Here is a 144,179-nt window from a genome sequence, read left to right as displayed (position 1 = left end):
TGCTCTTTCTCGGCAGAAGCTTTTTTCTGAAAAGGTAAACTTATGGCTCCTTCTCCCACAAGGAAGGTGCCAGCCCTGAAAGAAACTGCTGATCTTCAGTATCCCTCTGCAGCCTATCCACAGGCACAACAGCACTGGGGATCTCTGCTTTCCCAGAGACTCAGCATGTCACGGTGCTCGTTCTCGGCAGAAGCTTTTTTCTGAAAAGGCAAACTTACGGCTCCTTCTCCCACAAGGAAGGTGCCAGCCCTGAAAGAAATTGCTGGTCTTCACCGTCCCCCTGAAGCCTCTCCACAGGCACAACAAAACTGGGGATCTCTGCTTTCCCAGAGACTCAGCATGTCACGGTGCTCTTTCTCGGCAGAAGCTTTTTTCTGAAAAGGCAAACTTACGGCTCCTTCTCCCACAAGGAAGGTGCCAGCCCTGAAAGAAACTGCTGATCTTCAGTATCCCTCTGCAGCCTATCCACAGGCACAACAGCACTGGGGATCTCTGCTTTCCCAGAGACTCAGCATGTCACGGTGCTCGTTCTCGGCAGAAGCTTTTTTCTGAAAAGGCAAACTTACGGCTCCTTCTCCCACAAGGAAGGTGCCAGCCCTGAAAGAAACTGCTGATCTTCAGTATCCTTCTGCAGCCTATCCACAGGCACAACAGCACTGGGGATCTCTGCTTTCCCAGAGACTCAGCATGTCACGGTGCTCTTTCTCGGCAGAAGCTTTTTTCTGAAAAGGCAAACTTACGGCTCCTTCTCCCACAAGGAAGGTGCCAGCCCTGAAAGAAACTGCTGATCTTCAGTATCCCTCTGCAGCCTATCCACAGGCACAACAGCACTGGGGATCTCTGCTTTCCCAGAGACTCAGCATGTCACGGTGCTCGTTCTCGGCAGAAGCTTTTTTCTGAAAAGGCAAACTTACGGCTCCTTCTCCCACAAGGAAGGTGCCAGCCCTGAAAGAAATTGCTGGTCTTCACCGTCCCCCTGAAGCCTCTCCACAGGCACAACAAAACTGGGGATCTCTGCTTTCCCAGAGACTCAGCATTTCACGGTGCTCTTTCTCGGCAGAAGCTTTTTTCTGAAAAGGCAAACTTACGGCTCCTTCTCCCACAAGGAAGGTGCCAGCCCTGAAAGATACTGCTGATCTTCAGTATCCCTCTGCAGCCTATCCACAGGCACAACAGCACTGGGGATCTCTGCTTTCCCAGAGACTCAGCATTTCACGGTGCTCTTTCTCGGCAGAAGCTTTTTTCTGAAAAGGTAAACTTATGGCTCCTTCTCCCACAAGGAAGGTGCCAGCCCTGAAAGAAACTGCTGATCTTCAGTATCCCTCTGCAGCCTATCCACAGGCACAACAGCACTGGGGATCTCTGCTTTCCCAGAGACTCAGCATGTCACGGTGCTCGTTCTCGGCAGAAGCTTTTTTCTGAAAAGGCAAACTTACGGCTCCTTCTCCCACAAGGAAGGTGCCAGCCCTGAAAGAAACTGCTGATCTTCAGTATCCTTCTGCAGCCTATCCACAGGCACAACAGCACTGGGGATCTCTGCTTTCCCAGAGACTCAGCATGTCACGGTGCTCGTTCTCGGCAGAAGCTTTTTTTTGAAAAGGCAAACTTACGGCTCCTTCTCCCACAAGGAAGGTGCCAGCCCTGAAAGAAACTGCTGATCTTCAGTATCCCTCTGCAGCCTATCCACAGGCACAACAGCACTGGGGATCTCTGCTTTCCCAGAGACTCAGCATGTCACGGTGCTCGTTCTCGGCAGAAGCTTTTTTCTGAAAAGGCAAACTTACGGCTCCTTCTCCCACAAGGAAGGTGCCAGCCCTGAAAGAAATTGCTGGTCTTCACCGTCCCCCTGAAGCCTCTCCACAGGCACAACAAAACTGGGGATCTCTGCTTTCCCAGAGACTCAGCATGTCACAGTGCTCTTTCTCGGCAGAAGCTTTTTTCTGAAAAGGCAAACTTACGGCTCCTTCTCCCACAAGGAAGGTGCCAGCCCTGAAAGATACTGCTGATCTTCAGTATCCCTCTGCAGCCTATCCACAGGCACAACAGCACTGGGGATCTCTGCTTTCCCAGAGACTCAGCATGTCACGGTGCTCGTTCTCGGCAGAAGCTTTTTTCTGAAAAGGTAAACTTATGGCTCCTTCTCCCACAAGGAAGGTGCCAGCCCTGAAAGACATTGCTGGTCTTCACCGTCCCCCTGAAGCCTCTCCACAGGCACAACAGCACTGGGGATCTCTGCTTTCCCAGAGACTCAGCATGTCACGGTGCTCTTTCTCGGCAGAAGCTTTTTTCTGAAAAGGCAAACTTACGGCTCCTTCTCCCACAAGGAAGGTGCCAGCCCTGAAAGAAACTGCTGATCTTCAGTATCCTTCTGCAGCCTATCCACAGGCACAACAGCACTGGGGATCTCTGCTTTCCCAGAGACTCAGCATGTCACGGTGCTCTTTCTCGGCAGAAGCTTTTTTCTGAAAAGGCAAACTTACGGCTCCTTCTCCCACAAGGAAGGTGCCAGCCCTGAAAGAAACTGCTGATCTTCAGTATCCCTCTGCAGCCTATCCACAGGCACAACAGCACTGGGGATCTCTGCTTTCCCAGAGACTCAGCATTTCACGGTGCTCTTTCTCGGCAGAAGCTTTTTTCTGAAAAGGTAAACTTATGGCTCCTTCTCCCACAAGGAAGGTGCCAGCCCTGAAAGAAACTGCTGATCTTCAGTATCCCTCTGCAGCCTATCCACAGGCACAACAGCACTGGGGATCTCTGCTTTCCCAGAGACTCAGCATGTCACGGTGCTCGTTCTCGGCAGAAGCTTTTTTCTGAAAAGGCAAACTTACGGCTCCTTCTCCCACAAGGAAGGTGCCAGCCCTGAAAGAAATTGCTGGTCTTCACCGTCCCCCTGAAGCCTCTCCACAGGCACAACAAAACTGGGGATCTCTGCTTTCCCAGAGACTCAGCATGTCACGGTGCTCTTTCTCGGCAGAAGCTTTTTTCTGAAAAGGCAAACTTACGGCTCCTTCTCCCACAAGGAAGGTGCCAGCCCTGAAAGAAACTGCTGATCTTCAGTATCCCTCTGCAGCCTATCCACAGGCACAACAGCACTGGGGATCTCTGCTTTCCCAGAGACTCAGCATGTCACGGTGCTCGTTCTCGGCAGAAGCTTTTTTCTGAAAAGGCAAACTTACGGCTCCTTCTCCCACAAGGAAGGTGCCAGCCCTGAAAGAAACTGCTGATCTTCAGTATCCTTCTGCAGCCTATCCACAGGCACAACAGCACTGGGGATCTCTGCTTTCCCAGAGACTCAGCATGTCACGGTGCTCTTTCTCGGCAGAAGCTTTTTTCTGAAAAGGCAAACTTACGGCTCCTTCTCCCACAAGGAAGGTGCCAGCCCTGAAAGAAACTGCTGATCTTCAGTATCCCTCTGCAGCCTATCCACAGGCACAACAGCACTGGGGATCTCTGCTTTCCCAGAGACTCAGCATGTCACGGTGCTCGTTCTCGGCAGAAGCTTTTTTCTGAAAAGGCAAACTTACGGCTCCTTCTCCCACAAGGAAGGTGCCAGCCCTGAAAGAAATTGCTGGTCTTCACCGTCCCCCTGAAGCCTCTCCACAGGCACAACAAAACTGGGGATCTCTGCTTTCCCAGAGACTCAGCATTTCACGGTGCTCTTTCTCGGCAGAAGCTTTTTTCTGAAAAGGCAAACTTACGGCTCCTTCTCCCACAAGGAAGGTGCCAGCCCTGAAAGATACTGCTGATCTTCAGTATCCCTCTGCAGCCTATCCACAGGCACAACAGCACTGGGGATCTCTGCTTTCCCAGAGACTCAGCATTTCACGGTGCTCTTTCTCGGCAGAAGCTTTTTTCTGAAAAGGTAAACTTATGGCTCCTTCTCCCACAAGGAAGGTGCCAGCCCTGAAAGAAACTGCTGATCTTCAGTATCCCTCTGCAGCCTATCCACAGGCACAACAGCACTGGGGATCTCTGCTTTCCCAGAGACTCAGCATGTCACGGTGCTCGTTCTCGGCAGAAGCTTTTTTCTGAAAAGGCAAACTTACGGCTCCTTCTCCCACAAGGAAGGTGCCAGCCCTGAAAGAAACTGCTGATCTTCAGTATCCCTCTGCAGCCTATCCACAGGCACAACAGCACTGGGGATCTCTGCTTTCCCAGAGACTCAGCATGTCACGGTGCTCGTTCTCGGCAGAAGCTTTTTTCTGAAAAGGCAAACTTACGGCTCCTTCTCCCACAAGGAAGGTGCCAGCCCTGAAAGAAATTGCTGGTCTTCACCGTCCCCCTGAAGCCTCTCCACAGGCACAACAAAACTGGGGATCTCTGCTTTCCCAGAGACTCAGCATGTCACAGTGCTCTTTCTCGGCAGAAGCTTTTTTCTGAAAAGGCAAACTTACGGCTCCTTCTCCCACAAGGAAGGTGCCAGCCCTGAAAGATACTGCTGATCTTCAGTATCCCTCTGCAGCCTATCCACAGGCACAACAGCACTGGGGATCTCTGCTTTCCCAGAGACTCAGCATGTCACGGTGCTCGTTCTCGGCAGAAGCTTTTTTCTGAAAAGGTAAACTTATGGCTCCTTCTCCCACAAGGAAGGTGCCAGCCCTGAAAGACATTGCTGGTCTTCACCGTCCCCCTGAAGCCTCTCCACAGGCACAACAAAACTGGGGATCTCTGCTTTCCCAGAGACTCAGCATGTCACGGTGCTCTTTCTCGGCAGAAGCTTTTTTCTGAAAAGGCAAACTTACGGCTCCTTCTCCCACAAGGAAGGTGCCAGCCCTGAAAGAAACTGCTGATCTTCAGTATCCTTCTGCAGCCTATCCACAGGCACAACAGCACTGGGGATCTCTGCTTTCCCAGAGACTCAGCATGTCACGGTGCTCTTTCTCGGCAGAAGCTTTTTTCTGAAAAGGCAAACTTACGGCTCCTTCTCCCACAAGGAAGGTGCCAGCCCTGAAAGAAACTGCTGATCTTCAGTATCCTTCTGCAGCCTATCCACAGGCACAACAGCACTGGGGATCTCTGCTTTCCCAGAGACTCAGCATGTCACGGTGCTCTTTCTCGGCAGAAGCTTTTTTCTGAAAAGGCAAACTTACGGCTCCTTCTCCCACAAGGAAGGTGCCAGCCCTGAAAGAAACTGCTGATCTTCAGTATCCCTCTGCAGCCTATCCACAGGCACAACAGCACTGGGGATCTCTGCTTTCCCAGAGACTCAGCATGTCACGGTGCTCGTTCTCGGCAGAAGCTTTTTTCTGAAAAGGCAAACTTACGGCTCCTTCTCCCACAAGGAAGGTGCCAGCCCTGAAAGAAATTGCTGGTCTTCACCGTCCCCCTGAAGCCTCTCCACAGGCACAACAAAACTGGGGATCTCTGCTTTCCCAGAGACTCAGCATTTCACGGTGCTCTTTCTCGGCAGAAGCTTTTTTCTGAAAAGGCAAACTTACGGCTCCTTCTCCCACAAGGAAGGTGCCAGCCCTGAAAGATACTGCTGATCTTCAGTATCCCTCTGCAGCCTATCCACAGGCACAACAGCACTGGGGATCTCTGCTTTCCCAGAGACTCAGCATGTCACGGTGCTCTTTCTCGGCAGAAGCTTTTTTCTGAAAAGGCAAACTTACGGCTCCTTCTCCCACAAGGAAGGTGCCAGCCCTGAAAGAAATTGCTGGTCTTCACCGTCCCCCTGAAGCCTCTCCACAGGCACAACAAAACTGGGGATCTCTGCTTTCCCAGAGACTCAGCATGTCACAGTGCTCTTTCTCGGCAGAAGCTTTTTTCTGAAAAGGCAAACTTACGGCTCCTTCTCCCACAAGGAAGGTGCCAGCCCTGAAAGAAACTGCTGATCTTCAGTATCCCTCTGCAGCCTATCCACAGGCACAACAGCACTGGGGATCTCTGCTTTCCCAGAGACTCAGCATTTCACGGTGCTCTTTCTCGGCAGAAGCTTTTTTCTGAAAAGGTAAACTTATGGCTCCTTCTCCCACAAGGAAGGTGCCAGCCCTGAAAGAAACTGCTGATCTTCAGTATCCCTCTGCAGCCTATCCACAGGCACAACAGCACTGGGGATCTCTGCTTTCCCAGAGACTCAGCATGTCACGGTGCTCGTTCTCGGCAGAAGCTTTTTTCTGAAAAGGCAAACTTACGGCTCCTTCTCCCACAAGGAAGGTGCCAGCCCTGAAAGAAACTGCTGATCTTCAGTATCCTTCTGCAGCCTATCCACAGGCACAACAGCACTGGGGATCTCTGCTTTCCCAGAGACTCAGCATGTCACGGTGCTCGTTCTCGGCAGAAGCTTTTTTTTGAAAAGGCAAACTTACGGCTCCTTCTCCCACAAGGAAGGTGCCAGCCCTGAAAGAAACTGCTGATCTTCAGTATCCCTCTGCAGCCTATCCACAGGCACAACAGCACTGGGGATCTCTGCTTTCCCAGAGACTCAGCATGTCACGGTGCTCGTTCTCGGCAGAAGCTTTTTTCTGAAAAGGCAAACTTACGGCTCCTTCTCCCACAAGGAAGGTGCCAGCCCTGAAAGAAATTGCTGGTCTTCACCGTCCCCCTGAAGCCTCTCCACAGGCACAACAAAACTGGGGATCTCTGCTTTCCCAGAGACTCAGCATGTCACAGTGCTCTTTCTCGGCAGAAGCTTTTTTCTGAAAAGGCAAACTTACGGCTCCTTCTCCCACAAGGAAGGTGCCAGCCCTGAAAGATACTGCTGATCTTCAGTATCCCTCTGCAGCCTATCCACAGGCACAACAGCACTGGGGATCTCTGCTTTCCCAGAGACTCAGCATGTCACGGTGCTCGTTCTCGGCAGAAGCTTTTTTCTGAAAAGGTAAACTTATGGCTCCTTCTCCCACAAGGAAGGTGCCAGCCCTGAAAGACATTGCTGGTCTTCACCGTCCCCCTGAAGCCTCTCCACAGGCACAACAAAACTGGGGATCTCTGCTTTCCCAGAGACTCAGCATGTCACGGTGCTCTTTCTCGGCAGAAGCTTTTTTCTGAAAAGGCAAACTTACGGCTCCTTCTCCCACAAGGAAGGTGCCAGCCCTGAAAGAAACTGCTGATCTTCAGTATCCTTCTGCAGCCTATCCACAGGCACAACAGCACTGGGGATCTCTGCTTTCCCAGAGACTCAGCATGTCACGGTGCTCTTTCTCGGCAGAAGCTTTTTTCTGAAAAGGCAAACTTACGGCTCCTTCTCCCACAAGGAAGGTGCCAGCCCTGAAAGAAACTGCTGATCTTCAGTATCCCTCTGCAGCCTATCCACAGGCACAACAGCACTGGGGATCTCTGCTTTCCCAGAGACTCAGCATTTCACGGTGCTCTTTCTCGGCAGAAGCTTTTTTCTGAAAAGGTAAACTTATGGCTCCTTCTCCCACAAGGAAGGTGCCAGCCCTGAAAGAAACTGCTGATCTTCAGTATCCCTCTGCAGCCTATCCACAGGCACAACAGCACTGGGGATCTCTGCTTTCCCAGAGACTCAGCATGTCACGGTGCTCGTTCTCGGCAGAAGCTTTTTTCTGAAAAGGCAAACTTACGGCTCCTTCTCCCACAAGGAAGGTGCCAGCCCTGAAAGAAATTGCTGGTCTTCACCGTCCCCCTGAAGCCTCTCCACAGGCACAACAAAACTGGGGATCTCTGCTTTCCCAGAGACTCAGCATGTCACGGTGCTCTTTCTCGGCAGAAGCTTTTTTCTGAAAAGGCAAACTTACGGCTCCTTCTCCCACAAGGAAGGTGCCAGCCCTGAAAGAAACTGCTGATCTTCAGTATCCCTCTGCAGCCTATCCACAGGCACAACAGCACTGGGGATCTCTGCTTTCCCAGAGACTCAGCATGTCACGGTGCTCGTTCTCGGCAGAAGCTTTTTTTTGAAAAGGCAAACTTACGGCTCCTTCTCCCACAAGGAAGGTGCCAGCCCTGAAAGAAACTGCTGATCTTCAGTATCCTTCTGCAGCCTATCCACAGGCACAACAGCACTGGGGATCTCTGCTTTCCCAGAGACTCAGCATGTCACGGTGCTCTTTCTCGGCAGAAGCTTTTTTCTGAAAAGGCAAACTTACGGCTCCTTCTCCCACAAGGAAGGTGCCAGCCCTGAAAGAAACTGCTGATCTTCAGTATCCCTCTGCAGCCTATCCACAGGCACAACAGCACTGGGGATCTCTGCTTTCCCAGAGACTCAGCATGTCACGGTGCTCGTTCTCGGCAGAAGCTTTTTTCTGAAAAGGCAAACTTACGGCTCCTTCTCCCACAAGGAAGGTGCCAGCCCTGAAAGAAATTGCTGGTCTTCACCGTCCCCCTGAAGCCTCTCCACAGGCACAACAAAACTGGGGATCTCTGCTTTCCCAGAGACTCAGCATGTCACGGTGCTCTTTCTCGGCAGAAGCTTTTTTCTGAAAAGGCAAACTTACGGCTCCTTCTCCCACAAGGAAGGTGCCAGCCCTGAAAGAAACTGCTGATCTTCAGTATCCTTCTGCAGCCTATCCACAGGCACAACAGCACTGGGGATCTCTGCTTTCCCAGAGACTCACCATGTCACGGTGCTCGTTCTCGGCAGAAGCTTTTTTTTGAAAAGGCAAACTTACGGCTCCTTCTCCCACAAGGAAGGTGCCAGCCCTGAAAGAAACTGCTGATCTTCAGTATCCTTCTGCAGCCTATCCACAGGCACAACAGCACTGGGGATCTCTGCTTTCCCAGAGACTCAGCATGTCACGGTGCTCGTTCTCGGCAGATGCTTTTTTTTGAAAAGGCAAACTTACGGCTCCTTCTCCCACAAGGAAGGTGCCAGCCCTGAAAGAAACTGCTGATCTTCAGTATCCCTCTGCAGCCTATCCACAGGCACAACAGCACTGGGGATCTCTGCTTTCCCAGAGACTCAGCATGTCACGGTGCTCGTTCTCGGCAGAAGCTTTTTTCTGAAAAGGCAAACTTACGGCTCCTTCTCCCACAAGGAAGGTGCCAGCCCTGAAAGAAACTGCTGATCTTCAGTATCCTTCTGCAGCCTATCCACAGGCACAACAGCACTGGGGATCTCTGCTTTCCCAGAGACTCAGCATGTCACGGTGCTCTTTCTCGGCAGAAGCTTTTTTCTGAAAAGGCAAACTTACGGCTCCTTCTCCCACAAGGAAGGTGCCAGCCCTGAAAGAAATTGCTGGTCTTCACCGTCCCCCTGAAGCCTCTCCACAGGCACAACAAAACTGGGGATCTCTGCTTTCCCAGAGACTCAGCATGTCACAGTGCTCTTTCTCGGCAGAAGCTTTTTTCTGAAAAGGCAAACTTACGGCTCCTTCTCCCACAAGGAAGGTGCCAGCCCTGAAAGAAACTGCTGATCTTCAGTATCCCTCTGCAGCCTATCCACAGGCACAACAGCACTGGGGATCTCTGCTTTCCCAGAGACTCAGCATTTCACGGTGCTCTTTCTCGGCAGAAGCTTTTTTCTGAAAAGGTAAACTTACGGCTCCTTCTCCCACAAGGAAGGTGCCAGCCCTGAAAGAAACTGCTGATCTTCAGTATCCCTCTGCAGCCTATCCACAGGCACAACAGCACTGGGGATCTCTGCTTTCCCAGAGACTCAGCATGTCACGGTGCTCGTTCTCGGCAGAAGCTTTTTTCTGAAAAGGCAAACTTACGGCTCCTTCTCCCACAAGGAAGGTGCCAGCCCTGAAAGAAATTGCTGGTCTTCACCGTCCCCCTGAAGCCTCTCCACAGGCACAACAAAACTGGGGATCTCTGCTTTCCCAGAGACTCAGCATGTCACGGTGCTCGTTCTCGGCAGAAGCTTTTTTTTGAAAAGGCAAACTTACGGCTCCTTCTCCCACAAGGAAGGTGCCAGCCCTGAAAGAAACTGCTGATCTTCAGTATCCCTCTGCAGCCTATCCACAGGCACAACAGCACTGGGGATCTCTGCTTTCCCAGAGACTCAGCATGTCACGGTGCTCGTTCTCGGCAGAAGCTTTTTTCTGAAAAGGCAAACTTACGGCTCCTTCTCCCACAAGGAAGGTGCCAGCCCTGAAAGAAACTGCTGATCTTCAGTATCCTTCTGCAGCCTATCCACAGGCACAACAGCACTGGGGATCTCTGCTTTCCCAGAGACTCAGCATGTCACGGTGCTCTTTCTCGGCAGAAGCTTTTTTCTGAAAAGGCAAACTTACGGCTCCTTCTCCCACAAGGAAGGTGCCAGCCCTGAAAGAAATTGCTGGTCTTCACCGTCCCCCTGAAGCCTCTCCACAGGCACAACAAAACTGGGGATCTCTGCTTTCCCAGAGACTCAGCATGTCACAGTGCTCTTTCTCGGCAGAAGCTTTTTTCTGAAAAGGCAAACTTACGGCTCCTTCTCCCACAAGGAAGGTGCCAGCCCTGAAAGATACTGCTGATCTTCAGTATCCCTCTGCAGCCTATCCACAGGCACAACAGCACTGGGGATCTCTGCTTTCCCAGAGACTCAGCATGTCACGGTGCTCTTTCTCGGCAGAAGCTTTTTTCTGAAAAGGCAAACTTACGGCTCCTTCTCCCACAAGGAAGGTGCCAGCCCTGAAAGAAATTGCTGGTCTTCACCGTCCCCCTGAAGCCTCTCCACAGGCACAACAAAACTGGGGATCTCTGCTTTCCCAGAGACTCAGCATGTCACAGTGCTCTTTCTCGGCAGAAGCTTTTTTCTGAAAAGGCAAACTTACGGCTCCTTCTCCCACAAGGAAGGTGCCAGCCCTGAAAGAAACTGCTGATCTTCAGTATCCCTCTGCAGCCTATCCACAGGCACAACAGCACTGGGGATCTCTGCTTTCCCAGAGACTCAGCATTTCACGGTGCTCTTTCTCGGCAGAAGCTTTTTTCTGAAAAGGTAAACTTATGGCTCCTTCTCCCACAAGGAAGGTGCCAGCCCTGAAAGAAACTGCTGATCTTCAGTATCCCTCTGCAGCCTATCCACAGGCACAACAGCACTGGGGATCTCTGCTTTCCCAGAGACTCAGCATGTCACGGTGCTCGTTCTCGGCAGAAGCTTTTTTCTGAAAAGGCAAACTTACGGCTCCTTCTCCCACAAGGAAGGTGCCAGCCCTGAAAGAAATTGCTGGTCTTCACCGTCCCCCTGAAGCCTCTCCACAGGCACAACAAAACTGGGGATCTCTGCTTTCCCAGAGACTCAGCATGTCACGGTGCTCGTTCTCGGCAGAAGCTTTTTTTTGAAAAGGCAAACTTACGGCTCCTTCTCCCACAAGGAAGGTGCCAGCCCTGAAAGAAACTGCTGATCTTCAGTATCCCTCTGCAGCCTATCCACAGGCACAACAGCACTGGGGATCTCTGCTTTCCCAGAGACTCAGCATGTCACGGTGCTCGTTCTCGGCAGAAGCTTTTTTCTGAAAAGGCAAACTTACGGCTCCTTCTCCCACAAGGAAGGTGCCAGCCCTGAAAGAAACTGCTGATCTTCAGTATCCTTCTGCAGCCTATCCACAGGCACAACAGCACTGGGGATCTCTGCTTTCCCAGAGACTCAGCATGTCACGGTGCTCTTTCTCGGCAGAAGCTTTTTTCTGAAAAGGCAAACTTACGGCTCCTTCTCCCACAAGGAAGGTGCCAGCCCTGAAAGAAATTGCTGGTCTTCACCGTCCCCCTGAAGCCTCTCCACAGGCACAACAAAACTGGGGATCTCTGCTTTCCCAGAGACTCAGCATGTCACAGTGCTCTTTCTCGGCAGAAGCTTTTTTCTGAAAAGGCAAACTTACGGCTCCTTCTCCCACAAGGAAGGTGCCAGCCCTGAAAGATACTGCTGATCTTCAGTATCCTTCTGCAGCCTATCCACAGGCACAACAGCACTGGGGATCTCTGCTTTCCCAGAGACTCAGCATGTCACGGTGCTCTTTCTCGGCAGAAGCTTTTTTCTGAAAAGGCAAACTTACGGCTCCTTCTCCCACAAGGAAGGTGCCAGCCCTGAAAGAAATTGCTGGTCTTCACCGTCCCCCTGAAGCCTCTCCACAGGCACAACAAAACTGGGGATCTCTGCTTTCCCAGAGACTCAGCATGTCACAGTGCTCTTTCTCGGCAGAAGCTTTTTTCTGAAAAGGCAAACTTACGGCTCCTTCTCCCACAAGGAAGGTGCCAGCCCTGAAAGAAACTGCTGATCTTCAGTATCCCTCTGTAGCCTATCCACAGGCACAACAGCACTGGGGATCTCTGCTTTCCCAGAGACTCAGCATTTCACGGTGCTCTTTCTCGGCAGAAGCTTTTTTCTGAAAAGGTAAACTTATGGCTCCTTCTCCCACAAGGAAGGTGCCAGCCCTGAAAGAAACTGCTGATCTTCAGTATCCCTCTGCAGCCTATCCACAGGCACAACAGCACTGGGGATCTCTGCTTTCCCAGAGACTCAGCATGTCACGGTGCTCGTTCTCGGCAGAAGCTTTTTTCTGAAAAGGCAAACTTACGGCTCCTTCTCCCACAAGGAAGGTGCCAGCCCTGAAAGAAATTGCTGGTCTTCACCGTCCCCCTGAAGCCTCTCCACAGGCACAACAAAAATGGGGATCTCTGCTTTCCCAGAGACTCAGCATGTCACGGTGCTCGTTCTCGGCAGAAGCTTTTTTCTGAAAAGGCAAACTTACGGCTCCTTCTCCCACAAGGAAGGTGCCAGCCCTGAAAGAAACTGCTGATCTTCAGTATCCCTCTGCAGCCTATCCACAGGCACAACAGCACTGGGGATCTCTGCTTTCCCAGAGACTCAGCATGTCACCGTGCTCGTTCTCGGCAGAAGCTTTTTTCTGAAAAGGCAAACTTACGGCTGCTTCTCCCACAAGGAAGGTGCCAGCCCTGAAAGAAACTGCTGATCTTCAGTATCCTTCTGCAGCCTATCCACAGGCACAACAGCACTGGGGATCTCTGCTTTCCCAGAGACTCAGCATGTCACGGTGCTCTTTCTCGGCAGAAGCTTTTTTCTGAAAAGGCAAACTTACGGCTCCTTCTCCCACAAGGAAGGTGCCAGCCCTGAAAGAAATTGCTGGTCTTCACCGCCCCCCTGAAGCCTATCCACAGGCACAACAAAACTGGGGATCTCTGCTTTCCCAGAGACTCAGCATGTCACAGTGCTCTTTCTCGGCAGAAGCTTTTTTCTGAAAAGGCAAACTTACGGCTCCTTCTCCCACAAGGAAGGTGCCAGCCCTGAAAGATACTGCTGATCTTCAGTATCCCTCTGCAGCCGATCCACAGGCACAACAGCACTGGGGATCTCTGCTTTCCCAGAGACTCAGCATGTCACGGTGCTCGTTCTCGGCAGAAGCTTTTTTCTGAAAAGGCAAACTTACGGCTCCTTCTCCCACAAGGAAGGTGCCAGCCCTGAAAGACATTGCTGGTCTTCACCGTCCCCCTGAAGCCTCTCCACAGGCACAACAGCACTGGGGATCTCTGCTTTCCCAGAGACTCAGCATGTCACGGTGCTCTTTCTCGGCAGAAGCTTTTTTCTGAAAAGGCAAACTTACGGCTCCTTCTCCCACAAGGAAGGTGCCAGCCCTGAAAGAAACTGCTGATCTTCAGTATCCTTCTGCAGCCTATCCACAGGCACAACAGCACTGGGGATCTCTGCTTTCCCAGAGACTCAGCATGTCACGGTGCTCGTTCTCGGCAGAAGCTTTTTTTTGAAAAGGCAAACTTACGGCTCCTTCTCCCACAAGGAAGGTGCCAGCCCTGAAAGAAACTGCTGATCTTCAGTATCCCTCTGCAGCCTATCCACAGGCACAACAGCACTGGGGATCTCTGCTTTCCCAGAGACTCAGCATTTCACGGTGCTCTTTCTCGGCAGAAGCTTTTTTCTGAAAAGGTAAACTTATGGCTCCTTCTCCCACAAGGAAGGTGCCAGCCCTGAAAGAAACTGCTGATCTTCAGTATCCCTCTGCAGCCTATCCACAGGCACAACAGCACTGGGGATCTCTGCTTTCCCAGAGACTCAGCATGTCACGGTGCTCGTTCTCGGCAGAAGCTTTTTTCTGAAAAGGCAAACTTACGGCTCCTTCTCCCACAAGGAAGGTGCCAGCCCTGAAAGAAATTGCTGGTCTTCACCGTCCCCCTGAAGCCTCTCCACAGGCACAACAAAACTGGGGATCTCTGCTTTCCCAGAGACTCAGCATGTCACAGTGCTCTTTCTCGGCAGAAGCTTTTTTCTGAAAAGGCAAACTTACGGCTCCTTCTCCCACAAGGAAGGTGCCAGCCCTGAAAGAAACTGCTGATCTTCAGTATCCCTCTGCAGCCTATCCACAGGCACAACAGCACTGGGGATCTCTGCTTTCCCAGAGACTCAGCATTTCACGGTGCTCTTTCTCGGCAGAAGCTTTTTTCTGAAAAGGTAAACTTATGGCTCCTTCTCCCACAAGGAAGGTGCCAGCCCTGAAAGAAACTGCTGATCTTTGGTATCCCTCTGCAGCCTATCCACAGGCACAACAGCACTGGGGATCTCTGCTTTCCCAGAGACTCAGCATGTCACGGTGCTCGTTCTCGGCAGAAGCTTTTTTCTGAAAAGGCAAACTTACGGCTCCTTCTCCCACAAGGAAGGTGCCAGCCCTGAAAGAAATTGCTGGTCTTCACCGTCCCCCTGAAGCCTCTCCACAGGCACAACAAAACTGGGGATCTCTGCTTTCCCAGAGACTCAGCATGTCACGGTGCTCGTTCTCGGCAGAAGCTTTTTTCTGAAAAGGCAAACTTACGGCTCCTTCTCCCACAAGGAAGGTGCCAGCCCTGAAAGAAACTGCTGATCTTCAGTATCCCTCTGCAGCCTATCCACAGGCACAACAGCACTGGGGATCTCTGCTTTCCCAGAGACTCAGCATGTCACGGTGCTCGTTCTCGGCAGAAGCTTTTTTCTGAAAAGGCAAACTTACGGCTCCTTCTCCCACAAGGAAGGTGCCAGCCCTGAAAGAAACTGCTGATCTTCAGTATCCTTCTGCAGCCTATCCACAGGCACAACAGCACTGGGGATCTCTGCTTTCCCAGAGACTCAGCATGTCACGGTGCTCTTTCTCGGCAGAAGCTTTTTTCTGAAAAGGCAAACTTACGGCTCCTTCTCCCACAAGGAAGGTGCCAGCCCTGAAAGAAATTGCTGGTCTTCACCGTCCCCCTGAAGCCTCTCCACAGGCACAACAAAACTGGGGATCTCTGCTTTCCCAGAGACTCAGCATGTCACAGTGCTCTTTCTCGGCAGAAGCTTTTTTCTGAAAAGGCAAACTTACGGCTCCTTCTCCCACAAGGAAGGTGCCAGCCCTGAAAGATACTGCTGATCTTCAGTATCCCTCTGCAGCCTATCCACAGGCACAACAGCACTGGGGATCTCTGCTTTCCCAGAGACTCAGCATGTCACGGTGCTCTTTCTCGGCAGAAGCTTTTTTCTGAAAAGGCAAACTTACGGCTCCTTCTCCCACAAGGAAGGTGCCAGCCCTGAAAGAAATTGCTGGTCTTCACCGTCCCCCTGAAGCCTCTCCACAGGCACAACAAAACTGGGGATCTCTGCTTTCCCAGAGACTCAGCATGTCACAGTGCTCTTTCTCGGCAGAAGCTTTTTTCTGAAAAGGCAAACTTACGGCTCCTTCTCCCACAAGGAAGGTGCCAGCCCTGAAAGAAACTGCTGATCTTCAGTATCCCTCTGCAGCCTATCCACAGGCACAACAGCACTGGGGATCTCTGCTTTCCCAGAGACTCAGCATTTCACGGTGCTCTTTCTCGGCAGAAGCTTTTTTCTGAAAAGGTAAACTTATGGCTCCTTCTCCCACAAGGAAGGTGCCAGCCCTGAAAGAAACTGCTGATCTTCAGTATCCCTCTGCAGCCTATCCACAGGCACAACAGCACTGGGGATCTCTGCTTTCCCAGAGACTCAGCATGTCACGGTGCTCGTTCTCGGCAGAAGCTTTTTTCTGAAAAGGCAAACTTACGGCTCCTTCTCCCACAAGGAAGGTGCCAGCCCTGAAAGAAATTGCTGGTCTTCACCGTCCCCCTGAAGCCTCTCCACAGGCACAACAAAACTGGGGATCTCTGCTTTCCCAGAGACTCAGCATGTCACGGTGCTCTTTCTCGGCAGAAGCTTTTTTCTGAAAAGGCAAACTTACGGCTCCTTCTCCCACAAGGAAGGTGCCAGCCCTGAAAGAAATTGCTGGTCTTCACCGTCCCCCTGAAGCCTCTCCACAGGCACAACAGCACTGGGGATCTCTGCTTTCCCAGAGACTCAGCATGTCACAGTGCTCTTTCTCGGCAGAAGCTTTTTTCTGAAAAGGCAAACTTACGGCTCCTTCTCCCACAAGGAAGGTGCCAGCCCTGAAAGATACTGCTGATCTTCAGTATCCTTCTGCAGCCTATCCACAGGCACAACAGCACTGGGGATCTCTGCTTTCCCAGAGACTCAGCATGTCACGGTGCTCTTTCTCGGCAGAAGCTTTTTTCTGAAAAGGCAAACTTACGGCTCCTTCTCCCACAAGGAAGGTGCCAGCCCTGAAAGAAATTGCTGGTCTTCACCGTCCCCCTGAAGCCTCTCCACAGGCACAACAAAACTGGGGATCTCTGCTTTCCCAGAGACTCAGCATGTCACAGTGCTCTTTCTCGGCAGAAGCTTTTTTCTGAAAAGGCAAACTTACGGCTCCTTCTCCCACAAGGAAGGTGCCAGCCCTGAAAGAAACTGCTGATCTTCAGTATCCCTCTGCAGCCTATCCACAGGCACAACAGCACTGGGGATCTCTGCTTTCCCAGAGACTCAGCATTTCACGGTGCTCTTTCTCGGCAGAAGCTTTTTTCTGAAAAGGTAAACTTATGGCTCCTTCTCCCACAAGGAAGGTGCCAGCCCTGAAAGAAACTGCTGATCTTCAGTATCCCTCTGCAGCCTATCCACAGGCACAACAGCACTGGGGATCTCTGCTTTCCCAGAGACTCAGCATGTCACGGTGCTCGTTCTCGGCAGAAGCTTTTTTCTGAAAAGGCAAACTTACGGCTCCTTCTCCCACAAGGAAGGTGCCAGCCCTGAAAGAAACTGCTGATCTTCAGTATCCCTCTGCAGCCTATCCACAGGCACAACAGCACTGGGGATCTCTGCTTTCCCAGAGACTCAGCATGTCACGGTGCTCGTTCTCGGCAGAAGCTTTTTTCTGAAAAGGCAAACTTACGGCTCCTTCTCCCACAAGGAAGGTGCCAGCCCTGAAAGAAACTGCTGATCTTCAGTATCCTTCTGCAGCCTATCCACAGGCACAACAGCACTGGGGATCTCTGCTTTCCCAGAGACTCAGCATGTCACGGTGCTCTTTCTCGGCAGAAGCTTTTTTCTGAAAAGGCAAACTTACGGCTCCTTCTCCCACAAGGAAGGTGCCAGCCCTGAAAGAAATTGCTGGTCTTCACCGTCCCCCTGAAGCCTCTCCACAGGCACAACAAAACTGGGGATCTCTGCTTTCCCAGAGACTCAGCATTTCACGGTGCTCTTTCTCGGCAGAAGCTTTTTTCTGAAAAGGTAAACTTATGGCTCCTTCTCCCACAAGGAAGGTGCCAGCCCTGAAAGAAACTGCTGATCTTCAGTATCCCTCTGCAGCCTATCCACAGGCACAACAGCACTGGGGATCTCTGCTTTCCCAGAGACTCAGCATGTCACGGTGCTCGTTCTCGGCAGAAGCTTTTTTCTGAAAAGGCAAACTTACGGCTCCTTCTCCCACAAGGAAGGTGCCAGCCCTGAAAGAAATTGCTGGTCTTCACCGTCCCCCTGAAGCCTCTCCACAGGCACAACAAAACTGGGGATCTCTGCTTTCCCAGAGACTCAGCATGTCACGGTGCTCGTTCTCGGCAGAAGCTTTTTTTTGAAAAGGCAAACTTACGGCTCCTTCTCCCACAAGGAAGGTGCCAGCCCTGAAAGAAACTGCTGATCTTCAGTATCCCTCTGCAGCCTATCCACAGGCACAACAGCACTGGGGATCTCTGCTTTCCCAGAGACTCAGCATGTCACGGTGCTCGTTCTCGGCAGAAGCTTTTTTCTGAAAAGGCAAACTTACGGCTCCTTCTCCCACAAGGAAGGTGCCAGCCCTGAAAGAAACTGCTGATCTTCAGTATCCTTCTGCAGCCTATCCACAGGCACAACAGCACTGGGGATCTCTGCTTTCCCAGAGACTCAGCATGTCACGGTGCTCTTTCTCGGCAGAAGCTTTTTTCTGAAAAGGCAAACTTACGGCTCCTTCTCCCACAAGGAAGGTGCCAGCCCTGAAAGAAATTGCTGGTCTTCACCGTCCCCCTGAAGCCTCTCCACAGGCACAACAAAACTGGGGATCTCTGCTTTCCCAGAGACTCAGCATGTCACAGTGCTCTTTCTCGGCAGAAGCTTTTTTCTGAAAAGGCAAACTTACGGCTCCTTCTCCCACAAGGAAGGTGCCAGCCCTGAAAGATACTGCTGATCTTCAGTATCCCTCTGCAGCCTATCCACAGGCACAACAGCACTGGGGATCTCTGCTTTCCCAGAGACTCAGCATGTCACGGTGCTCGTTCTCGGCAGAAGCTTTTTTCTGAAAAGGCAAACTTACGGCTCCTTCTCCCACAAGGAAGGTGCCAGCCCTGAAAGACATTGCTGGTCTTCACCGTCCCCCTGAAGCCTCTCCACAGGCACAACAAAACTGGGGATCTCTGCTTTCCCAGAGACTCAGCATGTCACGGTGCTCTTTCTCGGCAGAAGCTTTTTTCTGAAAAGGCAAACTTACGGCTCCTTCTCCCACAAGGAAGGTGCCAGCCCTGAAAGAAACTGCTGATCTTCAGTATCCCTCTGCAGCCTATCCACAGGCACAACAGCACTGGGGATCTCTGCTTTCCCAGAGACTCAGCATTTCACGGTGCTCTTTCTCGGCAGAAGCTTTTTTCTGAAAAGGTAAACTTATGGCTCCTTCTCCCACAAGGAAGGTGCCAGCCCTGAAAGAAACTGCTGATCTTCAGTATCCCTCTGCAGCCTATCCACAGGCACAACAGCACTGGGGATCTCTGCTTTCCCAGAGACTCAGCATGTCACGGTGCTCGTTCTCGGCAGAAGCTTTTTTCTGAAAAGGCAAACTTACGGCTCCTTCTCCCACAAGGAAGGTGCCAGCCCTGAAAGAAATTGCTGGTCTTCACCGTCCCCCTGAAGCCTCTCCACAGGCACAACAAAACTGGGGATCTCTGCTTTCCCAGAGACTCAGCATGTCACGGTGCTCTTTCTCGGCAGAAGCTTTTTTCTGAAAAGGCAAACTTACGGCTCCTTCTCCCACAAGGAAGGTGCCAGCCCTGAAAGAAACTGCTGATCTTCAGTATCCCTCTGCAGCCTATCCACAGGCACAACAGCACTGGGGATCTCTGCTTTCCCAGAGACTCAGCATGTCACGGTGCTCGTTCTCGGCAGAAGCTTTTTTCTGAAAAGGCAAACTTACGGCTCCTTCTCCCACAAGGAAGGTGCCAGCCCTGAAAGAAACTGCTGATCTTCAGTATCCTTCTGCAGCCTATCCACAGGCACAACAGCACTGGGGATCTCTGCTTTCCCAGAGACTCAGCATGTCACGGTGCTCGTTCTCGGCAGAAGCTTTTTTTTGAAAAGGCAAACTTACGGCTCCTTCTCCCACAAGGAAGGTGCCAGCCCTGAAAGAAACTGCTGATCTTCAGTATCCCTCTGCAGCCTATCCACAGGCACAACAGCACTGGGGATCTCTGCTTTCCCAGAGACTCAGCATTTCACGGTGCTCTTTCTCGGCAGAAGCTTTTTTCTGAAAAGGTAAACTTATGGCTCCTTCTCCCACAAGGAAGGTGCCAGCCCTGAAAGAAACTGCTGATCTTCAGTATCCCTCTGCAGCCTATCCACAGGCACAACAGCACTGGGGATCTCTGCTTTCCCAGAGACTCACCATGTCACGGTGCTCGTTCTCGGCAGAAGCTTTTTTCTGAAAAGGCAAACTTACGGCTCCTTCTCCCACAAGGAAGGTGCCAGCCCTGAAAGAAATTGCTGGTCTTCACCGTCCCCCTGAAGCCTCTCCACAGGCACAACAAAACTGGGGATCTCTGCTTTCCCAGAGACTCAGCATGTCACGGTGCTCTTTCTCGGCAGAAGCTTTTTTCTGAAAAGGCAAACTTACAGCTCCTTCTCCCACAAGGAAGGTGCCAGCCCTGAAAGAAACTGCTGATCTTCAGTATCCTTCTGCAGCCTATCCACAGGCACAACAGCACTGGGGATCTCTGCTTTCCCAGAGACTCAGCATGTCACGGTGCTCGTTCTCGGCAGATGCTTTTTTTTGAAAAGGCAAACTTACGGCTCCTTCTCCCACAAGGAAGGTGCCAGCCCTGAAAGAAACTGCTGATCTTCAGTATCCCTCTGCAGCCTATCCACAGGCACAACAGCACTGGGGATCTCTGCTTTCCCAGAGACTCAGCATGTCACGGTGCTCGTTCTCGGCAGAAGCTTTTTTCTGAAAAGGCAAACTTACGGCTCCTTCTCCCACAAGGAAGGTGCCAGCCCTGAAAGAAACTGCTGATCTTCAGTATCCCTCTGCAGCCTATCCACAGGCACAACAGCACTGGGGATCTCTGCTTTCCCAGAGACTCAGCATTTCACGGTGCTCTTTCTCGGCAGAAGCTTTTTTCTGAAAAGGTAAACTTATGGCTCCTTCTCCCACAAGGAAGGTGCCAGCCCTGAAAGAAACTGCTGATCTTCAGTATCCCTCTGCAGCCTATCCACAGGCACAACAAAACTGGGGATCTCTGCTTTCCCAGAGACTCAGCATGTCACGGTGCTCGTTCTCGGCAGAAGCTTTTTTCTGAAAAGGCAAACTTACGGCTCCTTCTCCCACAAGGAAGGTGCCAGCCCTGAAAGAAATTGCTGGTCTTCACCGTCCCCCTGAAGCCTCTCCACAGGCACAACAAAACTGGGGATCTCTGCTTTCCCAGAGACTCAGCATGTCACGGTGCTCGTTCTCGGCAGAAGCTTTTTTCTGAAAAGGCAAACTTACGGCTCCTTCTCCCACAAGGAAGGTGCCAGCCCTGAAAGAAACTGCTGATCTTCAGTATCCCTCTGCAGCCTATCCACAGGCACAACAGCAATGGGGATCTCTGCTTTCCCAGAGACTCAGCATGTCACGGTGCTCGCTCTCGGCAGAAGCTTTTTTCTGAAAAGGCAAACTTACGGCTCCTTCTCCCACAAGGAAGGTGCCAGCCCTGAAAGAAACTGCTGATCTTCAGTATCCTTCTGCAGCCTATCCACAGGCACAACAGCACTGGGGATCTCTGCTTTCCCAGAGACTCAGCATGTCACGGTGCTCGTTCTCGGCAGAAGCTTTTTTCTGAAAAGGCAAACTTACGGCTCCTTCTCCCACAAGGAAGGTGCCAGCCCTGAAAGAAATTGCTGGTCTTCACCGTCCCCCTGAAGCCTCTCCACAGGCACAACAAAACTGGGGATCTCTGCTTTCCCAGAGACTCAGCATGTCACAGTGCTCTTTCTCGGCAGAAGCTTTTTTCTGAAAAGGCAAACTTACGGCTCCTTCTCCACAAGGAAGGTGCCAGCCCTGAAAGATACTGCTGATCTTCAGTATCCTTCTGCAGCCTATCCACAGGCACAACAGCACTGGGGATCTCTGCTTTCCCAGAGACTCAGCATGTCACGGTGCTCTTTCTCGGCAGAAGCTTTTTTCTGAAAAGGCAAACTTACGGCTCCTTCTCCCACAAGGAAGGTGCCAGCCCTGAAAGAAACTGCTGATCTTCAGTATCCCTCTGCAGCCTATCCACAGGCACAACAAAACTGGGGATCTCTGCTTTCCCAGAGACTCAGCATGTCACAGTGCTCTTTCTCGGCAGAAGCTTTTTTCTGAAAAGGCAAACTTACGGCTCCTTCTCCCACAAGGAAGGTGCCAGCCCTGAAAGACATTGCTGGTCTTCACCGTCCCCCTGAAGCCTCTCCACAGGCACAACAGCACTGGGGATCTCTGCTTTCCCAGAGACTCAGCATGTCACGGTGCTCTTTCTCGGCAGAAGCTTTTTTCTGAAAAGGCAAACTTACGGCTCCTTCTCCCACAAGGAAGGTGCCAGCCCTGAAAGAAACTGCTGATCTTCAGTATCCTTCTGCAGCCTATCCACAGGCACAACAGCACTGGGGATCTCTGCTTTCCCAGAGACTCAGCATGTCACGGTGCTCGTTCTCGGCAGAAGCTTTTTTTTGAAAAGGCAAACTTACGGCTCCTTCTCCCACAAGGAAGGTGCCAGCCCTGAAAGAAACTGCTGATCTTCAGTATCCCTCTGCAGCCTATCCACAGGCACAACAGCACTGGGGATCTCTGCTTTCCCAGAGACTCAGCATTTCACGGTGCTCTTTCTCGGCAGAAGCTTTTTTCTGAAAAGGTAAACTTATGGCTCCTTCTCCCACAAGGAAGGTGCCAGCCCTGAAAGAAACTGCTGATCTTCAGTATCCCTCTGCAGCCTATCCACAGGCACAACAGCACTGGGGATCTCTGCTTTCCCAGAGACTCAGCATGTCACGGTGCTCGTTCTCGGCAGAAGCTTTTTTCTGAAAAGGCAAACTTACGGCTCCTTCTCCCACAAGGAAGGTGCCAGCCCTGAAAGAAATTGCTGGTCTTCACCGTCCCCCTGAAGCCTCTCCACAGGCACAACAAAACTGGGGATCTCTGCTTTCCCAGAGACTCAGCATGTCACAGTGCTCTTTCTCGGCAGAAGCTTTTTTCTGAAAAGGCAAACTTACGGCTCCTTCTCCCACAAGGAAGGTGCCAGCCCTGAAAGAAACTGCTGATCTTCAGTATCCCTCTGCAGCCTATCCACAGGCACAACAGCACTGGGGATCTCTGCTTTCCCAGAGACTCAGCATTTCACGGTGCTCTTTCTCGGCAGAAGCTTTTTTCTGAAAAGGTAAACTTATGGCTCCTTCTCCCACAAGGAAGGTGCCAGCCCTGAAAGAAACTGCTGATCTTTAGTATCCCTCTGCAGCCTATCCACAGGCACAACAGCACTGGGGATCTCTGCTTTCCCAGAGACTCAGCATGTCACGGTGCTCGTTCTCGGCAGAAGCTTTTTTCTGAAAAGGCAAACTTACGGCTCCTTCTCCCACAAGGAAGGTGCCAGCCCTGAAAGAAACTGCTGATCTTCAGTATCCTTCTGCAGCCTATCCACAGGCACAACAGCACTGGGGATCTCTGCTTTCCCAGAGACTCAGCATGTCACGGTGCTCTTTCTCGGCAGAAGCTTTTTTCTGAAAAGGCAAACTTACGGCTCCTTCTCCCACAAGGAAGGTGCCAGCCCTGAAAGAAATTGCTGGTCTTCACCGTCCCCCTGAAGCCTCTCCACAGGCACAACAAAACTGGGGATCTCTGCTTTCCCAGAGACTCAGCATGTCACAGTGCTCTTTCTCGGCAGAAGCTTTTTTCTGAAAAGGCAAACTTACGGCTCCTTCTCCCACAAGGAAGGTGCCAGCCCTGAAAGATACTGCTGATCTTCAGTATCCCTCTGCAGCCTATCCACAGGCACAACAGCACTGGGGATCTCTGCTTTCCCAGAGACTCAGCATGTCACGGTGCTCTTTCTCGGCAGAAGCTTTTTTCTGAAAAGGCAAACTTACGGCTCCTTCTCCCACAAGGAAGGTGCCAGCCCTGAAAGAAATTGCTGGTCTTCACCGTCCCCCTGAAGCCTCTCCACAGGCACAACAAAACTGGGGATCTCTGCTTTCCCAGAGACTCAGCATGTCACAGTGCTCTTTCTCGGCAGAAGCTTTTTTCTGAAAAGGCAAACTTACGGCTCCTTCTCCCACAAGGAAGGTGCCAGCCCTGAAAGAAACTGCTGATCTTCAGTATCCCTCTGCAGCCTATCCACAGGCACAACAGCACTGGGGATCTCTGCTTTCCCAGAGACTCAGCATTTCACGGTGCTCTTTCTCGGCAGAAGCTTTTTTCTGAAAAGGTAAACTTATGGCTCCTTCTCCCACAAGGAAGGTGCCAGCCCTGAAAGAAACTGCTGATCTTCAGTATCCCTCTGCAGCCTATCCACAGGCACAACAGCACTGGGGATCTCTGCTTTCCCAGAGACTCAGCATGTCACGGTGCTCGTTCTCGGCAGAAGCTTTTTTCTGAAAAGGCAAACTTACGGCTCCTTCTCCCACAAGGAAGGTGCCAGCCCTGAAAGAAATTGCTGGTCTTCACCGTCCCCCTGAAGCCTCTCCACAGGCACAACAAAACTGGGGATCTCTGCTTTCCCAGAGACTCAGCATGTCACGGTGCTCGTTCTCGGCAGAAGCTTTTTTTTGAAAAGGCAAACTTACGGCTCCTTCTCCCACAAGGAAGGTGCCAGCCCTGAAAGAAACTGCTGATCTTCAGTATCCCTCTGCAGCCTATCCACAGGCACAACAGCACTGGGGATCTCTGCTTTCCCAGAGACTCAGCATGTCACGGTGCTCGTTCTCGGCAGAAGCTTTTTTCTGAAAAGGCAAACTTACGGCTCCTTCTCCCACAAGGAAGGTGCCAGCCCTGAAAGAAACTGCTGATCTTCAGTATCCTTCTGCAGCCTATCCACAGGCACAACAGCACTGGGGATCTCTGCTTTCCCAGAGACTCAGCATGTCACGGTGCTCTTTCTCGGCAGAAGCTTTTTTCTGAAAAGGCAAACTTACGGCTCCTTCTCCCACAAGGAAGGTGCCAGCCCTGAAAGAAATTGCTGGTCTTCACCGTCCCCCTGAAGCCTCTCCACAGGCACAACAAAACTGGGGATCTCTGCTTTCCCAGAGACTCAGCATGTCACAGTGCTCTTTCTCGGCAGAAGCTTTTTTCTGAAAAGGCAAACTTACGGCTCCTTCTCCCACAAGGAAGGTGCCAGCCCTGAAAGATACTGCTGATCTTCAGTATCCTTCTGCAGCCTATCCACAGGCACAACAGCACTGGGGATCTCTGCTTTCCCAGAGACTCAGCATGTCACGGTGCTCTTTCTCGGCAGAAGCTTTTTTCTGAAAAGGCAAACTTACGGCTCCTTCTCCCACAAGGAAGGTGCCAGCCCTGAAAGAAATTGCTGGTCTTCACCGTCCCCCTGAAGCCTCTCCACAGGCACAACAAAACTGGGGATCTCTGCTTTCCCAGAGACTCAGCATGTCACAGTGCTCTTTCTCGGCAGAAGCTTTTTTCTGAAAAGGCAAACTTACGGCTCCTTCTCCCACAAGGAAGGTGCCAGCCCTGAAAGAAACTGCTGATCTTCAGTATCCCTCTGCAGCCTATCCACAGGCACAACAGCACTGGGGATCTCTGCTTTCCCAGAGACTCAGCATTTCACGGTGCTCTTTCTCGGCAGAAGCTTTTTTCTGAAAAGGTAAACTTATGGCTCCTTCTCCCACAAGGAAGGTGCCAGCCCTGAAAGAAACTGCTGATCTTCAGTATCCCTCTGCAGCCTATCCACAGGCACAACAGCACTGGGGATCTCTGCTTTCCCAGAGACTCAGCATGTCACGGTGCTCGTTCTCGGCAGAAGCTTTTTTCTGAAAAGGCAAACTTACGGCTCCTTCTCCCACAAGGAAGGTGCCAGCCCTGAAAGAAACTGCTGATCTTCAGTATCCCTCTGCAGCCTATCCACAGGCACAACAGCACTGGGGATCTCTGCTTTCCCAGAGACTCAGCATGTCACGGTGCTCGTTCTCGGCAGAAGCTTTTTTCTGAAAAGGCAAACTTACGGCTCCTTCTCCCACAAGGAAGGTGCCAGCCCTGAAAGAAACTGCTGATCTTCAGTATCCTTCTGCAGCCTATCCACAGGCACAACAGCACTGGGGATCTCTGCTTTCCCAGAGACTCAGCATGTCACGGTGCTCTTTCTCGGCAGAAGCTTTTTTATGAAAAGGCAAACTTACGGCTCCTTCTCCCACAAGGAAGGTGCCAGCCCTGAAAGAAATTGCTGGTCTTCACCGTCCCCCTGAAGCCTCTCCACAGGCACAACAAAACTGGGGATCTCTGCTTTCCCAGAGACTCAGCATTTCACGGTGCTCTTTCTCGGCAGAAGCTTTTTTCTGAAAAGGTAAACTTATGGCTCCTTCTCCCACAAGGAAGGTGCCAGCCCTGAAAGAAACTGCTGATCTTCAGTATCCCTCTGCAGCCTATCCACAGGCACAACAGCACTGGGGATCTCTGCTTTCCCAGAGACTCAGCATGTCACGGTGCTCGTTCTCGGCAGAAGCTTTTTTCTGAAAAGGCAAACTTACGGCTCCTTCTCCCACAAGGAAGGTGCCAGCCCTGAAAGAAATTGCTGGTCTTCACCGTCCCCCTGAAGCCTCTCCACAGGCACAACAAAACTGGGGATCTCTGCTTTCCCAGAGACTCAGCATGTCACGGTGCTCGTTCTCGGCAGAAGCTTTTTTTTGAAAAGGCAAACTTACGGCTCCTTCTCCCACAAGGAAGGTGCCAGCCCTGAAAGAAACTGCTGATCTTCAGTATCCCTCTGCAGCCTATCCACAGGCACAACAGCACTGGGGATCTCTGCTTTCCCAGAGACTCAGCATGTCACGGTGCTCGTTCTCGGCAGAAGCTTTTTTCTGAAAAGGCAAACTTACGGCTCCTTCTCCCACAAGGAAGGTGCCAGCCCTGAAAGAAACTGCTGATCTTCAGTATCCTTCTGCAGCCTATCCACAGGCACAACAGCACTGGGGATCTCTGCTTTCCCAGAGACTCAGCATGTCACGGTGCTCTTTCTCGGCAGAAGCTTTTTTCTGAAAAGGCAAACTTACGGCTCCTTCTCCCACAAGGAAGGTGCCAGCCCTGAAAGAAATTGCTGGTCTTCACCGTCCCCCTGAAGCCTCTCCACAGGCACAACAAAACTGGGGATCTCTGCTTTCCCAGAGACTCAGCATGTCACAGTGCTCTTTCTCGGCAGAAGCTTTTTTCTGAAAAGGCAAACTTACGGCTCCTTCTCCCACAAGGAAGGTGCCAGCCCTGAAAGATACTGCTGATCTTCAGTATCCCTCTGCAGCCTATCCACAGGCACAACAGCACTGGGGATCTCTGCTTTCCCAGAGACTCAGCATGTCACGGTGCTCGTTCTCGGCAGAAGCTTTTTTCTGAAAAGGCAAACTTACGGCTCCTTCTCCCACAAGGAAGGTGCCAGCCCTGAAAGACATTGCTGGTCTTCACCGTCCCCCTGAAGCCTCTCCACAGGCACAACAAAACTGGGGATCTCTGCTTTCCCAGAGACTCAGCATGTCACGGTGCTCTTTCTCGGCAGAAGCTTTTTTCTGAAAAGGCAAACTTACGGCTCCTTCTCCCACAAGGAAGGTGCCAGCCCTGAAAGAAACTGCTGATCTTCAGTATCCCTCTGCAGCCTATCCACAGGCACAACAGCACTGGGGATCTCTGCTTTCCCAGAGACTCAGCATTTCACGGTGCTCTTTCTCGGCAGAAGCTTTTTTCTGAAAAGGTAAACTTATGGCTCCTTCTCCCACAAGGAAGGTGCCAGCCCTGAAAGAAACTGCTGATCTTCAGTATCCCTCTGCAGCCTATCCACAGGCACAACAGCACTGGGGATCTCTGCTTTCCCAGAGACTCAGCATGTCACGGTGCTCGTTCTCGGCAGAAGCTTTTTTCTGAAAAGGCAAACTTACGGCTCCTTCTCCCACAAGGAAGGTGCCAGCCCTGAAAGAAATTGCTGGTCTTCACCGTCCCCCTGAAGCCTCTCCACAGGCACAACAAAACTGGGGATCTCTGCTTTCCCAGAGACTCAGCATGTCACGGTGCTCTTTCTCGGCAGAAGCTTTTTTCTGAAAAGGCAAACTTACGGCTCCTTCTCCCACAAGGAAGGTGCCAGCCCTGAAAGAAACTGCTGATCTTCAGTATCCCTCTGCAGCCTATCCACAGGCACAACAGCACTGGGGATCTCTGCTTTCCCAGAGACTCAGCATGTCACGGTGCTCGTTCTCGGCAGAAGCTTTTTTCTGAAAAGGCAAACTTACGGCTCCTTCTCCCACAAGGAAGGTGCCAGCCCTGAAAGAAACTGCTGATCTTCAGTATCCTTCTGCAGCCTATCCACAGGCACAACAGCACTGGGGATCTCTGCTTTCCCAGAGACTCAGCATGTCACGGTGCTCGTTCTCGGCAGAAGCTTTTTTTTGAAAAGGCAAACTTACGGCTCCTTCTCCCACAAGGAAGGTGCCAGCCCTGAAAGAAACTGCTGATCTTCAGTATCCCTCTGCAGCCTATCCACAGGCACAACAGCACTGGGGATCTCTGCTTTCCCAGAGACTCAGCATTTCACGGTGCTCTTTCTCGGCAGAAGCTTTTTTCTGAAAAGGTAAACTTATGGCTCCTTCTCCCACAAGGAAGGTGCCAGCCCTGAAAGAAATTGCTGGTCTTCACCGTCCCCCTGAAGCCTCTCCACAGGCACAACAAAACTGGGGATCTCTGCTTTCCCAGAGACTCAGCATGTCACGGTGCTCTTTCTCGGCAGAAGCTTTTTTCTGAAAAGGCAAACTTACGGCTCCTTCTCCCACAAGGAAGGTGCCAGCCCTGAAAGAAACTGCTGATCTTCAGTATCCTTCTGCAGCCTATCCACAGGCACAACAGCACTGGGGATCTCTGCTTTCCCAGAGACTCAGCATGTCACGGTGCTCGTTCTCGGCAGAAGCTTTTTTTTGAAAAGGCAAACTTACGGCTCCTTCTCCCACAAGGAAGGTGCCAGCCCTGAAAGAAAATGCTGATTTTCAGTATCCTTCTGCAGCCTATCCACAGGCACAACAGCACTGGGGATCTCTGCTTTCCCAGAGACTCAGCATGTCACGGTGCTCGTTCTCGGCAGATGCTTTTTTTTGAAAAGGCAAACTTACGGCTCCTTCTCCCACAAGGAAGGTGCCAGCCCTGAAAGAAACTGCTGATCTTCAGTATCCCTCTGCAGCCTATCCACAGGCACAACAGCACTGGGGATCTCTGCTTTCCCAGAGACTCAGCATGTCACGGTGCTCGTTCTCGGCAGAAGCTTTTTTCTGAAAAGGCAAACTTACGGCTCCTTCTCCCACAAGGAAGGTGCCAGCCCTGAAAGAAACTGCTGATCTTCAGTATCCCTCTGCAGCCTATCCACAGGCACAACAGCACTGGGGATCTCTGCTTTCCCAGAGACTCAGCATTTCACGGTGCTCTTTCTCGGCAGAAGCTTTTTTCTGAAAAGGTAAACTTATGGCTCCTTCTCCCACAAGGAAGGTGCCAGCCCTGAAAGAAACTGCTGATCTTCAGTATCCCTCTGCAGCCTATCCACAGGCACAACAAAACTGGGGATCTCTGCTTTCCCAGAGACTCAGCATGTCACGGTGCTCGTTCTCGGCAGAAGCTTTTTTCTGAAAAGGCAAACTTACGGCTCCTTCTCCCACAAGGAAGGTGCCAGCCCTGAAAGAAATTGCTGGTCTTCACCGTCCCCCTGAAGCCTCTCCACAGGCACAACAAAACTGGGGATCTCTGCTTTCCCAGAGACTCAGCATGTCACGGTGCTCGTTCTCGGCAGAAGCTTTTTTTTGAAAAGGCAAACTTACGGCTCCTTCTCCCACAAGGAAGGTGCCAGCCCTGAAAGAAACTGCTGATCTTCAGTATCCCTCTGCAGCCTATCCACAGGCACAACAGCAATGGGGATCTCTGCTTTCCCAGAGACTCAGCATGTCACGGTGCTCGTTCTCGGCAGAAGCTTTTTTCTGAAAAGGCAAACTTACGGCTCCTTCTCCCACAAGGAAGGTGCCAGCCCTGAAAGAAACTGCTGATCTTCAGTATCCTTCTGCAGCCTATCCACAGGCACAACAGCACTGGGGATCTCTGCTTTCCCAGAGACTCAGCATGTCACGGTGCTCTTTCTCGGCAGAAGCTTTTTTCTGAAAAGGCAAACTTACGGCTCCTTCTCCCACAAGGAAGGTGCCAGCCCTGAAAGAAATTGCTGGTCTTCACCGTCCCCCTGAAGCCTCTCCACAGGCACAACAAAACTGGGGATCTCTGCTTTCCCAGAGACTCAGCATGTCACAGTGCTCTTTCTCGGCAGAAGCTTTTTTCTGAAAAGGCAAACTTACGGCTCCTTCTCCACAAGGAAGGTGCCAGCCCTGAAAGATACTGCTGATCTTCAGTATCCTTCTGCAGCCTATCCACAGGCACAACAGCACTGGGGATCTCTGCTTTCCCAGAGACTCAGCATGTCACGGTGCTCTTTCTCGGCAGAAGCTTTTTTCTGAAAAGGCAAACTTACGGCTCCTTCTCCCACAAGGAAGGTGCCAGCCCTGAAAGAAACTGCTGATCTTCAGTATCCCTCTGCAGCCTATCCACAGGCACAACAAAACTGGGGATCTCTGCTTTCCCAGAGACTCAGCATGTCACAGTGCTCTTTCTCGGCAGAAGCTTTTTTCTGAAAAGGCAAACTTACGGCTCCTTCTCCCACAAGGAAGGTGCCAGCCCTGAAAGAAACTGCTGATCTTCAGTATCCCTCTGCAGCCTATCCACAGGCACAACAGCACTGGGGATCTCTGCTTTCCCAGAGACTCAGCATGTCACGGTGCTCTTTCTCGGCAGAAGCTTTTTTCTGAAAAGGCAAACTTACGGCTCCTTCTCCCACAAGGAAGGTGCCAGCCCTGAAAGAAACTGCTGATCTTCAGTATCCCTCTGCAGCCTATCCACAGGCACAACAGCACTGGGGATCTCTGCTTTCCCAGAGACTCAGCATGTCACGGTGCTCGTTCTCGGCAGAAGCTTTTTTCTGAAAAGGCAAACTTACGGCTCCTTCTCCCACAAGGAAGGTGCCAGCCCTGAAAGAAATTGCTGGTCTTCACCGTCCCCCTGAAGCCTCTCCACAGGCACAACAAAACTGGGGATCTCTGCTTTCCCAGAGACTCAGCATGTCACGGTGCTCGTTCTCGGCAGAAGCTTTTTTTTGAAAAGGCAAACTTACGGCTCCTTCTCCCACAAGGAAGGTGCCAGCCCTGAAAGAAACTGCTGATCTTCAGTATCCCTCTGCAGCCTATCCACAGGCACAACAGCACTGGGGATCTCTGCTTTCCCAGAGACTCAGCATGTCACGGTGCTCGTTCTCGGCAGAAGCTTTTTTCTGAAAAGGCAAACTTACGGCTCCTTCTCCCACAAGGAAGGTGCCAGCCCTGAAAGAAACTGCTGATCTTCAGTATCCTTCTGCAGCCTATCCACAGGCACAACAGCACTGGGGATCTCTGCTTTCCCAGAGACTCAGCATGTCACGGTGCTCTTTCTCGGCAGAAGCTTTTTTCTGAAAAGGCAAACTTACGGCTCCTTCTCCCACAAGGAAGGTGCCAGCCCTGAAAGAAATTGCTGGTCTTCACCGTCCCCCTGAAGCCTCTCCACAGGCACAACAAAACTGGGGATCTCTGCTTTCCCAGAGACTCAGCATGTCACAGTGCTCTTTCTCGGCAGAAGCTTTTTTCTGAAAAGGAAAACTTACGGCTCCTTCTCCCACAAGGAAGGTGCCAGCCCTGAAAGATACTGCTGATCTTCAGTATCCCTCTGCAGCCTATCCACAGGCACAACAGCACTGGGGATCTCTGCTTTCCCAGAGACTCAGCATGTCACGGTGCTCGTTCTCGGCAGAAGCTTTTTTCTGAAAAGGCAAACTTACGGCTCCTTCTCCCACAAGGAAGGTGCCAGCCCTGAAAGACATTGCTGGTCTTCACCGTCCCCCTGAAGCCTCTCCACAGGCACAACAAAACTGGGGATCTCTGCTTTCCCAGAGACTCAGCATGTCACGGTGCTCTTTCTCGGCAGAAGCTTTTTTCTGAAAAGGCAAACTTACGGCTCCTTCTCCCACAAGGAAGGTGCCAGCCCTGAAAGAAACTGCTGATCTTCAGTATCCTTCTGCAGCCTATCCACAGGCACAACAGCACTGTGGATCTCTGCTTTCCCAGAGACTCAGCATTTCACGGTGCTCTTTCTCGGCAGAAGCTTTTTTCTGAAAAGGTAAACTTATGGCTCCTTCTCCCACAAGGAAGGTGCCAGCCCTGAAAGAAACTGCTGATCTTCAGTATCCCTCTGCAGCCTATCCACAGGCACAACAGCACTGGGGATCTCTGCTTTCCCAGAGACTCAGCATGTCACGGTGCTCGTTCTCGGCAGAAGCTTTTTTCTGAAAAGGCAAACTTACGGCTCCTTCTCCCACAAGGAAGGTGCCAGCCCTGAAAGAAATTGCTGGTCTTCACCGTCCCCCTGAAGCCTCTCCACAGGCACAACAAAACTGGGGATCTCTGCTTTCCCAGAGACTCAGCATGTCACGGTGCTCTTTCTCGGCAGAAGCTTTTTTCTGAAAAGGCAAACTTACAGCTCCTTCTCCCACAAGGAAGGTGCCAGCCCTGAAAGAAACTGCTGATCTTCAGTATCCTTCTGCAGCCTATCCACAGGCACAACAGCACTGGGGATCTCTGCTTTCCCAGAGACTCAGCATGTCACGGTGCTCGTTCTCGGCATATGCTTTTTTTTGAAAAGGCAAACTTACGGCTCCTTCTCCCACAAGGAAGGTGCCAGCCCTGAAAGAAACTGCTGATCTTCAGTATCCCTCTGCAGCCTATCCACAGGCACAACAGCACTGGGGATCTCTGCTTTCCCAGAGACTCAGCATGTCACGGTGCTCGTTCTCGACAGAAGCTTTTTTCTGAAAAGGCAAACTTACGGCTCCTTCTCCCACAAGGAAGGTGCCAGCCCTGAAAGAAACTGCTGATCTTCAGTATCCTTCTGCAGCCTATCCACAGGCACAACAGCACTGGGGATCTCTGCTTTCCCAGAGACTCAGCATGTCACGGTGCTCGTTCTCGGCAGAAGCTTTTTTTTGAAAAGGCAAACTTACGGCTCCTTCTCCCACAAGGAAGGTGCCAGCCCTGAAAGAAATTGCTGGTCTTCACCGTCCCCCTGAAGCCTCTCCACAGGCACAACAAAACTGGGGATCTCTGCTTTCCCAGAGACTCAGCATGTCACAGTGCTCGCTCTCGGCAGAAGCTTTTTTCTGAAAAGGCAAACTTACGGCTCCTTCTCCCACAAGGAAGGTGCCAGCCCTGAAAGAAACTGCTGATCTTCAGTATCCCTCTGCAGCCTATCCACAGGCACAACAGCACTGGGGATCTCTGCTTTCCCAGAGACTCAGCATGTCACGGTGCTCTTTCTCGGCAGAAGCTTTTTTCTGAAAAGGTAAACTTATGGCTCCTTCTCCCACAAGGAAGGTGCCAGCCCTGAAAGAAACTGCTGATCTTCAGTATCCCTCTGCAGCCTATCCACAGGCACAACAGCACTGGGGATCTCTGCTTTCCCAGAGACTCAGCATGTCACGGTGCTCGTTCTCGGCAGAAGCTTTTTTCTGAAAAGGCAAACTTACGGCTCCTTCTCCCACAAGGAAGGTGCCAGCCCTGAAAGAAATTGCTGGTCTTCACCGTCCCCCTGAAGCCTCTCCACAGGCACAACAAAACTGGGGATCTCTGCTTTCCCAGAGACTCAGCATGTCACGGTGCTCGTTCTCGGCAGAAGCTTTTTTTTGAAAAGGCAAACTTACGGCTCCTTCTCCCACAAGGAAGGTGCCAGCCCTGAAAGAAACTGCTGATCTTCAGTATCCCTCTGCAGCCTATCCACAGGCACAACAGCACTGGGGATCTCTGCTTTCCCAGAGACTCAGCATGTCACGGTGCTCGTTCTCGGCAGAAGCTTTTTTCTGAAAAGGCAAACTTACGGCTCCTTCTCCCACAAGGAAGGTGCCAGCCCTGAAAGAAACTGCTGATCTTCAGTATCCTTCTGCAGCCTATCCACAGGCACAACAGCACTGGGGATCTCTGCTTTCCCAGAGACTCAGCATGTCACGGTGCTCTTTCTCGGCAGAAGCTTTTTTCTGAAAAGGCAAACTTACGGCTCCTTCTCCCACAAGGAAGGTGCCAGCCCTGAAAGAAATTGCTGGTCTTCACCGTCCCCCTGAAGCCTCTCCACAGGCACAACAAAACTGGGGATCTCTGCTTTCCCAGAGACTCAGCATGTCACAGTGCTCTTTCTCGGCAGAAGCTTTTTTCTGAAAAGGAAAACTTACGGCTCCTTCTCCCACAAGGAAGGTGCCAGCCCTGAAAGATACTGCTGATCTTCAGTATCCCTCTGCAGCCTATCCACAGGCACAACAGCACTGGGGATCTCTGCTTTCCCAGAGACTCAGCATGTCACGGTGCTCGTTCTCGGCAGAAGCTTTTTTCTGAAAAGGCAAACTTACGGCTCCTTCTCCCACAAGGAAGGTGCCAGCCCTGAAAGACATTGCTGGTCTTCACCGTCCCCCTGAAGCCTCTCCACAGGCACAACAAAACTGGGGATCTCTGCTTTCCCAGAGACTCAGCATGTCACGGTGCTCTTTCTCGGCAGAAGCTTTTTTCTGAAAAGGCAAACTTACGGCTCCTTCTCCCACAAGGAAGGTGCCAGCCCTGAAAGAAACTGCTGATCTTCAGTATCCTTCTGCAGCCTATCCACAGGCACAACAGCACTGGGGATCTCTGCTTTCCCAGAGACTCAGCATGTCACGGTGCTCTTTCTCGGCAGAAGCTTTTTTCTGAAAAGGCAAACTTACGGCTCCTTCTCCCACAAGGAAGGTGCCAGCCCTGAAAGAAACTGCTGATCTTCAGTATCCCTCTGCAGCCTATCCACAGGCACAACAGCACTGGGGATCTCTGCTTTCCCAGAGACTCAGCATTTCACGGTGCTCTTTCTCGGCACAAGCTTTTTTCTGAAAAGGTAAACTTATGGCTCCTTCTCCCACAAGGAAGGTGCCAGCCCTGAAAGAAACTGCTGATCTTCAGTATCCCTCTGCAGCCTATCCACAGGCACAACAGCACTGGGGATCTCTGCTTTCCCAGAGACTCAGCATGTCACGGTGCTCGTTCTCGGCAGAAGCTTTTTTCTGAAAAGGCAAACTTACGGCTCCTTCTCCCACAAGGAAGGTGCCAGCCCTGAAAGAAATTGCTGGTCTTCACCGTCCCCCTGAAGCCTCTCCACAGGCACAACAAAACTGGGGATCTCTGCTTTCCCAGAGACTCAGCATGTCACGGTGCTCTTTCTCGGCAGAAGCTTTTTTCTGAAAAGGCAAACTTACGGCTCCTTCTCCCACAAGGAAGGTGCCAGCCCTGAAAGAAACTGCTGATCTTCAGTATCCTTCTGCAGCCTATCCACAGGCACAACAGCACTGGGGATCTCTGCTTTCCCAGAGACTCAGCATGTCACGGTGCTCGTTCTCGGCAGAAGCTTTTTTTTGAAAAGGCAAACTTACGGCTCCTTCTCCCACAAGGAAGGTGCCAGCCCTGAAAGAAACTGCTGATCTTCAGTATCCCTCTGCAGCCTATCCACAGGCACAACAGCACTGGGGATCTCTGCTTTCCCAGAGACTCAGCATGTCACGGTGCTCGTTCTCGGCAGAAGCTTTTTTCTGAAAAGGCAAACTTACGGCTCCTTCTCCCACAAGGAAGGTGCCAGCCCTGAAAGAAACTGCTGATCTTCAGTATCCTTCTGCAGCCTATCCACAGGCACAACAGCACTGGGGATCTCTGCTTTCCCAGAGACTCAGCATGTCACGGTGCTCTTTCTCGGCAGAAGCTTTTTTTTGAAAAGGCAAACTTACGGATCCTTCTCCCACAAGGAAGGTGCCAGCCCTGAAAGAAATTGCTGGTCTTCACCGTCCCCCTGAAGCCTCTCCACAGGCACAACAAAACTGGGGATCTCTGCTTTCCCAGAGACTCAGCATGTCACGGTGCTCTTTCTCGGCAGAAGCTTTTTTCTGAAAAGGCAAACTTACGGCTCCTTCTCCCACAAGGAAGGTGCCAGCCCTGAAAGAAACTGCTGATCTTCAGTATCCTTCTGCAGCCTATCCACAGGCACAACAGCACTGGGGATCTCTGCTTTCCCAGAGACTCAGCATGTCACGGTGCTCGTTCTCGGCAGAAGCTTTTTTCTGAAAAGGCAAACTTACCGCTCCTTCTCCCACAAGGAAGGTGCCAGCCCTGAAAGAAACTGCTGATCTTCAGTATCCCTCTGCAGCCTATCCACAGGCACAACAGCACTGGGGATGTCTGCTTTCCCAGAGACTCAGCATGTCACGGTGCCCATTCTCGGCAGAAGGTTTTTTTGAAAAGGCAAACGTCTCGCTCCTTCTCCCACAAGGAAGCTGCCAGCCCTGAAAGCTAATGCAGGTCTTCACTATCCGCCTGCAGCCTATCCACAGGCACAACAGCACTGGGGATCTCTGCTTTCCCAGAGACTCAGCATGTCACGGTGCTCGCTCTCGGCAGAAGCTATTTCTGAAAAGGCAAACGTCTGGCTCCTTTTCCCGAAAGGAAAGTGCCAGCTCTGAAAGATTTTGTGGTCTTCACCGCCCCCTCCAGCCTATGCACAGGCACAACAGCACTGGGGATCTCTGCTTTCCCAGAGACTCAGCATCTCACGTTGCTCGGTCTCGGCAGAAGCTTTTTCTGAAAAGGCAAACCTCTGGCTCCTTCTCCCACAAGGAAGGTGCCAGCCCTGAAAGCTAATGCAGGTCTTCACTATCCCCCTGCAGCTTATCCACAGGCACAACAGCACTGGGGATCTCTGCTTTCCCAGAGACTCAGCATCTCACAGTGCTCGTTCTCGGCAGAAACTTTTCCTCAAAAGGCAAACGTCCAGCTAATTCTGCTACAAGGAAAGTGCCAGCTCTGGTGCCAGCCCTGGAAGATCTTGCTTGTGTTCACCGTCCCCCTGCAGCCGATCTAAAGGGAAAGCATCAGTGGGGATGTCTGCTTTCCTAGAGACTCAGCATATCACGGTGCTAGTTCTCGGCAGAAACTTTTCCTGAAAAGTCAAACATCCGGCTCCTTCTCCCATACAGAAGGTTCCAGCCCTGAAAGCTCTTGCTGCTCTTCACTATCCCTCTGAAGCCTATATTTATCCGCAGCAGCACTGGGGATCTCTGCTTTAACAGAGACTCAGCATCTCATGGTGCTCGCTCTCGGCAGAGCCGTTTTCTGAAAAGGCAAACGTCAGGCTCCTTCTCCCTTAAAGAAGGTTCCTGCCCTGAAAGCTCTTGCTGCTCTTCACTATCCCTCTGCAGCGTATGTTTTGCCGCAACAGCAGTCGGGATGTCTGCTTTCGCAGAAGCTCAGCATCTCACCGTGCTCGTTCTCGGCAGAAACTTTTCCTGAAAAGGCAAACGTCCGGCCAATTCTGCTACAAGGAAAGTGCCAGATCTGAAAGCTCTTGCAGGACTTCACTATCCCTCTGCAGCCTATCTTTAGCCACAACAGCACTGGGGATCTCTGCTTTCCCAGAGACTCAGCATCTCTCGGTGCTCGTTCTCGGCAGAAACTTTTTCTCAAAAGGCAAACGTCTGGCTCCTTCTCCGACAAGGAAGGTGCCAGCCCTGAAAGCTCTTGCAGGTCTTCACTATCCCTCTGCAGCATATCCACAGGCACATCAGCACTGGGGATCTCTGCTTTCCCAAAGACTCAGCATCTCACAGTGCTCGTTCTCGGCAGAAACTTTTCCTGAAAAGGCAAATCTCTAGCTAATTCTGCTACAAGGAAAGTGCCAGCTCTGGTGCCAGCCCTGGAAGAACTTGCTGGTGTTCACCGTTCCCCTGCAGCCTATGTTCAGGGAAAGAAGCAGTGTGGATGTCTGCTTTCCCAGAGACTCAGTATCTCACGGTGCTCGTTTTTGGCAGAAACTTTTCCTGAAAAGGCAAACTTCAGGCTCCTTCTCCCATAAAGAAGTTTCCAGCCCTGAAAGCTCTTGCTGCTGTTCACTATTCCTCTGCAGGCTATATTTAGCTGCAACAGCACTAGGGATCTCTGCTTTCCCAGAGACTCAGCATCTCATGGTGTTCGTTCTCGACAGAGCCTTTGTCTGAAAAGGCAAACGTCAGGCTCCTTCTCCCTTAAAGAAGGTTCCATCCCTGAAAGCTCTTGCAGGTGTTCACTATCCCTCTGCAGCCTATCCACAGGCAAAACAACACTGGGGATCTCTGCTTTCCGAGAAACTCAGCATCTCACGGTGCTCGTTCATGGCAGAGCCTTTTTAAAAAGGGGCAAAAGTCTGGCTCCTTCTCCTAGATGAAAGGTGCCAGCCCTAGAAGATCTTGCTGGTGTTTACCCGTCCCCCTGCAGCCTATCTTCAGGCACTGGGGATCTCTGCTTTCCGAGAGACTCAGCATCTCTCGGTGCTCGTTCTCGGCAGAGCCTTTGTCTGAAAAGGCAAACGTCAGGCTTCTTCTCCCATAAAGAAGGTTACAGCCCTGAAAGCTCTTGCAGGTCTTCACTATCCCTCTGCAGGCTATGTTTAGCCGCAACAGCACTGGAGATTTCTGCTTTCCCAGCGACTCAGCATCTCATGGTGCTCGTTCTCGGCAGAGCCTTTCTCAGGAAAGGCAAACGTGCTGCTCCTTCTCCAAGAAGAAAGGTGCCAGCCCTGGAAGATCTTGCTTGGTTTCACCGTCCCCCTGCAGCCTATGTTTAGCCACAACAGCACTGGGGATCTCTGCTTTCCCAGAGACTCAGCATGTCACGGTGCTCGTTCTCGGCAGAGCCTTTTTCTGAAAAGGCAAAGGTCCGGCATCTTCTCCCACAAGGAAGCTGCCAGCCCTGAAAGATCTTGCTGGTCTTCACCGTCCCCCTGCAGCCTATCCAGGGGCACAACAGCACTGGGGATCTCTGCTTTGCCAGAGACTCAGCATCTCATGGTGCTCTTTCTCGGCAGAGCCTTTGTCTGAAAAGGCAAACGTCAGGCTCCAAGCTCTTGCAGGTCTTCACTATCCCTCTGCAGGCTATGTTTAGCTGCGACAGCACTGGGGATCTCAGCTTTCCCAGAGACGCAGCATGTCACAATGCTCGTTCTCGGCAGAAACTTTTCCTGAAAAGGCAAACGTCCGGCTAATTCTGCTACAAGTAAAGTGCCAGCTCTGAAAGCTCTTGCAGGTGTTCACTATCCCTCTGCAGCCTATCCACAGGCACAACAGCACTGGGCATCTCTGCTTTCCCAGAGACTCAGCACCTTACGGTGCTCCTTCTCATCAGAGCCTTCTTTTTGAAAATGCAAATGTCCATCTCCCTCTTTAACAAGGAACGTGCCAGACTTGAAAGCTCTTGCTGCCCTTTCCTGTCCCCCTGAAGCCTATCCACAGGCACAACAGCATTGGGCATCTCTGCTTTCCCAGAGACTAAGCATCTCACGGGGCTCGTTCTCAGCAGAGCCTTTTTATGAGAAGGCAAACGGCAGGCTCCTTCTCCCACAAGGAATCTGCCAGCCCTGAAAGATCTTCCTGCTGTTCCCCATCAACCTGCATTTTATCCACAGACTCTTGAATTTGACATTTGATAAAAGAGAAGGATTTCCCCTTCAGGAAAGGTGCATCACTAATGATGATGATGCTGGTTTTGTAAGTTGAAACCGTTACTTTCCTGTAAAGACACACTAATTTGTTCTGAATAAAAGCCTTTCTTTTTGTTCTCTTTGTGCTCAGTTACGTAAGTGCATGAGTGAGTGGGTGAGTTTTCCAACGGGTTGATGGAGTGGAAAAAGAATAGTTACGTTCCAGTTGCTGTCGGTCTTCAGTTTTTCTACATCTGTTGCATTTGTTTATGGCCCAAGTCTATATAAAACCCAAATCGTGGGCCAAGAGATTGCTATTCTTTGCACTACAGGCAGATACTAAGCTGGATCATTTGTTTAAACCCTGCTTCAGGCCGTTGTCACCAGAAACCATGTGGTAGAGTGCTGTAGAATTCTGAAAGCTCTTCAAAGTGGATGCATCTGTTTGGTGCTCGGCAGCCGTTGGTTCTGCTGGCCTTGAGGTTCAGCGCTCTTGGACTTCTTTTGCTTGGCAGATGTACTCTCTTGTAGTAAAGGCATTGTAGTGGTATTTTGCGAGTGAGGACAGACAGACCAGACATCGTTCATGTCCAGGGGGCCGGGGCGGGAAGGTTGGTGTTCAAGCTTCTTATTCCTGTCAGCGGTGACTCCGCTTGCACCACTAAGTGGTGCTGTGTACGTACGCTTAACTAAATTGGGAGCTGCCTGTGCCTGCCTGCTTGTGTAGTTCGGAGCGGTCCTTTTAGAGAAAATGTTCTTTTGGCTGCATTTGTTCTCCTGTGATACAAAAACTTGACAGCGATTGGGGGCAACTACTACTTTAGGAGAATTTCTATAAAGTAAGAAATTGCTGGTTTTATTTTGTCATGATGGGCACAAAATTAACTGATTCAAAATCACGTCCACTGCAGCTTATGCTTCCGTGACACACCACTCAACTGATTTCTATGCGTAAATGTCTTCGGAGAGGAATCACAGGTGCCTGCTGTGACTATAGGGACAAGCCGTATGGGCTCACAGGAGCAGAACATGCTTTGCCTTCCCATCACCAGAAGAAAGAAAGAAAGAAAGAGGTGAAGAAGGGTGCTCAGGAGCAAGAGGCTGCAAGGAAGTTGCTGTACGTGATCCTTTTGCCTTGCTTTATCTGACAGAAAAGCTGCCTTCTGCTAGTTGGGTCTTGGCTTGAAATACAAGGGGAGAGAGACTCCCGCCCCTCTCCCAGGGAGTGTGCTACTTTTGACTGGCTTGTTCCGACTATGTGATCTGCAATTACAATATTTAGGTTGCATGGTGACAATCTATACCACTGACTCCCTGAATGGTTTTTCATTTCTGTCCCCGCTTCCTTCTCCAGCTTTTTTCAATATATCAATTTAAAAAAAAAAAAAAAAAATAAAATTTTTTTTTACCTTACATGAACATCATCTGTTGGCTTTGGCCCCAAACACTTTATTTCCTAGAAATAAGTTGAGTCTTTTCATCAGAATATGTAAAAGATTTCTAGCCACTGTAATACTATTGTATTGTTTGTTTTTTTTTTTAAATAAGTTTCTATCCAGGTTCCAGTGTGTGCACTGAATTTCTACTGCAGTAGATGACAGTCTTAAGCTGAAGAGAGATTTCATGGTTGGGAGAGAAAAAGAGCAGATCTTGACTCAAAGGTAACTTTTCCAAGGGAAAGGTAAACTCTTTTGTTTCTTTGGGGATTTTTATTCTGATAGCACAAGCATCTTGTTCTCTCAGGATTTTGTTATCTCTGGAAAAAAACCTTGGTTTTGTGTCACTTTCCTCCTTTCCTGGTTGTGGTTTTTTTTTCCACTCCTTTCAGAGGAACTGCTAATACTGTTATAATTTAGGAAGACATTTTTAACTCTTGACTCGGAGGTCCGCAGACATCACTGTAAAGACAGTTTCTGTGCATCCAAATGCTGTTAATCCCTTCAAATACGAAATGAAAGATGTGTAACTTGGAGCTGAGGCTGAGTCAGAGTATTCCAGATGGGTCTGGTTTACTTTGCATTCAGTGTTCCTGTAGCCTGTTGCTTTGGAAGGTGCAGGTAATAAGCTTTTCAACTGAATAAATGAGCGGTAGTGGTTTTTTGTTTTCCTCCCCTAGAAATGCAGTGCTTGATCAGACTGCACTGACCTGTAGAAGTTGTGGGCACTGTGGTGTTCTCCAGAATGCTACTTGGGCTGCCACTACAAGTAGGCCATTTAAAATAATAACCTTAGACTTTGAAAATACATAAAAACTTCATGATGCTTAAAGTATAGGGCAGAGTAGTCATCAGGTTAAAATAACTTCATGCTTATGACATGCACAGTGATGGTTCCTTTCAGGTTTTTTGGTTGTTGTTGTTGGGTTTTTTTCTTCTTTAAGATGGCACTGGTTGCAGTGATCTTCAGTTTTACGGCACAGCTAACTGTCTTAGTATAGATATGGCTCCTTTCTGCCTACTATTTCCGTTTACTGGCAGACATAGTTAAGATAGCTCTTTGGAGTTGTGGAGTGTGTGTGTGTGTGAATGTGTATGAAAATAAGAAGACCTAAAGTCCCCTCCCCACATCATTAGTTTTTGCTGCCCTGTATTTCAGTGTTACCAAGATTTTAAAGTGGCCCAAGTATTGCTGTTGCAAATGTTTCCATGTTTGTCTAACTATTGTGATGACATAAATAAAAAAAAGAAAATCAAAACACTAAATGTTTTATTACTTGCCCTATAACTATATAGGCGTTCCCGGTCTAATATCGATTTCTTTTTTCAGGATTCACTATCATTTTTTTTACCCTATGAAACGGAAAGATATTTCTGGCTTACTGTTGGCTTTTGATAGACGTTTTATCCTTGGGGAATTGCCCACCAATTAATTCATAGAGTTGGGAATTTAACTGAAGGACATTTTGCATGCCCGTGTTCAAATAGCGATGCTAACAAGCCACCATACGGTTCGTGTTGGTAGCTTTATGGATACTTAAAGGTAGGCAATAGTCTTATTTTTTAATAATGCTTAACCTTTTTCTCTTTGGCAAGAACAAGCAAGTCTGCCTGGTTTTGTAGGACTTGCAGCTTTTCCTTAACATCAGACTTTAAAAAGGGGAGAACCAGTAGTATCAGGTACGCAGTTAGGATGGCGATTTTTAAAATACGAAGCTGCGTAACAGTCTCGGGAAGAACATGCGTGACTGGGCGTGGGAGTCTGTGGTACAGCATTACTAACCTTTGCTAAAAAAAGTTTTGAAGAATGAAGCATTTGCTTTATGAACGGTACTTGAGGACGAATTCTGATGCTGCTAAAGTTTATTGAAAAATAGGCACTGATTTCAGTGATGATGCAGGTGTGGTTTCTGTTCATGCCTTAAATCTGAAAAGAAGAGAAGAGAAACCTCCATTTGAAGGAGGATTTTGTATGAAGGGTAATCAAACCAGTAACCTGCTTTAAGAACGACTTTAAAATATTTGGAGCATCGGTTAAAGGCAAATAAGTCAAGTTTATCATATCCTCCTACATAAGCTGTGACTATTGAATACAGTCAGCAGTCCGCCTCAGAACTTGTTGGTGTGCAACTGCAACGTGTTAAGTTGTAAGGCTTCACAGCCACGAGCTGATGGGCCACAGTTCTCTCCGAGCATGAAGCGCTGTAAGTTTTAGTTTCTTGCACAGCAGTGACTCTTTTCAACATTAGTAACTACACAACAGGGTAAAAGGCAAATTTAGTGAAGAATAATGTGTCGTTCTCAGAGTAGCTGTTTGCATTTCACCGTGATGCAGATGCTTTCTATAGCGGTTGTGTTGGCACATGTCTTAGAATTCGGTTAATCCTCTCCTGAACTCATTTAAACTTTTGGCTTCAACTGCATCACTGACAATATGTTTCAGAATAGAATAATTATTTCCTTTAAAAAAAAACGGGGGTGGGGGGATAAGAAGAAGGGGTGGAGGAAGCGGGGATAAAAAAATCTGTTGTCTGCCAGTGCTGTGGGCTGCTCACTCATTTTTCTGTAGAACTTCTGGGGTGTTGTTGTTGTTGTTGTTGTTGTTGTTGTTGTACCTTAATGCTAATAGGCATTTCTACCTTTTTTACCTTGTTTTTCTACCTAATGCTAATAGGCATTAGCCTATCCTCTGCACCTTTGGTCATTTCCTGAAGTTTGTCTGTAGTTTCCTACATTAGTAGGTAAATGTATCTATTTTACTTTACAGAGCTTTGCTAGTTTTTTAAATTATACAAGAAATTTAAGTCTTGGAACAAATGTCTTTGCTTATTGATTTTTGTGAGTAGCTGCAAAAATCTTATTTATTAGTTGCCCCTTTTAAAATTAAAATAAAAATGAATGCTATGCAAGAAATAGGTTGCAAGTAACTGTTAGGGTCTTACTACTGCTCGCTGTTGAGAGATCGTGGGAAGTGTGTTAAAAGTTACGGGCATTTTTCAAGATAGTTTTCCAGGTCTGAGGCGTGCTGAAATATCTCTTTCCTATGATAGTGTGTTTAGTTTCATTGGCTTCAGCGGAACACACAGAATACATTGACTTAAACTAGCTGAGAATCTGATGATAAGGTTTTATACTCTACCTAACATAGTGTTGTGATGACCTGTCCTCCGAACTCAAAAATATGTTTGATGATCTGAACAGGAGGCCGGATCTTTGATCTGGAAATTATGCTGATAGCGACGTTACAGAATCCAGGCTTGTAACTTCACTGGTTTCTTGCAGCCCCTCAAGTTCATGAAGGACAATAAAGACCCATTCTTTTTTGTTCTTGTGCTATAATCAGTGATGGAAGTATGACCTTGTCAGTTGTAAGAAGTGGCTTAACTGCTGTTGGAGTCTGCTTTTCTGCCTGAAAAACCTGTTGATTTGCATGGGTTTGCACAGCTTATGCTAATGATATGGCTGGAATGAGACAGGATCTTGTGTAGTCTGCAGGGGCTGTATATGGTCCTGGTTTATAGCTGGGTGGGAGGGATTGGTTCAAGTTACTTCTGATTTGCCCTATTTAATATCTTAAATAGGAGTGAACAGGGTGATTGGAACAGTTTCATTTTTACAAGAGGAAATTTATAAATCGTTTTTTATCCTGTGTTAGAATTAAGATACGTATTTACTGGAGACAACGAGTCTAGCCTGAACACTGAAACACCTCCGTTTTGGGCACACTATTAGAACTTTTTTAAAATTTTCAAATCATAACAGTCTGTCAGTTCATGCTTGTTGAGTCTGAGACATTAAATGATGCCCTTTGAACAGGGAAACATTGCTAATAATTGATATTTGGTTTGTAGACTATACCTTTTGTATGCTCTAAAGTCATCTGTTGTTTCCTTTTCATTTATAAAAGTTCTGTTCATCAAACCATATAAGCACATACCTAAATTCAGTGTTAAACTTCCTGAATTGCTCTAAACTATTGTGTTGCTGTAAACTGTTTTGGCTGATAAACCTAAGCGGTCAGCTTGATATTCCTCCATGTATATGTGATTAAGATGCAATAGCTCAGAACAAGTTACCAGGCAACTGCATGCTCCAGCTGCATAGGAGGCACAAAGCACCTGGCCCGTTCCTTGTAATCAGTGGGAAAGTAGTACAGATTCTCCTGTGACCTTGGTCACCCTTGTCTATAACGTATTAGATAAGAGTATTTTGATACTCCTCTCGCAGTGGGAGAAACACTGCTCGTGTCTGTGCAGTGTGTGAAAATCACTTTACCAAGATGCTTTTATTTCTAAAACCCTTGGGAAAAAAACCTTGAAACGGAGTTTTAAAACTTTTTTAATCCAAGGCAAACGTCAGGATTCTCATTCTTACAAAGTATTTTACAATTGTGTAACCTTGTAGACTGTATGGAGAATGAGGATCTTGCATGTGACATACTCAAAAGTTTCATTTTTGGTGTTCTACACGCTTCTACTGATCGCAGCGCGTTTGTTTCCTAACGGCAAGTGGCAACAGACAATGCGTATGGGTTTCAAGGCCCTGTGGAACAGAGAAGGTAGTTTGCCAGTGTTCTTACTGCTGTTGCAGACATTGTTTCAGTGGATTGAAAGTGGCACGTTCCAAGTACCTTTTCCTACCATTGCTGCGGATTTTTTTTTTTTTTTAATCCAGAAGAATGTTTCTGTACTTCCCTTCCCTATAGGTAGGTGCATGTTGATTTACATTGCATGCTATTGCAGCGTTCTTAGTCTACCAGTTACAGATTACTCCTTTCAGTTCTTGTGCATTTCTGAATGTGTATCTACCTATATACCTACTAAACTCACATTTATTCAGGCATGATATGCAACTGCTACGGAAGTCAGCTATTGTGCTAGTTATGGTGTTTGCCCCGTCAGTTGTTTTACTATCTAATAAGTACCTGATGACAGAGAAGGGGAGTGTCAGAAAATAGACAAGTCAGGTCAGGCTTTATGTTAGAAATGGTTTTCATAAGATTTAAGAGAACGCAGTTTTGGCATAAGGATTTACATACCGCTCCTGGTGTTCTGTTGGGCTAACGCTTTGCAAGAAGCTGAGGTGTTTAACTTTCAAAAGCTGTTTATGTAAATTGGCTTACCTATGAGTACTCTCCTTCAGCTGTGTGTAACGAAGAAATAAATGTGCATCTCTAGACATGTGCATATGCAGATAGAATTGTAAGTGCACAGCTGGGGATGATGCTTGTGTTTGAGGGTAGAAATACGGAGAGGGACAGCAGTGGGGAAAGAAGAACCTTTGAAGATAGTCTAGCGTTGCTCTCATTCTAGAGGTGAATGATCAACGTTCTGTACCATTCTTGACAAATGCTTGCCTAATTTATTCTTAAACATTTCCTGTAATTATTACTACTGTTGCAAAGATTGCCACATACCCTAAGTTTTTCAGGTTGTAATTTAAGCCCCACGATTCCGTGTAACTGTGTGCAGTGGATGCACACAAAAGTTCTTCCTTATAGACAGCTACCCTTTAGAGTTTAAACATTGTTATTTCTCTTCAGTATTGCCCTTTCCAGGTTAAGCAGCTGTTTTTCAATTTATGCTTTGAAGTCAGACTCCTGTACATCGTTGAGCACCCTCTTGGACTTACTGTAGACCCTCGCCAGTTATACTACACCCTTCTTGAAAAGCAGTACATCATCTGGAGGGTTCAGCAGCTAATCCGTGCAAATGTAGCGTGGCAGAAATAATGCTTGGATGTACTAACTCAAGTGTGATGTGTGAGGAGGAATCACTGGGCCTTTTGATTAGCAAGAAACGGTACGTAAAGACTGGGTGACAGAAATAGGACACGAAGCTGGCACCCTGGTCTTCAAGCTTACAGTGCAGCTCCGTGGGCTTTGGCTGGCTACAGAAGAGCATGAGGCACCGGAGAGAACTGCTGCTGGATCTTAGTGAAAGGATGGTAAGTCATTTGGAGAGAGGTTTTCAAAGCCAGGAATTCAAGTCGGGTGCCCGATTCCAGATTGCCTGTGAAATCACTGTGTACTTCCCTCGCTTGTCTAACTTTGTGTTGTATATTGTCTAGCAGCTTTTCTTTGAAAGTTAACAAAGCTACACTTGTGTGATAGGTGATGTAATGATCTCATAATAATAGGCAAAATCCAAGTCACAGAAAATGCCAGCATTTGAAAGAGAGCCCTGATAAATTGCTAGTGCCTTATACCACTGCCACTTACCAGGCCTTCCATGTTAGAGCTGTCTTAATCATTGATGCTGTTTGCTCAGAGTTGGAGCCGTAATATCTGCTTCTTGTTTCAGGGTATATTATGAAGTTGCTGATGGCACTGCCTTAGCCCTTTGGCTGAGAAGAATAGCAAATAATTTGTGGATTATCCGTATAAGCAGCAGCCAAACAGCATTCCCTTCCAATCAATAGGGAAGAAAGCTGCTGCACCAGTTTGTCTGGGTTCCCTCATACCAAAGGTCTTTCTCACATTTATTGATCCTTTTACATTTTGCAACTTGTTCAGGGTCAGTTGATGACCGGAGCGAACTGTCATGTCTTTGAAAAGTGATTGTAACTGTGGAAAGAGGTTTGTTGACTTCCTCACGTGGTAAGTAGACATTGAAGAAATTGCACGTTGCTCATCTCTTAAGTCAGAGACCGGAATTGGACAGATACTGTGTTACTAGAAAATGAAATACAACTGGGCCCCTTGAGACAGAAATGTAGTGATGAAATCGTGTCATATTATCACAGAGACGTAGTGACTGTTTTCTCAACTAACAAACAGATCCTAGGCAAAAATAAAGTTTGTTCCAGGTAATTCTGGTCAGTCTCCCAAGGCAGTGGATCTGCTTTGCAAATGAGAAAAAGTGGACCTAAATATTGAAACAGGAAGGGCTATTTTTGTTCCCCGGTTCAAAATGGGCACAGCAGAGCCTCTATAGTTTTCAAATTGGTAGCAGTTCCTTTGCCTGCTTGTTAGCAGACAGAGCAGAATCTGTACTTTCTCCTGTATGGCTCTTGAAAGAAACTTGGTTGAACGGGTTTGGTTGTTGGAAAAAAAAGTGGGATGTTGGATCAAGTGCAACTGTAGCAAATACTGACCTTCCTGAAACTATTTCGAGTTTTCATGTGTTGATACTCGTTAGAAAAAACCAAAACTTGAAAAAAATCCTATAAGGATTAAGCTATAAGATTGTTTTCGGGGGGGTGGGGGGAAGGAAAACTAAATGGAAGATAGTTTTAGAGAAAGTAACTGTCATAGCACTTGGAGGTAACATAGCTGTCTGTAAACAGGATGTTTAAGGAAAAGATACTCGGTCTCTTTATGATTCTTTCTGTGGCCTTCTAACTGAAAAGTCTGACTGTGTGAACCCTGGTTATCTGTGTTACGGAAAACTGATGTGCTTTGCAAGCTGAGATTCTTCTGCAACAGAGCAAAGTAGGAGAGACATGGTCTTGTGGTTTGGGTTACTATCCTGTGACGTGCCAAAAGAGGTCAGAAACTGTTTTCAGAGACTCTGGTGTCAGGGCAGAGGTTTCTGGGGAGGCTGTAGCTCAGCCCATCAGCTCAGCTCACCCCGGGGGTGCGGGGCTGTGCGGAGGTGGCGGGAGGCGAGGGAGGGCGAGCGGCTCGGCTGGATGGGGCGAGGGGGCCGGCGCGCAGAGGCAGGGGCCGGGCCGGGCCGGGCCGGGCCGGGCGGCCCCGCGCCACCCCCCCGCGTCGGCGCGGTGGCGGGCGGCGAAGCCCGTCGCCTTCGCAGCCGCGGTGAAGTGCGTGGGTCTGGCCGCAGCGTCCGGCGTTGTTGGCCGGCGAGGGAAAAATCCTCGCCGGGCCGGGGCTGAGGGGCTGGGGCTGAGGGGCTGGGGCTGCGGGCGCGGCGGCCCTCCGGGCTCGTCAGTCAGGCGTCCGCCTGAGGCCGCGGGGCTTCCCGCCGCTCGGGAGCCGCGGCCGGGCCTGTCAGCGGCGCGGCCCCTGCCCGCGGCGGCGGAGAGGCGCTGGGGCGTCCCGGTCTCCGGCGCGGGCAGCGAGCGGGGGGGGTGGCTCCGGGCAAAGGAGGTTTGCAAAGGCCGGCTGGGGACGAGCGTTGGCGCTCGGCAGACCCGCGGTGATGTGCTGCGGCCCGGCGGCACCGAGGTGGAGGGAGGCTCTCGGCGGAGGGAACGTGTTCCTGCGGCCACAGGAACTTGTGGAGGTACCTACCGGCAGCAGTTGAGGAAGCGGTTTTTTTACTGTGGGGTTTTTTTTTTTCCTGTCTCTTTTTTTCCCCCTTCTTTCTGTGCTTTTTACCAGTGCCCGCGGCAATGACTTTTTTTGCCGCCACAATGTTAAGGTTTTTGCTGGAAAACATGTATGTTCTACAAAGCAATCTCTTGTGCCTTTCAATCTACAGAACTTGTGGACAAATGCGTAGGTCCACGCACGCGTTCATGTTGTGATGAAGAGCGATCAGAAATTGTGGGACCACTTATAGGACGTGATGACTTTGTCCGTATCCTTTGATGGAGGTGTTTAAGGCCGTCCAGTTTATGCTCCAGCTCAGTGATGTTACTGCTTTTGAGAGGTTTGAGTTCACCGGATAGGAGAGCCTTTTTTGTATGGATCAGTTGTCTTGTTCTGATTTTTTTATTTTACAGGTAAAATCACAGCTCGGTGTGACATGGAAATAACTGGAAATAGTTTTATTTTTAAATTCGGGGCCTTATTTTCCTTGAAACTGGATTTTCAGATACGGTGCTAGAAGACGTTACAGATTTGTAAGTGTTGTTTCTGCCTCCTGTTCCTCTTGAACATTTGGTTTCCTGGGGAAAAATGCTGTGTAAGCTCTGTAAGCGAAGAGGTTTTATATTTTTGGAATACTTGCCAGCTGAAGGGTTTGTACCTTGGACTTACACTGTAGAGGATGATCTGTTCAGGACATCCATGTCATAGAGTAGCTGTTGCATGACTTATACTTGTAATCAGGTTCCTACTTGATAGCCTTAACTTTGCGTGGATTGTGTGTTGAACTTTCCAGTAGTTTGTTTGTTTTTACATTTCCTTAAGGTCTAGGCAAAGGTTTAGAAAGTTAGCAGACTTAAGGATAAGTATTTATTACTTTGTCCTGCCACGTTGCTATTTGAAACCTGTTCTGAGTATTGGTGGTATTCAAGAAATGGCCGCGATTTCGAGGGTGAATCTGTATCTTTAGGTGTCCTGAGCAGAAAAGGACAATGGATCTTTTTAGTTGCCAGATAGCTTTCTTTATCCAGGCGGTCAATTTGTCAAGATCGGGCTGCAGCGTGGCCAATTTATTTCTTAGTTCCGACAACTGCCATCTTAATGTAGAGATTTATTCTGTAATCAAAACTGGAATTGTTGTCCCTGGTTATCTGTTCTTACTTATTTTTTTTTTAATGCTGCTTCAGTGAGATTCCGTCTGAGGGCAGAAGAATCGCAAAGCTAGACCAGATTTTGCTAAATGGAAATAACATAACACTGGTAAGTCAGCATTGTTAAAATGCTGCATGCATTTATTTTCTGTACCTGTAAATCAATCAGTAACTGAGCTCAACTACTTTAAGCTGAGCTTTCCAGACAATTCCACTACACAAGGTAATTTCAAGTAGCTTCTGGGGCATATGTGTGTATGAATGATGCTGGAAAAGTGATCTTGCTGTCTTAGTACACGTTACAGTTTAAAAAAAACCAAGAAAAATAAAAAAGAGCATGTCCCTAACTTTATTTTGGTGAATGTTTTTCTGGTCTTCAGGTGTGCAAGGGAATCACTGGCTTTGTTAAGCGCTTCGTAAGCTGGTTCATACAGTGGCTTTTAACTCACGAGTGTTTGCCTGCATAAGCGTGTAGGTGGAATGCATCTACGTTTTATCCATTATTGTATGTATAGATGTGTTTGCAGCAGTTTGGATGTTTACAAGCTTGTCAAGTCATTTGGCAGTTACGATTACCGTGTGATGCCCAGAGAGCTGTACCTTTACGTGCTCTGAAAACAATCTGGAGGTCTGTTGGCTTACACCAAATCAGAAGCACTATGATTTTTAGTTTATTATCTGCTGGTGTATGTAGGTCAGTACTGCAACAGTAATTAAATACTGTGATTATGCATCCCTAAGCTGAATTCTGCAACTTCCTAAATACCACAAGAGCAGACCTAGAATAGTTTTTTTTTGTCGGCATAGATGGCTACAAAGTCAGGACTTCCTACGTAAAAGCATTCCTAATTTTGTGGGAAGAGGAGAGGACGACCAACTCGAGTCAAAATCAGCTCTGTGTGAACGAGGAACAATCTCCATTTTGCTGTCTTTCCCACCTTGCACCTCCTCACTGTGTGTCTGAGCAAGTGCCATCTTGCCTTAATTTCTAAGCCTTTTTCTGCTTTGGTTATTGTTCTGCCTCCTTAAAGGATAGCGCGTGTTCTGACTTCTTGTATGGGGTAAAATTACTACCATCCGGTTAAGCTGGTGGTATACTGCGCTTGAAGCAGAAGCTGGTGATGCTTAGAGTGCAAATTTTCAGCGAGACGTAGATACGTTTCTGTATCGGACCGTGTGCCTCTCTTGCGGACACGTCTCCCATGTCAGGAAGACTATGCTTTAGACTTTTTCTTACTTCGGTCCTGAAAGCAGCAAAGTTCTTCCTCTTTAGAAGTGCTCAGCTAACTATTAAGAATGGATCAGTAAAAGCAATGGTTATCCTCTTCTTTTTTCCCTTATTCATGTTTTTCCTTTTGTATTTCTTTTTCCGTTGTTCAGTTCTTTACTTTCTTCCCTGGAAAATGACTCCCTGCTGCCTGTAGAAGGGTTCAGGCTCTTTATCAGTTTTTGAGCTCTGCTTACTGATAGAAGTTGGAAAGAGGAAACCAACTTCCCAGTACCGTGACAGTCTGGGGAGGAATCAGCAATTGGAGAAATTATTCACGAAAGGAAGGATGTTCTTTGTCCTTTTAAAAATGAGCTGTAGTGTTTCTAGACAGAATCATTTCCTTGAGGTGAATACCAAAGACAAAAACCAAAATGTTTGTTATCTAGGAACTCCTCTGTGTTTTGTTAAACATTCTTTGTGTTTTGGAGGTTCTGTCCTGTGCTTCTCTGGCAATAACTGGCTTCCACTGTTGGGAGAGGAAGATAATATTGAATCGAAAAACCGCTTTTGTGGTCTACCGGTGAAGTCTCCATCTGCTAAATTGTTGTAAAGCAAGAACTGTCATGTATGGGTTTGTAAAACTCGGACCTATGGCACAAACACAAAATTGTCGTCGTCTTTTATAGGTGGTTCCTGGAGGAGAAGGACCTGAAGTATAAATTGATACAGTTGTCATCTGTGAAGACATGGTTTTTTTTATATATATATATATATATATATGTGTGTGTGTGTGTGTAATGTAAACAGAGCTTTTGTGGGGTAATGGTGTGGGTTGCTTGTTTGTTTTTGTTTACAGGCTCTTGGAATTGACATTTGCTAAAAGAGAAGGATTTCCCCTTCAGGAAAGGTGCATCACTAATGATGATGCTGGTTTTGTAAGTTGAAACCGTTACTTTCCTGTAAAGACACACTAATTTCTTCTGAATAAAAGCCTTTCTTTTTGTTCTCTTTGTGCTCAGTTACGTAAGTGCAGAGTGAGTTAGTTTTCCAACGGGTTGATGGAGTGGAAAAAGAATAGTTACGTTCCAGTTGCTGTCGGTCTTCAGTTTTTCTACATCTGTTGCATTTGTTTATGGCTCAAGTCTATATAAAACCCAAATCGTGAGCCAAGAGATTGCTATTCTTTGCACTACAGGCAGATACTAAGCTGGATCATTTGTTTAAACCCTGCTTCAGGCTGTGTCGCCAGAAACCATGTGGTAGAGTGCTGTAGAATTCTGAAAGCTCTTCAGAGTGGATGCATCTGTTTGATGCTCAGCAGCCGTTGGTTCTGCTGGCCTTGAGGTTCAGCACTCTTGGACTTGTTTTGCTTGGCAGATGTACTCTCTTGTAGTAAAGGCATTGTAGTGGTATTTTGCGAGTGAGGACAGACAGACCAGACATCGTTCATGTCCAGGGGGCCGGGGCGGGAAGGTTGGTGTTCAAGCTTCTCATTCCTGTCAGCGGTGACTCCGCTTGCACCACTAAGTGGTGCTGTGTACGTACCCTTAACTAAATTGGGAGCTGCCTGTGCCTGCCTGCTTGTGTAGTTCGGAGCGGTCCTTTTAGAGAAAATGTTCTTTTGGCTGCATTTGTTCTCCTGTGATACAAAAACTTGACAGCTATTGGGGGCAACTACTACTTTAGGAGGATTTCTATAAAGTAAGAAATTGCCGGTTTTATTTTATCATGATGGGCAAAACAATAACTGATTCAAAATCACGTCCACTGCAGCTTATGCTTCCGTAACACACCACTCAACTGACTTCTATGCGTAAATGTCTTCGGAGAGGAATCACAGGTGCCTGCTGTGACTATAGGGACAAGCCATATGGGCTCACAGGAGCGGAACATGCTTTGCCTTCCCATCACCAGAAGAAAGAAAGAAAGAAAGAGGTGAAGAAGGGTGCTCAGGAGCAAGAGGCTGCAAGGAAGTTGCTGTACGTGATCCTTTTGCCTTGCTTTATCTGACAGAAAAGCTGCCTTCTGCTAGTTGGGTCTTGGCTTGAAATACAAGGGGAGAGAGACTCCCGCCCCTCTCCCAGGGAGTGTGCTACTTTTGACTGGCTTGTTCCGACTATGTGATCTGCAATTACAATATTTAGGTTGCATGGTGACAATCTATACCACTGACTCCCTGAATGGTTTTTCATTTCTGTCCCCGCTTCCTTCTCCAGCTTTTTTCAATATATCAATTTAAAAAAAAAAAAAAAAAAAAATAATTTTTTTTTACCTTACATGAACATCATCTGTTGGCTTTGGCCCCAAACACTTTATTTCCTAGAAATAAGTTGAGTCTTTTCATCAGAATATGTAAAAGATTTCTAGCCACTGTAATACTATTGTATTGTTTGTTTTTTTTTTTAAATAAGTTTCTATCCAGGTTCCAGTGTGTGCACTGAATTTCTACTGCAGTAGATGACAGTCTTAAGCTGAAGAGAGATTTCATGGTTGGGAGAGAAAAAGAGCAGATCTTGACTCAAAGGTAACTTTTCCAAGGGAAAGGTAAACTCTTTTGTTTCTTTGGGGATTTTTATTCTGATAGCACAAGCATCTTGTTCTCTCAGGATTTTGTTATCTCTGGAAAAAAACCTTGGTTTTGTGTCACTTTCCTCCTTCCCTGGTTGTGGTTTTTTTTTCCACTCCTTTCAGAGGAACTGCTAATACTGTTATAATTTAGGAAGACATTTTTAACTCTTGACTCGGAGGTCCGCAGACATGACTGTAAAGACAGTTTCTGTGCATCCAAATGCTGTTAATCCCTTCAAATACGAAATGAAAGATGTGTAACTTGGAGCTGAGGCTGAGTCAGAGTATTCCAGATGGGTCTGGTTTACTTTGCATTCAGTGTTCCTGTAGCCTGTTGCTTTGGAAGGTGCAGGTAATAAGCTTTTCAACTGAATAAATGAGCGGTAGTGGTTTTTTGTTTTCCTCCCCTAGAAATGCAGTGCTTGATCAGACTGCACTGACCTGTAGAAGTTGTGGGCACTGTGGTGTTCTCCAGAATGCTACTTGGGCTGCCACTACAAGTAGGCCATTTAAAATAATAACCTTAGACTTTGAAAATACATAAAAACTTCATGATGCTTAAAGTATAGGGCAGAGTAGTCATCAGGTTAAAATAACTTCATGCTTATGACATGCACAGTGATGGTTCCTTTCAGGTTTTTTGGTTGTTGTTGTTGGGTTTTTTTCTTCTTTAAGATGGCACTGGTTGCAGTGATCTTCAGTTTTACGGCACAGCTAACTGTCTTAGTATAGATATGGTTCCTTTCTGCCTACTATTTCCGTTTACTGGCAGACATAGTTAAGATAGCTCTTTGGAGTTGTGGAGTGTGTGTGTGTGTGAATGTGTATGAAAATAAGAAGACCTAAAGTCCCCTCCCCACATCATTAGTTTTTGCTGCCCTGTATTTCAGTGTTACCAAGATTTTAAAGTGGCCCAAGTATTGCTGTTGCAAATGTTTCCATGTTTGTCTAACTATTGTGATGACATAAATAAAAAGAAAAAAATCAAAACACTAAATGTTTTATTACTTGCCCTATAACTATATAGGCGTTCCCGGTCTAATATCGATTTCTTTTTTCAGGATTCACTGTATCATTTTTTTTACCCTATGAAACGGAAAGATATTTCTGGCTTACTGTTGGCTTTTGATAGACGTTTTATCCTTGGGGAATTGCCCACCAATTAATTCATAGAGTTGGGAATTTAACTGAAGGACATTTTGCATGCCCGTGTTCAAATAGCGATGCTAACAAGCCACCATACGGTTCGTGTTGGTAGCTTTATGGATACTTAAAGGTAGGCAATAGTCTTATTTTTTAATAATGCTTAACCTTTTTCTCTTTGGCAAGAACAAGCAAGTCTGCCTGGTTTTGTAGGACTTGCAGCTTTTCCTTAACATCAGACTTTAAAAAGGGGAGAACCAGTAGTATCAGGTACGCAGTTAGGATGGCGATTTTTAAAATACGAAGCTGCGTAACAGTCTCGGGAAGAACATGCGTGACTGGGCGTGGGAGTCTGTGGTACAGCATTACTAACCTTTGCTAAAAAAAGTTTTGAAGAATGAAGCATTTGCTTTATGAACGGTACTTGAGGACGAATTCTGATGCTGCTAAAGTTTATTGAAAAATAGGCACTGATTTCAGTGATGATGCAGGTGTGGTTTCTGTTCATGCCTTAAATCTGAAAAGAAGAGAAGAGAAACCTCCATTTGAAGGAGGATTTTGTATGAAGGGTAATCAAACCAGTAACCTGCTTTAAGAACGACTTTAAAATATTTGGAGCATCGGTTAAAGGCAAATAAGTCAAGTTTATCATATCCTCCTACATAAGCTGTGACTATTGAATACAGTCAGCAGTCCGCCTCAGAACTTGTTGGTGTGCAACTGCAACGTGTTAAGTTGTAAGGCTTCACAGCCACGAGCTGATGGGCCACAGTTCTCTCCGAGCATGAAGCGCTGTAAGTTTTAGTTTCTTGCACAGCAGTGACTCTTTTCAACATTAGTAACTATACAACAGGGTAAAAGGCAAATTTAGTGAAGAATAATGTGTCGTTCTCAGAGTAGCTGTTTGCATTTCACCGTGATGCAGATGCTTTCTATAGCGGTTGTGTTGGCACATGTCTTAGAATTCGGTTAATCCTCTCCTGAACTCATTTAAACTTTTGGCTTCAACTGCATCACTGACAATATGTTTCAGAATAGAATAATTATTTCCTTTAAAAAAAAACGGGGGTGGGGGGATAAGAAGAAGGGGTGGAGGAAGCGGGGATAAAAAAATCTGTTGTCTGCCAGTGCTGTGGGCTGCTCACTCATTTTTCTGTAGAACTTCTGGGGTTTTGTTGTTGTTGTTGTTGTTGTTGTTCTACCTTAATGCTAATAGGCATTTCTACCTTTTCTACCTTGTTTTTCTACCTAATGCTAATAGGCATTAGCCTATCCTCTGCACCTTTGGTCATTTCCTGAAGTTTGTCTGTAGTTTCCTACATTAGTAGGTAAATGTATCTATTTTACTTTACAGAGCTTTGCTAGTTTTTTAAATTAGACAAGAAATTTAAGTCTTGGAACAAATGTCTTTGCTTATTGATTTTTGTGAGTAGCTGCAAAAATCTTATTTATTAGTTGCCCCTTTTAAAATTAAAATAAAAATGAATGCTATGCAAGAAATAGGTTGCAAGTAACTGTTAGGGTCTTACTACTGCTCGCTGTTGAGAGATCGTGGGAAGTGTGTTAAAAGTTACGGGCATTTTTCAAGATAGTTTTCCAGGTCTGAGGCGTGCTGAAATATCTCTTTCCTATGATAGTGTGTTTAGTTTCATTGACTTCAGCGGAACACACAGAATACATTGACTTAAACTAGCTGAGATTCTGATGATAAGGTTTTATACTCTACCTAACATAGTGTTGTGATGACCTGTCCTCCGAACTCAAAAATATGTTTGATGATCTTAACAGGAGGCCGGATCTTTGATCTGGAAATTATGCTGGTAGCGACATTACAGAATCCAGGCTTGTAACTTCACTGGTTTCTTGCAGCCCCTCAAGTTCATGAAGGACAATAAGGACCCATTCTCTTTTGTTCTTGTGCTATAATCAGTGATGGAAGTATGACCTTGTCAGTTGTAAGAAGTGGCTTAACTGCTGTTGGAGTCTGCTTTTATGCCTGAAAAACCTGTTGATTTGCATGGGTTTGCACAGCTTATGCTAATGATATGGCTGGAATGAGACAGGGTCTTGTGTAGTCTGCAAGGGCTGTATATGGTCCTGGCTTATAGCTGGGTGGGAGGGATTGGTTCAAGTTACTTCTGATTTGCCCTATTTAATATCTTAAATAGGAGTGAACAGGGTGATTGGAACAGTTTCATTTTCACAAGAGGAAATTTATAAATCGTTTTTTATCCTGTGTTAGAATTAAGATATGTATTTACTGGAGACAACGAGTCTAGCCTGAACACTGAAACAGCTCTGTTTTGGGCACACTATTAGAACTTTTTTAAAATTTTCAAATCATAACAGTCTGTCAGTTCATGCTTGTTGAGTCTGAGACATTAAATGATGCCCTTTGAACAGGGAAACATTGCTAATAATTGATATTTGGTTTGTAGACTATACCTTTTGTATGCTCTAAAGTCACCTGTTGTTTCCCTTTCATTTATAAAAGTTCTGTTTGTCAAACCATATAAGCGCATACCTACATTCAGTGTTAAAGTTCCTGAATTGCTCTAAACTATTGTGTTGCTGTAAACTGTTTTGGCTGATAAACCTAAGCGGTCAGCTTGGTATTCCTACGTGTATATGTGATTAAGATGCAATAGTTCGGAACAAGTTACCAGGCAACTGCATGCTCCAGCTGCATAGGAGGCACAAAGCAGCTGGCCCGTTCCTTGTAATCAGTGGGAAAGTACAGATTCTCCTGTGACCTTGGTCACTCTTGTCTATAACATATTAGATAAGAGTATTTTGATACTCCTCTCGCAGTGGGAGAAACACTGCTTGTGTCTGTGCAGTGTGTGAAAATCACTTTACCAAGATGCTTTTATTTCTAAAACCCTTGGGAAAAAAACCTCGAAACGGAATTTAAAAACTTTTTTAGTCCAAGGCAAACGTCAGGATTCTCATTCTTACAAAGTATTTTACAATTGTGTAACCTTGTAGACTGTACGGAGAATGAGGATCTTGCATGTGACGTATTCAAAAGTTTCATTTTTGGTGTTCTACACGCTTCTACTGATCGCAGTGCCTTTGTTTCCTAACAGCAAGTGGCAACAGACAATGCGTATGGGTCTCAAGGCCCTGTGGAACAGAGAAGGTAGTTTGCCAGTGTTCTTACTGCTGTTGCAGACATTGTTTCAGTGGATTGAAAGTGGCACGTTCCAAGTACCTTTTCCTACCATTGCTGCGTATTTTATTTTTTTTTTAATCCAGAAGAATGTTTCTGTACTTCCCTTCCCTTCCCTATAGCTGCATGTTGATTTACATTGCGTGCTATTGCAGCGTTCTTAGTCTACCGGTTACAGATTACTCCTTTCAGTTCTTGTGCATTTCTGAATGTGTATCTACCTACTAAACTCACATTTCTTCAGACATGATATGCAACTGCTACGGAAGTCAGCTATTGTGCTAGTTATGGTGTTTGCCCCGTCAGTTGTTTTACTATCTAATAAGTACCTGATGACAGAGAAGGGGTGTGTCAGAAAATAGACAAGTCAGGCTTTACATTAGAAATGGTTTTCATAAGATTTAAGAGAACGCAGTTTTGGCATAAGGATTTACATACCGCTCCCGGTGTTCTGTTGGGCTGACGTTTTGCAAGAAGCTGAGGTGTTTTAACTTTCAAAAGCTGTTTATGTAAATTGGCTTACCTCTGAGTACTCTCCTTCAGCTGTGTGTAACGAAGAAATAAATGTGCATCTCTAGACACGTGCATATGCAGATAGAATTGTAAGTGCACAGCTGGGGATGATGCTTGTGTTTGAGGGTAGAAATACGGAGAGGGACAGCAGTGGGGAAAGAAGAACCTTTGAAGATAGTCTAGCGTTGCTCTCATTCTAGAGGTGAATGATCAACTTTCTGTACCATTCTTGACAAACGCTTGCCTAATTTATTCTTAAACATTTCCTGTAATTATTACTACTGTTGCAAAGATTGCCACATACCCTAAGTTTTTCAGGTTGTAATTTAAGCCCCATGATTCCGTGTAACTGTGTGCAGTGGATGTACGCAAAAGTTCTTCCTTATAGCTACCTTTTAGAGTTTAAACATTGTTATTTCTCTCCAGTTAAGCGGCTGTTTTTCAATTTATACTTTGAAGTCAGACTCCTGTACATCGTTGAGCACCCTCTTGGACTTACTGTAGACCCTCGCCAGTTATACTACACCCTTCTTGAAAAGCAGTACATCATCTGGAGGGTTCAGCAGCTAATCCGTGCAAATGTAGCGCGGCAGAAATACTGCTTGGATGTACTAACTCCAGTGTGATGTGTGAGGAGGAATCACTGGGCCTTTTGATTAGCAAGAAACGGTACATAAGAACTAGGTGACAGAAATAGGACACGCAGCTGGCACACTGGCCTTCAAGCTTACAGTGCAGCTCCGTGGGCTTTGGCTGGCTACAGAAGAGCATGAGGCACAGGAGAGAACTGCTGCTGGATCTTAGTGAAAGACAGTAAGTCATTTGGAGAGAGGTTTTCAACGCCAGGAATTCAAGTCGGGTGCCCAATTCCAGAGTGCCTGTGAAATCCCTGTGTACTGCCCTCGCTTGTCTAACTTTGTGTTGTATATTGTCTAGCAGCTTGTCTTTCAAAGATAACAAAGCTACACTTGTGTGATAGGTGATGTAATGATCTCATAATAACAGGCAAAATCCAAGTCACAGAAAATGCCAGCATTTGAAAGAGAGCCGGATAGGAGAGCCTTTTTTGTATGGATCAGTTGTCTTGTTCTGATTTTTTTGTTTTACAGGTAAAATCACAGCTCAGTGTGACATGGAAATAACTGGAAATAGTTTTATTTTTAAATTCGGGGCCTTATTTTCCTTGAAACTGGATTTTCAGATACGGTGCTAGAAGACGTTACAGAATTGCAAGTGTTGTTTCTGCCTCCTGTTCCTCTTGAACATTTGGTTTCCTGGGGAAAAATACTGTGTAAGCTCTGTAAGCAAAGAGGTTTTATATTTTTGGAATACTTGCCAGCTGAAGGGTTTGTACCTTGGACTTAAACTGTAGAGGAGGATCTGTTCAGGACATCCATGTTATAGAGTAGCTGTTGCATGACTTACACTTGTAATCCGGTTCCTACTTGATAGCCTTAACTTTGCGTGGATTGTGTGTTGAACTTTGCAGTAGTTTGTTTGTTTTTACATTTCCTTAAGGTCTAGGCAAAGGCTTAGAGAGTTAGCAGACTTAAGGATAAGCATTTATTACTTTGTCCTGCCACGTTGCTATTTGAAACCTGTTCTGAGTGTTGGTGGTATTGAAGAAATTGCCGAGATTTCGAGGGTGAATCTGTATCTTTAGGTGTACTGAGCAGAAAAGTACAAAGGATCTTTTTAGTTGCCAGATAGCTTGCTTTATCCAGGCGGTCAATTTGTCAAGATCAGGCTGCAGCGTGGCCAATTCATTTCTTAGTTCCAACAACTGCCATCTTAATGTAGAGATTTATTCTGTAATCAAAACTGGAACTGTTGTCCCTGGTTATGTGTGCTTACTTATTTGTTTTTAACGCTGCTTCAGTGAGACTCCGTCTGAGGGCAGAAGAATCACAAAGCTAGACCAGATTTTGCTAAATGGAAATAACATAACACTGGTAAGTCAGCATTGTTAAAATGCTGCATGCATTTATTTTCTGTACCTGTAAATCAATCAGTCACTGAGCTCAGCTACTTTAAGCTGAGCTTTCCAGACAATTCCATTACACAAGGTAATTTCAAGTAGCTTCTGGGGCATATGTGTGTATGAAGGACGCTGGAAAAGTGATCTTGCTGTCTTAGTACACGTTACAGTTTAAAAAAAAAAAAAAAAAAAAAAAAGAAAAAAAAAAAAGAGCATGTCCCTAACTTTATTTTGGTGAATGTTTTTCTGGTCTTCAGGTGTGCAAGGGAATCACTGGCTTTGCTAAGCGCTCCGTAAGCTGGTTCATACAGTGGATTTTAACTCACGAGTGTTTGCCTGCATAAGCGTGTAGGTGGAATGCATCTACGTTTTATCCATTATTGTATGTATAGATGTGTTTGCAGCAGTTTGGATGTTTACAAGCTTGTCAAGTCGTTTGGCAGTTATGATTGCCATGATGCCCAGAGAGCTGTACCTTTACATGCTCTGAAAACAATCTGGAGGTCTGTTGGCTTACACCAAATCAGAAGCACTGTGATTTTTAGTTTATTATCTGCTGGTGTAGGTAGGTCAGTACTGAAACAGTAATTAAATACTGTGATTATGCATCCCTAAGCTGAATTCTGCAACTTCCTAAATACCACAAGAGCAGACCTAGAATAGTTTTTAGTTTGTCGGCATAGATGGCTACAAAGTCAGGACTTCCTGCGTAAAAGCATTCCTAATTTTGTGGGAAGAGGAGAGGACGACCAACTCGAGTCGAAATCAGCTCTGTGTGAACGAGGAACAATCTCCATTTTGCTGTCTTTCCCACCTTGCACCTCCTCACTGTGTGTCTGAGCAAGTGCCATCTTGCCTTAATTTCTAAGCCTTTTTCTGCTTTGGTTATTGTTCTGCCTCCTTAAAGGATAGCGCGTGTTCTGACTTCTTGTATGGGGTAAAATTACTACCATCCGGTTAAGCTGGTGGTATACTGCGCTTGAAGCAGAAGCTGGTGATGCTTAGAGTGCAAATTTTCAGCGAGACGTAGATACGTTTCTGTATCGGACCGTGTGCCTCTCTTGCGGACACGTCTCCCATGTCAGGAAGACTATGCTTTAGACTTTTTCTTACTTCGGTCCTGAAAGCAGCAAAGTTCTTCCTCTTTAGAAGTGCTCAGCTAACTATTAAGAATGGATCAGTAAAAGCAATGGTTACCCTCTTCTTTTTTCCCTTATTCATGTTTTTCCTTTTGTATTTCTTTTTCCGTTTTTCAGTTCTTTACTTTCTTCCCTGGAAAATGACTCCCTGCTGCCTGTAGAAGGGTTCAGGCTCTTTATCAGTTTTTGAGCTCTGCTTACTGATAGAAGTTGGAAAGAGGAAACCAACTTCCCAGTACCGTGACAGTCTGGGGAGGAATCAGCAATTGGAGAAATTATTCACGAAAGGAAGGATGTTCTTTGTCCTTTTAAAAATGAGCTGTAGTGTTTCTAGACAGAATCATTTCCTTGAGGTGAATACCAAAGACAAAAACCAAAATGTTTGTTATCTAGGAACTCCTCTGTGTTTTGTTAAACATTCTTTGTGTTTTGGAGGTTCTGTCCTGTGCTTCTCTGGCAATAACTGGCTTCCACTGTTGGGAGAGGAAGATAATATTGAATCGAAAAACCGCTTTTGTGGTCTACCGGTGAAGTCTCCATCTGCTAAATTGTTGTAAAGCAAGAACTGTCATGTATGGGTCTGTAAAACTCGGACCTATGGCACAAACACAAAATTGTCGTCGTCTTTTATAGGTGGTTCCTGGAGGAGAAGGACCTGAAGTATAAATTGATACAGTTGTCATCTGTGAAGACATGGGTTTTTTATATATATATATATATATATATATGTGTGTGTGTGTGTGTGTAATCTAAACAGAGCTTTTGTGGGGTAATGGTGTGGGTTGCTTGTTTGTTTTTGTTTACAGGCTCTTGGAATTGACATTTGCTAAAAGAGAAGGATTTCCCCTTCAGGAAAGGTGCATCACTAATGATGATGCTGGTTTTGTAAGTTGAAACCGTTACTTTCCTGTAAAGACACACTAATTTCTTCTGAATAAAAGCCTTTCTTTTTGTTCTCTTTGTGCTCAGTTACGTAAGTGCACGAGTGAGTTAGTTTTCCAACGGGTTGATGGAGTGGAAAAAGAATAGTTACGTTCCAGTTGCTGTCGGTCTTCAGTTTTTCTACATTTGTTGCATTTGTTTATGGCTCAAGTCTATATAAAACCCAAATCGTGAGCCAAGAGATTGCTATTCTTTGCACTACAGGCAGATACTAAGCTGGATCATTTGTTTAAACCCTGCTTCAGGCTGTGTCGCCAGAAACCATGTGGTAGAGTGCTGTAGAATTCTGAAAGCTCTTCAGAGTGGATGCATCTGTTTGATGCTCAGCAGCCGTGGGTTCTGCTGGCCTTGAGGTTCAGCACTCTTGGACTTGTTTTGCTTGGCAGATGTACTCTCTTGTAGTAAAGGCATTGTAGTGGTATTTTGCGAGTGAGGACAGACAGACCAGGCATCGTTCATGTCCAGGGGGCCGGGGCGGGAAGGTTGGTGTTCAAGCTTCTCATTCCTGTCAGCGGTGACTCCGCTTGCACCACTAAGTGGTGCTGTGTACGTACCCTTAACTAAATTGGGAGCTGCCTGTGCCTGCCTGCTTGTGTAGTTCGGAGCGGTCCTTTTAGAGAAAATGTTCTTTTGGCTGCATTTGTTCTCCTGTGATACAAAAACTTGACAGCGATTGGGGGCAACTACTACTTTAGGAGGATTTCTATAAAGTAAGAAATTGCCGGTTTTATTTTATCATGATGGGCAAAACAATAACTGATTCAAAATCACGTCCGCTGCAGCTTATGCTTCCGTAACACACCACTCAACTGATTTCTATGCGTAAATGTCTTCGGAGAGGAATCACAGGTGCCTGCTGTGACTATAGGGACAAGCCGTATGGGCTCACAGGAGCAGAACATGCTTTGCCTTCCCATCACCAGAAGAAAGAAAGAAAGAAAGAGGTAAAGAAGGGTGCTCAGGAGCAAGAGGCTGCAAGGAAGTTGCTGTACGTGATCCTTTTGCCTTGCTTTATCTGACAGAAAAGCTGCCTTCTGCTAGTTGGGTCTTGGCTTGAAATACAAGGGGGAAGAGACTCCCGCCCCTCTCCCAGGGAGTGTGCTACTTTTGACTGGCTTGTTCCGACTATGTAATCTGCAATTACAATATTTAGGTTGCATGGTGACAATCTATACCACTGACTCCCTGAATGGTTTTTCATTTCTGTCCCCGCTTCCTTCTCCAGCTTTTTTCAATATATCAATTAAAAAAAAAAAAAAAAAAAAAAAAATTTTTTTTACCTTACATGAACATCATCTGTTGGCTTTGGCCCCAAACACTTTATTTCCTAGAAATAAGTTGAGTCTTTTCATCAGAATATGTAAAAGATTTCTAGCCACTGTAATACTATTGTATTGTTTGGTTTTTTTTTTTTAAATAAGTTTCTATCCAGGTTCCAGTGTGTGCACTGAATTTCTACTGCAGTAGATGACAGTCTTAAGCTGAAGAGAGATTTCATGGTTGGGAGAGAAAAAGAGCAGATCTTGACTCAAAGGTAACTTTTCCAAGGGAAAGGTAAACTCTTTTGTTTCTTTGGGGATTTTTATTCTGATAGCACAAGCATCTTGTTCTCTCAGGATTTTGTTATCTCTGGAAAAAAACCTTGGTTTTGTGTCACTTTCCTCCTTCCCTGGTTGTGGTTTTTTTTTTTCCACTCCTTTCAGAGGAACTGCTAATACTGTTACAATTTAGGAAGACATTTTTAACTCTTGACTCGGAGGTCCGCAGACATGACTGTAAAGACAGTTTCTGTGCATCCAAATGCTGTTAATCCCTTCAAATACGAAATGAAAGATGTGTAACTTGGAGCTGAGGCTGAGTCAGAGTATTCCAGATGGGTCTGGTTTACTTTGCATTCAGTGTTCCTGTAGCCTGTTGCTTTGGAAGGTGCAGGTAATAAGCTTTTCAATTGAATAAATGAGCGGTAGTGGTTTTTTGTTTTCCTCCCCTAGAAATGCAGTGCTTGATCAGACTGCACTGACCTGTAGAAGTTGTGGGCACTGTGGTGTTCTCCAGAATGCTACTTGGGCTGCCACTACAAGTAGGCCATTTAAAATAATAACCTTAGACTTTGAAAATACATAAAAACTTCATGATGCTTAAAGTAGAGGGCAGAGTAGTCATCAGGTTAAAATAACTTCATGCTTATGACATGCACAGTGATGGTTCCTTTCAGGTTTTTTGGTTGTTGTTGTTGTTGGGTTTTTTTCTTCTTTAAGATGGCACTGGTTGCAGTGATCTTCAGTTTTACGACACAGCTAACTGTCTTAGTATAGATAGGGTTCCTTTCTGCCTACTATTTCCGTTTACTGGCAGACATAGTTAAGATAGCTCTTTGGAGTTGTGGAGTGTGTGTGTGTGTGTGAATGTGTATGAAAATAAGAAGACCTAAAGTCCCCTCCCCACATCATTAGTTTTTGCTGCCCTGTATTTCAGTGTTACCAAGATTTTAAAGTGGCCCAAGTATTGCTGTTGCAAATGTTTCCATGTTTGTCTAACTATTGTGATGACATCAATAAAAAGAAAAAAATCAAAACACTAAATGTTTTATTACTTGCCCTATAACTATATAGGCGTTCCCGGTCTAATATCGATTTCTTTTTTCAGGATTCACTGTATCATTTTTTTTACCCTATGAAACGGAAAGATATTTCTGGCTTACTGTTGGCTTTTGATAGACGTTTTATCCTTGGGGAATTGCCCACCAATTAATTCATAGAGTTGGGAATTTAACTGAAGGACATTTTGCATGCCCGTGTTCAAATAGCGATGCTAACAAGCCACCATACGGTTCGTGTTGGTAGCTTTATGGATACTTAAAGGTAGGCAATAGTCTTATTTTTTAATAATGCTTAACCTTTTTCTCTTTGGCAAGAACAAGCAAGTCTGCCTGGTTTTGTAGGACTTGCAGCTTTTCCTTAACATCAGACTTTAAAAAGGGGAGAACCAGTAGTATCAGGTACGCAGTTAGGATGGCGATTTTTAAAATACGAAGCTGCGTAACAGTCTCGGGAAGAACATGCGTGACTGGGCGTGGGAGTCTGTGGTACAGCATTACTAACCTTTGCTAAAAAAAGTTTTGAAGAATGAAGCATTTGCTTTATGAACGGTACTTGAGGACGAATTCTGATGCTGCTAAAGTTTATTGAAAAATAGGCACTGATTTCAGTGATGATGCAGGTGTGGTTTCTGTTCATGCCTTAAATCTGAAAAGAAGAGAAGAGAAACCTCCATTTGAAGGAGGATTTTGTATGAAGGGTAATCAAACCAGTAACCTGCTTTAAGAACGACTTTAAAATATTTGGAGCATCGGTTAAAGGCAAATAAGTCAAGTTTATCATATCCTCCTACATAAGCTGTGACTATTGAATACAGTCAGCAGTCCGCCTCAGAACTTGTTGGTGTGCAACTGCAACGTGTTAAGTTGTAAGGCTTCACAGCCACGAGCTGATGGGCCACAGTTCTCTCCGAGCATGAAGCGCTGTAAGTTTTAGTTTCTTGCACAGCAGTGACTCTTTTCAACATTAGTAACTATACAACAGGGTAAAAGGCAAATTTAGTGAAGAATAATGTGTCGTTCTCAGAGTAGCTGTTTGCATTTCACCGTGATGCAGATGCTTTCTATAGCGGTTGTGTTGGCACATGTCTTAGAATTCGGTTAATCCTCTCCTGAACTCATTTAAACTTTTGGCTTCAACTGCATCACTGACAATATGTTTCAGAATAGAATAATTATTTCCTTTAAAAAAAAACGGGGGTGGGGGGATAAGAAGAAGGGGTGGAGGAAGCGGGGATAAAAAAATCTGTTGTCTGCCAGTGCTGTGGGCTGCTCACTCATTTTTCTGTAGAACTTCTGGGGTTTTGTTGTTGTTGTTGTTGTTGTTGTTCTACCTTAATGCTAATAGGCATTTCTACCTTTTCTACCTTGTTTTTCTACCTAATGCTAATAGGCATTAGCCTATCCTCTGCACCTTTGGTCATTTCCTGAAGTTTGTCTGTAGTTTCCTACATTAGTAGGTAAATGTATCTATTTTACTTTACAGAGCTTTGCTAGTTTTTTAAATTAGACAAGAAATTTAAGTCTTGGAACAAATGTCTTTGCTTATTGATTTTTGTGAGTAGCTGCAAAAATCTTATTTATTAGTTGCCCCTTTTAAAATTAAAATAAAAATGAATGCTATGCAAGAAATAGGTTGCAAGTAACTGTTAGGGTCTTACTACTGCTCGCTGTTGAGAGATCGTGGGAAGTGTGTTAAAAGTTACGGGCATTTTTCAAGATAGTTTTCCAGGTCTGAGGCGTGCTGAAATATCTCTTTCCTATGATAGTGTGTTTAGTTTCATTGACTTCAGCGGAACACACAGAATACATTGACTTAAACTAGCTGAGATTCTGATGATAAGGTTTTATACTCTACCTAACATAGTGTTGTGATGACCTGTCCTCCGAACTCAAAAATATGTTTGATGATCTTAACAGGAGGCCGGATCTTTGATCTGGAAATTATGCTGGTAGCGACATTACAGAATCCAGGCTTGTAACTTCACTGGTTTCTTGCAGCCCCTCAAGTTCATGAAGGACAATAAGGACCCATTCTCTTTTGTTCTTGTGCTATAATCAGTGATGGAAGTATGACCTTGTCAGTTGTAAGAAGTGGCTTAACTGCTGTTGGAGTCTGCTTTTATGCCTGAAAAACCTGTTGATTTGCATGGGTTTGCACAGCTTATGCTAATGATATGGCTGGAATGAGACAGGGTCTTGTGTAGTCTGCAAGGGCTGTATATGGTCCTGGCTTATAGCTGGGTGGGAGGGATTGGTTCAAGTTACTTCTGATTTGCCCTATTTAATATCTTAAATAGGAGTGAACAGGGTGATTGGAACAGTTTCATTTTCACAAGAGGAAATTTATAAATCGTTTTTTATCCTGTGTTAGAATTAAGATATGTATTTACTGGAGACAACGAGTCTAGCCTGAACACTGAAACAGCTCTGTTTTGGGCACACTATTAGAACTTTTTTAAAATTTTCAAATCATAACAGTCTGTCAGTTCATGCTTGTTGAGTCTGAGACATTAAATGATGCCCTTTGAACAGGGAAACATTGCTAATAATTGATATTTGGTTTGTAGACTATACCTTTTGTATGCTCTAAAGTCACCTGTTGTTTCCCTTTCATTTATAAAAGTTCTGTTTGTCAAACCATATAAGCGCATACCTACATTCAGTGTTAAAGTTCCTGAATTGCTCTAAACTATTGTGTTGCTGTAAACTGTTTTGGCTGATAAACCTAAGCGGTCAGCTTGGTATTCCTACGTGTATATGTGATTAAGATGCAATAGTTCGGAACACGTTACCAGGCAACTGCATGCTCCAGCTGCATAGGAGGCACAAAGCAGCTGGCCCGTTCCTTGTAATCAGTGGGAAAGTACAGATTCTCCTGTGACCTTGGTCACTCTTGTCTGTAACATATTAGATAAGAGTATTTTGATACTCCTCTCGCAGTGGGAGAAACACTGCTTGTGTCTGTGCAGTGTGTGAAAATCACTTTACCAAGATGCTTTTATTTCTAAAACCCTTGGGGAAAAAACCTCGAAACGGAATTTAAAAACTTTTTTAGTCCAAGGCAAACGTCAGGATTCTCATTCTTACAAAGTATTTTACAATTGTGTAACCTTGTAGACTGTACGGAGAATGAGGATCTTGCATGTGACGTATTCAAAAGTTTCATTTTCGGTGTTCTACACGCTTCTACTGATCGCAGTGCCTTTGTTTCCTAACAGCAAGTGGCAACAGACAATGCGTATGGGTCTCAAGGCCCTGTGGAACAGAGAAGGTAGTTTGCCAGTGTTCTTACTGCTGTTGCAGACATTGTTTCAGTGGATTGAAAGTGGCACGTTCCAAGTACCTTTTCCTACCATTGCTGCGTACTTTATTTTTTTTTTTTAATCCAGAAGAATGTTTCTGTACTTCCCTTCCCTTCCCTATAGCTGCATGTTGATTTACATTGCGTGCTATTGCAGCGTTCTTAGTCTACCGGTTACAGATTACTCCTTTCAGTTCTTGTGCATTTCTGAATGTGTATCTACCTACTAAACTCACATTTCTTCAGACATGATATGCAACTGCTACGGAAGTCAGCTATTGTGCTAGTTATGGTGTTTGCCCCGTCAGTTGTTTTACTATCTAATAAGTACCTGATGACAGAGAAGGGGTGTGTCAGAAAATAGACAAGTCAGGCTTTACATTAGAAATGGTTTTCATAAGATTTAAGAGAACGCAGTTTTGGCATAAGGATTTACATACCGCTCCCGGTGTTCTGTTGGGCTGACGTTTTGCAAGAAGCTGAGGTGTTTTAACTTTCAAAAGCTGTTTATGTAAATTGGCTTACCTCTGAGTACTCTCCTTCAGCTGTGTGTAACGAAGAAATAAATGTGCATCTCTAGACACGTGCATATGCAGATAGAATTGTAAGTGCACAGCTGGGGATGATGCTTGTGTTTGAGGGTAGAAATACGGAGAGGGACAGCAGTGGGGAAAGAAGAACCTTTGAAGATAGTCTAGCGTTGCTCTCATTCTAGAGGTGAATGATCAACTTTCTGTACCATTCTTGACAAACGCTTGCCTAATTTATTCTTAAACATTTCCTGTAATTATTACTACTGTTGCAAAGATTGCCACATACCCTAAGTTTTTCAGGTTGTAATTTAAGCCCCATGATTCCGTGTAACTGTGTGCAGTGGATGTACGCAAAAGTTCTTCCTTATAGCTACCTTTTAGAGTTTAAACATTGTTATTTCTCTCCAGTTAAGCGGCTGTTTTTCAATTTATACTTTGAAGTCAGACTCCTGTACATCGTTGAGCACCCTCTTGGACTTACTGTAGACCCTCGCCAGTTATACTACACCCTTCTTGAAAAGCAGTACATCATCTGGAGGGTTCAGCAGCTAATCCGTGCAAATGTAGCGCGGCAGAAATACTGCTTGGATGTACTAACTCCAGTGTGATGGGTGAGGAGGAATCACTGGGCCTTTTGATTAGCAAGAAACGGTACATAAGAACTAGGTGACAGAAATAGGACACGCAGCTGGCACACTGGCCTTCAAGCTTACAGTGCAGCTCCGTGGGCTTTGGCTGGCTACAGAAGAGCATGAGGCACAGGAGAGAACTGCTGCTGGATCTTAGTGAAAGACAGTAAGTCATTTGGAGAGAGGTTTTCAACGCCAGGAATTCAAGTCGGGTGCCCAATTCCAGAGTGCCTGTGAAATCCCTGTGTACTGCCCTCGCTTGTCTAACTTTGTGTTGTATATTGTCTAGCAGCTTGTCTTTCAAAGATAACAAAGCTACACTTGTGTGATAGGTGATGTAATGATCTCATAATAACAGGCAAAATCCAAGTCACAGAAAATGCCAGCATTTGAAAGAGAGCCGGATAGGAGAGCCTTTTTTGTATGGATCAGTTGTCTTGTTCTGATTTTTTTGTTTTACAGGTAAAATCACAGCTCAGTGTGACATGGAAATAACTGGAAATAGTTTTATTTTTAAATTCGGGGCCTTATTTTCCTTGAAACTGGATTTTCAGATACGGTGCTAGAAGACGTTACAGAATTGCAAGTGTTGTTTCTGCCTCCTGTTCCTCTTGAACATTTGGTTTCCTGGGGAAAAATACTGTGTAAGCTCTGTAAGCAAAGAGGTTTTATATTTTTGGAATACTTGCCAGCTGAAGGGTTTGTACCTTGGACTTAAACTGTAGAGGAGGATCTGTTCAGGACATCCATGTTATAGAGTAGCTGTTGCATGACTTACACTTGTAATCCGGTTCCTACTTGATAGCCTTAACTTTGCGTGGATTGTGTGTTGAACTTTGCAGTAGTTTGTTTGTTTTTACATTTCCTTAAGGTCTAGGCAAAGGCTTAGAAAGTTAGCAGACTTAAGGATAAGCATTTATTACTTTGTCCTGCCACGTTGCTATTTGAAACCTGTTCTGAGTGTTGGTGGTATTGAAGAAATTGCCGAGATTTCGAGGGTGAATCTGTATCTTTAGGTGTACTGAGCAGAAAAGTACAATGGATCTTTTTAGTTGCCAGATAGCTTGCTTTATCCAGGCGGTCAATTTGTCAAGATCAGGCTGCAGCGTGGCCAATTCATTTCTTAGTTCCAACAACTGCCATCTTAATGTAGAGATTTATTCTGTAATCAAAACTGGAACTGTTGTCCCTGGTTATGTGTGCTTACTTATTTGTTTTTAACGCTGCTTCAGTGAGACTCCGTCTGAGGGCAGAAGAATCACAAAGCTAGACCAGATTTTGCTAAATGGAAATAACATAACACTGGTAAGTCAGCATTGTTAAAATGCTGCATGCATTTATTTTCTGTACCTGTAAATCAATCAGTCACTGAGCTCAGCTACTTTAAGCTGAGCTTTCCAGACAATTCCATTACACAAGGTAATTTCAAGTAGCTTCTGGGGCATATGTGTGTATGAAGGACGCTGGAAAAGTGATCTTGCTGTCTTAGTACACGTTACAGTTTAAAAAAAAAAAAAAAAAAAAAAAAGAAAAAAAAAAAAGAGCATGTCCCTAACTTTATTTTGGTGAATGTTTTTCTGGTCTTCAGGTGTGCAAGGGAATCACTGGCTTTGCTAAGCGCTCCGTAAGCTGGTTCATACAGTGGATTTTAACTCACGAGTGTTTGCCTGCATAAGCGTGTAGGTGGAATGCATCTACGTTTTATCCATTATTGTATGTATAGATGTGTTTGCAGCAGTTTGGATGTTTACAAGCTTGTCAAGTCGTTTGGCAGTTATGATTGCCATGATGCCCAGAGAGCTGTACCTTTACATGCTCTGAAAACAATCTGGAGGTCTGTTGGCTTACACCAAATCAGAAGCACTGTGATTTTTAGTTTATTATCTGCTGGTGTAGGTAGGTCAGTACTGAAACAGTAATTAAATACTGTGATTATGCATCCCTAAGCTGAATTCTGCAACTTCCTAAATACCACAAGAGCAGACCTAGAATAGTTTTTAGTTTGTCGGCATAGATGGCTACAAAGTCAGGACTTCCTGCGTAAAAGCATTCCTAATTTTGTGGGAAGAGGAGAGGACGACCAACTCGAGTCGAAATCAGCTCTGTGTGAACGAGGAACAATCTCCATTTTGCTGTCTTTCCCACCTTGCACCTCCTCACTGTGTGTCTGAGCAAGTGCCATCTTGCCTTAATTTCTAAGCCTTTTTCTGCTTTGGTTATTGTTCTGCCTCCTTAAAGGATAGCGCGTGTTCTGACTTCTTGTATGGGGTAAAATTACTACCATCCGGTTAAGCTGGTGGTATACTGCGCTTGAAGCAGAAGCTGGTGATGCTTAGAGTGCAAATTTTCAGCGAGACGTAGATACGTTTCTGTATCGGACCGTGTGCCTCTCTTGCGGACACGTCTCCCATGTCAGGAAGACTATGCTTTAGACTTTTTCTTACTTCGGTCCTGAAAGCAGCAAAGTTCTTCCTCTTTAGAAGTGCTCAGCTAACTATTAAGAATGGATCAGTAAAAGCAATGGTTACCCTCTTCTTTTTTCCCTTATTCATGTTTTTCCTTTTGTATTTCTTTTTCCGTTTTTCAGTTCTTTACTTTCTTCCCTGGAAAATGACTCCCTGCTGCCTGTAGAAGGGTTCAGGCTCTTTATCAGTTTTTGAGCTCTGCTTACTGATAGAAGTTGGAAAGAGGAAACCAACTTCCCAGTACCGTGACAGTCTGGGGAGGAATCAGCAATTGGAGAAATTATTCACGAAAGGAAGGATGTTCTTTGTCCTTTTAAAAATGAGCTGTAGTGTTTCTAGACAGAATCATTTCCTTGAGGTGAATACCAAAGACAAAAACCAAAATGTTTGTTATCTAGGAACTCCTCTGTGTTTTGTTAAACATTCTTTGTGTTTTGGAGGTTCTGTCCTGTGCTTCTCTGGCAATAACTGGCTTCCACTGTTGGGAGAGGAAGATAATATTGAATCGAAAAACCGCTTTTGTGGTCTACCGGTGAAGTCTCCATCTGCTAAATTGTTGTAAAGCAAGAACTGTCATGTATGGGTCTGTAAAACTCGGACCTATGGCACAAACACAAAATTGTCGTCGTCTTTTATAGGTGGTTCCTGGAGGAGAAGGACCTGAAGTATAAATTGATACAGTTGTCATCTGTGAAGACATGGGTTTTTTATATATATATATATATATATATATGTGTGTGTGTGTGTGTGTAATCTAAACAGAGCTTTTGTGGGGTAATGGTGTGGGTTGCTTGTTTGTTTTTGTTTACAGGCTCTTGGAATTGACATTTGCTAAAAGAGAAGGATTTCCCCTTCAGGAAAGGTGCATCACTAATGATGATGCTGGTTTTGTAAGTTGAAACCGTTACTTTCCTGTAAAGACACACTAATTTCTTCTGAATAAAAGCCTTTCTTTTTGTTCTCTTTGTGCTCAGTTACGTAAGTGCACGAGTGAGTTAGTTTTCCAACGGGTTGATGGAGTGGAAAAAGAATAGTTACGTTCCAGTTGCTGTCGGTCTTCAGTTTTTCTACATTTGTTGCATTTGTTTATGGCTCAAGTCTATATAAAACCCAAATCGTGAGCCAAGAGATTGCTATTCTTTGCACTACAGGCAGATACTAAGCTGGATCATTTGTTTAAACCCTGCTTCAGGCTGTGTCGCCAGAAACCATGTGGTAGAGTGCTGTAGAATTCTGAAAGCTCTTCAGAGTGGATGCATCTGTTTGATGCTCAGCAGCCGTGGGTTCTGCTGGCCTTGAGGTTCAGCACTCTTGGACTTGTTTTGCTTGGCAGATGTACTCTCTTGTAGTAAAGGCATTGTAGTGGTATTTTGCGAGTGAGGACAGACAGACCAGGCATCGTTCATGTCCAGGGGGCCGGGGCGGGAAGGTTGGTGTTCAAGCTTCTCATTCCTGTCAGCGGTGACTCCGCTTGCACCACTAAGTGGTGCTGTGTACGTACCCTTAACTAAATTGGGAGCTGCCTGTGCCTGCCTGCTTGTGTAGTTCGGAGCGGTCCTTTTAGAGAAAATGTTCTTTTGGCTGCATTTGTTCTCCTGTGATACAAAAACTTGACAGCGATTGGGGGCAACTACTACTTTAGGAGGATTTCTATAAAGTAAGAAATTGCCGGTTTTATTTTATCATGATGGGCAAAACAATAACTGATTCAAAATCACGTCCGCTGCAGCTTATGCTTCCGTAACACACCACTCAACTGATTTCTATGCGTAAATGTCTTCGGAGAGGAATCACAGGTGCCTGCTGTGACTATAGGGACAAGCCGTATGGGCTCACAGGAGCAGAACATGCTTTGCCTTCCCATCACCAGAAGAAAGAAAGAAAGAAAGAGGTGAAGAAGGGTGCTCAGGAGCAAGAGGCTGCAAGGAAGTTGCTGTACGTGATCCTTTTGCCTTGCTTTATCTGACAGAAAAGCTGCCTTCTGCTAGTTGGGTCTTGGCTTGAAATACAAGGGGGAAGAGACTCCCGCCCCTCTCCCAGGGAGTGTGCTACTTTTGACTGGCTTGTTCCGACTATGTAATCTGCAATTACAATATTTAGGTTGCATGGTGACAATCTATACCACTGACTCCCTGAATGGTTTTTCATTTCTGTCCCCGCTTCCTTCTCCAGCTTTTTTCAATATATCAATTAAAAAAAAAAAAAAAAAAAAAAAAATTTTTTTTACCTTACATGAACATCATCTGTTGGCTTTGGCCCCAAACACTTTATTTCCTAGAAATAAGTTGAGTCTTTTCATCAGAATATGTAAAAGATTTCTAGCCACTGTAATACTATTGTATTGTTTGGTTTTTTTTTTTTAAATAAGTTTCTATCCAGGTTCCAGTGTGTGCACTGAATTTCTACTGCAGTAGATGACAGTCTTAAGCTGAAGAGAGATTTCATGGTTGGGAGAGAAAAAGAGCAGATCTTGACTCAAAGGTAACTTTTCCAAGGGAAAGGTAAACTCTTTTGTTTCTTTGGGGATTTTTATTCTGATAGCACAAGCATCTTGTTCTCTCAGGATTTTGTTATCTCTGGAAAAAAACCTTGGTTTTGTGTCACTTTCCTCCTTCCCTGGTTGTGGTTTTTTTTTCCACTCCTTTCAGAGGAACTGCTAATACTGTTATAATTTAGGAAGACATTTTTAACTCTTGACTCGGAGGTCCGCAGACATGACTGTAAAGACAGTTTCTGTGCATCCAAATGCTGTTAATCCCTTCAAATACGAAATGAAAGATGTGTAACTTGGAGCTGAGGCTGAGTCAGAGTATTCCAGATGGGTCTGGTTTACTTTGCATTCAGTGTTCCTGTAGCCTGTTGCTTTGGAAGGTGCAGGTAATAAGCTTTTCAATTGAATAAATGAGCGGTAGTGGTTTTTTGTTTTCCTCCCCTAGAAATGCAGTGCTTGATCAGACTGCACTGACCTGTAGAAGTTGTGGGCACTGTGGTGTTCTCCAGAATGCTACTTGGGCTGCCACTACAAGTAGGCCATTTAAAATAATAACCTTAGACTTTGAAAATACATAAAAACTTCATGATGCTTAAAGTAGAGGGCAGAGTAGTCATCAGGTTAAAATAACTTCATGCTTATGACATGCACAGTGATGGTTCCTTTCAGGTTTTTTGGTTGTTGTTGTTGTTGGGTTTTTTTCTTCTTTAAGATGGCACTGGTTGCAGTGATCTTCAGTTTTACGACACAGCTAACTGTCTTAGTATAGATAGGGTTCCTTTCTGCCTACTATTTCCGTTTACTGGCAGACATAGTTAAGATAGCTCTTTGGAGTTGTGGAGTGTGTGTGTGTGTGTGAATGTGTATGAAAATAAGAAGACCTAAAGTCCCCTCCCCACATCATTAGTTTTTGCTGCCCTGTATTTCAGTGTTACCAAGATTTTAAAGTGGCCCAAGTATTGCTGTTGCAAATGTTTCCATGTTTGTCTAACTATTGTGATGACATCAATAAAAAGAAAAAAATCAAAACACTAAATGTTTTATTACTTGCCCTATAACTATATAGGCGTTCCCGGTCTAATATCGATTTCTTTTTTCAGGATTCACTGTATCATTTTTTTTACCCTATGAAACGGAAAGATATTTCTGGCTTACTGTTGGCTTTTGATAGACGTTTTATCCTTGGGGAATTGCCCACCAATTAATTCATAGAGTTTGGAATTTAACTGAAGGACATTTTGCATGCCCGTGTTCAAATAGCGATGCTAACAAGCCACCATACGGTTCGTGTTGGTAGCTTTATGGATACTTAAAGGTAGGCAATAGTCTTATTTTTTAATAATGCTTAACCTTTTTCTCTTTGGCAAGAACAAGCAAGTCTGCCTGGTTTTGTAGGACTTGCAGCTTTTCCTTAACATCAGACTTTAAAAAGGGGAGAACCAGTAGTATCAGGTACGCAGTTAGGATGGCGATTTTTAAAATACGAAGCTGCGTAACAGTCTCGGGAAGAACATGCGTGACTGGGCGTGGGAGTCTGTGGTACAGCATTACTAACGTTTGCAAAAAAAAGTTTTGAAGAATGAAGCATTTGCTTTATGAACGGTACTTGAGGACGAATTCTGATGCTGCTGCTAAAGTTTATTGAAAAATAGGCACTGATTTCAGTGATGATGCAGGTGTGGTTTCTGTTCATGCCTTAAATCTGAAAAGAAGAGAAGAGAAACCTGCATGTGAAGGAGGATTTTGTATGAAGGGTAATCAAACCAGTAACCTGCTTTAAGAACGACTTTAAAATATTTGGAGCATCGGTTAAAGGCAAATAAGTCAAGTTTATCATATCCTCCTACATAAGCTGTGACTATTGAATACAGTCAGCAGTCCGCCTCAGAACTTGTTGGTGTGCAACTGCAACGTGTTAAGTTGTAAGGCTTCACAGCCACGAGCTGATGGGCCACAGTTCTCTCCCAGCATGAAGCGCTGTAAGTTTTAGTTTCTTGCACAGCAGTGACTCTTTTCAACATTAGTAACTATACAACAGGGTAAAAGGCAAATTTAGTGAAGAATAATGTGTCGTTCTCAGAGTAGCTGTTTGCATTTCACCGTGATGCAGATGCTTTCTATAGCGGTTGTGTTGGCACATGTCTTAGAATTCGGTTAATCCTCTCCTGAACTCATTTAAACTTTTGGCTTCAACTGCATCACTGACAATATGTTTCAGAATAGAATAATTATTTCCTTTAAAAAAAAACGGGGGTGGGGGGATAAGAAGAAGGGGTGGAGGAAGCGGGGATAAAAAAATCTGTTGTCTGCCAGTGCTGTGGGCTGCTCACTCATTTTTCTGTATAACTTCTGGGGTTTTGTTGTTGTTGTTGTTGTTGTTATTCTACCTTAATGCTAATAGGCATTTCTACCTTTTTTACCTTGTTTTTCTACCTAATGCTAATAGGCATTAGCCTATCCTCTGCACCTTTGGTCATTTCCTGAAGTTTGTCTGTAGTTTCCTACATTAGTAGGTAAATGTATCTATTTTACTTTACGGAGCTTTGCTAGTTTTTTAAATTATACAAGAAATTTAAGTCTTGGAACAAATGTCTTTGCTTATTGATTTTTGTGAGTAGCTGCAAAAATCTTATTTATTAGTTGCCCCTTTTAAAATTAAAATAAAAATGAATGCTATGCAAGAAATAGGTTGCAAGTAACTGTTAGGATCTTACTACTGCTCGCTGTTGAGAGATCGTGGGAAGTGTGTTAAAAGTTACGGGCATTTTTCAAGATAGTTTTCCAGGTCTGAGGCGTGCTGAAATATCTCTTTCCTATGATAGTGTGTTTAGTTTCATTGACTTCAGCGGAACACACAGAATACATTGACTTAAACTAGCTGAGAATCTGATGATAAGGTTTTATACTCTACCTAACATAGTGTTGTGATGACCTGTCCTCCGAACTCAAAAATATGTTTGATGATCTTAACAGGAGGCCGGATCTTTGATCTGGAAATTATGCTGGTAGCGACATTACAGAATCCAGGCTTGTAACTTCACTGGTTTCTTGCAGCCCCTCAAGTTCATGAAGGACAATAAGGACCCATTCTCTTTTGTTCTTGGGCTATAATCAGTGATGGAAGTATGACCTTGTCAGTTGTAAGAAGTGGCTTAACTGCTGTTGGAGTCTGCTTTTATGCCTGAAAAACCTGTTGATTTGCATGGGTTTGCACAGCTTATGCTAATGATATGGCTGGAATGAGACAGGGTCTTGTGTAGTCTGCAAGGGCTGTATATGGTCCTGGCTTATAGCTGGGTGGGAGGGATTGGTTCAAGTTACTTCTGATTTGCCCTATTTAATATCTTAAATAGGAGTGAACAGGGTGATTGGAACAGTTTCATTTTCACAAGAGGAAATTTATAAATTGTTTTTTATCCTGTGTTAGAATTAAGATATGTATTTACTGGAGACAACGAGTCTAGCCTGAACACTGAAACAGCTCTGTTTTGGGCACACTATTAGAACTTTTTTAAAATTTTCAAATCATAACAGTCTGTCAGTTCATGCTTGTTGAGTCTGAGACATTAAATGATGCCCTTTGAACAGGGAAACATTGCTAATAATTGATATTTGGTTTGTAGACTATACCTTTTGTATGCTCTAAAGTCACCTGTTGTTTCCCTTTCATTTATAAAAGTTCTGTTTGTCAAACCATATAAGCGCATACCTACATTCAGTGTTAAAGTTCCTGAATTGCTCTAAACTATTGTGTTGCTGTAAACTGTTTTGGCTGATAAACCTAAGCGGTCAGCTTGGTATTCCTACGTGTATATGTGATTAAGATGCAATAGTTCGGAACAAGTTACCAGGCAACTGCATGCTCCAGCTGCATAGGAGGCACAAAGCAGCTGGCCCGTTCCTTGTAATCAGTGGGAAAGTACAGATTCTCCTGTGACCTTGGTCACTCTTGTCTATAACATATTAGATAAGAGTATTTTGATACTCCTCTCGCAGTGGGAGAAACACTGCTTGTGTCTGTGCAGTGTGTGAAAATCACTTTACCAAGATGCTTTTATTTCTAAAACCCTTGGGAAAAAAACCTCGAAACGGAATTTAAAAACTTTTTTAGTCCAAGGCAAACGTCAGGATTCTCATTCTTACAAAGTATTTTACAATTGTGTAACCTTGTAGACTGTACGGAGAATGAGGATCTTGCATGTGACGTATTCAAAAGTTTCATTTTCGGTGTTCTACACGCTTCTACTGATCGCAGTGCCTTTGTTTCCTAACAGCAAGTGGCAACAGACAATGCGTATGGGTCTCAAGGCCCTGTGGAACAGAGAAGGTAGTTTGCCAGTGTTCTTACTGCTGTTGCAGACATTGTTTCAGTGGATTGAAAGTGGCACGTTCCAAGTACCTTTTCCTACCATTGCTGCGTATTTTATTTTTTTTTTAATCCAGAAGAATGTTTCTGTACTTCCCTTCCCTTCCCTATAGCTGCATGTTGATTTACATTGCGTGCTATTGCAGCGTTCTTAGTCTACCGGTTACAGATTACTCCTTTCAGTTCTTGTGCATTTCTGAATGTGTATCTACCTACTAAACTCACATTTCTTCAGACATGATATGCAACTGCTACGGAAGTCAGCTATTGTGCTAGTTATGGTGTTTGCCCCGTCAGTTGTTTTACTATCTAATAAGTACCTGATGACAGAGAAGGGGTGTGTCAGAAAATAGACAAGTCAGGCTTTACATTAGAAATGGTTTTCATAAGATTTAAGAGAACGCAGTTTTGGCATAAGGATTTACATACCGCTCCCGGTGTTCTGTTGGGCTGACGTTTTGCAAGAAGCTGAGGTGTTTTAACTTTCAAAAGCTGTTTATGTAAATTGGCTTACCTCTGAGTACTCTCCTTCAGCTGTGTGTAACGAAGAAATAAATGTGCATCTCTAGACACGTGCATATGCAGATAGAATTGTAAGTGCACAGCTGGGGATGATGCTTGTGTTTGAGGGTAGAAATACGGAGAGGGACAGCAGTGGGGAAAGAAGAACCTTTGAAGATAGTCTAGCGTTGCTCTCATTCTAGAGGTGAATGATCAACTTTCTGTACCATTCTTGACAAACGCTTGCCTAATTTATTCTTAAACATTTCCTGTAATTATTACTACTGTTGCAAAGATTGCCACATACCCTAAGTTTTTCAGGTTGTAATTTAAGCCCCATGATTCCGTGTAACTGTGTGCAGTGGATGTACGCAAAAGTTCTTCCTTATAGCTACCTTTTAGAGTTTAAACATTGTTATTTCTCTCCAGTTAAGCGGCTGTTTTTCAATTTATACTTTGAAGTCAGACTCCTGTACATCGTTGAGCACCCTCTTGGACTTACTGTAGACCCTCGCCAGTTATACTACACCCTTCTTGAAAAGCAGTACATCATCTGGAGGGTTCAGCAGCTAATCCGTGCAAATGTAGCGCGGCAGAAATACTGCTTGGATGTACTAACTCCAGTGTGATGGGTGAGGAGGAATCACTGGGCCTTTTGATTAGCAAGAAACGGTACATAAGAACTAGGTGACAGAAATAGGACACGCAGCTGGCACACTGGCCTTCAAGCTTACAGTGCAGCTCCGTGGGCTTTGGCTGGCTACAGAAGAGCATGAGGCACAGGAGAGAACTGCTGCTGGATCTTAGTGAAAGACAGTAAGTCATTTGGAGAGAGGTTTTCAACGCCAGGAATTCAAGTCGGGTGCCCAATTCCAGAGTGCCTGTGAAATCCCTGTGTACTGCCCTCGCTTGTCTAACTTTGTGTTGTATATTGTCTAGCAGCTTGTCTTTCAAAGATAACAAAGCTACACTTGTGTGATAGGTGATGTAATGATCTCATAATAACAGGCAAAATCCAAGTCACAGAAAATGCCAGCATTTGAAAGAGAGCCGGATAGGAGAGCCTTTTTTGTATGGATCAGTTGTCTTGTTCTGATTTTTTTGTTTTACAGGTAAAATCACAGCTCAGTGTGACATGGAAATAACTGGAAATAGTTTTATTTTTAAATTCGGGGCCTTATTTTCCTTGAAACTGGATTTTCAGATACGGTGCTAGAAGACGTTACAGAATTGCAAGTGTTGTTTCTGCCTCCTGTTCCTCTTGAACATTTGGTTTCCTGGGGAAAAATACTGTGTAAGCTCTGTAAGCAAAGAGGTTTTATATTTTTGGAATACTTGCCAGCTGAAGGGTTTGTACCTTGGACTTAAACTGTAGAGGAGGATCTGTTCAGGACATCCATGTTATAGAGTAGCTGTTGCATGACTTACACTTGTAATCCGGTTCCTACTTGATAGCCTTAACTTTGCGTGGATTGTGTGTTGAACTTTGCAGTAGTTTGTTTGTTTTTACATTTCCTTAAGGTCTAGGCAAAGGCTTAGAAAGTTAGCAGACTTAAGGATAAGCATTTATTACTTTGTCCTGCCACGTTGCTATTTGAAACCTGTTCTGAGTGTTGGTGGTATTGAAGAAATTGCCGAGATTTCGAGGGTGAATCTGTATCTTTAGGTGTACTGAGCAGAAAAGTACAATGGATCTTTTTAGTTGCCAGATAGCTTGCTTTATCCAGGCGGTCAATTTGTCAAGATCAGGCTGCAGCGTGGCCAATTCATTTCTTAGTTCCAACAACTGCCATCTTAATGTAGAGATTTATTCTGTAATCAAAACTGGAACTGTTGTCCCTGGTTATGTGTGCTTACTTATTTGTTTTTAACGCTGCTTCAGTGAGACTCCGTCTGAGGGCAGAAGAATCACAAAGCTAGACCAGATTTTGCTAAATGGAAATAACATAACACTGGTAAGTCAGCATTGTTAAAATGCTGCATGCATTTATTTTCTGTACCTGTAAATCAATCAGTCACTGAGCTCAGCTACTTTAAGCTGAGCTTTCCAGACAATTCCATTACACAAGGTAATTTCAAGTAGCTTCTGGGGCATATGTGTGTATGAAGGACGCTGGAAAAGTGATCTTGCTGTCTTAGTACACGTTACAGTTTAAAAAAAAAAAAAAAAAAAAAAAAGAAAAAAAAAAAAGAGCATGTCCCTAACTTTATTTTGGTGAATTTTTTTCTGGTCTTCAGGTGTGCAAGGGAATCACTGGCTTTGCTAAGCGCTCCGTAAGCTGGTTCATACAGTGGCTTTTAACTCACGAGTGTTTGCCTGCATAAGCGTGTAGGTGGAATGCATCTACGTTTTATCCATTATTGTATGTATAGATGTGTTTGCAGCAGTTTGGATGTTTACAAGCTTGTCAAGTCGTTTGGCAGTTATGATTGCCATGATGCCCAGAGAGCTGTACCTTTACATGCTCTGAAAACAATCTGGAGGTCTGTTGGCTTACACCAAATCAGAAGCACTGTGATTTTTAGTTTATTATCTGCTGGTGTAGGTAGGTCAGTACTGAAACAGTAATTAAATACTGTGATTATGCATCCCTAAGCTGAATTCTGCAACTTCCTAAATACCACAAGAGCAGACCTAGAATAGTTTTTAGTTTGTCGGCATAGATGGCTACAAAGTCAGGACTTCCTGCGTAAAAGCATTCCTAATTTTGTGGGAAGAGGAGAGGACGACCAACTCGAGTCGAAATCAGCTCTGTGTGAACGAGGAACAATCTCCATTTTGCTGTCTTTCCCACCTTGCACCTCCTCACTGTGTGTCTGAGCAAGTGCCATCTTGCCTTAATTTCTAAGCCTTTTTCTGCTTCGGTTATTGTTCTGCCTCCTTAAAGGATAGCGCGTGTTCTGACTTCTTGTATGGGGTAAAATTACTACCATCCGGTTAAGCTGGTGGTATACTGCGCTTGAAGCAGAAGCTGGTGATGCTTAGAGTGCACATTTTCAGCGAGACGTAGATACGTTTCTGTATCGGACCGTGTGCCTCTCTTGCGGACACGTCTCCCATGTCAGGAAGACTATGCTTTAGACTTTTTCTTACTTCGGTCCTGAAAGCAGCAAAGTTCTTCCTCTTTAGAAGTGCTCAGCTAACTATTAAGAATGGATCAGTAAAAGCAATGGTTACCCTCTTCTTTTTTCCCTTATTCATGTTTTTCCTTTTGTATTTCTTTTTCCGTTGTTCAGTTCTTTACTTTCTTCCCTGGGAAAATGACTCCCTGCTGCCTGTAGAAGGGTTCAGGCTCTTTATCAGTTTTTGAGCTCTGCTTACTGATAGAAGTTGGAAAGAGGAAACCAACTTCCCAGTACCGTGACAGTCTGGGGAGGAATCAGCAATTGGAGAAATTATTCACGAAAGGAAGGATGTTCTTTGTCCTTTTAAAAATGAGCTGTAGTGTTTCTAGACAGAATCATTTCCTTGAGGTGAATACCAAAGACAAAAACCAAAATGTTTGTTATCTAGGAACTCCTCTGTGTTTTGTTAAACATTCTTTGTGTTTTGGAGGTTCTGTCCTGTGCTTCTCTGGCAATAACTGGCTTCCACTGTTGGGAGAGGAAGATAATATTGAATCGAAAAACCGCTTTTGTGGTCTACCGGTGAAGTCTCCATCTGCTAAATTGTTGTAAAGCAAGAACTGTCATGTATGGGTCTGTAAAACTCGGACCTATGGCACAAACACAAAATTGTCGTCGTCTTTTATAGGTGGTTCCTGGAGGAGAAGGACCTGAAGTATAAATTGATACAGTTGTCATCTGTGAAGACATGGGTTTTTTATATATATATATATATATATATATATGTGTGTGTGTGTGTGTGTAATCTAAACAGAGCTTTTGTGGGGTAATGGTGTGGGTTGCTTGTTTGTTTTTGTTTACAGGCTCTTGGAATTGACATTTGCTAAAAGAGAAGGATTTCCCCTTCAGGAAAGGTGCATCACTAATGATGATGCTGGTTTTGTAAGTTGAAACCGTTACTTTCCTGTAAAGACACACTAATTTCTTCTGAATAAAAGCCTTTCTTTTTGTTCTCTTTGTGCTCAGTTACGTAAGTGCACGAGGGAGTTAGTTTTCCAACGGGTTGATGGAGTGGAAAAAGAATAGTTACGTTCCAGTTGCTGTCGGTCTTCAGTTTTTCTGCATCTGTTGCATTTGTTTATGGCTCAAGTCTATATAAAACCCAAATCGTGAGCCAAGAGATTGCTATTCTTTGCACTACAGGCAGATACTAAGCTGGATCATTTGTTTAAACCCTGCTTCAGGCTGTGTCGCCAGAAACCATGTGGTAGAGTGCTGTAGAATTCTGAAAGCTCTTCAGAGTGGATGCATCTGTTTGATGCTCAGCAGCCGTGGGTTCTGCTGGCCTTGAGGTTCAGCACTCTTGGACTTGTTTTGCTTGGCAGATGTACTCTCTTGTAGTAAAGGCATTGTAGTGGTATTTTGCGAGTGAGGACAGACAGACCAGGCATCGTTCATGTCCAGGGGGCCGGGGCGGGAAGGTTGGTGTTCAAGCTTCTCATTCCTGTCAGCGGTGACTCCGCTTGCACCACTAAGTGGTGCTGTGTACGTACCCTTAACTAAATTGGGAGCTGCCTGTGCCTGCCTGCTTGTGTAGTTCGGAGCGGTCCTTTTAGAGAAAATGTTCTTTTGGCTGCATTTGTTCTCCTGTGATACAAAAACTTGACAGCGATTGGGGGCAACTACTACTTTAGGAGGATTTCTATAAAGTAAGAAATTGCCGGTTTTATTTTATCATGATGGGCAAAACAATAACTGATTCAAAATCACGTCCGCTGCAGCTTATGCTTCCGTAACACACCACTCAACTGATTTCTATGCGTAAATGTCTTCGGAGAGGAATCACAGGTGCCTGCTGTGACTATAGGGACAAGCCGTATGGGCTCACAGGAGCAGAACATGCTTTGCCTTCCCATCACCAGAAGAAAGAAAGAAAGAAAGAGGTGAAGAAGGGTGCTCAGGAGCAAGAGGCTGCAAGGAAGTTGCTGTACGTGATCCTTTTGCCTTGCTTTATCTGACAGAAAAGCTGCCTTCTGCTAGTTGGGTCTTGGCTTGAAATACAAGGGGGAAGAGACTCCCGCCCCTCTCCCAGGGAGTGTGCTACTTTTGACTGGCTTGTTCCGACTATGTGATCTGCAATTACAATATTTAGGTTGCATGGTGACAATCTATACCACTGACTCCCTGAATGGTTTTTCATTTCTGTCCCCGCTTCCTTCTCCAGCTTTTTTCAATATATCAATTTAAAAAAAAAAAAAAAAAAAAAAAATTTTTTTTACCTTACATGAACATCATCTGTTGGCTTTGGCCCCAAACACTTTATTTCCTAGAAATAAGTTGAGTCTTTTCATCAGAATATGTAAAAGATTTCTAGCCACTGTAATACTATTGTATTGTTTGTTTTTTTTTTTTTAAATAAGTTTCTATCCAGGTTCCAGTGTGTGCACTGAATTTCTACTGCAGTAGATGACAGTCTTAAGCTGAAGAGAGATTTCATGGTTGGGAGAGAAAAAGAGCAGATCTTGACTCAAAGGTAACTTTTCCAAGGGAAAGGTAAACTCTTTTGTTTCTTTGGGGATTTTTATTCTGATAGCACAAGCATCTTGTTCTCTCAGGATTTTGTTATCTCTGGAAAAAAACCTTGGTTTTGTGTCACTTTCCTCCTTCCCTGGTTGTGGTTTTTTTTTCCACTCCTTTCAGAGGAACTGCTAATACTGTTATAATTTAGGAAGACATTTTTAACTCTTGACTCGGAGGTCCGCAGACATGACTGTAAAGACAGTTTCTGTGCATCCAAATGCTGTTAATCCCTTCAAATACGAAATGAAAGATGTGTAACTTGGAGCTGAGGCTGAGTCAGAGTATTCCAGATGGGTCTGGTTTACTTTGCATTCAGTGTTCCTGTAGCCTGTTGCTTTGGAAGGTGCAGGTAATAAGCTTTTCAATTGAATAAATGAGCGGTAGTGGTTTTTTGTTTTCCTCCCCTAGAAATGCAGTGCTTGATCAGACTGCACTGACCTGTAGAAGTTGTGGGCACTGTGGTGTTCTCCAGAATGCTACTTGGGCTGCCACTACAAGTAGGCCATTTAAAATAATAACCTTAGACTTTGAAAATACATAAAAACTTCATGATGCTTAAAGTAGAGGGCAGAGTAGTCATCAGGTTAAAATAACTTCATGCTTATGACATGCACAGTGATGGTTCCTTTCAGGTTTTTTGGTTGTTGTTGTTGTTGGGTTTTTTTCTTCTTTAAGATGGCACTGGTTGCAGTGATCTTCAGTTTTACGACACAGCTAACTGTCTTAGTATAGATAGGGTTCCTTTCTGCCTACTATTTCCGTTTACTGGCAGACATAGTTAAGATAGCTCTTTGGAGTTGTGGAGTGTGTGTGTGTGTGTGTGAATGTGTATGAAAATAAGAAGACCTAAAGTCCCCTCCCCACATCATTAGTTTTTGCTGCCCTGTATTTCAGTGTTACCAAGATTTTAAAGTGGCCCAAGTATTGCTGTTGCAAATGTTTCCGTGTTTGTCTAACTATTGTGATGACATCAATAAAAAGAAAAAAATCAAAACACTAAATGTTTTATTACTTGCCCTATAACTATATAGGCGTTCCCGGTCTAATATCGATTTCTTTTTTCAGGATTCACTGTATCATTTTTTTTACCCTATGAAACGGAAAGATATTTCTGGCTTACTGTTGGCTTTTGATAGACGTTTTATCCTTGGGGAATTGCCCACCAATTAATTCATAGAGTTTGGAATTTAACTGAAGGACATTTTGCATGCCCGTGTTCAAATAGCGATGCTAACAAGCCACCATACGGTTCGTGTTGGTAGCTTTATGGATACTTAAAGGTAGGCAATAGTCTTATTTTTTAATAATGCTTAACCTTTTTCTCTTTGGCAAGAACAAGCAAGTCTGCCTGGTTTTGTAGGACTTGCAGCTTTTCCTTAACATCAGACTTTAAAAAGGGGAGAACCAGTAGTATCAGGTACGCAGTTAGGATGGCGATTTTTAAAATACGAAGCTGCGTAACAGTCTCGGGAAGAACATGCGTGACTGGGCGTGGGAGTCTGTGGTACAGCATTACTAACGTTTGCAAAAAAAAGTTTTGAAGAATGAAGCATTTGCTTTATGAACGGTACTTGAGGACGAATTCTGATGCTGCTAAAGTTTATTGAAAAATAGGCACTGATTTCAGTGATGATGCAGGTGTGGTTTCTGTTCATGCCTTAAATCTGAAAAGAAGAGAAGAGAAACCTGCATGTGAAGGAGGATTTTGTATGAAGGGTAATCAAACCAGTAACCTGCTTTAAGAACGACTTTAAAATATTTGGAGCATCGGTTAAAGGCAAATAAGTCAAGTTTATCATATCCTCCTACATAAGCTGTGACTATTGAATACAGTCAGCAGTCCGCCTCAGAACTTGTTGGTGTGCAACTGCAACGTGTTAAGTTGTAAGGCTTCACAGCCACGAGCTGATGGGCCACAGTTCTCTCCCAGCATGAAGCGCTGTAAGTTTTAGTTTCTTGCACAGCAGTGACTCTTTTCAACATTAGTAACTATACAACAGGGTAAAAGGCAAATTTAGTGAAGAATAATGTGTCGTTCTCAGAGTAGCTGTTTGCATTTCACCGTGATGCAGATGCTTTCTATAGCGGTTGTGTTGGCACATGTCTTAGAATTCGGTTAATCCTCTCCTGAACTCATTTAAACTTTTGGCTTCAACTGCATCACTGACAATATGTTTCAGAATAGAATAATTATTTCCTTTAAAAAAAAACGGGGGTGGGGGTATAAGAAGAAGGGGTGGAGGAAGCGGGGATAAAAAAATCTGTTGTCTGCCAGTGCTGTGGGCTGCTCACTCATTTTTCTGTATAACTTCTGGGGTTTTGTTGTTGTTGTTGTTGTTGTTATTCTACCTTAATGCTAATAGGCATTTCTACCTTTTTTACCTTGTTTTTCTACCTAATGCTAATAGGCATTAGCCTATCCTCTGCACCTTTGGTCATTTCCTGAAGTTTGTCTGTAGTTTCCTACATTAGTAGGTAAATGTATCTATTTTACTTTACGGAGCTTTGCTAGTTTTTTAAATTATACAAGAAATTTAAGTCTTGGAACAAATGTCTTTGCTTATTGATTTTTGTGAGTAGCTGCAAAAATCTTATTTATTAGTTGCCCCTTTTAAAATTAAAATAAAAATGAATGCTATGCAAGAAATAGGTTGCAAGTAACTGTTAGGATCTTACTACTGCTCGCTGTTGAGAGATCGTGGGAAGTGTGTTAAAAGTTACGGGCATTTTTCAAGATAGTTTTCCAGGTCTGAGGCGTGCTGAAATATCTCTTTCCTATGATAGTGTGTTTAGTTTCATTGACTTCAGCGGAACACACAGAATACATTGACTTAAACTAGCTGAGAATCTGATGATAAGGTTTTATACTCTACCTAACATAGTGTTGTGATGACCTGTCCTCCGAACTCAAAAATATGTTTGATGATCTTAACAGGAGGCCGGATCTTTGATCTGGAAATTATGCTGGTAGCGACATTACAGAATCCAGGCTTGTAACTTCACTGGTTTCTTGCAGCCCCTCAAGTTCATGAAGGACAATAAGGACCCATTCTCTTTTGTTCTTGTGCTATAATCAGTGATGGAAGTATGACCTTGTCAGTTGTAAGAAGTGGCTTAACTGCTGTTGGAGTCTGCTTTTATGCCTGAAAAACCTGTTGATTTGCATGGGTTTGCACAGCTTATGCTAATGATATGGCTGGAATGAGACAGGGTCTTGTGTAGTCTGCAAGGGCTGTATATGGTCCTGGCTTATAGCTGGGTGGGAGGGATTGGTTCAAGTTACTTCTGATTTGCCCTATTTAATATCTTAAATAGGAGTGAACAGGGTGATTGGAACAGTTTCATTTTCACAAGAGGAAATTTATAAATCGTTTTTTATCCTGTGTTAGAATTAAGATATGTATTTACTGGAGACAACGAGTCTAGCCTGAACACTGAAACAGCTCTGTTTTGGGCACACTATTAGAACTTTTTTAAAATTTTCAAATCATAACAGTCTGTCAGTTCATGCTTGTTGAGTCTGAGACATTAAATGATGCCCTTTGAACAGGGAAACATTGCTAATAATTGATATTTGGTTTGTAGACTATACCTTTTGTATGCTCTAAAGTCACCTGTTGTTTCCCTTTCATTTATAAAAGTTCTGTTTGTCAAACCATATAAGCGCATACCTACATTCAGTGTTAAAGTTCCTGAATTGCTCTAAACTATTGTGTTGCTGTAAACTGTTTTGGCTGATAAACCTAAGCGGTCAGCTTGGTATTCCTACGTGTATATGTGATTAAGATGCAATAGTTCGGAACAAGTTACCAGGCAACTGCATGCTCCAGCTGCATAGGAGGCACAAAGCAGCTGGCCCGTTCCTTGTAATCAGTGGGAAAGTACAGATTCTCCTGTGACCTTGGTCACTCTTGTCTATAACATATTAGATAAGAGTATTTTGATACTCCTCTCGCAGTGGGAGAAACACTGCTTGTGTCTGTGCAGTGTGTGAAAATCACTTTACCAAGATGCTTTTATTTCTAAAACCCTTGGGAAAAAAACCTCGAAACGGAATTTAAAAACTTTTTTAGTCCAAGGCAAACGTCAGGATTCTCATTCTTACAAAGTATTTTACAATTGTGTAACCTTGTAGACTGTACGGAGAATGAGGATCTTGCATGTGACGTATTCAAAAGTTTCATTTTCGGTGTTCTACACGCTTCTACTGATCGCAGTGCCTTTGTTTCCTAACAGCAAGTGGCAACAGACAATGCGTATGGGTCTCAAGGCCCTGTGGAACAGAGAAGGTAGTTTGCCAGTGTTCTTACTGCTGTTGCAGACATTGTTTCAGTGGATTGAAAGTGGCACGTTCCAAGTACCTTTTCCTACCATTGCTGCGTATTTTATTTTTTTTTTAATCCAGAAGAATGTTTCTGTACTTCCCTTCCCTTCCCTATAGCTGCATGTTGATTTACATTGCGTGCTATTGCAGCGTTCTTAGTCTACCGGTTACAGATTACTCCTTTCAGTTCTTGTGCATTTCTGAATGTGTATCTACCTACTAAACTCACATTTCTTCAGACATGATATGCAACTGCTACGGAAGTCAGCTATTGTGCTAGTTATGGTGTTTGCCCCGTCAGTTGTTTTACTATCTAATAAGTACCTGATGACAGAGAAGGGGTGTGTCAGAAAATAGACAAGTCAGGCTTTACATTAGAAATGGTTTTCATAAGATTTAAGAGAACGCAGTTTTGGCATAAGGATTTACATACCGCTCCCGGTGTTCTGTTGGGCTGACGTTTTGCAAGAAGCTGAGGTGTTTTAACTTTCAAAAGCTGTTTATGTAAATTGGCTTACCTCTGAGTACTCTCCTTCAGCTGTGTGTAACGAAGAAATAAATGTGCATCTCTAGACACGTGCATATGCAGATAGAATTGTAAGTGCACAGCTGGGGATGATGCTTGTGTTTGAGGGTAGAAATACGGAGAGGGACAGCAGTGGGGAAAGAAGAACCTTTGAAGATAGTCTAGCGTTGCTCTCATTCTAGAGGTGAATGATCAACTTTCTGTACCATTCTTGACAAACGCTTGCCTAATTTATTCTTAAACATTTCCTGTAATTATTACTACTGTTGCAAAGATTGCCACATACCCTAAGTTTTTCAGGTTGTAATTTAAGCCCCATGATTCCGTGTAACTGTGTGCAGTGGATGTACGCAAAAGTTCTTCCTTATAGCTACCTTTTAGAGTTTAAACATTGTTATTTCTCTCCAGTTAAGCGGCTGTTTTTCAATTTATACTTTGAAGTCAGACTCCTGTACATCGTTGAGCACCCTCTTGGACTTACTGTAGACCCTCGCCAGTTATACTACACCCTTCTTGAAAAGCAGTACATCATCTGGAGGGTTCAGCAGCTAATCCGTGCAAATGTAGCGCGGCAGAAATACTGCTTGGATGTACTAACTCCAGTGTGATGGGTGAGGAGGAATCACTGGGCCTTTTGATTAGCAAGAAACGGTACATAAGAACTAGGTGACAGAAATAGGACACGCAGCTGGCACACTGGCCTTCAAGCTTACAGTGCAGCTCCGTGGGCTTTGGCTGGCTACAGAAGAGCATGAGGCACAGGAGAGAACTGCTGCTGGATCTTAGTGAAAGACAGTAAGTCATTTGGAGAGAGGTTTTCAACGCCAGGAATTCAAGTCGGGTGCCCAATTCCAGAGTGCCTGTGAAATCCCTGTGTACTGCCCTCGCTTGTCTAACTTTGTGTTGTATATTGTCTAGCAGCTTGTCTTTCAAAGATAACAAAGCTACACTTGTGTGATAGGTGATGTAATGATCTCATAATAACAGGCAAAATCCAAGTCACAGAAAATGCCAGCATTTGAAAGAGAGCCGGATAGGAGAGCCTTTTTTGTATGGATCAGTTGTCTTGTTCTGATTTTTTTGTTTTACAGGTAAAATCACAGCTCAGTGTGACATGGAAATAACTGGAAATAGTTTTATTTTTAAATTCGGGGCCTTATTTTCCTTGAAACTGGATTTTCAGATACGGTGCTAGAAGACGTTACAGAATTGCAAGTGTTGTTTCTGCCTCCTGTTCCTCTTGAACATTTGGTTTCCTGGGGAAAAATACTGTGTAAGCTCTGTAAGCAAAGAGGTTTTATATTTTTGGAATACTTGCCAGCTGAAGGGTTTGTACCTTGGACTTAAACTGTAGAGGAGGATCTGTTCAGGACATCCATGTTATAGAGTAGCTGTTGCATGACTTACACTTGTAATCCGGTTCCTACTTGATAGCCTTAACTTTGCGTGGATTGTGTGTTGAACTTTGCAGTAGTTTGTTTGTTTTTACATTTCCTTAAGGTCTAGGCAAAGGCTTAGAAAGTTAGCAGACTTAAGGATAAGCATTTATTACTTTGTCCTGCCACGTTGCTATTTGAAACCTGTTCTGAGTGTTGGTGGTATTGAAGAAATTGCCGAGATTTCGAGGGTGAATCTGTATCTTTAGGTGTACTGAGCAGAAAAGTACAATGGATCTTTTTAGTTGCCAGATAGCTTGCTTTATCCAGGCGGTCAATTTGTCAAGATCAGGCTGCAGCGTGGCCAATTCATTTCTTAGTTCCAACAACTGCCATCTTAATGTAGAGATTTATTCTGTAATCAAAACTGGAACTGTTGTCCCTGGTTATGTGTGCTTACTTATTTGTTTTTAACGCTGCTTCAGTGAGACTCCGTCTGAGGGCAGAAGAATCACAAAGCTAGACCAGATTTTGCTAAATGGAAATAACATAACACTGGTAAGTCAGCATTGTTAAAATGCTGCATGCATTTATTTTCTGTACCTGTAAATCAATCAGTCACTGAGCTCAGCTACTTTAAGCTGAGCTTTCCAGACAATTCCATTACACAAGGTAATTTCAAGTAGCTTCTGGGGCATATGTGTGTATGAAGGACGCTGGAAAAGTGATCTTGCTGTCTTAGTACACGTTACAGTTTAAAAAAAAAAAAAAAAAAAAAAAAGAAAAAAAAAAAAGAGCATGTCCCTAACTTTATTTTGGTGAATGTTTTTCTGGTCTTCAGGTGTGCAAGGGAATCACTGGCTTTGCTAAGCGCTCCGTAAGCTGGTTCATACAGTGGATTTTAACTCACGAGTGTTTGCCTGCATAAGCGTGTAGGTGGAATGCATCTACGTTTTATCCATTATTGTATGTATAGATGTGTTTGCAGCAGTTTGGATGTTTACAAGCTTGTCAAGTCGTTTGGCAGTTATGATTGCCATGATGCCCAGAGAGCTGTACCTTTACATGCTCTGAAAACAATCTGGAGGTCTGTTGGCTTACACCAAATCAGAAGCACTGTGATTTTTAGTTTATTATCTGCTGGTGTAGGTAGGTCAGTACTGAAACAGTAATTAAATACTGTGATTATGCATCCCTAAGCTGAATTCTGCAACTTCCTAAATACCACAAGAGCAGACCTAGAATAGTTTTTAGTTTGTCGGCATAGATGGCTACAAAGTCAGGACTTCCTGCGTAAAAGCATTCCTAATTTTGTGGGAAGAGGAGAGGACGACCAACTCGAGTCGAAATCAGCTCTGTGTGAACGAGGAACAATCTCCATTTTGCTGTCTTTCCCACCTTGCACCTCCTCACTGTGTGTCTGAGCAAGTGCCATCTTGCCTTAATTTCTAAGCCTTTTTCTGCTTTGGTTATTGTTCTGCCTCCTTAAAGGATAGCGCGTGTTCTGACTTCTTGTATGGGGTAAAATTACTACCATCCGGTTAAGCTGGTGGTATACTGCGCTTGAAGCAGAAGCTGGTGATGCTTAGAGTGCAAATTTTCAGCGAGACGTAGATACGTTTCTGTATCGGACCGTGTGCCTCTCTTGCGGACACGTCTCCCATGTCAGGAAGACTATGCTTTAGACTTTTTCTTACTTCGGTCCTGAAAGCAGCAAAGTTCTTCCTCTTTAGAAGTGCTCAGCTAACTATTAAGAATGGATCAGTAAAAGCAATGGTTACCCTCTTCTTTTTTCCCTTATTCATGTTTTTCCTTTTGTATTTCTTTTTCCGTTTTTCAGTTCTTTACTTTCTTCCCTGGAAAATGACTCCCTGCTGCCTGTAGAAGGGTTCAGGCTCTTTATCAGTTTTTGAGCTCTGCTTACTGATAGAAGTTGGAAAGAGGAAACCAACTTCCCAGTACCGTGACAGTCTGGGGAGGAATCAGCAATTGGAGAAATTATTCACGAAAGGAAGGATGTTCTTTGTCCTTTTAAAAATGAGCTGTAGTGTTTCTAGACAGAATCATTTCCTTGAGGTGAATACCAAAGACAAAAACCAAAATGTTTGTTATCTAGGAACTCCTCTGTGTTTTGTTAAACATTCTTTGTGTTTTGGAGGTTCTGTCCTGTGCTTCTCTGGCAATAACTGGCTTCCACTGTTGGGAGAGGAAGATAATATTGAATCGAAAAACCGCTTTTGTGGTCTACCGGTGAAGTCTCCATCTGCTAAATTGTTGTAAAGCAAGAACTGTCATGTATGGGTCTGTAAAACTCGGACCTATGGCACAAACACAAAATTGTCGTCGTCTTTTATAGGTGGTTCCTGGAGGAGAAGGACCTGAAGTATAAATTGATACAGTTGTCATCTGTGAAGACATGGGTTTTTTATATATATATATATATATATATATATATGTGTGTGTGTGTGTGTGTGTAATCTAAACAGAGCTTTTGTGGGGTAATGGTGTGGGTTGCTTGTTTGTTTTTGTTTACAGGCTCTTGGAATTGACATTTGCTAAAAGAGAAGGATTTCCCCTTCAGGAAAGGTGCATCACTAATGATGATGCTGGTTTTGTAAGTTGAAACCGTTACTTTCCTGTAAAGACACACTAATTACTTCTGAATAAAAGCCTTTCTTTTTGTTCTCTTTGTGCTCAGTTACGTAAGTGCACGAGGGAGTTAGTTTTCCAACGGGTTGATGGAGTGGAAAAAGAATAGTTACGTTCCAGTTGCTGTCGGTCTTCAGTTTTTCTGCATCTGTTGCATTTGTTTATGGCTCAAGTCTATATAAAACCCAAATCGTGAGCCAAGAGATTGCTATTCTTTGCACTACAGGCAGATACTAAGCTGGATCATTTGTTTAAACCCTGCTTCAGGCTGTGTCGCCAGAAACCATGTGGTAGAGTGCTGTAGAATTCTGAAAGCTCTTCAGAGTGGATGCATCTGTTTGATGCTCAGCAGCCGTGGGTTCTGCTGGCCTTGAGGTTCAGCACTCTTGGACTTGTTTTGCTTGGCAGATGTACTCTCTTGTAGTAAAGGCATTGTAGTGGTATTTTGCGAGTGAGGACAGACAGACCAGGCATCGTTCATGTCCAGGGGGCCGGGGCGGGAAGGTTGGTGTTCAAGCTTCTCATTCCTGTCAGCGGTGACTCCGCTTGCACCACTAAGTGGTGCTGTGTACGTACCCTTAACTAAATTGGGAGCTGCCTGTGCCTGCCTGCTTGTGTAGTTCGGAGCGGTCCTTTTAGAGAAAATGTTCTTTTGGCTGCATTTGTTCTCCTGTGATACAAAAACTTGACAGCGATTGGGGGCAACTACTACTTTAGGAGGATTTCTATAAAGTAAGAAATTGCCGGTTTTATTTTATCATGATGGGCAAAACAATAACTGATTCAAAATCACGTCCGCTGCAGCTTATGCTTCCGTAACACACCACTCAACTGATTTCTATGCGTAAATGTCTTCGGAGAGGAATCACAGGTGCCTGCTGTGACTATAGGGACAAGCCGTATGGGCTCACAGGAGCAGAACATGCTTTGCCTTCCCATCACCAGAAGAAAGAAAGAAAGAAAGAGGTGAAGAAGGGTGCTCAGGAGCAAGAGGCTGCAAGGAAGTTGCTGTACGTGATCCTTTTGCCTTGCTTTATCTGACAGAAAAGCTGCCTTCTGCTAGTTGGGTCTTGGCTTGAAATACAAGGGGGAAGAGACTCCCGCCCCTCTCCCAGGGAGTGTGCTACTTTTGACTGGCTTGTTCCGACTATGTGATCTGCAATTACAATATTTAGGTTGCATGGTGACAATCTATACCACTGACTCCCTGAATGGTTTTTCATTTCTGTCCCCGCTTCCTTCTCCAGCTTTTTTCAATATATCAATTTAAAAAAAAAAAAAAAAAAAAATTTTTTTTTTACCTTACATGAACATCATCTGTTGGCTTTGGCCCCAAACACTTTATTTCCTAGAAATAAGTTGAGTCTTTTCATCAGAATATGTAAAAGATTTCTAGCCACTGTAATACTATTGTATTGTTTGTTTTTTTTTTTTTTAAATAAGTTTCTATCCAGGTTCCAGTGTGTGCACTGAATTTCTACTGCAGTAGATGACAGTCTTAAGCTGAAGAGAGATTTCATGGTTGGGAGAGAAAAAGAGCAGATCTTGACTCAAAGGTAACTTTTCCAAGGGAAAGGTAAACTCTTTTGTTTCTTTGGGGATTTTTATTCTGATAGCACAAGCATCTTGTTCTCTCAGGATTTTGTTATCTCTGGAAAAAAACCTTGGTTTTGTGTCACTTTCCTCCTTCCCTGGTTGTGGTTTTTTTTTTCCACTCCTTTCAGAGGAACTGCTAATACTGTTACAATTTAGGAAGACATTTTTAACTCTTGACTCGGAGGTCCGCAGACATGACTGTAAAGACAGTTTCTGTGCATCCAAATGCTGTTAATCCCTTCAAATACGAAATGAAAGATGTGTAACTTGGAGCTGAGGCTGAGTCAGAGTATTCCAGATGGGTCTGGTTTACTTTGCATTCAGTGTTCCTGTAGCCTGTTGCTTTGGAAGGTGCAGGTAATAAGCTTTTCAATTGAATAAATGAGCGGTAGTGGTTTTTTGTTTTCCTCCCCTAGAAATGCAGTGCTTGATCAGACTGCACTGACCTGTAGAAGTTGTGGGCACTGTGGTGTTCTCCAGAATGCTACTTGGGCTGCCACTACAAGTAGGCCATTTAAAATAATAACCTTAGACTTTGAAAATACATAAAAACTTCATGATGCTTAAAGTAGAGGGCAGAGTAGTCATCAGGTTAAAATAACTTCATGCTTATGACATGCACAGTGATGGTTCCTTTCAGGTTTTTTGGTTGTTGTTGTTGTTGGGTTTTTTTCTTCTTTAAGATGGCACTGGTTGCAGTGATCTTCAGTTTTACGACACAGCTAACTGTCTTAGTATAGATAGGGTTCCTTTCTGCCTACTATTTCCGTTTACTGGCAGACATAGTTAAGATAGCTCTTTGGAGTTGTGGAGTGTGTGTGTGTGTGTGTGAATGTGTATGAAAATAAGAAGACCTAAAGTCCCCTCCCCACATCATTAGTTTTTGCTGCCCTGTATTTCAGTGTTACCAAGATTTTAAAGTGGCCCAAGTATTGCTGTTGCAAATGTTTCCATGTTTGTCTAACTATTGTGATGACATCAATAAAAAGAAAAAAATCAAAACACTAAATGTTTTATTACTTGCCCTATAACTATATAGGCGTTCCCGGTCTAATATCGATTTCTTTTTTCAGGATTCACTGTATCATTTTTTTTACCCTATGAAACGGAAAGATATTTCTGGCTTACTGTTGGCTTTTGATAGACGTTTTATCCTTGGGGAATTGCCCACCAATTAATTCATAGAGTTTGGAATTTAACTGAAGGACATTTTGCATGCCCGTGTTCAAATAGCGATGCTAACAAGCCACCATACGGTTCGTGTTGGTAGCTTTATGGATACTTAAAGGTAGGCAATAGTCTTATTTTTTAATAATGCTTAACCTTTTTCTCTTTGGCAAGAACAAGCAAGTCTGCCTGGTTTTGTAGGACTTGCAGCTTTTCCTTAACATCAGACTTTAAAAAGGGGAGAACCAGTAGTATCAGGTACGCAGTTAGGATGGCGATTTTTAAAATACGAAGCTGCGTAACAGTCTCGGGAAGAACATGCGTGACTGGGCGTGGGAGTCTGTGGTACAGCATTACTAACGTTTGCAAAAAAAAGTTTTGAAGAATGAAGCATTTGCTTTATGAACGGTACTTGAGGACGAATTCTGATGCTGCTGCTAAAGTTTATTGAAAAATAGGCACTGATTTCAGTGATGATGCAGGTGTGGTTTCTGTTCATGCCTTAAATCTGAAAAGAAGAGAAGAGAAACCTGCATGTGAAGGAGGATTTTGTATGAAGGGTAATCAAACCAGTAACCTGCTTTAAGAACGACTTTAAAATATTTGGAGCATCGGTTAAAGGCAAATAAGTCAAGTTTATCATATCCTCCTACATAAGCTGTGACTATTGAATACAGTCAGCAGTCCGCCTCAGAACTTGTTGGTGTGCAACTGCAACGTGTTAAGTTGTAAGGCTTCACAGCCACGAGCTGATGGGCCACAGTTCTCTCCCAGCATGAAGCGCTGTAAGTTTTAGTTTCTTGCACAGCAGTGACTCTTTTCAACATTAGTAACTATACAACAGGGTAAAAGGCAAATTTAGTGAAGAATAATGTGTCGTTCTCAGAGTAGCTGTTTGCATTTCACCGTGATGCAGATGCTTTCTATAGCGGTTGTGTTGGCACGTGTCTTAGAATTCGGTTAATCCTCTCCTGAACTCATTTAAACTTTTGGCTTCAACTGCATCACTGACAATATGTTTCAGAATAGAATAATTATTTCCTTTAAAAAAAAACGGGGGTGGGGGGATAAGAAGAAGGGGTGGAGGAAGCGGGGATAAAAAAATCTGTTGTCTGCCAGTGCTGTGGGCTGCTCACTCATTTTTCTGTAGAACTTCTGGGGTTTTGTTGTTGTTGTTGTTGTTGTTGTTGTTGTTCTACCTTAATGCTAATAGGCATTTCTACCTTTTTTACCTTGTTTTTCTACCTAATGCTAATAGGCATTAGCCTATCCTCTGCACCTTTGGTCATTTCCTGAAGTTTGTCTGTAGTTTCCTACATTAGTAGGTAAATGTATCTATTTTACTTTACGGAGCTTTGCTAGTTTTTTAAATTATACAAGAAATTTAAGTCTTGGAACAAATGTCTTTGCTTATTGATTTTTGTGAGTAGCTGCAAAAATCTTATTTATTAGTTGCCCCTTTTAAAATTAAAATAAAAATGAATGCTATGCAAGAAATAGGTTGCAAGTAACTGTTAGGATCTTACTACTGCTCGCTGTTGAGAGATCGTGGGAAGTGTGTTAAAAGTTACGGGCATTTTTCAAGATAGTTTTCCAGGTCTGAGGCGTGCTGAAATATCTCTTTCCTATGATAGTGTGTTTAGTTTCATTGACTTCAGCGGAACACACAGAATACATTGACTTAAACTAGCTGAGAATCTGATGATAAGGTTTTATACTCTACCTAACATAGTGTTGTGATGACCTGTCCTCCGAACTCAAAAATATGTTTGATGATCTTAACAGGAGGCCGGATCTTTGATCTGGAAATTATGCTGGTAGCGACATTACAGAATCCAGGCTTGTAACTTCACTGGTTTCTTGCAGCCCCTCAAGTTCATGAAGGACAATAAGGACCCATTCTCTTTTGTTCTTGGGCTATAATCAGTGATGGAAGTATGACATTGTCAGTTGTAAGAAGTGGCTTAACTGCTGTTGGAGTCTGCTTTTATGCCTGAAAAACCTGTTGATTTGCATGGGTTTGCACAGCTTATGCTAATGATATGGCTGGAATGAGACAGGGTCTTGTGTAGTCTGCAAGGGCTGTATATGGTCCTGGCTTATAGCTGGGTGGGAGGGATTGGTTCAAGTTACTTCTGATTTGCCCTATTTAATATCTTAAAATAGGAGTGAACAGGGTGATTGGAACAGTTTCATTTTCACAAGAGGAAATTTATAAATCGTTTTTTATCCTGTGTTAGAATTAAGATATGTATTTACTGGAGACAACGAGTCTAGCCTGAACACTGAAACAGCTCTGTTTTGGGCACACTATTAGAACTTTTTTAAAATTTTCAAATCATAACAGTCTGTCAGTTCATGCTTGTTGAGTCTGAGACATTAAATGATGCCCTTTGAACAGGGAAACATTGCTAATAATTGATATTTGGTTTGTAGACTATACCTTTTGTATGCTCTAAAGTCACCTGTTGTTTCCCTTTCATTTATAAAAGTTCTGTTTGTCAAACCATATAAGCGCATACCTAAATTCAGTGTTAAAGTTCCTGAATTGCTCTAAACTATTGTGTTGCTGTAAACTGTTTTGGCTGATAAACCTAAGCGGTCAGCTTGGTATTCCTACGTGTATATGTGATTAAGATGCAATAGTTCGGAACACGTTACCAGGCAACTGCATGCTCCAGCTGCATAGGAGGCACAAAGCAGCTGGCCCGTTCCTTGTAATCAGTGGGAAAGTACAGATTCTCCTGTGACCTTGGTCACTCTTGTCTATAACATATTAGATAAGAGTATTTTGATACTCCTCTCGCAGTGGGAGAAACACTGCTTGTGTCTGTGCAGTGTGTAAAAATCACTTTACCAAGATGCTTTTATTTCTAAAACCCTTGGGAAAAAAACCTCGAAACGGAATTTAAAAACTTTTTTAGTCCAAGGCAAACGTCAGGATTCTCATTCTTACAAAGTATTTTACAATTGTGTAACCTTGTAGACTGTACGGAGAATGAGGATCTTGCATGTGACGTCTTCAAAAGTTTCATTTTCGGTGTTCTACACGCTTCTACTGATCGCAGTGCCTTTGTTTCCTAACAGCAAGTGGCAACAGACAATGCGTATGGGTCTCAAGGCCCTGTGGAACAGAGAAGGTAGTTTGCCAGTGTTCTTACTGCTGTTGCAGACATTGTTTCAGTGGATTGAAAGTGGCACGTTCCAAGTACCTTTTCCTACCATTGCTGCGTATTTTATTTTTTTTTTTTAATCCAGAAGAATGTTTCTGTACTTCCCTTCCCTTCCCTATAGCTGCATGTTGATTTACTTTGCGTGCTATTGCAGCGTTCTTAGTCTACCGGTTACAGATTACTCCTTTCAGTTCTTGTGCATTTCTGAATGTGTATCTACCTACTAAACTCACGTTTCTTCAGACATGATATGCAACTGCTACGGAAGTCAGCTATTGTGCTAGTTATGGTGTTTGCCCCGTCAGTTGTTTTACTATCTAATAAGTACCTGATGACAGAGAAGGGGTGTGTCAGAAAATAGACAAGTCAGGCTTTACATTAGAAATGGTTTTCATAAGATTTAAGAGAACGCAGTTTTGGCATAAGGATTTACATACCGCTCCCGGTGTTCTGTTGGGCTGACGTTTTGCAAGAAGCTGAGGTGTTTTAACTTTCAAAAGCTGTTTATGTAAATTGGCTTACCTCTGAGTACTCTCCTTCAGCTGTGTGTAACGAAGAAATAAATGTGCATCTCTAGACACGTGCATATGCAGATAGAATTGTAAGTGCACAGCTGGGGATGATGCTTGTGTTTGAGGGTAGAAATACGGAGAGGGACAGCAGTGGGGAAAGAAGAACCTTTGAAGATAGTCTAGCGTTGCTCTCATTCTAGAGGTGAATGATCAACTTTCTGTACCATTTTTGACAAACGCTTGCCTAATTTATTCTTAAACATTTCCTGTAATTATTACTACTGTTGCAAAGATTGCCACATACCCTAAGTTTTTCAGGTTGTAATTTAAGCCCCATGATTCCGTGTCCTGTGTGCAGTGGATGTACACAAAAGTTCTTCCTTATAGCTACCTTTTAGAGTTTAAACATTGTTATTTCTCTCCAGTTAAGCGGCTGTTTTTCAATTTATACTTTGAAGTCAGACTCCTGTACATCGTTGAGCACCCTCTTGCACTTACTGTAGACCCTCGCCAGTTATACTACACCCTTCTTGAAAAGCAGTACATCATCTGGAGGGTTCAGCAGCTAATCCGTGCAAATGTAGCGCGGCAGAAATACTGCTTGGATGTACTAACTCCAGTGTGATGTGTGAGGAAGAATCACTGGGCCTTTTGATTAGCAAGAAACGGTACATAAGAACTAGGTGACAGAAATAGGACACGCAGCTGGCACACTGGCCTTCAAGCTTACAGTGCAGCTCCGTGGGCTTTGGCTGGCTACAGAAGAGCATGAGGCACAGGAGAGAACTGCTGCTGGATCTTAGTGAAAGACAGTTAAGTCATTTGGAGAGAGGTTTTCAAAGCCAGGAATTCAAGTCGGGTGCCCAATTCCAGAGTGCCTGTGAAATCCCTGTGTACTGCCCTCGCTTGTCTAACTTTGTGTTGTATATTGTCTAGCAGCTTGTCTTTCAAAGATAACAAAGCTACACTTGTGTGATAGGTGATGTAATGATCTCATAATAACAGGCAAAATCCAAGTCACAGAAAATGCCAGCATTTGAAAGAGAGCCGGATAGGAGAGCCTTTTTTGTATGGATCAGTTGTCTTGTTCTGATTTTTTTGTTTTACAGGTAAAATCACAGCTCAGTGTGACATGGAAATAACTGGAAATAGTTTTATTTTTAAATTCGGGGCCTTATTTTCCTTGAAACTGGATTTTCAGATACGGTGCTAGAAGACGTTACAGAATTGCAAGTGTTGTTTCTGCCTCCTGTTCCTCTTGAACATTTGGTTTCCTGGGGAAAAATACTGTGTAAGCTCTGTAAGCAAAGAGGTTTTATATTTTTGGAATACTTGCCAGCTGAAGGGTTTGTACCTTGGACTTAAACTGTAGAGGAGGATCTGTTCAGGACATCCATGTTATAGAGTAGCTGTTGCATGACTTACACTTGTAATCCGGTTCCTACTTGATAGCCTTAACTTTGCGTGGATTGTGTGTTGAACTTTGCAGTAGTTTGTTTGTTTTTACATTTCCTTAAGGTCTAGGCAAAGGCTTAGAAAGTTAGCAGACTTAAGGATAAGCATTTATTACTTTGTCCTGCCACGTTGCTATTTGAAACCTGTTCTGAGTGTTGGTGGTATTGAAGAAATTGCCGAGATTTCGAGGGTGAATCTGTATCTTTAGGTGTACTGAGCAGAAAAGTACAATGGATCTTTTTAGTTGCCAGATAGCTTGCTTTATCCAGGCGGTCAATTTGTCAAGATCAGGCTGCAGCGTGGCCAATTCATTTCTTAGTTCCAACAACTGCCATCTTAATGTAGAGATTTATTCTGTAATCAAAACTGGAACTGTTGTCCCTGGTTATGTGTGCTTACTTATTTGTTTTTAACGCTGCTTCAGTGAGACTCCGTCTGAGGGCAGAAGAATCACAAAGCTAGACCAGATTTTGCTAAATGGAAATAACATAACACTGGTAAGTCAGCATTGTTAAAATGCTGCATGCATTTATTTTCTGTACCTGTAAATCAATCAGTCACTGAGCTCAGCTACTTTAAGCTGAGCTTTCCAGACAATTCCATTACACAGGGTAATTTCAAGTAGCTTCTGGGGCATATGTGTGTATGAAGGACGCTGGAAAAGTGATCTTGCTGTCTTAGTACACGTTACAGTTTAAAAAAAAAAAAAAAAAAAAAAAAGAAAAAAAAAAAGAGCATGTCCCTAACTTTATTTTGGTGAATGTTTTTCTGGTCTTCAGGTGTGCAAGGGAATCACTGGCTTTGCTAAGCGCTCCGTAAGCTGGTTCATACAGTGGATTTTAACTCACGAGTGTTTGCCTGCATAAGCGTGTAGGTGGAATGCATCTACGTTTTATCCATTATTGTATGTATAGATGTGTTTGCAGCAGTTTGGATGTTTACAAGCTTGTCAAGTCGTTTGGCAGTTATGATTGCCATGATGCCCAGAGAGCTGTACCTTTACATGCTCTGAAAACAATCTGGAGGTCTGTTGGCTTACACCAAATCAGAAGCACTGTGATTTTTAGTTTATTATCTGCTGGTGTAGGTAGGTCAGTACTGAAACAGTAATTAAATACTGTGATTATGCATCCCTAAGCTGAATTCTGCAACTTCCTAAATACCACAAGAGCAGACCTAGAATAGTTTTTAGTTTGTCGGCATAGATGGCTACAAAGTCAGGACTTCCTGCGTAAAAGCATTCCTAATTTTGTGGGAAGAGGAGAGGACGACCAACTCGAGTCGAAATCAGCTCTGTGTGAACGAGGAACAATCTCCATTTTGCTGTCTTTCCCACCTTGCACCTCCTCACTGTGTGTCTGAGCAAGTGCCATCTTGCCTTAATTTCTAAGCCTTTTTCTGCTTTGGTTATTGTTCTGCCTCCTTAAAGGATAGCGCGTGTTCTGACTTCTTGTATGGGGTAAAATTACTACCATCCGGTTAAGCTGGTGGTATACTGCGCTTGAAGCAGAAGCTGGTGATGCTTAGAGTGCAAATTTTCAGCGAGACGTAGATACGTTTCTGTATCGGACCGTGTGCCTCTCTTGCGGACACGTCTCCCATGTCAGGAAGACTATGCTTTAGACTTTTTCTTACTTCGGTCCTGAAAGCAGCAAAGTTCTTCCTCTTTAGAAGTGCTCAGCTAACTATTAAGAATGGATCAGTAAAAGCAATGGTTACCCTCTTCTTTTTTCCCTTATTCATGTTTTTCCTTTTGTATTTCTTTTTCTGTTGTTCAGTTCTTTACTTTCTTCCCTGGAAAATGACTCCCTGCTGCCTGTAGAAGGGTTCAGGCTCTTTATCAGTTTTTGAGCTCTGCTTACTGATAGAAGTTGGAAAGAGGAAACCAACTTCCCAGTACCGTGACAGTCTGGGGAGGAATCAGCAATTGGAGAAATTATTCACGAAAGGAAGGATGTTCTTTGTCCTTTTAAAAATGAGCTGTAGTGTTTCTAGACAGAATCATTTCCTTGAGGTGAATACCAAAGACAAAAACCAAAATGTTTGTTATCTAGGAACTCCTCTGTGTTTTGTTAAACATTCTTTGTGTTTTGGAGGTTCTGTCCTGTGCTTCTCTGGCAATAACTGGCTTCCACTGTTGGGAGAGGAAGATAATATTGAATCGAAAAACCACTTTTGTGGTCTACCGGTGAAGTCTCCATCTGCTAAATTGTTGTAAAGCAAGAACTGTCATGTATGGGTTTGTAAAACTCGGACCTATGGCACAAACACAAAATTCTCGTCGTCTTTTATAGGTGGTTCCTGGAGGAGAAGGACCTGAAGTATAAATTGATACAGTTGTCATCTGTGAAGACATGGGTTTTTTATATATATATATATATATATATATATGTGTGTGTGTGTGTGTAATCTAAACAGAGCTTTTGTGGGGTAATGGTGTGGGTTGCTTGTTTGTTTTTGTTTACAGGCTCTTGGAATTGACATTTGCTAAAAGAGAAGGATTTCCCCTTCAGGAAAGGTGCATCACTAATGATGATGCTGGTTTTGTAAGTTGAAACCGTTACTTTCCTGTAAAGACACACTAATTTCTTCTGAATAAAAGCCTTTCTTTTTGTTCTCTTTGTGCTCAGTTACGTAAGTGCACGAGTGAGTTAGTTTTCCAACGGGTTGATGGAGTGGAAAAAGAATAGTTACGTTCCAGTTGCTGTCGGTCTTCAGTTTTTCTACATCTGTTGCATTTGTTTATGGCTCAAGTCTATATAAAACCCAAATCGTGAGCCAAGAGATTGCTATTCTTTGCACTACAGGCAGATACTAAGCTGGATCATTTGTTTAAACCCTGCTTCAGGCTGTGTCGCCAGAAACCATGTGGTAGAGTGCTGTAGAATTCTGAAAGCTCTTCAGAGTGGATGCATCTGTTTGATGCTCAGCAGCCGTGGGTTCTGCTGGCCTTGAGGTTCAGCACTCTTGGACTTGTTTTGCTTGGCAGATGTACTCTCTTGTAGTAAAGGCATTGTAGTGGTATTTTGCGAGTGAGGACAGACAGACCAGGCATCGTTCATGTCCAGGGGGCCGGGGCGGGAAGGTTGGTGTTCAAGCTTCTCATTCCTGTCAGCGGTGACTCCGCTTGCACCACTAAGTGGTGCTGTGTACGTACCCTTAACTAAATTGGGAGCTGCCTGTGCCTGCCTGCTTGTGTAGTTCGGAGCGGTCCTTTTAGAGAAAATGTTCTTTTGGCTGCATTTGTTCTCCTGTGATACAAAAACTTGACAGCGATTGGGGGCAACTACTACTTTAGGAGGATTTCTATAAAGTAAGAAATTGCCGGTTTTATTTTATCATGATGGGCAAAACAATAACTGATTCAAAATCACGTCCGCTGCAGCTTATGCTTCCGTAACACACCACTCAACTGATTTCTATGCGTAAATGTCTTCGGAGAGGAATCACAGGTGCCTGCTGTGACTATAGGGACAAGCCGTATGGGCTCACAGGAGCAGAACATGCTTTGCCTTCCCATCACCAGAAGAAAGAAAGAAAGAAAGAGGTGAAGAAGGGTGCTCAGGAGCAAGAGGCTGCAAGGAAGTTGCTGTACGTGATCCTTTTGCCTTGCTTTATCTGACAGAAAAGCTGCCTTCTGCTAGTTGGGTCTTGGCTTGAAATACAAGGGGGAAGAGACTCCCGCCCCTCTCCCAGGGAGTGTGCTACTTTTGACTGGCTTGTTCCGACTATGTGATCTGCAATTACAATATTTAGGTTGCATGGTGACAATCTATACCACTGACTCCCTGAATGGTTTTTCATTTCTGTCCCCGCTTCCTTCTCCAGCTTTTTTCAATATATCAATTTAAAAAAAAAAAAAAAAAAAATATTTTTTTTTTACCTTACATGAACATCATCTGTTGGCTTTGGCCCCAAACACTTTATTTCCTAGAAATAAGTTGAGTCTTTTCATCAGAATATGTAAAAGATTTCTAGCCACTGTAATACTATTGTATTGTTTGTTTTTTTTTTTTTTAAATAAGTTTCTATCCAGGTTCCAGTGTGTGCACTGAATTTCTACTGCAGTAGATGACAGTCTTAAGCTGAAGAGAGATTTCATGGTTGGGAGAGAAAAAGAGCAGATCTTGACTCAAAGGTAACTTTTCCAAGGGAAAGGTAAACTCTTTTGTTTCTTTGGGGATTTTTATTCTGATAGCACAAGCATCTTGTTCTCTCAGGATTTTGTTATCTCTGGAAAAAAACCTTGGTTTTGTGTCACTTTCCTCCTTCCCTGGTTGTGGTTTTTTTTTTCCACTCCTTTCAGAGGAACTGCTAATACTGTTACAATTTAGGAAGACATTTTTAACTCTTGACTCGGAGGTCCGCAGACATGACTGTAAAGACAGTTTCTGTGCATCTAAATGCTGTTAATCCCTTCAAATACGAAATGAAAGATGTGTAACTTGGAGCTGAGGCTGAGTCAGAGTATTCCAGATGGGTCTGGTTTACTTTGCATTCAGTGTTCCTGTAGCCTGTTGCTTTGGAAGGTGCAGGTAATAAGCTTTTCAATTGAATAAATGAGCGGTAGTGGTTTTTTGTTTTCCTCCCCTAGAAATGCAGTGCTTGATCAGACTGCACTGACCTGTAGAAGTTGTGGGCACTGTGGTGTTCTCCAGAATGCTACTTGGGCTGCCACTACAAGTAGGCCATTTAAAATAATAACCTTAGACTTTGAAAATACATAAAAACTTCATGATGCTTAAAGTAGAGGGCAGAGTAGTCATCAGGTTAAAATAACTTCATGCTTATGACATGCACAGTGATGGTTCCTTTCAGGTTTTTTGGTTGTTGTTGTTGTTGGGTTTTTTTCTTCTTTAAGATGGCACTGGTTGCAGTGATCTTCAGTTTTACGACACAGCTAACTGTCTTAGTATAGATAGGGTTCCTTTCTGCCTACTATTTCCGTTTACTGGCAGACATAGTTAAGATAGCTCTTTGGAGTTGTGGAGTGTGTGTGTGTGTGTGTGAATGTGTATGAAAATAAGAAGACCTAAAGTCCCCTCCCCACATCATTAGTTTTTGCTGCCCTGTATTTCAGTGTTACCAAGATTTTAAAGTGGCCCAAGTATTGCTGTTGCAAATGTTTCCATGTTTGTCTAACTATTGTGATGACATAAATAAAAAGAAAAAAATCAAAACACTAAATGTTTTATTACTTGCCCTATAACTATATAGGCATTCCCGGTCTAATATCGATTTCTTTTTTCAGGATTCACTGTATCATTTTTTTTACCCTATGAAACGGAAAGATATTTCTGGCTTACTGTTGGCTTTTGATAGACGTTTTATCCTTGGGGAATTGCCCACCAATTAATTCATAGAGTTTGGAATTTAACTGAAGGACATTTTGCATGCCCGTGTTCAAATAGCGATGCTAACAAGCCACCATACGGTTCGTGTTGGTAGCTTTATGGATACTTAAAGGTAGGCAATAGTCTTATTTTTTAATAATGCTTAACCTTTTTCTCTTTGGCAAGAACAAGCAAGTCTGCCTGGTTTTGTAGGACTTGCAGCTTTTCCTTAACATCAGACTTTAAAAAGGGGAGAACCAGTAGTATCAGGTACGCAGTTAGGATGGCGATTTTTAAAATACGAAGCTGCGTAACAGTCTCGGGAAGAACATGCGTGACTGGGCGTGGGAGTCTGTGGTACAGCATTAACTAACGTTTGCAAAAAAAAGTTTTGAAGAATGAAGCATTTGCTTTATGAACGGTACTTGAGGACGAATTCTGATGCTGCTAAAGTTTATTGAAAAATAGGCACTGATTTCAGTGATGATGCAGGTGTGGTTTCTGTTCATGCCTTAAATCTGAAAAGAAGAGAAGAGAAACCTGCATGTGAAGGAGGATTTTGTATGAAGGGTAATCAAACCAGTAACCTGCTTTAAGAACGACTTTAAAATATTTGGAGCATCGGTTAAAGGCAAATAAGTCAAGTTTATCATATCCTCCTACATAAGCTGTGACTATTGAATACAGTCAGCAGTCCGCCTCAGAACTTGTTGGTGTGCAACTGCAACGTGTTAAGTTGTAAGGCTTCACAGCCACGAGCTGATGGGCCACAGTTCTCTCCCAGCATGAAGCGCTGTAAGTTTTAGTTTCTTGCACAGCAGTGACTCTTTTCAACATTAGTAACTATACAACAGGGTAAAAGGCAAATTTAGTGAAGAATAATGTGTCGTTCTCAGAGTAGCTGTTTGCATTTCACCGTGATGCAGATGCTTTCTATAGCGGTTGTGTTGGCACATGTCTTAGAATTCGGTTAATCCTCTCCTGAACTCATTTAAACTTTTGGCTTCAACTGCATCACTGACAATATGTTTCAGAATAGAATAATTATTTCCTTTAAAAAAAAACGGGGGTGGGGGGATAAGAAGAAGGGGTGGAGGAAGCGGGGATAAAAAAATCTGTTGTCTGCCAGTGCTGTGGGCTGCTCACTCATTTTTCTGTAGAACTTCTGGGGTTTTGTTGTTGTTGTTGTTGTTGTTGTTCTACCTTAATGCTAATAGGCATTTCTACCTTTTTTACCTTGTTTTTCTACCTAATGCTAATAGGCATTAGCCTATCCTCTGCACCTTTGGTCATTTCCTGAAGTTTGTCTGTAGTTTCCTACATTAGTAGGTAAATGTATCTATTTTACTTTACGGAGCTTTGCTAGTTTTTTAAATTATACAAGAAATTTAAGTCTTGGAACAAATGTCTTTGCTTATTGATTTTTGTGAGTAGCTGCAAAAATCTTATTTATTAGTTGCCCCTTTTAAAATTAAAATAAAAATGAATGCTATGCAAGAAATAGGTTGCAAGTAACTGTTAGGGTCTTACTACTGCTCGCTGTTGAGAGATCGTGGGAAGTGTGTTAAAAGTTACGGGCATTTTTCAAGATAGTTTTCCAGGTCTGAGGCGTGCTGAAATATCTCTTTCCTATGATAGTGTGTTTAGTTTCATTGACTTCAGCGGAACACACAGAATACATTGACTTAAACTAGCTGAGATTCTGATGATAAGGTTTTATACTCTACCTAACATAGTGTTGTGATGACCTGTCCTCCGAACTCAAAAATATGTTTGATGATCTTAACAGGAGGCCGGATCTTTGATCTGGAAATTATGCTGGTAGCGACATTACAGAATCCAGGCTTGTAACTTCACTGGTTTCTTGCAGCCCCTCAAGTTCATGAAGGACAATAAGGACCCATTCTCTTTTGTTCTTGGGCTATAATCAGTGATGGAAGTATGACATTGTCAGTTGTAAGAAGTGGCTTAACTGCTGTTGGAGTCTGCTTTTATGCCTGAAAAACCTGTTGATTTGCATGGGTTTGCACAGCTTATGCTAATGATATGGCTGGAATGAGACAGGGTCTTGTGTAGTCTGCAAGGGCTGTATATGGTCCTGGCTTATAGCTGGGTGGGAGGGATTGGTTCAAGTTACTTCTGATTTGCCCTATTTAATATCTTAAAATAGGAGTGAACAGGGTGATTGGAACAGTTTCATTTTCACAAGAGGAAATTTATAAATCGTTTTTTATCCTGTGTTAGAATTAAGATATGTATTTACTGGAGACAACGAGTCTAGCCTGAACACTGAAACAGCTCTGTTTTGGGCACACTATTAGAACTTTTTTAAAATTTTCAAATCATAACAGTCTGTCAGTTCATGCTTGTTGAGTCTGAGACATTAAATGATGCCCTTTGAACAGGGAAACATTGCTAATAATTGATATTTGGTTTGTAGACTATACCTTTTGTATGCTCTAAAGTCACCTGTTGTTTCCCTTTCATTTATAAAAGTTCTGTTTGTCAAACCATATAAGCGCATACCTAAATTCAGTGTTAAAGTTCCTGAATTGCTCTAAACTATTGTGTTGCTGTAAACTGTTTTGGCTGATAAACCTAAGCGGTCAGCTTGGTATTCCTACGTGTATATGTGATTAAGATGCAATAGTTCGGAACACGTTACCAGGCAACTGCATGCTCCAGCTGCATAGGAGGCACAAAGCAGCTGGCCCGTTCCTTGTAATCAGTGGGAAAGTACAGATTCTCCTGTGACCTTGGTCACTCTTGTCTATAACATATTAGATAAGAGTATTTTGATACTCCTCTCGCAGTGGGAGAAACACTGCTTGTGTCTGTGCAGTGTGTGAAAATCACTTTACCAAGATGCTTTTATTTCTAAAACCCTTGGGAAAAAAACCTCGAAACGGAATTTAAAAACTTTTTTAGTCCAAGGCAAACGTCAGGATTCTCATTCTTACAAAGTATTTTACAATTGTGTAACCTTGTAGACTGTACGGAGAATGAGGATCTTGCATGTGACGTATTCAAAAGTTTCATTTTCGGTGTTCTACACGCTTCTACTGATCGCAGTGCCTTTGTTTCCTAACAGCAAGTGGCAACAGACAATGCGTATGGGTCTCAAGGCCCTGTGGAACAGAGAAGGTAGTTTGCCAGTGTTCTTACTGCTGTTGCAGACATTGTTTCAGTGGATTGAAAGTGGCACGTTCCAAGTACCTTTTCCTACCATTGCTGCGTATTTTATTTTTTTTTTTTAATCCAGAAGAATGTTTCTGTACTTCCCTTCCCTTCCCTATAGCTGCATGTTGATTTACATTGCGTGCTATTGCAGCGTTCTTAGTCTACCGGTTACAGATTACTCCTTTCAGTTCTTGTGCATTTCTGAATGTGTATCTACCTACTAAACTCACGTTTCTTCAGACATGATATGCAACTGCTACGGAAGTCAGCTATTGTGCTAGTTATGGTGTTTGCCCCGTCAGTTGTTTTACTATCTAATAAGTACCTGATGACAGAGAAGGGGTGTGTCAGAAAATAGACAAGTCAGGCTTTACATTAGAAATGGTTTTCATAAGATTTAAGAGAACGCAGTTTTGGCATAAGGATTTACATACCGCTCCCGGTGTTCTGTTGGGCTGACGTTTTGCAAGAAGCTGAGGTGTTTTAACTTTCAAATGCTGTTTATGTAAATTGGCTTACCTCTGAGTACTCTCCTTCAGCTGTGTGTAACGAAGAAATAAATGTGCATCTCTAGACACGTGCATATGCAGATAGAATTGTAAGTGCACAGCTGGGGATGATGCTTGTGTTTGAGGGTAGAAATACGGAGAGGGACAGCAGTGGGGAAAGAAGAACCTTTGAAGATAGTCTAGCGTTGCTCTCATTCTAGAGGTGAATGATCAACTTTCTGTACCATTCTTGACAAACGCTTGCCTAATTTATTCTTAAACATTTCCTGTAATTATTACTACTGTTGCAAAGATTGCCACATACCCTAAGTTTTTCAGGTTGTAATTTAAGCCCCATGATTCCGTGTAACTGTGTGCAGTGGATGTACGCAAAAGTTCTTCCTTATAGCTACCTTTTAGAGTTTAAACATTGTTATTTCTCTCCAGTTAAGCGGCTGTTTTTCAATTTATACTTTGAAGTCAGACTCCTGTACATCGTTGAGCACCCTCTTGCACTTACTGTAGACCCTCGCCAGTTATACTACACCCTTCTTGAAAAGCAGTACATCATCTGGAGGGTTCAGCAGCTAATCCGTGCAAATGTAGCGCGGCAGAAATACTGCTTGGATGTACTAACTCCAGTGTGATGGGTGAGGAGGAATCACTGGGCCTTTTGATTAGCAAGAAACGGTACATAAGAACTAGGTGACAGAAATAGGACATGCAGCTGGCACACTGGCCTTCAAGCTTACAGTGCAGCTCCGTGGGCTTTGGCTGGCTACAGAAGAGCATGAGGCACAGGAGAGAACTGCTGCTGGATCTTAGTGAAAGACAGTAAGTCATTTGGAGAGAGGTTTTCAACGCCAGGAATTCAAGTCGGGTGCCCAATTCCAGAGTGCCTGTGAAATCCCTGTGTACTGCCCTCGCTTGTCTAACTTTGTGTTGTATATTGTCTAGCAGCTTGTCTTTCAAAGATAACAAAGCTACACTTGTGTGATAGGTGATGTAATGATCTCATAATAACAGGCAAAATCCAAGTCACAGAAAATGCCAGCATTTGAAAGAGAGCCGGATAGGAGAGCCTTTTTTGTATGGATCAGTTGTCTTGTTCTGATTTTTTTGTTTTACAGGTAAAATCACAGCTCAGTGTGACATGGAAATAACTGGAAATAGTTTTATTTTTAAATTCGGGGCCTTATTTTCCTTGAAACTGGATTTTCAGATACGGTGCTAGAAGACGTTACAGAATTGCAAGTGTTGTTTCTGCCTCCTGTTCCTCTTGAACATTTGGTTTCCTGGGGAAAAATACTGTGTAAGCTCTGTAAGCAAAGAGGTTTTATATTTTTGGAATACTTGCCAGCTGAAGGGTTTGTACCTTGGACTTAAACTGTAGAGGAGGATCTGTTCAGGACATCCATGTTATAGAGTAGCTGTTGCATGACTTACACTTGTAATCCGGTTCCTACTTGATAGCCTTAACTTTGCGTGGATTGTGTGTTGAACTTTGCAGTAGTTTGTTTGTTTTTACATTTCCTTAAGGTCTAGGCAAAGGCTTAGAAAGTTAGCAGACTTAAGGATAAGCATTTATTACTTTGTCCTGCCACGTTGCTATTTGAAACCTGTTCTGAGTGTTGGTGGTATTGAAGAAATTGCCGAGATTTCGAGGGTGAATCTGTATCTTTAGGTGTACTGAGCAGAAAAGTACAATGGATCTTTTTAGTTGCCAGATAGCTTGCTTTATCCAGGCGGTCAATTTGTCAAGATCAGGCTGCAGCGTGGCCAATTCATTTCTTAGTTCCAACAACTGCCATCTTAATGTAGAGATTTATTCTGTAATCAAAACTGGAACTGTTGTCCCTGGTTATGTGTGCTTACTTATTTGTTTTTAACGCTGCTTCAGTGAGACTCCGTCTGAGGGCAGAAGAATCACAAAGCTAGACCAGATTTTGCTAAATGGAAATAACATAACACTGGTAAGTCAGCATTGTTAAAATGCTGCATGCATTTATTTTCTGTACCTGTAAATCAATCAGTCACTGAGCTCAGCTACTTTAAGCTGAGCTTTCCAGACAATTCCATTACACAAGGTAATTTCAAGTAGCTTCTGGGGCATATGTGTGTATGAAGGACGCTGGAAAAGTGATCTTGCTGTCTTAGTACACGTTACAGTTTAAAAAAAAAAAAAAAAAAAAAAAAGAAAAAAAAAAAGAGCATGTCCCTAACTTTATTTTGGTGAATGTTTTTCTGGTCTTCAGGTGTGCAAGGGAATCACTGGCTTTGCTAAGCGCTCCGTAAGCTGGTTCATACAGTGGCTTTTAACTCACGAGTGTTTGCCTGCATAAGCGTGTAGGTGGAATGCATCTACGTTTTATCCATTATTGTATGTATAGATGTGTTTGCAGCAGTTTGGATGTTTACAAGCTTGTCAAGTCGTTTGGCAGTTATGATTGCCATGATGCCCAGAGAGCTGTACCTTTACATGCTCTGAAAACAATCTGGAGGTCTGTTGGCTTACACCAAATCAGAAGCACTGTGATTTTTAGTTTATTATCTGCTGGTGTAGGTAGGTCAGTACTGAAACAGTAATTAAATACTGTGATTATGCATCCCTAAGCTGAATTCTGCAACTTCCTAAATACCACAAGAGCAGACCTAGAATAGTTTTTAGTTTGTCGGCATAGATGGCTACAAAGTCAGGACTTCCTGCGTAAAAGCATTCCTAATTTTGTGGGAAGAGGAGAGGACGACCAACTCGCGTCGAAATCAGCTCTGTGTGAACGAGGAACAATCTCCATTTTGCTGTCTTTCCCACCTTGCACCTCCTCACTGTGTGTCTGAGCAAGTGCCATCTTGCCTTAATTTCTAAGCCTTTTTCTGCTTTGGTTATTGTTCTGCCTCCTTAAAGGATAGCGCGTGTTCTGACTTCTTGTATGGGGTAAAATTACTACCATCCGGTTAAGCTGGTGGTATACTGCGCTTGAAGCAGAAGCTGGTGATGCTTAGAGTGCAAATTTTCAGCGAGACGTAGATACGTTTCTGTATCGGACCGTGTGCCTCTCTTGCGGACACGTCTCCCATGTCAGGAAGACTATGCTTTAGACTTTTTCTTACTTCGGTCCTGAAAGCAGCAAAGTTCTTCCTCTTTAGAAGTGCTCAGCTAACTATTAAGAATGGATCAGTAAAAGCAATGGTTACCCTCTTCTTTTTTCCCTTATTCATGTTTTTCCTTTTGTATTTCTTTTTCCGTTGTTCAGTTCTTTACTTTCTTCCCTGGAAAATGACTCCCTGCTGCCTGTAGAAGGGTTCAGGCTCTTTATCAGTTTTTGAGCTCTGCTTACTGATAGAAGTTGGAAAGAGGAAACCAACTTCCCAGTACCGTGACAGTCTGGGGAGGAATCAGCAATTGGAGAAATTATTCACGAAAGGAAGGATGTTCTTTGTCCTTTTAAAAATGAGCTGTAGTGTTTCTAGACAGAATCATTTCCTTGAGGTGAATACCAAAGACAAAAACCAAAATGTTTGTTATCTAGGAACTCCTCTGTGTTTTGTTAAACATTCTTTGTGTTTTGGAGGTTCTGTCCTGTGCTTCTCTGGCAATAACTGGCTTCCACTGTTGGGAGAGGAAGATAATATTGAATCGAAAAACCGCTTTTGTGGTCTACCGGTGAAGTCTCCATCTGCTAAATTGTTGTAAAGCAAGAACTGTCATGTATGGGTCTGTAAAACTCGGACCTATGGCACAAACACAAAATTGTCGTCGTCTTTTATAGGTGGTTCCTGGAGGAGAAGGACCTGAAGTATAAATTGATACAGTTGTCATCTGTGAAGACATGGGTTTTTTATATATATATATATATATATATATGTGTGTGTGTGTGTGTGTGTGTAATCTAAACAGAGCTTTTGTGGGGTAATGGTGTGGGTTGCTTGTTTGTTTTTGTTTACAGGCTCTTGGAATTGACATTTGCTAAAAGAGAAGGATTTCCCCTTCAGGAAAGGTGCATCACTAATGATGATGCTGGTTTTGTAAGTTGAAACCGTTACTTTCCTGTAAAGACACACTAATTTCTTCTGAATAAAAGCCTTTCTTTTTGTTCTCTTTGTGCTCAGTTACGTAAGTGCACGAGGGAGTTAGTTTTCCAACGGGTTGATGGAGTGGAAAAAGAATAGTTACGTTCCAGTTGCTGTCGGTCTTCAGTTTTTCTACATCTGTTGCATTTGTTTATGGCTCAAGTCTATATAAAACCCAAATCGTGAGCCAAGAGATTGCTATTCTTTGCACTACAGGCAGATAATAAGCTGGATCATTTGTTTAAACCCTGCTTCAGGCTGTGTCGCCAGAAACCATGTGGTAGAGTGCTGTAGAATTCTGAAAGCTCTTCAGAGTGGATGCATCTGTTTGATGCTCAGCAGCCGTGGGTTCTGCTGGCCTTGAGGTTCAGCACTCTTGGACTTGTTTTGCTTGGCAGATGTACTCTCTTGTAGTAAAGGCATTGTAGTGGTATTTTGCGAGTGAGGACAGACAGACCAGGCATCGTTCATGTCCAGGGGGCCGGGGCGGGAAGGTTGGTGTTCAAGCTTCTCATTCCTGTCAGCGGTGACTCCGCTTGCACCACTAAGTGGTGCTGTGTACGTACCCTTAACTAAATTGGGAGCTGCCTGTGCCTGCCTGCTTGTGTAGTTCGGAGCGGTCCTTTTAGAGAAAATGTTCTTTTGGCTGCATTTGTTCTCCTGTGATACAAAAACTTGACAGCGATTGGGGGCAACTACTACTTTAGGAGGATTTCTATAAAGTAAGAAATTGCCGGTTTTATTTTATCATGATGGGCAAAACAATAACTGATTCAAAATCACGTCCGCTGCAGCTTATGCTTCCGTAACACACCACTCAACTGATTTCTATGCGTAAATGTCTTCGGAGAGGAATCACAGGTGCCTGCTGTGACTATAGGGACAAGCCGTATGGGCTCACAGGAGCAGAACATGCTTTGCCTTCCCATCACCAGAAGAAAGAAAGAAAGAAAGAAAGAGGTGAAGAAGGGTGCTCAGGAGCAAGAGGCTGCAAGGAAGTTGCTGTACGTGATCCTTTTGCCTTGCTTTATCTGACAGAAAAGCTGCCTTCTGCTAGTTGGGTCTTGGCTTGAAATACAAGGGGGAAGAGACTCCCGCCCCTCTCCCAGGGAGTGTGCTACTTTTGACTGGCTTGTTCCGACTATGTGATCTGCAATTACAATATTTAGGTTGCATGGTGACAATCTATACCACTGACTCCCTGAATGGTTTTTCATTTCTGTCCCCGCTTCCTTCTCCAGCTTTTTTCAATATATCAATTTAAAAAAAAAAAAAAAAAAAATATTTTTTTTTTACCTTACATGAACATCATCTGTTGGCTTTGGCCCCAAACACTTTATTTCCTAGAAATAAGTTGAGTCTTTTCATCAGAATATGTAAAAGATTTCTAGCCACTGTAATACTATTGTATTGTTTGGTTTGTTTTTTTTAAATAAGTTTCTATCCAGGTTCCAGTGTGTGCACTGAATTTCTACTGCAGTAGATGACAGTCTTAAGCTGAAGAGAGATTTCATGGTTGGGAGAGAAAAAGAGCAGATCTTGACTCAAAGGTAACTTTTCCAAGGGAAAGGTAAACTCTTTTGTTTCTTTGGGGATTTTTATTCTGATAGCACAAGCATCTTGTTCTCTCAGGATTTTGTTATCTCTGGAAAAAAACCTTGGTTTTGTGTCACTTTCCTCCTTCCCTGGTTGTGGTTTTTTTTTTCCACTCCTTTCAGAGGAACTGCTAATACTGTTACAATTTAGGAAGACATTTTTAACTCTTGACTCGGAGGTCCGCAGACATGACTGTAAAGACAGTTTCTGTGCATCCAAATGCTGTTAATCCCTTCAAATACGAAATGAAAGATGTGTAACTTGGAGCTGAGGCTGAGTCAGAGTATTCCAGATGGGTCTGGTTTACTTTGCATTCAGTGTTCCTGTAGCCTGTTGCTTTGGAAGGTGCAGGTAATAAGCTTTTCAATTGAATAAATGAGCGGTAGTGGTTTTTTGTTTTCCTCCCCTAGAAATGCAGTGCTTGATCAGACTGCACTGACCTGTAGAAGTTGTGGGCACTGTGGTGTTCTCCAGAATGCTACTTGGGCTGCCACTACAAGTAGGCCATTTAAAATAATAACCTTAGACTTTGAAAATACATAAAAACTTCATGATGCTTAAAGTAGAGGGCAGAGTAGTCATCAGGTTAAAATAACTTCATGCTTATGACATGCACAGTGATGGTTCCTTTCAGGTTTTTTGGTTGTTGTTGTTGTTGGGTTTTTTTCTTCTTTAAGATGGCACTGGTTGCAGTGATCTTCAGTTTTACGACACAGCTAACTGTCTTAGTATAGATAGGGTTCCTTTCTGCCTACTATTTCCGTTTACTGGCAGACATAGTTAAGATAGCTCTTTGGAGTTGTGGAGTGTGTGTGTGTGTGTGTGAATGTGTATGAAAATAAGAAGACCTAAAGTCCCCTCCCCACATCATTAGTTTTTGCTGCCCTGTATTTCAGTGTTACCAAGATTTTAAAGTGGCCCAAGTATTGCTGTTGCAAATGTTTCCATGTTTGTCTAACTATTGTGATGACATCAATAAAAAGAAAAAAATCAAAACACTAAATGTTTTATTACTTGCCCTATAACTATATAGGCGTTCCCGGTCTAATATCGATTTCTTTTTTCAGGATTCACTGTATCATTTTTTTTACCCTATGAAACGGAAAGATATTTCTGGCTTACTGTTGGCTTTTGATAGACGTTTTATCCTTGGGGAATTGCCCACCAATTAATTCATAGAGTTTGGAATTTAACTGAAGGACATTTTGCATGCCCGTGTTCAAATAGCGATGCTAACAAGCCACCATACGGTTCGTGTTGGTAGCTTTATGGATACTTAAAGGTAGGCAATAGTCTTATTTTTTAATAATGCTTAACCTTTTTCTCTTTGGCAAGAACAAGCAAGTCTGCCTGGTTTTGTAGGACTTGCAGCTTTTCCTTAACATCAGACTTTAAAAAGGGGAGAACCAGTAGTATCAGGTACGCAGTTAGGATGGCGATTTTTAAAATACGAAGCTGCGTAACAGTCTCGGGAAGAACATGCGTGACTGGGCGTGGGAGTCTGTGGTACAGCATTACTAACGTTTGCAAAAAAAAGTTTTGAAGAATGAAGCATTTGCTTTATGAACGGTACTTGAGGACGAATTCTGATGCTGCTGCTAAAGTTTATTGAAAAATAGGCACTGATTTCAGTGATGATGCAGGTGTGGTTTCTGTTCATGCCTTAAATCTGAAAAGAAGAGAAGAGAAACCTGCATGTGAAGGAGGATTTTGTATGAAGGGTAATCAAACCAGTAACCTGCTTTAAGAACGACTTTAAAATATTTGGAGCATCGGTTAAAGGCAAATAAGTCAAGTTTATCATATCCTCCTACATAAGCTGTGACTATTGAATACAGTCAGCAGTCCGCCTCAGAACTTGTTGGTGTGCAACTGCAACGTGTTAAGTTGTAAGGCTTCACAGCCACGAGCTGATGGGCCACAGTTCTCTCCCAGCATGAAGCGCTGTAAGTTTTAGTTTCTTGCACAGCAGTGACTCTTTTCAACATTAGTAACTATACAACAGGGTAAAAGGCAAATTTAGTGAAGAATAATGTGTCGTTCTCAGAGTAGCTGTTTGCATTTCACCGTGATGCAGATGCTTTCTATAGCGGTTGTGTTGGCACATGTCTTAGAATTCGGTTAATCCTCTCCTGAACTCATTTAAACTTTTGGCTTCAACTGCATCACTGACAATATGTTTCAGAATAGAATAATTATTTCCTTTAAAAAAAAACGGGGGTGGGGGGATAAGAAGAAGGGGTGGAGGAAGCGGGGATAAAAAAATCTGTTGTCTGCCAGTGCTGTGGGCTGCTCACTCATTTTTCTGTAGAACTTCTGGGGTTTTGTTGTTGTTGTTGTTGTTGTTGTTGTTGTTGTTCTACCTTAATGCTAATAGGCATTTCTACCTTTTTTACCTTGTTTTTCTACCTAATGCTAATAGGCATTAGCCTATCCTCTGCACCTTTGGTCATTTCCTGAAGTTTGTCTGTAGTTTCCTACATTAGTAGGTAAATGTATCTATTTTACTTTACGGAGCTTTGCTAGTTTTTTAAATTATACAAGAAATTTAAGTCTTGGAACAAATGTCTTTGCTTATTGATTTTTGTGAGTAGCTGCAAAAATCTTATTTATTAGTTGCCCCTTTTAAAATTAAAATAAAAATGAATGCTATGCAAGAAATAGGTTGCAAGTAACTGTTAGGATCTTACTACTGCTCGCTGTTGAGAGATCGTGGGAAGTGTGTTAAAAGTTACGGGCATTTTTCAAGATAGTTTTCCAGGTCTGAGGCGTGCTGAAATATCTCTTTCCTATGATAGTGTGTTTAGTTTCATTGACTTCAGCGGAACACACAGAATACATTGACTTAAACTAGCTGAGAATCTGATGATAAGGTTTTATACTCTACCTAACATAGTGTTGTGATGACCTGTCCTCCGAACTCAAAAATATGTTTGATGATCTTAACAGGAGGCCGGATCTTTGATCTGGAAATTATGCTGGTAGCGACATTACAGAATCCAGGCTTGTAACTTCACTGGTTTCTTGCAGCCCCTCAAGTTCATGAAGGACAATAAGGACCCATTCTCTTTTGTTCTTGGGCTATAATCAGTGATGGAAGTATGACATTGTCAGTTGTAAGAAGTGGCTTAACTGCTGTTGGAGTCTGCTTTTATGCCTGAAAAACCTGTTGATTTGCATGGGTTTGCACAGCTTATGCTAATGATATGGCTGGAATGAGACAGGGTCTTGTGTAGTCTGCAAGGGCTGTATATGGTCCTGGCTTATAGCTGGGTGGGAGGGATTGGTTCAAGTTACTTCTGATTTGCCCTATTTAATATCTTAAAATAGGAGTGAACAGGGTGATTGGAACAGTTTCATTTTCACAAGAGGAAATTTATAAATCGTTTTTTATCCTGTGTTAGAATTAAGATATGTATTTACTGGAGACAACGAGTCTAGCCTGAACACTGAAACAGCTCTGTTTTGGGCACACTATTAGAACTTTTTTAAAATTTTCAAATCATAACAGTCTGTCAGTTCATGCTTGTTGAGTCTGAGACATTAAATGATGCCCTTTGAACAGGGAAACATTGCTAATAATTGATATTTGGTTTGTAGACTATACCTTTTGTATGCTCTAAAGTCACCTGTTGTTTCCCTTTCATTTATAAAAGTTCTGTTTGTCAAACCATATAAGCGCATACCTAAATTCAGTGTTAAAGTTCCTGAATTGCTCTAAACTATTGTGTTGCTGTAAACTGTTTTGGCTGATAAACCTAAGCGGTCAGCTTGGTATTCCTACGTGTATATGTGATTAAGATGCAATAGTTCGGAACACGTTACCAGGCAACTGCATGCTCCAGCTGCATAGGAGGCACAAAGCAGCTGGCCCGTTCCTTGTAATCAGTGGGAAAGTACAGATTCTCCTGTGACCTTGGTCACTCTTGTCTATAACATATTAGATAAGAGTATTTTGATACTCCTCTCGCAGTGGGAGAAACACTGCTTGTGTCTGTGCAGTGTGTGAAAATCACTTTACCAAGATGCTTTTATTTCTAAAACCCTTGGGAAAAAAACCTCGAAACGGAATTTAAAAACTTTTTTAGTCCAAGGCAAACGTCAGGATTCTCATTCTTACAAAGTATTTTACAATTGTGTAACCTTGTAGACTGTACGGAGAATGAGGATCTTGCATGTGACGTATTCAAAAGTTTCATTTTCGGTGTTCTACACGCTTCTACTGATCGCAGTGCCTTTGTTTCCTAACAGCAAGTGGCAACAGACAATGCGTATGGGTCTCAAGGCCCTGTGGAACAGAGAAGGTAGTTTGCCAGTGTTCTTACTGCTGTTGCAGACATTGTTTCAGTGGATTGAAAGTGGCACGTTCCAAGTACCTTTTCCTACCATTGCTGCGTATTTTATTTTTTTTTTTAATCCAGAAGAATGTTTCTGTACTTCCCTTCCCTTCCCTATAGCTGCATGTTGATTTACATTGCGTGCTATTGCAGCGTTCTTAGTCTACCGGTTACAGATTACTCCTTTCAGTTCTTGTGCATTTCTGAATGTGTATCTACCTACTAAACTCACATTTCTTCAGACATGATATGCAACTGCTACGGAAGTCAGCTATTGTGCTAGTTATGGTGTTTGCCCCGTCAGTTGTTTTACTATCTAATAAGTACCTGATGACAGAGAAGGGGTGTGTCAGAAAATAGACAAGTCAGGCTTTACATTAGAAATGGTTTTCATAAGATTTAAGAGAACGCAGTTTTGGCATAAGGATTTACATACCGCTCCCGGTGTTCTGTTGGGCTGACGTTTTGCAAGAAGCTGAGGTGTTTTAACTTTCAAAAGCTGTTTATGTAAATTGGCTTACCTCTGAGTACTCTCCTTCAGCTGTGTGTAACGAAGAAATAAATGTGCATCTCTAGACATGTGCATATGCAGATAGAATTGTAAGTGCACAGCTGGGGATGATGCTTGTGTTTGAGGGTAGAAATACGGAGAGGGACAGCAGTGGGGAAAGAAGAACCTTTGAAGATAGTCTAGCGTTGCTCTCATTCTAGAGGTGAATGATCAACTTTCTGTACCATTCTTGACAAACGCTTGCCTAATTTATTCTTAAACATTTCCTGTAATTATTACTACTGTTGCAAAGATTGCCACATACCCTAAGTTTTTCAGGTTGTAATTTAAGCCCCATGATTCCGTGTCCTGTGTGCAGTGGATGTACACAAAAGTTCTTCCTTATAGCTACCTTTTAGAGTTTAAACATTGTTATTTCTCTCCAGTTAAGCGGCTGTTTTTCAATTTATACTTTGAAGTCAGACTCCTGTACATCGTTGAGCACCCTCTTGCACTTACTGTAGACCCTCGCCAGTTATACTACACCCTTTTTGAAAAGCAGTACATCATCTGGAGGGTTCAGCAGCTAATCCGTGCAAATGTAGCGCGGCAGAAATACTGCTTGGATGTACTAACTCCAGTGTGATGGGTGAGGAGGAATCACTGGGCCTTTTGATTAGCAAGAAACGGTACATAAGAACTAGGTGACAGAAATAGGACACGCAGCTGGCACACTGGCCTTCAAGCTTACAGTGCAGCTCCGTGGGCTTTGGCTGGCTACAGAAGAGCATGAGGCACAGGAGAGAACTGCTGCTGGATCTTAGTGAAAGACAGTTAAGTCATTTGGAGAGAGGTTTTCAAAGCCAGGAATTCAAGTCGGGTGCCCAATTCCAGAGTGCCTGTGAAATCCCTGTGTACTGCCCTCGCTTGTCTAACTTTGTGTTGTATATTGTCTAGCAGCGTGTCTTTCAAAGATAACAAAGCTACACTTGTGCGATAGGTGATGTAATGATCTCATAATAACAGGCAAAATCCAAGTCACAGAAAATGCCAGCATTTGAAAGAGAGCCGGATAGGAGAGCCTTTTTTGTATGGATCAGTTGTCTTGTTCTGATTTTTTTGTTTTACAGGTAAAATCACAGCTCAGTGTGACATGGAAATAACTGGAAATAGTTTTATTTTTAAATTCGGGGCCTTATTTTCCTTGAAACTGGATTTTCAGATACGGTGCTAGAAGACGTTACAGAATTGCAAGTGTTGTTTCTGCCTCCTGTTCCTCTTGAACATTTGGTTTCCTGGGGAAAAATACTGTGTAAGCTCTGTAAGCAAAGAGGTTTTATATTTTTGGAATACTTGCCAGCTGAAGGGTTTGTACCTTGGACTTAAACTGTAGAGGAGGATCTGTTCAGGACATCCATGTTATAGAGTAGCTGTTGCATGACTTACACTTGTAATCCGGTTCCTACTTGATAGCCTTAACTTTGCGTGGATTGTGTGTTGAACTTTGCAGTAGTTTGTTTGTTTTTACATTTCCTTAAGGTCTAGGCAAAGGCTTAGAGAGTTAGCAGACTTAACGATAAGCATTTATTACTTTGTCCTGCCACGTTGCTATTTGAAACCTGTTCTGAGTGTTGGTGGTATTGAAGAAATTGCCGAGATTTCGAGGGTGAATCTGTATCTTTAGGTGTACTGAGCAGAAAAGTACAATGGATCTTTTTAGTTGCCAGATAGCTTGCTTTATCCAGGCGGTCAATTTGTCAAGATCAGGCTGCAGCGTGGCCAATTCATTTCTTAGTTCCAACAACTGCCATCTTAATGTAGAGATTTATTCTGTAATCAAAACTGGAACTGTTGTCCCTGGTTATGTGTGCTTACTTATTTGTTTTTAACGCTGCTTCAGTGAGACTCCGTCTGAGGGCAGAAGAATCACAAAGCTAGACCAGATTTTGCTAAATGGAAATAACATAACACTGGTAAGTCAGCATTGTTAAAATGCTGCATGCATTTATTTTCTGTACCTGTAAATCAATCAGTCACTGAGCTCAGCTACTTTAAGCTGAGCTTTCCAGACAATTCCATTACACAAGGTAATTTCAAGTAGCTTCTGGGGCATATGTGTGTATGAAGGACGCTGGAAAAGTGATCTTGCTGTCTTAGTACACGTTACAGTTTAAAAAAAAAAAAAAAAAAAAAAAAGAAAAAAAAAAAAAGAGCATGTCCCTAACTTTATTTTGGTGAATGTTTTTCTGGTCTTCAGGTGTGCAAGGGAATCACTGGCTTTGCTAAGCGCTCCGTAAGCTGGTTCATACAGTGGCTTTTAACTCACGAGTGTTTGCCTGCATAAGCGTGTAGGTGGAATGCATCTACGTTTTATCCATTATTGTATGTATAGATGTGTTTGCAGCAGTTTGGATGTTTACAAGCTTGTCAAGTCGTTTGGCAGTTATGATTGCCATGATGATGCCCAGAGAGCTGTACCTTTACATGCTCTGAAAACAATCTGGAGGTCTGTTGGCTTACACCAAATCAGAAGCACTGTGATTTTTAGTTTATTATCTGCTGGTGTAGGTAGGTCAGTACTGAAACAGTAATTAAATACTGTGATTATGCATCCCTAAGCTGAATTCTGCAACTTCCTAAATACCACAAGAGCAGACCTAGAATAGTTTTTAGTTTGTCGGCATAGATGGCTACAAAGTCAGGACTTCCTGCGTAAAAGCATTCCTAATTTTGTGGGAAGAGGAGAGGACGACCAACTCGCGTCGAAATCAGCTCTGTGTGAACGAGGAACAATCTCCATTTTGCTGTCTTTCCCACCTTGCACCTCCTCACTGTGTGTCTGAGCAAGTGCCATCTTGCCTTAATTTCTAAGCCTTTTTCTGCTTTGGTTATTGTTCTGCCTCCTTAAAGGATAGCGCGTGTTCTGACTTCTTGTATGGGGTAAAATTACTACCATCCGGTTAAGCTGGTGGTATACTGCGCTTGAAGCAGAAGCTGGTGATGCTTAGAGTGCACATTTTCAGCGAGACGTAGATACGTTTCTGTATCGGACCGTGTGCCTCTCTTGCGGACGCGTCTCCCATGTCAGGAAGACTATGCTTTAGACTTTTTCTTACTTCGGTCCTGAAAGCAGCAAAGTTCTTCCTCTTTAGAAGTGCTCAGCTAACTATTAAGAATGGATCAGTAAAAGCAATGGTTACCCTCTTCTTTTTTCCCTTATTCATGTTTTTCCTTTTGTATTTCTTTTTCTGTTGTTCAGTTCTTTACTTTCTTCCCTGGAAAATGACTCCCTGCTGCCTGTAGAAGGGTTCAGGCTCTTTATCAGTTTTTGAGCTCTGCTTACTGATAGAAGTTGGAAAGAGGAAACCAACTTCCCAGTACCGTGACAGTCTGGGGAGGAATCAGCAATTGGAGAAATTATTCACGAAAGGAAGGATGTTCTTTGTCCTTTTAAAAATGAGCTGTAGTGTTTCTAGACAGAATCATTTCCTTGAGGTGAATACCAAAGACAAAAACCAAAATGTTTGTTATCTAGGAACTCCTCTGTGTTTTGTTAAACATTCTTTGTGTTTTGGAGGTTCTGTCCTGTGCTTCTCTGGCAATAACTGGCTTCCACTGTTGGGAGAGGAAGATAATATTGAATCGAAAAACCGCTTTTGTGGTCTACCGGTGAAGTCTCCATCTGCTAAATTGTTGTAAAGCAAGAACTGTCATGTATGGGTCTGTAAAACTCGGACCTATGGCACAAACACAAAATTGTCGTCGTCTTTTATAGGTGGTTCCTGGAGGAGAAGGACCTGAAGTATAAATTGATACAGTTGTCATCTGTGAAGACATGGGTTTTTTATATATATATATATATATGTGTGTGTGTGTGTGTGTAATCTAAATAGAGCTTTTGTGGGGTAATGGTGTGGGTTGCTTGTTTGTTTTTGTTTACAGGCTCTTGGAATTGACATTTGCTAAAAGAGAAGGATTTCCCCTTCAGGAAAGGTGCATCACTAATGATGATGCTGGTTTTGTAAGTTGAAACCGTTACTTTCCTGTAAAGACACACTAATTTCTTCTGAATAAAAGCCTTTCTTTTTGTTCTCTTTGTGCTCAGTTACGTAAGTGCACGAGGGAGTTAGTTTTCCAACGGGTTGATGGAGTGGAAAAAGAATAGTTACGTTCCAGTTGCTGTCGGTCTTCAGTTTTTCTACATCTGTTGCATTTGTTTATGGCTCAAGTCTATATAAAACCCAAATCGTGAGCCAAGAGATTGCTATTCTTTGCACTACAGGCAGATACTAAGCTGGATCATTTGTTTAAACCCTGCTTCAGGCTGTGTCGCCAGAAACCATGTGGTAGAGTGCTGTAGAATTCTGAAAGCTCTTCAGAGTGGATGCATCTGTTTGATGCTCAGCAGCCGTGGGTTCTGCTGGCCTTGAGGTTCAGCACTCTTGGACTTGTTTTGCTTGGCAGATGTACTCTCTTGTAGTAAAGGCATTGTAGTGGTATTTTGCGAGTGAGGACAGACAGACCAGGCATCGTTCATGTCCAGGGGGCCGGGGCGGGAAGGTTGGTGTTCAAGCTTCTCATTCCTGTCAGCGGTGACTCCGCTTGCACCACTAAGTGGTGCTGTGTACGTACCCTTAACTAAATTGGGAGCTGCCTGTGCCTGCCTGCTTGTGTAGTTCGGAGCGGTCCTTTTAGAGAAAATGTTCTTTTGGCTGCATTTGTTCTCCTGTGATACAAAAACTTGACAGCGATTGGGGGCAACTACTACTTTAGGAGGATTTCTATAAAGTAAGAAATTGCCGGTTTTATTTTATCATGATGGGCAAAACAATAACTGATTCAAAATCACGTCCGCTGCAGCTTATGCTTCCGTAACACACCACTCAACTGATTTCTATGCGTAAATGTCTTCGGAGAGGAATCACAGGTGCCTGCTGTGACTATAGGGACAAGCCGTATGGGCTCACAGGAGCAGAACATGCTTTGCCTTCCCATCACCAGAAGAAAGAAAGAAAGAAAGAGGTGAAGAAGGGTGCTCAGGAGCAAGAGGCTGCAAGGAAGTTGCTGTACGTGATCCTTTTGCCTTGCTTTATCTGACAGAAAAGCTGCCTTCTGCTAGTTGGGTCTTGGCTTGAAATACAAGGGGGAAGAGACTCCCGCCCCTCTCCCAGGGAGTGTGCTACTTTTGACTGGCTTGTTCCGACTATGTGATCTGCAATTACAATATTTAGGTTGCATGGTGACAATCTATACCACTGACTCCCTGAATGGTTTTTCATTTCTGTCCCCGCTTCCTTCTCCAGCTTTTTTCAATATATCAATTTAAAAAAAAAAAAAAAAAAAAATATTTTTTTTTTACCTTACATGAACATCATCTGTTGGCTTTGGCCCCAAACACTTTATTTCCTAGAAATAAGTTGAGTCTTTTCATCAGAATATGTAAAAGATTTCTAGCCACTGTAATACTATTGTATTGTTTGGTTTTTTTTTTTTAAATAAGTTTCTATCCAGGTTCCAGTGTGTGCACTGAATTTCTACTGCAGTAGATGACAGTCTTAAGCTGAAGAGAGATTTCATGGTTGGGAGAGAAAAAGAGCAGATCTTGACTCAAAGGTAACTTTTCCAAGGGAAAGGTAAACTCTTTTGTTTCTTTGGGGATTTTTATTCTGATAGCACAAGCATCTTGTTCTCTCAGGATTTTGTTATCTCTGGAAAAAAACCTTGGTTTTGTGTCACTTTCCTCCTTCCCTGGTTGTGGTTTTTTTTTTCCACTCCTTTCAGAGGAACTGCTAATACTGTTACAATTTAGGAAGACATTTTTAACTCTTGACTCGGAGGTCCGCAGACATGACTGTAAAGACAGTTTCTGTGCATCTAAATGCTGTTAATCCCTTCAAATACGAAATGAAAGATGTGTAACTTGGAGCTGAGGCTGAGTCAGAGTATTCCAGATGGGTCTGGTTTACTTTGCATTCAGTGTTCCTGTAGCCTGTTGCTTTGGAAGGTGCAGGTAATAAGCTTTTCAATTGAATAAATGAGCGGTAGTGGTTTTTTGTTTTCCTCCCCTAGAAATGCAGTGCTTGATCAGACTGCACTGACCTGTAGAAGTTGTGGGCACTGTGGTGTTCTCCAGAATGCTACTTGGGCTGCCACTACAAGTAGGCCATTTAAAATAATAACCTTAGACTTTGAAAATACATAAAAACTTCATGATGCTTAAAGTAGAGGGCAGAGTAGTCATCAGGTTAAAATAACTTCATGCTTATGACATGCACAGTGATGGTTCCTTTCAGGTTTTTTGGTTGTTGTTGTTGTTGGGTTTTTTCTTCTTTAAGATGGCACTGGTTGCAGTGATCTTCAGTTTTACGACACAGCTAACTGTCTTAGTATAGATAGGGTTCCTTTCTGCCTACTATTTCCGTTTACTGGCAGACATAGTTAAGATAGCTCTTTGGAGTTGTGGAGTGTGTGTGTGTGTGAATGTGTATGAAAATAAGAAGACCTAAAGTCCCCTCCCCACATCATTAGTTTTTGCTGCCCTGTATTTCAGTGTTACCAAGATTTTAAAGTGGCCCAAGTATTGCTGTTGCAAATGTTTCCATGTTTGTCTAACTATTGTGATGACATAAATAAAAAGAAAAAAATCAAAACACTAAATGTTTTATTACTTGCCCTATAACTATATAGGCGTTCCCGGTCTAATATCGATTTCTTTTTTCAGGATTCACTGTATCATTTTTTTTACCCTATGAAACGGAAAGATATTTCTGGCTTACTGTTGGCTTTTGATAGACGTTTTATCCTTGGGGAATTGCCCACCAATTAATTCATAGAGTTTGGAATTTAACTGACGGACATTTTGCATGCCCGTGTTCAAATAGCGATGCTAACAAGCCACCATACGGTTCGTGTTGGTAGCTTTATGGATACTTAAAGGTAGGCAATAGTCTTATTTTTTAATAATGCTTAACCTTTTTCTCTTTGGCAAGAACAAGCAAGTCTGCCTGGTTTTGTAGGACTTGCAGCTTTTCCTTAACATCAGACTTTAAAAAGGGGAGAACCAGTAGTATCAGGTACGCAGTTAGGATGGCGATTTTTAAAATACGAAGCTGCGTAACAGTCTCGGGAAGAACATGCGTGACTGGGCGTGGGAGTCTGTGGTACAGCATTACTAACGTTTGCAAAAAAAAGTTTTGAAGAATGAAGCATTTGCTTTATGAACGGTACTTGAGGACGAATTCTGATGCTGCTAAAGTTTATTGAAAAATAGGCACTGATTTCAGTGATGATGCAGGTGTGGTTTCTGTTCATGCCTTAAATCTGAAAAGAAGAGAAGAGAAACCTGCATGTGAAGGAGGATTTTGTATGAAGGGTAATCAAACCAGTAACCTGCTTTAAGAACGACTTTAAAATATTTGGAGCATCGGTTAAAGGCAAATAAGTCAAGTTTATCATATCCTCCTACATAAGCTGTGACTATTGAATACAGTCAGCAGTCCGCCTCAGAACTTGTTGGTGTGCAACTGCAACGTGTTAAGTTGTAAGGCTTCACAGCCACGAGCTGATGGGCCACAGTTCTCTCCCAGCATGAAGCGCTGTAAGTTTTAGTTTCTTGCACAGCAGTGACTCTTTTCAACATTAGTAACTATACAACAGGGTAAAAGGCAAATTTAGTGAAGAATAATGTGTCGTTCTCAGAGTAGCTGTTTGCATTTCACCGTGATGCAGATGCTTTCTATAGCGGTTGTGTTGGCACATGTCTTAGAATTCGGTTAATCCTCTCCTGAACTCATTTAAACTTTTGGCTTCAACTGCATCACTGACAATATGTTTCAGAATAGAATAATTATTTCCTTTAAAAAAAAACGGGGGTGGGGGGATAAGAAGAAGGGGTGGAGGAAGCGGGGATAAAAAAATCTGTTGTCTGCCAGTGCTGTGGGCTGCTCACTCATTTTTCTGTAGAACTTCTGGGGTTTTGTTGTTGTTGTTGTTGTTGTTGTTGTTGTTCTACCTTAATGCTAATAGGCATTTCTACCTTTTTTACCTTGTTTTTCTACCTAATGCTAATAGGCATTAGCCTATCCTCTGCACCTTTGGTCATTTCCTGAAGTTTGTCTGTAGTTTCCTACATTAGTAGGTAAATGTATCTATTTTACTTTACGGAGCTTTGCTAGTTTTTTAAATTATACAAGAAATTTAAGTCTTGGAACAAATGTCTTTGCTTATTGATTTTTGTGAGTAGCTGCAAAAATCTTATTTATTAGTTGCCCCTTTTAAAATTAAAATAAAAATGAATGCTATGCAAGAAATAGGTTGCAAGTAACTGTTAGGGTCTTACTACTGCTCGCTGTTGAGAGATCGTGGGAAGTGTGTTAAAAGTTACGGGCATTTTTCAAGATAGTTTTCCAGGTCTGAGGCGTGCTGAAATATCTCTTTCCTATGATAGTGTGTTTAGTTTCATTGACTTCAGCGGAACACACAGAATACATTGACTTAAACTAGCTGAGATTCTGATGATAAGGTTTTATACTCTACCTAACATAGTGTTGTGATGACCTGTCCTCCGAACTCAAAAATATGTTTGATGATCTTAACAGGAGGCCGGATCTTTGATCTGGAAATTATGCTGGTAGCGACATTACAGAATCCAGGCTTGTAACTTCACTGGTTTCTTGCAGCCCCTCAAGTTCATGAAGGACAATAAGGACCCATTCTCTTTTGTTCTTGGGCTATAATCAGTGATGGAAGTATGACATTGTCAGTTGTAAGAAGTGGCTTAACTGCTGTTGGAGTCTGCTTTTATGCCTGAAAAACCTGTTGATTTGCATGGGTTTGCACAGCTTATGCTAATGATATGGCTGGAATGAGACAGGGTCTTGTGTAGTCTGCAAGGGCTGTATATGGTCCTGGCTTATAGCTGGGTGGGAGGGATTGGTTCAAGTTACTTCTGATTTGCCCTATTTAATATCTTAAAATAGGAGTGAACAGGGTGATTGGAACAGTTTCATTTTCACAAGAGGAAATTTATAAATCGTTTTTTATCCTGTGTTAGAATTAAGATATGTATTTACTGGAGACAACGAGTCTAGCCTGAACGCTGAAACAGCTCTGTTTTGGGCACACTATTAGAACTTTTTTAAAATTTTCAAATCATAACAGTCTGTCAGTTCATGCTTGTTGAGTCTGAGACATTAAATGATGCCCTTTGAACAGGGAAACATTGCTAATAATTGATATTTGGTTTGTAGACTATACCTTTTGTATGCTCTAAAGTCACCTGTTGTTTCCCTTTCATTTATAAAAGTTCTGTTTGTCAAACCATATAAGCGCATACCTAAATTCAGTGTTAAAGTTCCTGAATTGCTCTAAACTATTGTGTTGCTGTAAACTGTTTTGGCTGATAAACCTAAGCGGTCAGCTTGGTATTCCTACGTGTATATGTGATTAAGATGCAATAGTTCGGAACACGTTACCAGGCAACTGCATGCTCCAGCTGCATAGGAGGCACAAAGCAGCTGGCCCGTTCCTTGTAATCAGTGGGAAAGTACAGATTCTCCTGTGACCTTGGTCACTCTTGTCTATAACATATTAGATAAGAGTATTTTGATACTCCTCTCGCAGTGGGAGAAACACTGCTTGTGTCTGTGCAGTGTGTGAAAATCACTTTACCAAGATGCTTTTATTTCTAAAACCCTTGGGAAAAAAACCTCGAAACGGAATTTAAAAACTTTTTTAGTCCAAGGCAAACGTCAGGATTCTCATTCTTACAAAGTATTTTACAATTGTGTAACCTTGTAGACTGTACGGAGAATGAGGATCTTGCATGTGACGTATTCAAAAGTTTCATTTTCGGTGTTCTACACGCTTCTACTGATCGCAGTGCCTTTGTTTCCTAACAGCAAGTGGCAACAGACAATGCGTATGGGTCTCAAGGCCCTGTGGAACAGAGAAGGTAGTTTGCCAGTGTTCTTACTGCTGTTGCAGACATTGTTTCAGTGGATTGAAAGTGGCACGTTCCAAGTACCTTTTCCTACCATTGCTGCGTATTTTATTTTTTTTTTTTAATCCAGAAGAATGTTTCTGTACTTCCCTTCCCTTCCCTATAGCTGCATGTTGATTTACTTTGCGTGCTATTGCAGCGTTCTTAGTCTACCGGTTACAGATTACTCCTTTCAGTTCTTGTGCATTTCTGAATGTGTATCTACCTACTAAACTCACGTTTCTTCAGACATGATATGCAACTGCTACGGAAGTCAGCTATTGTGCTAGTTATGGTGTTTGCCCCGTCAGTTGTTTTACTATCTAATAAGTACCTGATGACAGAGAAGGGGTGTGTCAGAAAATAGACAAGTCAGGCTTTACATTAGAAATGGTTTTCATAAGATTTAAGAGAACGCAGTTTTGGCATAAGGATTTACATACCGCTCCCGGTGTTCTGTTGGGCTGACGTTTTGCAAGAAGCTGAGTTGTTTTAACTTTCAAATGCTGTTTATGTAAATTGGCTTACCTCTGAGTACTCTCCTTCAGCTGTGTGTAACGAAGAAATAAATGTGCATCTCTAGACACGTGCATATGCAGATAGAATTGTAAGTGCACAGCTGGGGATGATGCTTGTGTTTGAGGGTAGAAATACGGAGAGGGACAGCAGTGGGGAAAGAAGAACCTTTGAAGATAGTCTAGCGTTGCTCTCATTCTAGAGGTGAATGATCAACTTTCTGTACCATTCTTGACAAACGCTTGCCTAATTTATTCTTAAACATTTCCTGTAATTATTACTACTGTTGCAAAGATTGCCACATACCCTAAGTTTTTCAGGTTGTAATTTAAGCCCCATGATTCCGTGTAACTGTGTGCAGTGGATGTACGCAAAAGTTCTTCCTTATAGCTACCTTTTAGAGTTTAAACATTGTTATTTCTCTCCAGTTAAGCGCCTGTTTTTCAATTTATACTTTGAAGTCAGACTCCTGTACATCGTTGAGCACCCTCTTGCACTTACTGTAGACCCTCGCCAGTTATACTACACCCTTCTTGAAAAGCAGTACATCATCTGGAGGGTTCAGCAGCTAATCCGTGCAAATGTAGCGCGGCAGAAATACTGCTTGGATGTACTAACTCCAGTGTGATGGGTGAGGAGGAATCACTGGGCCTTTTGATTAGCAAGAAACGGTACATAAGAACTAGGTGACAGAAATAGGACATGCAGCTGGCACACTGGCCTTCAAGCTTACAGTGCAGCTCCGTGGGCTTTGGCTGGCTACAGAAGAGCATGAGGCACAGGAGAGAACTGCTGCTGGATCTTAGTGAAAGACAGTAAGTCATTTGGAGAGAGGTTTTCAACGCCAGGAATTCAAGTCGGGTGCCCAATTCCAGAGTGCCTGTGAAATCCCTGTGTACTGCCCTCGCTTGTCTAACTTTGTGTTGTATATTGTCTAGCAGCTTGTCTTTCAAAGATAACAAAGCTACACTTGTGTGATAGGTGATGTAATGATCTCATAATAACAGGCAAAATCCAAGTCACAGAAAATGCCAGCATTTGAAAGAGAGCCGGATAGGAGAGCCTTTTTTGTATGGATCAGTTGTCTTGTTCTGATTTTTTTGTTTTACAGGTAAAATCACAGCTCAGTGTGACATGGAAATAACTGGAAATAGTTTTATTTTTAAATTCGGGGCCTTATTTTCCTTGAAACTGGATTTTCAGATACGGTGCTAGAAGACGTTACAGAATTGCAAGTGTTGTTTCTGCCTCCTGTTCCTCTTGAACATTTGGTTTCCTGGGGAAAAATACTGTGTAAGCTCTGTAAGCAAAGAGGTTTTATATTTTTGGAATACTTGCCAGCTGAAGGGTTTGTACCTTGGACTTAAACTGTAGAGGAGGATCTGTTCAGGACATCCATGTTATAGAGTAGCTGTTGCATGACTTACACTTGTAATCCGGTTCCTACTTGATAGCCTTAACTTTGCGTGGATTGTGTGTTGAACTTTGCAGTAGTTTGTTTGTTTTTACATTTCCTTAAGGTCTAGGCAAAGGCTTAGAAAGTTAGCAGACTTAAGGATAAGCATTTATTACTTTGTCCTGCCACGTTGCTATTTGAAACCTGTTCTGAGTGTTGGTGGTATTGAAGAAATTGCCGAGATTTCGAGGGTGAATCTGTATCTTTAGGTGTACTGAGCAGAAAAGTACAATGGATCTTTTTAGTTGCCAGATAGCTTGCTTTATCCAGGCGGTCAATTTGTCAAGATCAGGCTGCAGCGTGGCCAATTCATTTCTTAGTTCCAACAACTGCCATCTTAATGTAGAGATTTATTCTGTAATCAAAACTGGAACTGTTGTCCCTGGTTATGTGTGCTTACTTATTTGTTTTTAACGCTGCTTCAGTGAGACTCCGTCTGAGGGCAGAAGAATCACAAAGCTAGACCAGATTTTGCTAAATGGAAATAACATAACACTGGTAAGTCAGCATTGTTAAAATGCTGCATGCATTTATTTTCTGTACCTGTAAATCAATCAGTCACTGAGCTCAGCTACTTTAAGCTGAGCTTTCCAGACAATTCCATTACACAAGGTAATTTCAAGTAGCTTCTGGGGCATATGTGTGTATGAAGGACGCTGGAAAAGTGATCTTGCTGTCTTAGTACACGTTACAGTTTAAAAAAAAAAAAAAAAAAAAAAAAAAAAAAAAAAAAGAGCATGTCCCTAACTTTATTTTGGTGAATGTTTTTCTGGTCTTCAGGTGTGCAAGGGAATCACTGGCTTTGCTAAGCGCTCCGTAAGCTGGTTCATACAGTGGCTTTTAACTCACGAGTGTTTGCCTGCATAAGCGTGTAGGTGGAATGCATCTACCTTTTATCCATTATTGTATGTATAGATGTGTTTGCAGCAGTTTGGATGTTTACAAGCTTGTCAAGTCGTTTGGCAGTTATGATTGCCATGATGCCCAGAGAGCTGTACCTTTACATGCTCTGAAAACAATCTGGAGGTCTGTTGGCTTACACCAAATCAGAAGCACTGTGATTTTTAGTTTATTATCTGCTGGTGTAGGTAGGTCAGTACTGAAACAGTAATTAAATACTGTGATTATGCATCCCTAAGCTGAATTCTGCAACTTCCTAAATACCACAAGAGCAGACCTAGAATAGTTTTTAGTTTGTCGGCATAGATGGCTACAAAGTCAGGACTTCCTGCGTAAAAGCATTCCTAATTTTGTGGGAAGAGGAGAGGACGACCAACTCGCGTCGAAATCAGCTCTGTGTGAACGAGGAACAATCTCCATTTTGCTGTCTTTCCCACCTTGCACCTCCTCACTGTGTGTCTGAGCAAGTGCCATCTTGCCTTAATTTCTAAGCCTTTTTCTGCTTTGGTTATTGTTCTGCCTCCTTAAAGGATAGCGCGTGTTCTGACTTCTTGTATGGGGTAAAATTACTACCATCCGGTTAAGCTGGTGGTATACTGCGCTTGAAGCAGAAGCTGGTGATGCTTAGAGTGCACATTTTCAGCGAGACGTAGATACGTTTCTGTATCGGACCGTGTGCCTCTCTTGCGGACACGTCTCCCATGTCAGGAAGACTATGCTTTAGACTTTTTCTTACTTCGGTCCTGAAAGCAGCAAAGTTCTTCCTCTTTAGAAGTGCTCAGCTAACTATTAAGAATGGATCAGTAAAAGCAATGGTTACCCTCTTCTTTTTTCCCTTATTCATGTTTTTCCTTTTGTATTTCTTTTTCCGTTGTTCAGTTCTTTACTTTCTTCCCTGGAAAATGACTCCCTGCTGCCTGTAGAAGGGTTCAGGCTCTTTATCAGTTTTTGAGCTCTGCTTACTGATAGAAGTTGGAAAGAGGAAACCAACTTCCCAGTACCGTGACAGTCTGGGGAGGAATCAGCAATTGGAGAAATTATTCACGAAAGGAAGGATGTTCTTTGTCCTTTTAAAAATGAGCTGTAGTGTTTCTAGACAGAATCATTTCCTTGAGGTGAATACCAAAGACAAAAACCAAAATGTTTGTTATCTAGGAACTCCTCTGTGTTTTGTTAAACATTCTTTGTGTTTTGGAGGTTCTGTCCTGTGCTTCTCTGGCAATAACTGGCTTCCACTGTTGGGAGAGGAAGATAATATTGAATCGAAAAACCGCTTTTGTGGTCTACCGGTGAAGTCTCCATCTGCTAAATTGTTGTAAAGCAAGAACTGTCATGTATGGGTCTGTAAAACTCGGACCTATGGCACAAACACAAAATTGTCGTCGTCTTTTATAGGTGGTTCCTGGAGGAGAAGGACCTGAAGTATAAATTGATACAGTTGTCATCTGTGAAGACATGGGTTTTTTATATATATATATATATATGTGTGTGTGTGTGTGTGTAATCTAAATAGAGCTTTTGTGGGGTAATGGTGTGGGTTGCTTGTTTGTTTTTGTTTACAGGCTCTTGGAATTGACATTTGCTAAAAGAGAAGGATTTCCCCTTCAGGAAAGGTGCATCACTAATGATGATGCTGGTTTTGTAAGTTGAAACCGTTACTTTCCTGTAAAGACACACTAATTTCTTCTGAATAAAAGCCTTTCTTTTTGTTCTCTTTGTGCTCAGTTACGTAAGTGCACGAGGGAGTTAGTTTTCCAACGGGTTGATGGAGTGGAAAAAGAATAGTTACGTTCCAGTTGCTGTCGGTCTTCAGTTTTTCTACATCTGTTGCATTTGTTTATGGCTCAAGTCTATATAAAACCCAAATCGTGAGCCAAGAGATTGCTATTCTTTGCACTACAGGCAGATACTAAGCTGGATCATTTGTTTAAACCCTGCTTCAGGCTGTGTCGCCAGAAACCATGTGGTAGAGTGCTGTAGAATTCTGAAAGCTCTTCAGAGTGGATGCATCTGTTTGATGCTCAGCAGCCGTGGGTTCTGCTGGCCTTGAGGTTCAGCACTCTTGGACTTGTTTTGCTTGGCAGATGTACTCTCTTGTAGTAAAGGCATTGTAGTGGTATTTTGCGAGTGAGGACAGACAGACCAGGCATCGTTCATGTCCAGGGGGCCGGGGCGGGAAGGTTGGTGTTCAAGCTTCTCATTCCTGTCAGCGGTGACTCCGCTTGCACCACTAAGTGGTGCTGTGTACGTACCCTTAACTAAATTGGGAGCTGCCTGTGCCTGCCTGCTTGTGTAGTTCGGAGCGGTCCTTTTAGAGAAAATGTTCTTTTGGCTGCATTTGTTCTCCTGTGATACAAAAACTTGACAGCGATTGGGGGCAACTACTACTTTAGGAGGATTTCTATAAAGTAAGAAATTGCCGGTTTTATTTTATCATGATGGGCAAAACAATAACTGATTCAAAATCACGTCCGCTGCAGCTTATGCTTCCGTAACACACCACTCAACTGATTTCTATGCGTAAATGTCTTCGGAGAGGAATCACAGGTGCCTGCTGTGACTATAGGGACAAGCCGTATGGGCTCACAGGAGCAGAACATGCTTTGCCTTCCCATCACCAGAAGAAAGAAAGAAAGAAAGAAAGAGGTGAAGAAGGGTGCTCAGGAGCAAGAGGCTGCAAGGAAGTTGCTGTACGTGATCCTTTTGCCTTGCTTTATCTGACAGAAAAGCTGCCTTCTGCTAGTTGGGTCTTGGCTTGAAATACAAGGGGGAAGAGACTCCCGCCCCTCTCCCAGGGAGTGTGCTACTTTTGACTGGCTTGTTCCGACTATGTGATCTGCAATTACAATATTTAGGTTGCATGGTGACAATCTATACCACTGACTCCCTGAATGGTTTTTCATTTCTGTCCCCGCTTCCTTCTCCAGCTTTTTTCAATATATCAATTTAAAAAAAAAAAAAAAAAAAATATTTTTTTTTTACCTTACATGAACATCATCTGTTGGCTTTGGCCCCAAACACTTTATTTCCTAGAAATAAGTTGAGTCTTTTCATCAGAATATGTAAAAGATTTCTAGCCACTGTAATACTATTGTATTGTTTGGTTTGTTTTTTTTAAATAAGTTTCTATCCAGGTTCCAGTGTGTGCACTGAATTTCTACTGCAGTAGATGACAGTCTTAAGCTGAAGAGAGATTTCATGGTTGGGAGAGAAAAAGAGCAGATCTTGACTCAAAGGTAACTTTTCCAAGGGAAAGGTAAACTCTTTTGTTTCTTTGGGGATTTTTATTCTGATAGCACAAGCATCTTGTTCTCTCAGGATTTTGTTATCTCTGGAAAAAAACCTTGGTTTTGTGTCACTTTCCTCCTTCCCTGGTTGTGTTTTTTTTTTTCCACTCCTTTCAGAGGAACTGCTAATACTGTTACAATTTAGGAAGACATTTTTAACTCTTGACTCGGAGGTCCGCAGACATGACTGTAAAGACAGTTTCTGTGCATCCAAATGCTGTTAATCCCTTCAAATACGAAATGAAAGATGTGTAACTTGGAGCTGAGGCTGAGTCAGAGTATTCCAGATGGGTCTGGTTTACTTTGCATTCAGTGTTCCTGTAGCCTGTTGCTTTGGAAGGTGCAGGTAATAAGCTTTTCAATTGAATAAATGAGCGGTAGTGGTTTTTTGTTTTCCTCCCCTAGAAATGCAGTGCTTGATCAGACTGCACTGACCTGTAGAAGTTGTGGGCACTGTGGTGTTCTCCAGAATGCTACTTGGGCTGCCACTACAAGTAGGCCATTTAAAATAATAACCTTAGACTTTGAAAATACATAAAAACTTCATGATGCTTAAAGTAGAGGGCAGAGTAGTCATCAGGTTAAAATAACTTCATGCTTATGACATGCACAGTGATGGTTCCTTTCAGGTTTTTTGGTTGTTGTTGTTGTTGGGTTTTTTTCTTCTTTAAGATGGCACTGGTTGCAGTGATCTTCAGTTTTACGACACAGCTAACTGTCTTAGTATAGATAGGGTTCCTTTCTGCCTACTATTTCCGTTTACTGGCAGACATAGTTAAGATAGCTCTTTGGAGTTGTGGAGTGTGTGTGTGTGTGTGAATGTGTATGAAAATAAGAAGACCTAAAGTCCCCTCCCCACATCATTAGTTTTTGCTGCCCTGTATTTCAGTGTTACCAAGATTTTAAAGTGGCCCAAGTATTGCTGTTGCAAATGTTTCCATGTTTGTCTAACTATTGTGATGACATCAATAAAAAGAAAAAAATCAAAACACTAAATGTTTTATTACTTGCCCTATAACTATATAGGCGTTCCCGGTCTAATATCGATTTCTTTTTTCAGGATTCACTGTATCATTTTTTTTACCCTATGAAACGGAAAGATATTTCTGGCTTACTGTTGGCTTTTGATAGACGTTTTATCCTTGGGGAATTGCCCACCAATTAATTCATAGAGTTTGGAATTTAACTGAAGGACATTTTGCATGCCCGTGTTCAAATAGCGATGCTAACAAGCCACCATACGGTTCGTGTTGGTAGCTTTATGGATACTTAAAGGTAGGCAATAGTCTTATTTTTTAATAATGCTTAACCTTTTTCTCTTTGGCAAGAACAAGCAAGTCTGCCTGGTTTTGTAGGACTTGCAGCTTTTCCTTAACATCAGACTTTAAAAAGGGGAGAACCAGTAGTATCAGGTACGCAGTTAGGATGGCGATTTTTAAAATACGAAGCTGCGTAACAGTCTCGGGAAGAACATGCGTGACTGGGCGTGGGAGTCTGTGGTACAGCATTACTAACGTTTGCAAAAAAAAGTTTTGAAGAATGAAGCATTTGCTTTATGAACGGTACTTGAGGACGAATTCTGATGCTGCTGCTAAAGTTTATTGAAAAATAGGCACTGATTTCAGTGATGATGCAGGTGTGGTTTCTGTTCATGCCTTAAATCTGAAAAGAAGAGAAGAGAAACCTGCATGTGAAGGAGGATTTTGTATGAAGGGTAATCAAACCAGTAACCTGCTTTAAGAACGACTTTAAAATATTTGGAGCATCGGTTAAAGGCAAATAAGTCAAGTTTATCATATCCTCCTACATAAGCTGTGACTATTGAATACAGTCAGCAGTCCGCCTCAGAACTTGTTGGTGTGCAACTGCAACGTGTTAAGTTGTAAGGCTTCACAGCCACGAGCTGATGGGCCACAGTTCTCTCCCAGCATGAAGCGCTGTAAGTTTTAGTTTCTTGCACAGCAGTGACTCTTTTCAACATTAGTAACTATACAACAGGGTAAAAGGCAAATTTAGTGAAGAATAATGTGTCGTTCTCAGAGTAGCTGTTTGCATTTCACCGTGATGCAGATGCTTTCTATAGCGGTTGTGTTGGCACATGTCTTAGAATTCGGTTAATCCTCTCCTGAACTCATTTAAACTTTTGGCTTCAACTGCATCACTGACAATATGTTTCAGAATAGAATAATTATTTCCTTTAAAAAAAAACGGGGGTGGGGGGATAAGAAGAAGGGGTGGAGGAAGCGGGGATAAAAAAATCTGTTGTCTGCCAGTGCTGTGGGCTGCTCACTCATTTTTCTGTAGAACTTCTGGGGTTTTGTTGTTGTTGTTGTTGTTGTTGTTGTTGTTCTACCTTAATGCTAATAGGCATTTCTACCTTTTTTACCTTGTTTTTCTACCTAATGCTAATAGGCATTAGCCTATCCTCTGCACCTTTGGTCATTTCCTGAAGTTTGTCTGTAGTTTCCTACATTAGTAGGTAAATGTATCTATTTTACTTTACGGAGCTTTGCTAGTTTTTTAAATTATACAAGAAATTTAAGTCTTGGAACAAATGTCTTTGCTTATTGATTTTTGTGAGTAGCTGCAAAAATCTTATTTATTAGTTGCCCCTTTTAAAATTAAAATAAAAATGAATGCTATGCAAGAAATAGGTTGCAAGTAACTGTTAGGATCTTACTACTGCTCGCTGTTGAGAGATCGTGGGAAGTGTGTTAAAAGTTACGGGCATTTTTCAAGATAGTTTTCCAGGTCTGAGGCGTGCTGAAATATCTCTTTCCTATGATAGTGTGTTTAGTTTCATTGACTTCAGCGGAACACACAGAATACATTGACTTAAACTAGCTGAGATTCTGATGATAAGGTTTTATACTCTACCTAACATAGTGTTGTGATGACCTGTCCTCCGAACTCAAAAATATGTTTGATGATCTTAACAGGAGGCCGGATCTTTGATCTGGAAATTATGCTGGTAGCGACATTACAGAATCCAGGCTTGTAACTTCACTGGTTTCTTGCAGCCCCTCAAGTTCATAAAGGACAATAAGGACCCATTCTCTTTTGTTCTTGGGCTATAATCAGTGATGGAAGTATGACCTTGTCAGTTGTAAGAAGTGGCTTAACTGCTGTTGGAGTCTGCTTTTATGCCTGAAAAACCTGTTGATTTGCATGGGTTTGCACAGCTTATGCTAATGATATGGCTGGAATGAGACAGGGTCTTGTGTAGTCTGCAAGGGCTGTATATGGTCCTGGCTTATAGCTGGGTGGGAGGGATTGGTTCAAGTTACTTCTGATTTGCCCTATTTAATATCTTAAAATAGGAGTGAACAGGGTGATTGGAACAGTTTCATTTTCACAAGAGGAAATTTATAAATCGTTTTTTATCCTGTGTTAGAATTAAGATATGTATTTACTGGAGACAACGAGTCTAGCCTGAACACTGAAACAGCTCTGTTTTGGGCACACTATTAGAACTTTTTTAAAATTTTCAAATCATAACAGTCTGTCAGTTCATGCTTGTTGAGTCTGAGACATTAAATGATGCCCTTTGAACAGGGAAACATTGCTAATAATTGATATTTGGTTTGTAGACTATACCTTTTGTATGCTCTAAAGTCACCTGTTGTTTCCCTTTCATTTATAAAAGTTCTGTTTGTCAAACCATATAAGCGCATACCTAAATTCAGTGTTAAAGTTCCTGAATTGCTCTAAACTATTGTGTTGCTGTAAACTGTTTTGGCTGATAAACCTAAGCGGTCAGCTTGGTATTCCTACGTGTATATGTGATTAAGATGCAATAGTTCGGAACACGTTACCAGGCAACTGCATGCTCCAGCTGCATAGGAGGCACAAAGCAGCTGGCCCGTTCCTTGTAATCAGTGGGAAAGTACAGATTCTCCTGTGACCTTGGTCACTCTTGTCTATAACATATTAGATAAGAGTATTTTGATACTCCTCTCGCAGTGGGAGAAACACTGCTTGTGTCTGTGCAGTGTGTGAAAATCACTTTACCAAGATGCTTTTATTTCTAAAACCCTTGGGAAAAAAACCTCGAAACGGAATTTAAAAACTTTTTTAGTCCAAGGCAAACGTCAGGATTCTCATTCTTACAAAGTATTTTACAATTGTGTAACCTTGTAGACTGTACGGAGAATGAGGATCTTGCATGTGACGTATTCAAAAGTTTCATTTTCGGTGTTCTACACGCTTCTACTGATCGCAGTGCCTTTGTTTCCTAACAGCAAGTGGCAACAGACAATGCGTATGGGTCTCAAGGCCCTGTGGAACAGAGAAGGTAGTTTGCCAGTGTTCTTACTGCTGTTGCAGACATTGTTTCAGTGGATTGAAAGTGGCACGTTCCAAGTACCTTTTCCTACCATTGCTGCGTATTTTATTTTTTTTTTTAATCCAGAAGAATGTTTCTGTACTTCCCTTCCCTTCCCTATAGCTGCATGTTGATTTACATTGCGTGCTATTGCAGCGTTCTTAGTCTACCGGTTACAGATTACTCCTTTCAGTTCTTGTGCATTTCTGAATGTGTATCTACCTACTAAACTCACATTTCTTCAGACATGATATGCAACTGCTACGGAAGTCAGCTATTGTGCTAGTTATGGTGTTTGCCCCGTCAGTTGTTTTACTATCTAATAAGTACCTGATGACAGAGAAGGGGTGTGTCAGAAAATAGACAAGTCAGGCTTTACATTAGAAATGGTTTTCATAAGATTTAAGAGAACGCAGTTTTGGCATAAGGATTTACATACCGCTCCCGGTGTTCTGTTGGGCTGACGTTTTGCAAGAAGCTGAGGTGTTTTAACTTTCAAAAGCTGTTTATGTAAATTGGCTTACCTCTGAGTACTCTCCTTCAGCTGTGTGTAACGAAGAAATAAATGTGCATCTCTAGACATGTGCATATGCAGATAGAATTGTAAGTGCACAGCTGGGGATGATGCTTGTGTTTGAGGGTAGAAATACGGAGAGGGACAGCAGTGGGGAAAGAAGAACCTTTGAAGATAGTCTAGCGTTGCTCTCATTCTAGAGGTGAATGATCAACTTTCTGTACCATTCTTGACAAACGCTTGCCTAATTTATTCTTAAACATTTCCTGTAATTATTACTACTGTTGCAAAGATTGCCACATACCCTAAGTTTTTCAGGTTGTAATTTAAGCCCCATGATTCCGTGTCCTGTGTGCAGTGGATGTACACAAAAGTTCTTCCTTATAGCTACCTTTTAGAGTTTAAACATTGTTATTTCTCTCCAGTTAAGCGGCTGTTTTTCAATTTATACTTTGAAGTCAGACTCCTGTACATCGTTGAGCACCCTCTTGCACTTACTGTAGACCCTCGCCAGTTATACTACACCCTTTTTGAAAAGCAGTACATCATCTGGAGGGTTCAGCAGCTAATCCGTGCAAATGTAGCGCGGCAGAAATACTGCTTGGATGTACTAACTCCAGTGTGATGGGTGAGGAGGAATCACTGGGCCTTTTGATTAGCAAGAAACGGTACATAAGAACTAGGTGACAGAAATAGGACACGCAGCTGGCACACTGGCCTTCAAGCTTACAGTGCAGCTCCGTGGGCTTTGGCTGGCTACAGAAGAGCATGAGGCACAGGAGAGAACTGCTGCTGGATCTTAGTGAAAGACAGTTAAGTCATTTGGAGAGAGGTTTTCAAAGCCAGGAATTCAAGTCGGGTGCCCAATTCCAGAGTGCCTGTGAAATCCCTGTGTACTGCCCTCGCTTGTCTAACTTTGTGTTGTATATTGTCTAGCAGCTTGTCTTTCAAAGATAACAAAGCTACACTTGTGTGATAGGTGATGTAATGATCTCATAATAACAGGCAAAATCCAAGTCACAGAAAATGCCAGCATTTGAAAGAGAGCCGGATAGGAGAGCCTTTTTTGTATGGATCAGTTGTCTTGTTCTGATTTTTTTGTTTTACAGGTAAAATCACAGCTCAGTGTGACATGGAAATAACTGGAAATAGTTTTATTTTTAAATTCGGGGCCTTATTTTCCTTGAAACTGGATTTTCAGATACGGTGCTAGAAGACGTTACAGAATTGCAAGTGTTGTTTCTGCCTCCTGTTCCTCTTGAACATTTGGTTTCCTGGGGAAAAATACTGTGTAAGCTCTGTAAGCAAAGAGGTTTTATATTTTTGGAATACTTGCCAGCTGAAGGGTTTGTACCTTGGACTTAAACTGTAGAGGAGGATCTGTTCAGGACATCCATGTTATAGAGTAGCTGTTGCATGACTTACACTTGTAATCCGGTTCCTACTTGATAGCCTTAACTTTGCGTGGATTGTGTGTTGAACTTTGCAGTAGTTTGTTTGTTTTTACATTTCCTTAAGGTCTAGGCAAAGGCTTAGAGAGTTAGCAGACTTAACGATAAGCATTTATTACTTTGTCCTGCCACGTTGCTATTTGAAACCTGTTCTGAGTGTTGGTGGTATTGAAGAAATTGCCGAGATTTCGAGGGTGAATCTGTATCTTTAGGTGTACTGAGCAGAAAAG

This window comes from Accipiter gentilis, chromosome 4 (assembly GCF_929443795.1).
Source record: "Accipiter gentilis chromosome 4, bAccGen1.1, whole genome shotgun sequence".
NCBI classification, from domain to species: domain Eukaryota; kingdom Metazoa; phylum Chordata; class Aves; order Accipitriformes; family Accipitridae; genus Astur; species Astur gentilis.
This window is presented reverse-complemented; position numbering follows the sequence as displayed.